Source organism: Passer domesticus, chromosome 20, assembly GCF_036417665.1.
Source record: "Passer domesticus isolate bPasDom1 chromosome 20, bPasDom1.hap1, whole genome shotgun sequence".
Taxonomy (NCBI): domain Eukaryota; kingdom Metazoa; phylum Chordata; class Aves; order Passeriformes; family Passeridae; genus Passer; species Passer domesticus.
The window spans coordinates 12,104,047-12,243,536 of NC_087493.1; the positions used below are offsets into that span (position 1 = coordinate 12,104,047).

Below are 139,490 nucleotides of genomic sequence, written 5' to 3' on the forward strand. Positions count from 1 at the left end.
CCAGCTGGGCTCCACCTCCCTGACTTCCACCAGCCAAGGACTGGGAATTCTCTCCCTTCTCCTTTGTCCTTTGCTGTGTCACTTCGTGCTTGCTCAGCAGCTGTGGGGTGATCAGTAGGGGATGTATCTGCCCCATGGAAAAGGATCCCAATTCAAGGCTCTGCAGACATTCCCGTTCCTGCCAGCCCTGGCTCTTGCAGCTCAGATGTGGCAAGGAGCAGTTCCTGCAGCACAGGAGGTGTCTGGGGGAGCTGGAAGCCTTTCTGCAGCTTGAGATTTCTCTGCTCTCAACAGGAAAAAAAAGAACATGCAGGAATTTTATTCTGTCTCGCCCATAGGCTCTGCTTGCGAATTTCCAAGGGGGTTTGATGGTTCAGGGCTGGAGAGAGCAGACAAAGGTTGCTGCAGGGAGGAGGGATCCGTTTTGCTGAGCAGGAAATCTTCAGTGGAGTGATTTTGCTCTTGGAGTGAGGAGCAGCACTATTGGGAAATCCACTGGAGAGGATGTTCTGAGGGACTTGTGCCTTTGCTGCTCCAGGCCATGTGTGCAGCTGGAGCAGCCCCAGCCCTGGCTGACTGTCAGGGCAGATTAGGGAAACTAATTGGATCCAAATGCCCTGATGTGGCTCCTCTGGCTGGGGAGTCTCTGAGACCCAAGGGGTGATTTGAGGTGTTAAATGGCTCTTGTGTGGGGCTGAGTCCCACAGGTGAGGGTCTGCATGTGCCTGATGGCTCGGGCAGGACTTCTCTCTGGAAAAGAAAACCATTCTGGAGGGGATTAACCTTTTGCTGAGGAAACTCCGGCCAAGGGTGTGTCACTGTTGGCAAGAAAAATCTCTGGATGCTCTTGGACGTAGTGGTCTGTGCTTTCATTTGAGGGTGCCTCTGGTTTTGGGATTCAGGCACTTTATGGAGTGTTAATCCGAGACATCCCCTTCCTACAGCTCAGGGAAGGGGCAGGGTGGGGAGAGGGCACTTGGTTTGATGTTCTTGGCCTTTGCCCTCCTTGCCCCCTGGGAAGATCGTTGTGATTTCCACTTCCATGTCCCATGCAATGGAGAGGAGAGCTGAGCTGAGCTGTTCTCCAGGCAGGGACTCCCTGCGAGGTTTCCTTGAGTGATTGTCCTGGGGAGGACACTCCTGTTTCTGGGACACCCGTGCTCCCCGTGCCCAGGCTCCTTTGGTGGTGGTGTCTCCTGGAAATCCCATCCAAAGTTCATGCAGGAATGTGTGAGGGATGCAGGGAAGAGCAAGCAGGGCTCTTGGGGACACTCGTAGAGAAGCAGAGCGCGGGTTTCACTGTGGGTGGCTGATCTGAGGGTTTCTCTGTGCCATCCGTGTCCTGCTGGCCCCTCTGTCCCCAGCAGCTCCTGCTGGCCTGTGGTGTGTCCAGGGCTGAGCCCTGCTGCCGGAGCAGCCTCTGCACAGCATCTCCTCTGGGCAGGAGGGTGAGCAGCTCCTCCAGAAATCGCCACAAAGCTCCTCGGGTCGGTCGGGGTGGCTGCAGGACCCTGGGAATGCTGCTTTCCCTTCTGGCGAGCTGTGGTGTGGAGATGGGGAGGGTTTCCTGTGCTGAGCGAGGCTGGGGGCTGACAGAGAGCTGCTGCTGGTGGCAGATACAGACAGGGTCACACGAGTGGTGACACGAGTGGTGACACAGGGCTCTGAGTGTTCCCCTGCTGACAGAGCTGTTCACAGCTCCTGTTGCTTGTCAGCAGTGCCTTCCCAGCTCGGGACCCAGGGCGAGGCTGGGTCAGGGAAGGGCTGCTCAGCACAAAGCCCCGCTGCCTCGGGAGAGGGCTCCTCTGGCTCCGGGACATTCCCAAAGCAATCCAGGGCTGTCCTCCCCTCTCCGAGATAAATGGGTCTGGGTCTGAGACACCCACCAGGGACAGGGAGTAGGAAAGTGATGTCACCCAGGCGTCAGATCACTCAGGTCATTCAGGGAGGCTCCCAAAAACACACAGCCCCCACCAGAACTCTGCAACCACAACTCCTCAAGGGAATTTCTTCTCTGGATGTGTAAATTTTATTTTTATCCTCGTGTACAGCTGCTGCTCCAGCAGAAGCTCTGGAGACCCCGGGGCTGGGGGGGATCTGGGCAGGGGGAAAACAGAAAGGAGGGACTGGTGCAGCTGAAGCACTGCAGAAGGTCATTTAATGAAACAATAAATGTGACAGCCCCGGGGATAATCCATGTGCAGGCCAGGCTCGTGTGCTCCGGCCCTGCCCGGGTTATATTTGGTGGTGGGTCTGGGCAGGGTTTCCTTTCCTGCCCTCGTGTTTGCTGTGCAGGAATGAGGGACTGGGGAGCCCCTCCTGGCTTTCCTGGGGACGGGCAGGGGGAGGCTCCCTCGCCAAGGAGGGGGAATTGTGCAGAGATGGCTCTGCTTGGACACTGAATGTTCCTGTCTCACATTTCTGGCGTGGCAGGGAGGTGTCGCAGCCCTGCAGCATCTTCCTGCTAAAAACAGCTGCTGTCCCTGCCCCGCTCGTGGTGTCCAGGACAGTTTGTGTCCAGAGGCCCCTCCCGGGAATGTGGGGTGGGGCAGGCTGTGTGCTGGGCTGCCATGGCACGCACCCCAGGGGACTCGGGGCTGACGTGACCTTGTCTGTCCTCTCCTGCTCCGCGGACAGCCTGCCCAGGCCGGGGTGGCATCCCCATCCCTCGGGTTTAGCAGCTGTGCATGTGACACTTGGGGACAGGGTGCAGGGGTGGCCTTGGCAGTGCTGAGGGAACGGCTGGACTCGGTGACCTTGGGGGCTTTTCCAGGTTAATTCCACGAATCTTTGCTTTCAAAGGGCCGGGTTGCTCAGGCAGGGCTGGGGTTTGAAACGCTGAGCGCAGCAGAGCCAAAAGCCTGGAGCTGCCCGGATGGGAGGGAATTCTGTGCTGGAGCAGTGCTGCTGGCCCGGAGCTCGGGAGATGTTTGGGCAGTGACATCTGCCGGGGCTGCAGCTGGAGGGGGCTCAGCCCAGCAGGGGCCAGCCTGGGAACATGTGGGACCGGGAAGAGCAGGAGCAGCCCAGCCCCGAGCCTGGAATGTCCTGCCTGGAGCACGGTGTCACTCGTCCTGTCACTTCTGCTCTCGGCCCACGTGCTGATGGGGCTGGCTGGGAATGTTTCCCTGTGCTAAGGGGAATTTATGGCAGAATGAAAACAAACAGTGTGAGTTTTCCATTTGGAGGGATTGTTTTCACTGAAAAGTGAGATTTTCTGTTCTCTTGCCTGAACACGTTTTTGATGCAAAGTGGATGTTTTCCAGTTTTTCATCCTGTCAAAAAGTCAACAGCTCTCAGAAGCAGATTCATTCCAGCAAAATCCTTCCAGGCTGGAACTTTTTCTTCCCAACTCCTTTTCAGCCAGCTCAACTCGTTTTAGCTGTTGGGGTTGGATGTCTCCTCATCTGAGTGCCTTCACACAGAAATCCTTTTCCCATATTAGAGAGCAGGATTTTAGTGAAAGCAGGAAAAGCCATAAAGCAGAAGAGTTTCCATTTTGTTATTAAAAACCTGCTGGGCACTGCTCAGGCTCCCCAGGGAATGGGCACGGCCCCGAGGCTGAGCTGCAGGAGCCTTTGGGCACCCAGGGTGGGATTGTTGGGGGTCTGGGCAGGCCAGGGGCTGCGCTGGGTGATCCTGGGGGTCCCTCCAGCCCGGGCCATTCCCCGGCTGTGGTTTCCAGCAGAGCCCTGCCCTGGGAGGGCGAGGCTGCTCCCGGAGCGCTGGGGAACCCGAGCGGGTGCTCTCCAGGAGGCTTCCATCAGATGGAGCTGTGGATGTGCTCTGGGCTCCGCTGGGCCCCCCCGCAGTCCCGCGGTTACCGGAGAGCGTTCCGGGGCTGCCCGCGGGGCCGGGGCCGTGCGGGTGCGGGGACACGCTCCGGGCTCACCCGGGACAGTGGGCTCTGTGTCCGTGCCAGCAGCCTTTGCTGGGAGCTGGCCCGAAACCTGCCCCGGGCTCCCGAGGGAGGGAAGGCGCTGTTGGTCCCCCCGGTGCTCGGGAGGGGAAACCTCTGCACGCTGCAGCCCTGGCGTTAGTGGGACCTGCGTCCTGCAGACTGCTCCAGGAAGGGATCCTGCCCGCGGGATGGGAGCCACTGGCGCTTTCCTGCCCGCAGGGCTCGGACCAGCCCGGAAACAGCTCTGGGGGCAGAGCTGGGGTGTGGAACTTGCCCAGGTGAAGCAGGCAGGTGTCCCCAGCGCTGCTGGAGCAGCGGCACATCCTGGTCCTTGCTGGGACAGGGATGTGCAGGGACAGGGAGCTGCTGAGGGTGGGCTCGGTGTCACCGCTCTTGGGGATGAGCAGTCCCAGGCACTCTGGTGCAGCAGCGGGCTCACTGCGGGCTGGGAGCTGCTGTCCCTTCCCAAAGGTTCCTTTCCCTTGGGCTCACACGGGCTCCCTGCAGCACCTCCAGCTGTGGGAGCTGCTGGGAGCCCTGGGGCACCCCAGGCTCTGCCCCTGAGCATGCTGGAAGCACTGGGGGCTTTGGGGGGCAGGATTTTGGGGCCGCCGTGGCAGCAGCAGGGCGGGAGGCGGATGTGGAGCCACTTCTGAGCATCTTGCCCTTTGCGTCCTGCTTCATCTGCATTGCAGTGCAGGGCACTGTGTCTCCCAGGGGAAAAAATGCCCAGAAATTCCACAGACCCTTCAATATGGTTTCTGTTTTACAGCGAGACAAAAAGGGGCCCTTTGTGTGAGGGCTGAAAGGAACAGCCCAGTCCCACAGCCTCCCCAAAAGCTTAATGTCAACTATTTGCCTCCTTGTGCTTTCACATAAACAAGCACTTTCTCCTGAGTTCTGTGCTCTGGTGGCTCCCCCAGCTCGGTGCTCCCTCCTTGGTGGCTCCTGTGGGACAGGCACGTCCCTGCTGCCCATCTCCCAGCCAGGAGGAGTGCAGGGGAACTACAGGGAAGGTGCCTAAAGCTGGGCTTGGGGAGAAGGCAGCAGAGAGCAGAGTTTAATTCAAGACTCTGCTGCTTGTCTGGCAGCAGGGATGGGCTCCTGCTTACAGATCTGAGCTGGCTGAGGCAGCAGCAGCCTGGTGAATGCCCCCTGTTCACACCAGCCTGGCCCAGCAGCTGCTCCTGCTCCAGCTGGGGCATCCCTGTCCTGCCGTGGGCTCAGGGGTTCCCCTGCCCTGGGTGCCTGTCCAAGGATGAGCTGCCCCTGCCCTTCTGGGGTGTTTGTGGGGCCACTGGAGAGTCTGGGGTGTAGCACCAAGGATCTCTGTCCTGAGCCCACCTTCCCTTTGTGTGTGTGTGTTCTCTTCCCTTGACGAAAAGAACGAAGCAGAAGTGCAGACAGGGCTGATGTGTCTGCAGAGAGCAGAGCCGGTCTGAGAGGCAGCAGCACTGCTGTGGGTACAGCTCAGGGCTCCCAGCCTGGCTGCTGCCTGTCCCCAGGAGCGTGGCAGTGTCCCAGCAGTGGCACAGTGTCCCAGCAGTGGCACAGTGTCCCAGCAGTGGCACAGTGTCCCAGCAGTGGCACAGTGTCCCAGGGGATGCTCTGCTGTGTCTCTGCTGCTGGGGGATCCCTCACACTCACTCCTCTTCCCCCGGCGCTGTCCAGCCTGGGCTGGTTTTGGGGGTGGTCCCAGAATCCGAGCGTGGCTCCTGGGCTTGGTGGGGGCAGCGCTTGCTCTGGAGAAGGGTGAGGGGGATGTGATCCACAGGGATGCATTCCCACCTCAGCACCTGCTGGGAAGTGTTTTGGAGTGTGTGCCCCCTGGCCTGGGGTGGGACTGTGGCTAATCAGCCACCCCAGTTTGCCCCTGGCTCAGTGCCCAGTGGATCCAAAGGCCCTGGAGGCACTGGATGGGCACTTGTCCACTCCACCTGACGATGGATCCAGCCTGTCCTGGAATAAACAGGAATAAAATCCTTGTTGAGCTATTTGTTCCTTCTGGTGGCTTTTCACTGCAGCCCTAGCACCTAGACAAGGTTTTTCACCTTCCCTGGAATCTGTCACGGGATCCTGACTTCCCAAATCTGCCGTGCTGCCTCTTCTGTTGCTCTGTTCCTGCTCCTCCCCTTTCAGAGGCTGTGCTCCTCTCTTTCCATCTTCATCACCCAGTCCACACACACAGGGAGGAGCTTGGCTTGGAGCTGCTCGTGGACAGCTTCAAACAGTAGAACCAGATGAATGAATAAAGGGCATTTTTGTTGCTCTTATCCTTTCATCAGCTTGATTTGGTTCCCAGCAGTTGATTTTGCAATTGCTGTTCCATCTTTGTGCTTAGGGTCAAATTAAGATCCTGCTGGAGATGGGAGCAAAGTGCTGTGGAGTTGTACGGGACAAGGAAGGGCTGAATTCTGCTTCTGGCAGAGGAGCACTTGGTGCTGCTCATTGTGCTGAGGTTGGAGAACCCTTGGATGGGAGCCCTGGGGGCAGGAAGTCTCTGTCCTGAGGCTCCCCCAGGCAGGCAGGCCAAGCAGGTAAAATGCAGCATGAGGATGTTCCCAGAAGTGCCTGTGAGCCTTCTTGGCCCCCAGGCTGTGGGGCAGCAGGGACATAGCTGCTCCAGGGGTTTCCTGTGCTTCTGCTTGCTTGGAGGAGGAGATGTTTGTGTCAATGAAAACCCCGTGTCAGGGGGGGATTGCAGGGTCATTAATGCTGGAAAAGGACTTAAGGTGACTCCAGCCATGGATCTCACAGTGCCACCTTCGCCCCAGGGCCCCGCTCTGAGTGCTGTGGTCTGGAGGGGCTGCAGGGACCCTGTCCTGGGCCTGGAGGGGCTGCAGGGACCCTGTCCTGGGCCTGGAGGGGCTGCAGGGACCCTGTCCTGGGCCTGGAGGGGCTGCAGGGACCCTGTCCTGTCCCTGGAGGGGCTGCAGGGACCCTGTCCTGTCCCTGGAGGGGCTGCAGGGACCCCTGAGTGCCCAGGCTGCTCCTGCCTGCCCTGGCCACGGAGCCATGAGTGGAATCTCCTGGCCCAGCCCCGGGTCTGTCAGCTCCTGCAGGCCAGGCCACCCCAGCCAGGAATGTGGGAAGCTGAGGGGGCCCAGGGCCTGACAGCAGGGGCTGCCTTAAAAACAAATGAAAGAACAGAGGGAGAAATATTTCTAATGATTGCGAAGTTTAGGAGCAGAAAATAAAAGCGTATTCTTTCGCAGAGGTCCCTCTGCAGCCTGTAATTTCATTTCCCCCGTTTGCTTTTACTGCTTGCTCTGGGCCCTGTCAGAGCCCCCTGATTTACAGGCGACATCTTTGGCTGTTTGTCAGGGGAGGCTCTCTAAATATAAGAGTGTGAAACCTGTCCTGCTGCCAGCAGCTCTGAGAACTGAACTCATGAGCTGCAGCGTGAGGCAGAGGGCTGGGTGGCTCCAGAGGCTCCCAGAAAAGCCACCCTCCCTCCTTCCTCTGGGGACAATTTCCCTTGCAGTGCCCAGAGCCCTGGGGCTGCAGCTGGGTGGTGGGAGCAGGCAGGCAGGGCTCTCTGCTCTCTGCAGCTCTGTGCTGGGCTCAGCACCACGAGGCACAGCTTTACTGAGCCGGGGTTTAGCCCAGGGCTTGGTCTCAGGCTTTGTTTCATTCCCATCATGAAAAGGCAAAGCAAATGAGCCAAATGAAGCCTCACACAATGGCAGTGATGCAGCACAGCCTGCTGATGAAGTGAATTGATAATTGTGTCTGGAAACTGGGGGAAGCCTGAGCAGATCTCAGCATGTGCTTTAAGCTCTGGCTGATAAGGAGAAGTTCCGTTCCCAGTGTGATGATACTGCTGTGTGTCTGTCTGTCCCTGTCTTTGGTGGTGCCTTTTTGGATGGTGTTAAGAAACTGTGGACCTCTGCCTGTCAATGTCCTGGAGCTCAGCAGCATTAATTTGGATTTAAAGTGGCCACGTGTGTCCCCACTCTCCCAGAAACCATAATTCCATCATGACTATAAAATTCTGGGTTTGCCCATTTTCAGCATCACAAAAGGCTCCTTGTTTGAGCGAGGGGTCTTTGCACCCTGCTCTGCAAAGGGGGCTGCTGTGGATCCCAAGGCCCTGGGCCTGATTTACAGCCTGGCTGGGCTGAGCCTGGCTGCTGCTGCCAGAGCAGGGGAGCAGCCCCGGAGTCCTGGCTCTGCTCTGAGCACAGCTGGATGCAGGGGGCAGCTTGTCCTGCACAAAGGAGGCTTTTTGCTCCGGTTTTTGGGCTGGAGCAGAGAATCTCAGACTGGTTTGGGTTGGAAGGGACCACCTTGTCCACCCCTGCCATGGCAGGGACACCCTCCATGGCCCCAAGCCCCAGTGTCCAGCCTGGCCTGGAGAAAGGGGCACCATGGTGACCAAACGTGCTTGCAGGGGCTGGGGTGGCTCCAGAGCTGCTCTGTGCTCTGGGGCAAGCTCTGAGGCACATCCCCTCCCTGTGTTCTGCTGCCAGCCCAGGGTGGGAGCTCCCACAGCCCTGTAGGACCCTGGCTGCAGCTCCTTTTTATACCCTCCGAGTCCTGCAGAGGGAATGTGCTGCACGGCGTCCTGCGGAGCCTCTGGGGCAGCTCCTGACCGAGGATGAGAGGCAGCAAACGGCGTTTCTGGAATGTCTGAGCTGCGGGGGCCTGGCTCAGCTCAGGTGTCAGTCCCACCAGAGCCCCCCGTGCCTCAGCCAGAGCCCAGGAGTGTGTGGGAGCGTTTCCCAGTGGAGCAGGTCCTGGTCGCTGGCGTGGGCAGCTCCAGGAGAGCCTGGGCAGGGCAGGGCAGGGCAGGGCAGGGCAGGGCAGGGCAGGGCAGGGCAGGGCAGGGCAGGGCAGCAGCCATCCTGTGCCTGCAGCAGGAGGGGAGCCAGCTCTGCCTGGCCAGCCCGTCCCAGGTGCCGGGGCAGGGCTGGGGCAGCTCTCGCTGGCAGGTGCTGTGGGAGAGCAGCTCGTGCTCAGAGCGTTCCCAGGGGTGTCCTGGAGCCCTTTCTCCCTGGCCTCTGGAATCACTCCCAGGCCAGTAGCCAGGCGCAGGCTGTAAATAACAAAGTGTGGCTGATGAGCCCAGCTCATCCTGCTGGGGGATGTTGTCAGCTCTGGGCTTTCCCTTGGCATCTCTCTCCAGTGCTCTGCATTCCCATCCTCGGCTCCCAGGGCACTCCTGTCACGCTCGTGGTGTGAAGGAATCACTTCTGGGGGGCTCCCCAGGATGTGATGCAGGGAAAGCTGCTGGAGCAGGCTCTGCAGAGAGGGAGTGTTTGTGTGTCCTCTCCCTGTGGCTTCTTTAGCATTTCTGCTTTGGGAAGGGTTAGAGAGAAGGTCAGAGGAGAAATATCTGGGATTCGCATCAGCCTCTGTCTCAGCTCTCCAGCTGGGAGATTTGGGAGATCTCATGGCCTTGTCTGGGGTTCTTTGCACCCAAGCGCCCATAACCACGCAGGAAAATTCAGCTGGTGGTATCCCACCTTTCTCCTGACACCAAAATTCCCACACCAATCAAAAATCCAGCCTGGGGATGTTCTCCATCACATTGCTTTTTTACCATTTAGGAAGGTGTACAGCCCCCTTACTGCCCTGTGAGATGATGCTGTGGCAGTTGGGCACTGCAGCTGAGCCCCCGGCCTCTAGAAACGCCGGGAATATCCCGGGAGTGGCAGTATTTATCCAGGACTAAACAGCACAGCAGCCGTTCCTGCTGCACGCACGTGTCCTGCTGTCCTGGGCGTGTGAGCCCAGCCAGCCTCCTCTCCCCTGGAGCTGGGGACATTGCTGTGCTGCAGGGAAGGTGACAGTTCCAGGGAGCACCGGGGTGGGAGGTGTGGGCTGGCCCTGAGCCGTGCCCCCTGTCCCTCCCTGCCCACCCCTCACTGTGCCTGCTCCTTGCCTCTCCCTTGGGGGCTGGGTGGGGGGCTGAGCTGGGTCTGTGCTCTGCAGAACGTGGGGTGGCTTTGCCTGGTGGGGATGGCAGCAGCCGCTCCCAGCTCCTCTCAGCGTGTCCTGCCCACCCTGGGCTCTGTCCTCTGAGGTGAGCCGAGTCCCTTGGGCAGCGCTCAGCCACAGAAATAAAGGCTCAGGGGCTGGCACTGATGGCTGGCAGCCGTGACTTCCATGGACCACTGGGGCCTCGATGCAGGGTAGGCACAGGCTGGTTCCCGTGGGGTCCCTGGTGCCACCAAAGGCCTCCTTTGTGACCCTGCTGGGGGGCAGCAACCAGCTGTGCTGTCACGCCATGTTTTTGGGTTGCAGGGGATGTGCTCTCACACCGTGTTTTTGGGTTGCAGGGGATGTGCTCTCACACCGTGTTTTTGCTTGCAGAGGATGAGCTCTCACACCGTGTTTTTGGGTTGCAGAGTTTGAGCTCTCACACCATGTTTTTGGGTTGCAGGGGATGTGCTCTCACACCGTGTTTTGGGTTGCAGAGTTTGAGCTCTCACACCGTGTTTTGGGTTGCAGAGTTTGAGCTCTCACACCGTGTTTTTGCTTGCAGAGGACGAGCTGACCTCGCCCAACGTGGGGCTGCCCAGCGCGCTGATCCCCCGGCAGCCGCCCGGGCCGGCCTACGTGACCCACACGGGCCCGCTGGTGCGGCGGCTGCGGCTGCAGGACGGGCTGGGCACGGCCGCCCCCGGCCCGGCACCCGCACCAGCAGCGGCCCCGGGCCGGCCCCACAGCGAGCCCGAGCCCCGCTCGGAGCCCAGCGCCTCTCCCACGCCGGAGCAGCCCCCGCGAGCTGCCCAGGACGCGCACGCCTCGGCGCTGCCCGGCGTTTGCCACACGGTGATCTTCGCGAGGAAACCCCCCTGCAGCACGCTGCCCCCGAGCAGCCCCTGCTCCAGCCACCGGGAATGAGCCAGCGCCGCTGAAGGAGGAGAAGAATGTTTTATGGCACTAAATGACAGGTCCGTACAGAGGAAGATGCTCCTGAGTGCTCTCCAGGCTCCATTAAACTTCGCCTGCAAGCAGCATTTAACTCTGAGTCTTTTCCTAAAAGGTTGGTTGGGATGGAAGCAGAGGGGGTGGAAATGCATCCTGGCCTCTGCTCGCAGGTCTGGGACAAGCCACAACTCTGCGTTTGAAATAAAATATTTAACTTGTGATGGTGGAAAGAAAATTGACCCTTTTGTTGCTGTCAAAATTAAATTTGCTTGAGGAAGCTGTTTGTCCTGGAAAACTCTGCTGGAGTTATAAACAACTCCTCTGATAATCCTGAGTGTTTTCTGCTGCATCCAGTGTGTTCCTGCTGTGCAGCTCTGGGGATTTTGGCTGCTGTGGGACTGGTGCCACTTGGCTGCTGAGTGCTTTGGGAAAGGGTGTTTGGCTTCTGCAGGGAAAGAATGTGAAGAATGAGAAAATGTGGCAAAAAAAAAAAAAAAAAGAGAGAGAGAAACTACCACTTTCTGGGCTGGATAAATAAATTTGTTCCCGGCCCTATTTTGAGCCTGGTTCCTCTCACCCTGCCTGCAGCACGTCACGAGCCCCATGCTCAGGAGAGGCCCTGCCAACCCTCAGGGCTGGTCACGAGCCACACAACTGGGAACACATAAAAAGTAAATAAATAAGTAAATAAACACATAGAGCTCCCTTTCCAGCTCTTCCCTGGGGCTTTGTTTGGGGGATCCTGGAAAGGAGCACAGCCAAGTGCTGCCTCCCTGCTGAGGGGGGGGGCAGAGCCAGCTGGGGCCCGGGGCTGTGTTCTCCTGGCTGTGACAGAGTCACTGTCCCCTCACCCCTGGGGACAGAGCTCTGGGCTGGGGCTGAGGCACCCCTGAACCTCAGGGCTGATGGGCTGGAGCCCCTGGCCGAGGCTCTGGGGTTTGGTGCTCCATCCCACGTTCCCAGGGGAGTGGGGAGCCCTGATTTCCCCATTTCCCCATTTCCCCAGTTTCCCCATTTCCCCATTTCCCCATTTCCCCCCAGGGCTGCTGCCAGCCTGCCCTGCCCGTGCAGAGGCTGCTGGAGCAGCTGGGAGTTGTTTGTGCTTGCTGAGGGATGGCAGAAGGCAAAGAGCCCCTCTCCTGTCCTGGCTGCACAGAGACTTTCCCAGGGTGTCCCTCTGTGTGAAACCATCTTCTCGCTGCTCCTCCTCCTCCTCAGCCCCCAGGTGCATGGCAGAGCTATTTACAGGCACTTCTGTGGCAGGAAACGGTGTAGGAAAAGGTTGGAACCATCCCTGGAGAGCCAGGAACGGTAGCTGAGGTGGCTGAGAGAACATTCCCGTTTTCCTTTGGCGTGTGGAAGGGTTTGCACGTGGGCTGGCACTCTGTGGAAGGTGTCCCAGGACACCTGTGACAGTGTCCCTGCAGCTCCGGGGCTGATGGGGTGGCACGGGCTGCTCCTTGCTCTCCTCTCCCTCCCACGGGCTGGTTTTGGGCTCGTTTTCCCTGCAGCAGGGGCAGTTCTGTGCAGCTGGATCATGCCTGGAGCTCTGGAGCCTTGAAGCCGCCTTGGAAATGTTCTGGCAGCGCAGCTCCTGCAGCAGCAGGCCAGGGCTCTGAAGGATCCGAGGCAGGGAACGATTTTATCATTAAAAAGTAGTTGGAAATGCATTATGTCCTTAGTGCAGGCTGAAGCTTTGCTTCTCCAGGACAAATGAGAGTAAAATGGAAACAGGCGAAACCAAGTGTTCTGAAAAGCTCTTGTGGGAACAAAGGGGGGAAACCCACAATGAAAGCAAAAGGGAGAAAAACCCAAAACCCAAACCCCCAACAAACCCCAGCCTTGCTGGCTTTGGCAACTCCTAAAATGAGTTTTTCAGTAACTCCACTTTATGGGAAATGTTGACTTCTCTGTTGTTGCTGAGGATAAAAGGGGCCTCCCCAGAGGCGCAGAGGCAGCGTGGTGATTGTGTTTCACTCGTGCCCTTTGCACACCAGTGCAGAACTCTGGGGCTCTGCTCAGCCCCAGCTGGAACGTTTGATGCTATTTCGGAGCCCTGAGGTGCCAGGGCTGCCAGGGTGGGGCTGTGGGGCACTGGGGTACCACTGGCTGAGCTCTGTGCTCCAGGCAAAGCTGAGCCCCTAAAATAACCCCCAGAGGTGTCCTTGGGGCACAGCTGGGCAGCCCAGCTTGGCAAGGAGGGGCAGGGATCCCTGCCCCGGCACGTCCTGGGGGCAGGAGGGGCTGGGGGCACCTCCTGGGGCTGGGCTGGAATTGCCCCCAGCTCTGGCACCAGCATCTCCAGGCTGGAGCATCCCTGCCCTGCTGCCAGCGCTGCCAGGACAGGTGCCAGCACTGCCAGGACAGCTCCAGCACTGCCAGGACAGCTCCAGCACTGCCAGGACAGCTCCAGCTCTGCCAGGACAGCTCCAGCACTGCCAGGACAGGTGCCAGCACTGCCAGGGCAGGTGCCAGCACTGCCAGGACAGGTGCCCACACTGCCAGGACAAGTGCCAGCACTGCCAGGACAGCTCCAGCACTGCCAGGACAGGTGCCAGCACTGCCAGGACAGCTCCAGCTCTGCCAGGGCAGCTCCAGCACTGCCAGGACAGCTCCAGCACTGCCAGGGCAGGTGCCAGCACTGCTGCAGGAGTGGCTGTGCCAGGCCCCAGCCCTGGCAGCAGGGAGAGGCTGTGATGGAGCTGCTGCTGGTCTGCCACCCCTCCCAGCCCTCCCAAAGCTGTGCCAGTGCTGGGGGTCCCAGCTGCTCCAAGTGCCTGCTCCCACAGACAGGGGTCCTGTCCTTAGAGGCAGCTCGGGTGGGCTTTGGGGTGGGTGGAACGGGGGGGATTGTCCCTGCTCATCACAGGGGGCTGCAGCTTTAAGGGTCCCTCCAGCCCAACCATTGCCACGATTCTGCTGCAGAAAACCCTTCAGGGGCTGAGCCTGGGCGCGGGGAGCTCCTGGAGGAGCCCTGGCCCTCGGCTGAGCCAGGGCAGGGCTGGGGCAGCCTGAGCTGGGCTGTGCTGAGTCACTTGTGTGGCAGCACAGAGCAGGGCAAAGCTGCCATTCCCCTGCCCTCCCCGGGACACAAAGGTGCTTTTTCCCTGTCCCAGCAGCAGAGGTGCTGCTCCAGCTCTCGCAGAGACTCGGCCCCAGTAGGAGCTTGGTATGATGTCAATGTTTTGAGTGGGTGAAGCAGAGGAGGCAAAAATAGACATTTAGACATTTTTCCAGTTATGCCTTTTCAAAAATGAATATTTATAGCTCGGTGCCTGAACACAGGCTCTCTTTGTGAATCTGCTCCCAATTGCAGCACAGCACATCCCCCTGGACCCTCAGGATGTGTGCAGGCAGCTCGGAGCCCTGCTCAGAGGGGGAGCCTGTGTCCCTGGGCCTGCTGCAGAGGATCCCACAGGGGATCCCACAGGGCTCTGCCTCCCTGGCTGCAGCCTGCCCTGGCCCCAGACCCCCCAAACCAGGGCAGGGTGCTGCCCACTGGGGTCTGAGCCTGCGTTTCTGTCACTCTGGGGCATGATGAGGGTGGTGGTGAGGGAGGTCACGCCTTGCTGGGTGTGGAAGCCCCAAATCACTCCTTTACACTTCACCTCTGTCTCCCCAGCTGTGGAATTGGATAAAGGGCTTCACCACACACTTCTCCTCCGAGGGGGAGCCTCCAACACGTGCCCAAAAATCTCCACCTCGCCTCCAAGTGCTTTTCCTCAAGCCCTGGGCTGACCTCTGGCCTGTTCTCAGGCTACTGGAGCGGGACAATGCCCCCACTGCGCCGGCTTGTCCCACAGAGCCCAGCTTTGTGCCAGCTCCTCGGGCTCCCCACGCTGGCTGCAGCTCCGAGCCCCCCCTGCTCCCCATCCCTGCCCCTCCCGCAGCCTCTGCTGCCTCAGCACTGGCATTTGCATCCTCCCCTGCACTGGCAACAGCCACAAAGGTCGAGTTTAGGAACAATAGCACTGAAAATCAGTAACTGTTCCTCTGGAAAACGCAGATCAAAGAGCCAGAGAACCACAGAATGGGTTGGGTTGGAAGGGACCTTTGGGAACATCAATTCCAGCTCCTGCCAGGGCAGGGAGCTTCCAGCCCCAGTGTCCAGCCTGGCCTTGGGCACTGCCAGGGATCCAGGGGCAGCCCCAGCTGTGCCAGGGCCTGCCCACCCTGCCAGGGAACAATTCCTCATTCCCAACATCCCATCCAGCCCTGCCCTGTGTCACTGAAGCCATTCCCTGGGTGCTGTCCCCAGCCCTTGCCAATTCTCTCTCTCCACATTTCCTGTAGATCCTTTCAGGTCCTGAAAGATCACCCTGAGCTCACCCAAAGCTTCTCCTGCCCAGGTGAGCAGTGCCAGCTGTGCCAGCCTTTCCTGCCAGCAGAGCTGCTCCATCCCTGGCATCACCCTGGAGCCTCCTCTGGGCTCTGCAGCAGCTCCAGCTCCTCCTGGGCTGGGCAGCCCTGCAGGTGGGGTCTCACCTGAGCACAGGGGCACAGCCCCTCCTCAGCCTGCCCCTCCTCTGCTTTCTGCTCCAGGAGTTTGTGCCTGGCCTTGGGGGCTCCACAGCCGGAGGGCAGCCAGGGCCAGCCCCGCTCTGATGCTCGCAGTCCCTCGGGTGCTTCCTCTCTGCCCACACGGGGATGCAGCAGCACATTTCCTGGAAGATGCTCCTGCAATGAAATCAGCATCGATCCCGGGAGCTGGGAGTGGCTGAGCTGAGAGCCGGGGCTCTGCGAGCTCTCGGTGAAGTGAAAACCTGGGAGAGCACAGGGAGCAGGGAGCAGGAGCTCTCGGTGAGGTGAAAACCTGTGAGGGAGCAGGGAGCAGGGAGCAGGAGCTCTCGGTGAGGTGAAAACCTGGGAGAGCACAGGGGAGCAGGGAGCAGGAGCTCTCGGTGAGGTGAAAACCTGGGAGAGAGCAGGGAGCAGGGAGCAGGAGCTCTCGGTGAGGTGAAAACCTGGGAGAGCACAGGGGAGCAGGGAGCAGGAGCTCTCGGTGAAGTGAAAACCTGGGAGAGCACAGGGAGCAGGGAGCAGGAGCTCTCGGTGAGGTGAAAACCTGGGAGAGAGCAGGGAGCAGGGAGCAGGAGCTCTCGGTGAGGTGAAAACCTGTGAGAGCACAGGGGAGCAGGGAGCAGGAGCTCTCGGTGAGGTGAAAACCTGTGAGGGAGCAGGGAGCAGGGAGCAGGGAGCAGGGAGCAGGAGCTCTCGGTGAGGTGAAAACCTGGGAGAGAGCAGGGAGCAGGGAGCAGGAGCTCTCGGTGAGGTGAAAACCTGGGAGAGCACAGGGGAGCAGGGAGCAGGAGCTCTCGGTGAGGTGAAAACCTGGGAGAGCACAGGGGAGCAGGGAGCAGGAGCTCTCGGTGAGGTGAAAACCTGGGAGAGAGCAGGGAGCAGGGAGCAGGAGCTCTCGGTGAGGTGAAAACCTGGGAGAGAGCAGGGAGCAGGGAGCAGGAGCTCTCGGTGCTGCCGGGGCAGCTCTGGCAGCTGGCCAGGCTCCTTGGGCTGCACTGATGGCAAAGTCCAGCGGCAGAGCACAGTCCTGGGGCTGACCGCAGCCAGCCGGCTCCAGAGCTGCTGATTCACCGCGCAGGAGGAGCGGGGATGCTCTGCCCCCGCTCTGCCCCCGGGAGTGGGGCTCCCAGACAGGGTCAGCACTTCCACCGGGAGCTCTCCTCCCTGCCGCATCCCAGAGCCCGAGGGTGGGGAAAGGACGGGCTGGGCTGTAAAGCCAGGTGGGGCAGGAGCTGCAGGAGCCACCTGCAGGTGACCTGCTTGTGACCTGCTTGTGACCTTCTTGTCACCTGCTTGTGACCTGCTTGTGACCGTGGCGCCAGGCGAGAGCTGTGGTGGTGCTCTGCCCTCTGCACAGGGATGGGGAAGGCAGAGGAAGGTTCCTGCTGGAAAAGGCTTGGAGAATCCACTCTGGGATGGCTTTGGGTAGGCTTTGGCTTGGAAAAGCACATCCTGCTTGGACAAGCTGGTCTGAGGGGATCCCTGAGAGCTTCTGGTCACTGGGATGGGGGGATTTCAGAGTTTGGTGCTGCCAGCTGTCCCTGCAGCTGTGCAGGAGGGCAGCTGAGGCCCTTTCTGACTCTCTGAAGTGCTGCCCACCTGAGAAGGATGTTTTGGGGTAAAAGCAGTGGGTTAGGAGCCTGGCTGTTCCTGTCAGTGCCCTGGGCAGTGTGGGCACAGCCAGGCTGGCACAGCCCTGGCTCCAGGGTCGGTGGCACTGGGCTGACCCGTGCCAGGCTGTGCCAGGCTGTGCCAGGCTGTGCCAGGCTGTGCCAGGCTGTGGGCAGACACACACGGGGCTGCTCCCCCAGAACTGCTCAGCCTGGGGCACCCCAGGCCCAGTCCCAGCCCGGCTGTGCTTTCCCATTCCTCCTCATTTCCCAGGGATGGGCAGTGGAACCAGGGCAGAACACCCAGCAAGGCACTGCTTTTTACTTAAATATCTGGTTCATGGGGAAGATATAAATAAATCAGCTGAATTAAAGCCCAAGTTCAGTGGGGCACTCTTCCCCACACAGCCAGGACTGCTCTGGTGACATTCCTGGTCTCTCTCAGCTTGGCCCTGCAGAGCAGCTCCAGTCTCCCTTGGCTTTGTGCTGACTTTAACCTTAAACTGCTCCTTGTCCCAAGCTTTGAGGACCCCCACAGTCAGATCCAGCTCCTGCTCTGCCCCAGAGGTTCGTGCTGTTCCTCCAGACCAGGACAGAGAGGTGAGATTTCCAGGGAGGCACAGTGAGACTTCACCCAGAAGTGAACTTCCCTGCAAATTCTGGCCAGGCCCTTTGCTTCCAGCACTGCAAATGAGGCAGATCAATTATTGTGAAACAGAAAGTGGAAATTACTTTCCTGGCTGCCCTGGCTTTGTTCCAGCCTCTCAGTTTGCTGGAAAACATTCCAGCTGCTGTGCTCCACGCACAGATTCCCTCGGGGATAAAAGGCATCCCACGGCTTGTTTTCATGCAGATCCCTCCAGCCCACGCCCAGCCTTGCCCACGTTTGTGCTCGTGTTCCTGGAGTGCTGCAGGTGCTGGGGACACCCTGGGAGCAGCCTGGTGACAGTTCTGAGCTGTCCCACGTGCTGTGCTGTGCTCCCTGGGCTCTGCACCCCAGGACAGGGACTGTAGGAAGAGATTTTTCCTAACTCAGCTTCTCTTCCTGCAGCTGGACAGGCTGGGACTGGGACAGGTTTTCTGATGAAGAAGCAGAGCCAAGAGTGAGCCCAGCCTGGGAGGGACATTCCCAGGGGAACCTCTGCCCTGCTCCCACCTCCTGCAGGGAGGAGAAGCCTTTCCCAGAGTCCCAGGAGGGACGTCCTGAGGAGAGGTTTCACTTCTTCAAACAGCCACATTTTGGACAATTTCCAGAAGAGTTCAGGTGATGAATAAGCACTTTTGCCCTGGAAAACTCTTCCTCCCCGCTCCCCGGAGCAGCACAGCTCCCCAGTTCCAAGGGCCACATTGCCTGAATTCCAGGCGAGCCACCTTCCCTCCCGTGCCCTCCCCAGCCCTCCCTGCCTGGCACAGCTCATGGGGATAGGTCTCCTGGGGGCTGTGGATGCTCTGCCAGCTCCACACCATTCTCAGTGGGGCTGTCCCTCTGGTCCTGTGGCTGGTGACAAGCTGGGGTCACCGAGTGCAGCTTCTCTCATCATCTGGCCGAGGTCACCCTACATGGGGTGCTGTCACCTGCTCCTTTCCTTTGGGGCAAACCAGGGGTGTCCTGATGGTCACTGAGGCTGAGGGTGCCCCCACAGCAGCAGGACAAACAACTCTGGGTGTGCATGCATCCCTGTCCATGGGACACGGGCTGGGGGTGCATCCCCAGGACTCCGTTTTGGCCATGGATCCACACCCAGGCTGTGTCTCAGGAGCTGTCCCTGAGAGCATCCCTGGGTTTGCTCTGTGGAGAGCTCGTCAGCAGCGTGTGATGAGCGAGGCTCTGCTGTGGCCCAGCCTCTCAGAGCCCCCTGCGTGGCTCAGGATTCCCTGGGGCTCCTGTCACATCCCGGAGGGCCAGGGGGTGGCGGGAGGTGCTGCTGGACTCAGGCTCCACTCAGCCCTCCCTGCTTTTCCTGTTTCCCTTTGGGGCTTCCAGGAGTTCTTGGTGCAGTTTGGGCAGGGTTTGGGAATGAGCACTTTGGAAAGGGAGGGAGGGCCGGGGTGGGCTGCACACACATCCCTGCAGCCCCTCACCAGTGCCATTCCCAGCTGCTCCCAGACAGCTCAGAGAATCCATCCAGTTCGTTTCTCACTGTGGGTTTTGCTCTTGTGCCTCCACAGTTTTCTTGCAGATTCCAACCAACTTGGATAAAATTTTTTTTCCAAGCGTTTTCCCCCCTCAAAGTTTCCTCGCATTGAGGGGAACAGAATCTGGGGTCTGAATTCTTTCCTTGCCCAAACAATCAGTTTGATATTGACTCAAGCACAAATATGCTCTCTGCAATCCAAGGTAAAGAGCCACAGAGCCAACAGCTCCTTCCAAGAGCTTTGTGGTGTGAAAATGGAGGAGCAGCCCCCGAGTCCTGCTGGCACTTGGGAGCAGCCACTCCAGTGCCTGCTGTGCCACTGCTGGACACCCGAACTGCCCACGGGGCTCCTGGTGACCGGGCACATGAGCGAGGCTGACCCCTCACTGGGGCAGGGATGAGGCCTCAGTGGGAGCAAGCGTCCTGCCCTGGGGCGATGGCTCTGTGGGGACCGTGTCCCCGGTGTCACCGTGCCTGGTGGTGGCAGGGCTGTGTTTCCGTGCTCGGCTGCTCTCAGAGGCAGCGTTTGCTGTGGCCCTGGCGGCCCCAGCGCGACCTTCTCGCGTTTCAGAGCTCCGTGTGCCTGCAGCTATAAACAGCCGCGGTGAAACTGCAGCGCAGCGCGGCTCGGGCTGCGGGACGGTCCGGGACGGGAGGGGAGCGTGGGCAGCGGGATGTGTGTGCCCCTGGTTCTGTGTGTGCCCCTGGCTCTGTGTGCCACTGGCTGTGTGTGCCCCTGGCTCTGTGTGCCACTGGTTCTGTGTGCCCCTGGCTGTGTGTGCCCCTGGTTCTGTGTGCCCCCGGCTCTGTGTGCCCCCGCCTCTGTGTGTGGCACTGCAGACATGAGCTGGGTTTCCAGATGCCGGCCTGTGTCTGTGCAGGGCTGATGCTGCACACCTGGCCCCTCAGCTCGGCTGCTGCCGTTCCCGGCGGCTCTGCAGGAGGAAGCTGTGGGCAGTGTTTGCTGCCAGCCCTGCGGGTGCCAGCTCTGCTCTCCTGGATGAGCTCATGGGAGCTGCTGGGCCCCAGCGGCCACAGGGCCTGTGACCTTCACTGTCAAACAACAACGGGCACAGCACCAGAGGTCCCTTCCCTGCTCCCATCCCGTGCCAGGCTGCCCAGGCACTTTGGGATCTCCTGCTGCAGGTGGAAAGGGCTCCATGCACCCAGGCCTGCCAGAGCAGCATTCCCGAGGAATCCCATCTGTCCACAGGAATCCCACCTGTCCCAGCTCCGCCTGCCCTGCAGAAATGAGACACCTCACCTTGAGTAAGAGCTCCCATCCACAATGTCCCTGCAGTCCTTTTTGGAGGAGTGTCACTGCACCAGGGGTGTCACTGAACCAGGGGTGTCACTGCACCAGGGGTGTCACTGAATCAGGGGTGTCACTGCACCAGGGGTGTCACTGCACCAGGGGTGTCACTGAACCAGGGGTGTCACTGCACCAGGGGTGTCACTGCACCAGGAGTGTCACTGCACCAGGGGTGTCACTGCACCAGGGGTGTCACTGCACCAGGGGTGTCACTGAATCAGGGGTGTCACTGCACCAGGGGTGTCACTGCACCAGGGGTGTCACTGAACCAGGGGTGTCACTGCACCAGGGGTGTCACTGCACCAGGAGTGTCACTGAACCAGGGGTGTCACTGCACCAGGAGTGTCACTGCACCAGGGGTGTCACTGAATCAGGGGTGTCACTGCACCAGGGGTGTCACTGCACCAGGGGTGTCACTGCACCAGGAGTGTCACTGAATCAGGGGTGTCACTGCACCAGGGGTGTCACTGAATCAGGGGTGTCACTGCACCAGGGGTGTCACTGAATCAGGGGTGTCACTGCACCAGGGGTGTCACTGCACCAGGAGTGTCACTGCACCAGGGGTGTCACTGAACCAGGGGTGTCACTGCACCAGGAGTGTCACTGAATCAGGGGTGTCACTGCACCAGGAGTGTCACTGAATCAGGGGTGTCACTGCACCAGGGGTGTCACCACGCAGGGAGTGTCACCAGCCTGGCAGCACTGTCCTGGTGACACAGGCGGGGCTGGACTCGTGCCCAGACTCTGACTGTAATTATCCCTCAGTCACTTGTGCAAGGCTGATAACAACAGATAAGGCTGCAATTGCTGCTCCCCATTCTGTCTGGGGGAATTCTCTTGGCTCTGGGGCACGGATCCCATGGGTGTGTGTGCTGGGAGGGTGAGACTGCCACAGTTTGATCCAGCATTCAGAATAACGTTAGTTATTAAGTTGGAAAAACACAGTCTCCATTTCTGTCTTTGCTGCTTACCTGTGGCACAGCATTTTAACTGCAGCAGATAAAGATGGGTGGGAGTGTTGTGGGGATGAGTAGATGGGAGTATCTCAGATATTAGAGCCACTAAAAATTATTCTCAGGATAACTTTCCATATGAACCAGCAGGTTAATTGAACCTGAGCCATGCAGTAGAAATGTGCTGATTCCAACAACATTTTACAGAAGGAAAAAAAAAAAAAAGAAGAAAAAAGTGGAAATATTTTGTTTGGACAGTATAGAAGCTCCAGCAGAAGCAGAATAATGTTTCTGTTCTGTCATTAAGTTAATTTCATGTCATGTAGAGTGGGAATTTTCGTGTTATTGTCTTGTAGATCGGGTCACTCCTCACACATGCAGTGTGATTCAGGAAAGGCTCAGCAGGGACACGATCATGGAAAGAGGCGCTGAAGTGAAACCTGTAATACCCTGAAGTGCTGCCCGGGAGGAAATGTTCCTCCTTGGCAAACACGAGATTCCAGCTCTCGGCGCAGGGTCAGAGTCAGTCTCTCCCCTCGGGGCCGGATTTCCCAGGCAATGGAAGCTTTGCTCCCAGCCGGGATGTTGCTGTCTGCGTTAATCATTCCCCGGAGTCAGACGGAGCAGGAGATAACTCCAGGGAAGGAGGATAACGCCCCTGCTTTGAGCCACTCACACCCTGGGCTCCTCCCAGGACTGGGGTGCTGTGATCCCTGCTCCGGGAGCGACGACGCCAAGAGAACTTTGATTATTCCACAACAAACTCGTGTTCACCTTGAAAAAACAGCAGCAGCACCTTCCCAAAAAGCTTTCAAGGAGGAAAACAACTTTCTGTTTCTAATCAGGGCCTCCAGCATCAGCCGAGCAGGCTTTATTTTCATTTTTCTTCTCCACAAAGGTTTCCATTGTGTCCAAAAGCCATTTTCTGTCAGAAAAGGTTTTGATGGAAAATATTTTACTAAATCTGTTTGTAACTGATGCAGAGCTGTGCCAAGAAAGAGGGAGCGAGTGAAGGCCCTGAGGCTGCTCCTCGGCACATGAAAGGGAATATCCCAGACTTCCAGGGCCTCTGGAGGGTGTTTGGGTGGTCCTGGTGGAGCTGGGCTCATCCCAGAAAATGTTAAACTAACAAATAAATCTGCTTCGCTCAGCAGCCGGGGCTGGGCCTTCGAGCTGGGGCGAAGCTTTTAAATATCACCAGGAGTATTTTCTCTAAAGGAAGGAAGCATCTGAATTCCAGCATTCCAACCCAAAATAGACGTCCCTAAGAATAGCCCTTCCCCGTGGCAGGGCAGGATGCTGCCCGCAGGAAAAGGGGCTGGGGAAAGGCAGCAGTGCTGTCCCTGCCAGGCTGGCACTGGGAGGGGATGGGGTTTGGCTTGGACTGGGGGCCTGGAGCACCCAGCCCCAGCTCGGAGCTGTTCCCTGGGCCAGGGGCTCCCGGGCAGGGGGCGTGGGGCTGTGCTCCAGGCAGGGAGAGCGTGCCCCAGGCAGGCTCCGTGTCCCCCTGACAGGAGCAGGTGTTATGAGCAGAAACGTTGTCCATTTTTTAAAGTTGCAGAGTTAACAAGTTAAACCAATTGCTGCTAAGTTGGAGTTTTAACTATTCGTTGTTAATAACTTCATGTTGTAATCACCTGTTGTTAATAGTTTTTCTTTAATTACCTGTTGTTGGTGGTTAGAAATCCCTCTGCTGCTTCCTGGAAAATGACACCTGGGACTGTGAAGGGGAGGTGACATTGAAGCTGGCGTGCAGATGAGGAAGCACCTCACCAAATGTAGCAAGAGAAACACCTAAAACAATGAGCCACCATGGAATGAAGAGATCTAAGTGATATCTGAAGGTGAGGAACTGAATCCAGTGTCTGCTAAGATCCTTTTTACCTTTCACCCTAACCAAAGGATGTTGGCTAGAAAGAGGACCTCGAATGTCAAACTAAAAAATGGGAATCTCCTGGTGCTCTCCTGAGGATGGAAGCCCCAGCCCTGCCTGCACACCAGTGGACACAGCTGCATCATCCTCCTCCTCCTGCTCCGTGCCACTCCTGGGAGCAGTGGTGGTGTGTGTGCAACCCCTGTCAGTTCTCCCCACCCAAGCTGATTTTTAATAAAGGCATTAAAAAAGGAGAAAGATCTCCTGGCCTATTCATTTCACAGAGGGATCCCCGGGAGTCTGGGGCTGGGCAGCCTGGCCTCAATTCCAGGGGGAGCTCCCTGGGTCAGGAGCTGCCAGAGGGATTGCTCTGGCCACGGAAGACTCCTGTCCCATCTCTTCCAGCCTGAAAAGCCCAGAGCTGGAGCGGCCCAGGCTCCATGAGCTCAACAGGAGGCCAGAGGGATGGAGTCTGCATTGGCACCCCTCTTCCCTACAAAGTGCAGATTTGCACCATTTGGACCCTTTGACCCTTCTGGGGTCACCTTTCCTGTGCAGTGGGAGCTGCAGCAAGGAATCTTGGCTTGAGAGAAGAGGTTCTCAAACCATTCTGTGACTTTTATTTATTTATTTTTAAAGCAATTTCCATTCACACTGGTTTGGTTTTTTCCCAGAGGAGCTTTCTGGGCCCTTCCACACCAGGGCTGTGTTCAGCCCTCACTGTTTCCTGAGGGGCAGGAGCTGAGGTTGTTCCTATCAGCTCTGCAGACGTTTTGATCCTTTTGCTGTCTGTGGAGTCACAGCCTGAGTACGATGACAGGGGGAAAAAAATACAGAAACTCTGCCTCCCTTTTCCAATGCAAGGCCTTTGCCAAAGCAATAAAAATCTTTAAACAATGGCCAGTCATGACATAAACCAGCCCTGGAGCTGTCTGCCAAAACTCACCTCAAGAAAAGAGGTCCAGAAATAAACAGTAACCTATAAAAAGCCCCACAGACTTAGAGAGAGTCCTCTCAGTGTGTTAATTGCTTTCACATCTGGCTCTGAATTGAGAAGTGTGTAAGGCAAGGAGAGGCCACCAATAACTCACTGCAGCTGAGCACTAAAGCATGTGTGGAGCATCCATCACCAGAGCCATCCACTTCTGCTCAGAGACCTCAGATGCTGGGGCTCACTTCTAAAATTTGTGTTTAAACTGCCCTGAAATAATGGGGCTGATGTAAATAAACAGCGTGTGGTTAAGCACTTGCACAGGTGGGATATTTCAAGGTGTATGTGGAGAGACTGGGTTCATTTCCCTTTCTGTCCCTCCATCAGTTTCTGGAGCAGTTTTCCAGCCCTTCCTTGGAAGCAGTCAGCCCCAGGGTGGGTGCAAGGTGTGATAATCCAGTGGGGCACACCAAGGAGAGAGCTGGGGATGGTTTCATGGTGGTTTTCTGTGTGCCAAGGAGGTGAGCCCGGGCTGTGACCTCATGAGAGCTCCTGTGGGACACTGGGGACAGAGCTGGGGCAGAGCTGGGACAGAGCTGGGCAGAGCTGGGACAGAGCTGGGCAGAGCTGGACAGAGCTGGGGCAGAACTGGGGCAGAACGGGGACAGAGCTGGGACAGAGCTGGGGCAGAGCTGGGACAGAGCTGGGACAGAGCTGGGACAGAGCTGGGGCAGAGCTGGGCAGAGCTGGGGCAGAGCTGGGGCAGAGCTGGGACAGAGCTGGGCAGAGCTGGACAGAGCTGGGGCAGAGCTGGGCAGAGCTGGGGCAGAGCTGGACAGAGCTGGGACAGAGCTGGGGCAGAGCTGGGACAGAGCTGGGACAGAGCTGGGACAGAGCTGGGGCAGAGCTGGGGCAGAGCTGGGCAGAGCTGGGGCAGAGCTGGGGCAGAGCTGGGACAGAGCTGGGCAGAGCTGGACAGAGCTGGGGCAGAGCTGGGCAGAGCTGGGGCAGAGCTGGACAGAGCTGGGGCAGAGCTGGGACAGAGCTGGGCAGAGCTGGGGCAGAGCTGGGCAGAGCTGTTCTGGGTGCCCTGCATCCCCTGCTCAGGGCTCTTCCCCCTCTCAGGCCAATGCCTGCACCTTGTGTGGCTCAGGGCTCTCCTCCTGCCCCACCCCTGCTGCACTGAGCAGCTGGGGCTTCTGAGGGGTGAGAGGAGCTCAGGGCACTCCGTCCCCATTGCCCTGGACTTTGCAGTGCCCCCAGGGCAGAGCTCCCCCAGCCCAGAGCGACTGAAGAGGCTGCAGGGAGGCTCTCCCTGAACTCAGTTTTTGATTTCAGTTCTTCCTGGGCACTGCTGAGAGCGTCACCAGTAAATGATGACATTTTCTGAGGCCACCACTGCTGTAATTACAGGAGTGATCCCAGGCTTAACCTTGGGGATGAGCAGAGCCTGCCCTGAGCATCTGTGGTTTGGTGGTTGTGACTCATCACGAGAGCACGGGGAGGGATTTGTGATGATTTATTCATGCCACATTTATTGTTTGGAAAGCTCAGTCAAATGCTGCTCTGGTTAGACTGAATGATTCAGCTGCCAGTCTACCTTTGGTTTAGTTTTGTTCTCTTTAGCGCTTTCTCTCTGAGAGCCTCGTGTTAGAGGTGAAAACCATCTCAGAGAGACATGGAATGGTTTGGGCTGGGAGGAAACCTAAAGCCCATCTCACCCCACACCCCCCACTGCCCCGGGCTGCTCCAAGCCCCATCCAGCCCCAGCCACGCTGGGCTCTGGGTTCTGTGAATGAGCACTTGATCCCTCCCAGGCAGGTGCAGCGTTTCTGGGAGCCCGAGGAATATCCCACACGAGGGAAGGAGTGGCTGGGCTGCGCTGGGTACGTGCAGCTCTCAGGGGTGCTATAAAGGATCTGCATCTGGGTATTTTCAGCAGGGCAGCTCCTGACCCAGTGTAATGCTGTATTAATAGACAGCAGAATGCAGAGCTGGGACACAATCTGACAGCTCTTGGCAGTAGATTTTGTACTCAGGTATCTAAATGTATCCCTTGAAATTCCAGTTTGGCCAGCCTGGGCTGCCGTGCTGAGAACTGGCACCTCTGCTTCCCATCAGCTTCCCGGGTCCAGCCTGGTTTTGTTCTTTTATTCTGACTGAACTGCTCGAGGCTTCAGCACAAGCTGTGTCCTCACGTGTCCACCCAAACTGGATGTGCCCCAGCACAACTGGGTGGGGACAGCTTGTAATTTTAGTGGTGTTGCAGCTGTTGGAGTTGTAGTCAGAATTAAGGAACCAGGTTTAATTACTCCAGTAACTGGTGGTGGTGTAAACAGCCTGTCTAATTCCCTGGGGTGCTCAGATTTGGGATTTTGAGATCACAGCCTGTGCACTTGGCAGCTGCTTGAGAGTCACTTGTGGTATTTGACTGTGCTACCTGTGCCAATTCTTCTCTTTGCAGCTTTTAGGATGTGTGAGGAGGTCTAGGTTGGATTCTAGGAACAGGTTCTTCCCCAGAGGGTGCTGGCACTGCCCAGGCTGCCCAGGGAATGGGCATGGCCCCGAGGCTGCCAGAGCTCCAGGAGCTTTGGACATCCAGGGATGCCCAGGGTGGGGGTCTGGGCAGGGCCGGGGGTCCCCAGGGATCCTTGTGGGTCCCTCCCAGCTCGGGGCATTCTGTGATTCTGGAGGGGCCAAAGCCTGGCGCCCGTGGTGTCCCCACTGTCCCTCTGCCCCGGAAGGTCCTGCCTGGCTGCACAGAGCACCCCTGGGCCATTCACAACTTTATCGAATTATGATTGCCTAATTTAGCAAATGCTTCCAGAGCCCTGGGGTTGCCTCCCACAATTAGTGGTGTCCCTGGCCGGGCAGTGATTCATGTGAACAGAATTAGCCACGGGCAGGGCGTGAGAGCGGGGCTGGGGCTGGGAGCGTGCAGGGAGCAGAGAGCTGGGCTGCTCCCAGGGTGGGTGGGTGTCCTGCTGGGGACAGGGCTTGGCAGGCCTTCACTGCCTTCATTTATCTGCTTTGGCTGCAGAAAAACCAACTGATGGGTGAATGTTTTGTTTCAGGTTGGTGGGGCTGATTCTTCCCCCGGCGGAGGCAGGACGTGTGTTTGAAATGAAGTGAAATGAAGATGTGAAATGAAGATGTGCTGCACTTTGTGTACACCAAGCACTTTGGGCTCCATTTTCTGTCACTCTTTGGCCAGAGGCAGAGCTGCCCCGGGGAGCCAGCTCAGGAGGGGTGGCCAGGGGTCACCAGCACCTGGGAAAGCCCCTGGTGCAGTCTCAGTCTGCAGCTGCAGGATTTGGGACAATCAGGAGAAACTGGGGCTGTGAGACAGCAGAAACACCAGCCTGGGTCCTCGATGAGCTGTGGACACAGCTGGGAAATGAAGAAAATGAAAATATCCCTTTGGAGAAGGTGACGTGGAAGCTGCCACAGCAGAACTGGTGGCATTCCAGAAGCTGGGCAGAGAGACCCCCTTGGGTGAGCTGGGGTGCCCAAGGGGTGCCATCCCCAGCATCCCTCCCTGCTCCCAGGCCAGAGCCAGCCCTGCTGCGGCCACTGCCGGGCGGGTCAATGGCCAGGCCGGGTCACAGAGCCCGGCCGGTGTCACAGAGCCACCCGGAACGCGGCCACTGCCCACGGAACCCCCCGGCCATGGCAACGGGCCCCGCAGAGCCGGGCAGTGCCAGCACCACCAGAGCAGCCAGTGATGAGCAGCAGCACCCCCGGGCGCCCCCGGGCCTGAGCTGGCCCCGCTGGAGCCCAGGGAGCTGTGCTCGCCGAGGGAGCCCCGCACGGCCGGTACTGACTGTCCCCAGCCCGCCCCAGCCCGGCGTGCCCCTGCCCAGGGGGCTGGCAGCGCTCAGCCTGGCGTGCAAGGGGCGTCCATTGCGGCTGGAAGTGCTGGAAAAGTAATCCAGTGCATTCCCAAGGTTTTTTCCCTCTCAAACGCTTCTCTGTCAGTGTCTAAAGGGGAAGGGTTTGTTTGCAGGGTGGGAGCCAGGGAAAGCGTCCCCCCTCTCCAAGCGCTGCTCCCCGGGTAAATAAGGGGCACAGAGGCAGGGAATGGCAGTGGCCTGTCCCCAGCAGGGACAGAGGGCTGGAGGGAGCTGAGCACAGACCTCTCCTCCGCGGTTCTGCCGAGGTGCCTCAGAGCCAGCCACACCTGGGAAAGCTTTTGTGCTGAATTCGGGGGTGTGAGTGTCCCACTGCCCATCCCAAAGCCTTTGGCCAGGCTGGATCCTGGGATGACACTTGCTGGCCTGGGTTGGAAGGGACCACCCCTGCCATGGCAGGGACACCTTCCACTGTCCCAGGTGCTCCAGCCCCAGTGTCCAGCCTGGCCTTGGGCACTGCCAGGGATCCAGGGGCAGCCCCAGCTGTGCCAGGGCCTGCCCACCCTCACAGGGGAGGTCATTAGATTGACAGGGGAAATGAGGGAATAATGGGAAATAAGAGATTAAAGAAAACAAAGGTATAAATCTGTCATCCTCCTCAGCAGCCAGGATTTGTTGCTCTCCTCCTTTCAAGACTGACACAAGATACCAACAGCAAAGCTGGTCTCAAATCCCTCCCTGTCCAAATGCCTGGGGTGCTGTCAGAGGGGATTTGCATTCAGGAGATTTAGGGGCTGTGTGGGTGCCCTGGGCAGGGCTGGTCCATCACAGGTCGGGTGCTGCTGCCAGAGGTACCACAAGGACAGGAACTTTCTGAGCGAGGATTTCCTGTGCCCCCTTTGTGCAGGAGCCGCACCAGCAGCATTCCAGGATGGAACTCTACGGCTATCCCCTGAAAGCCAAGTTTAACCAGCCACGGCCACCGCCTCCCAGGGTGCTGCCGGCGGCACACAGCGTGGCTGCTGGCTACAAGAACCGCATTCCCTATCACTCCGAGAGCTTCAGCGTGCCATGGATGCCCAACTCCTACTACAAAGCAGCTGCCCTCAACCCCACCTTGTCTCCCCTCACCGAGAGCTTCCCAGGGCTTCCCCCCACCAAGATAGTTCCTTTTATTTCCGAGAGACCCAACGGGGTCTTCACCCGGCACACGCTGGATGACTGGCACAGGTCCAACCTGACCAACTACAAGGAGTCGGAGACCACGCGGCACAACGCGGAGCGCCTGCGCGCCGACCTGACCCGCACCATCAAGGACGTGTACCAGCAGGCCAAGAGGACCCAAGGGGAGAGCACCAAGAACCTGGGAGAGCGCATCAATGACATAGAGTACTGGAAGTCCGAGCTCTGCATCGAGCTGGACGCCATGATCAGGGAGACCAACTCCCTGATGGACATGCAGAAACGGCTGGAGAGAGCCCTGGCCGACACCGAGGGCCCCTTCCAGGTAGGGACCCTGCAACCCCCGCCCAAACATCTGCAGCCACTCAAACCTCTCATAAAGTCCATCCCAGCCCTGTAACGTTGGAAAGGTTTCAAGAAGAGCCCATTAGTTGAGTCAGTGATAAACAAATCCCCTGCATCTGCTGCATCCTCCCCCAGCACACGCTGAGCACATCACTGCAGTGTTTGTTTAACCAGATATTTCTGTATCCAAAATCCTGGCTTGGCACACCAAAGCCCATGTCTTACTACAAGGCTCTGGGGAGGTCCACACCAGGCCTGACACGGGTCCCTGCACTCCTTGGGGACACGAAGGCTCTGTCCCTTGGGTTCCGTGCTGATGTGGCACTCAGCTGCTGTTGTCACCTAACCCTGCTGCCTCGGGCAGCTTCCTCCAGGCTGCCACCCTGTGCCCACCTGCATTTTCTTTCCCTGCATTCCCTGACACGGGCACAGTCCCTGCAGGGAGCCCTGTCCCTGCAGCCAGCGCTGATGCCACCACATGTCCCCACCAGGTCGCTCACAAGTGTTTGCTCAATCGGGAGAAGAGGATGGGCATCGACCTGGTCAATGACGACGTGGAGAAACAGCTGGTCACAGTGAGTTTGCAACCCATCCTGTGACAAAGCCAGTTCTACCCGAACTCCCCTAAACAAGGCTGGCAGCCCTGTTCCCTCACTGGCTCTTCAGCACTGCTCAGGTTCCCAGTTCCTCAACCCCCCCGAGGTGCTGGGGCTGGTGCTCCCACCCAGCAGCGTGTCCATGGGAGAGGAAGGAAGAGCTGGAAAGGAGCCAGGTTTGGGTGGCATATCAGGGTCCTCCGACCCTCTCTGGGGAGCCTGTGAGATGATCCTGCCTGTCCAAGCCCTGCCTGCACAGATCTCTCTTTATCTGTGTGATCTGTCTCTGTACCTGTCGCACGTTCTGTATTTTACACACACACGTGGAGAGGGCAGGGTGTGCCCGACAGCTCGTCTGCTTTCCCCAGCTATATTAGTTGGGCTAATAAAAGATGTTAATTACACTTGCCCAGCTCTGCTTTGCTCAGGGCAGAGTGGCTGCAGCAGGACTGTCACAGTGTGCTCAGGCAATGGGTTTGATAGAAATCATAAAAACCTGCACTCCTGCCTGCCTTTATCTAAGCTGCTTTCAATCATGAATTAAAAGCAAATATGGCACAGCAAATGGGATCCTAATGCAGGGTACAGCGAAATATAATCACTGCAAAAGCCTCACAAAACTGGGAAGGAAATTGCAGCCCCTGGGCCTGTGAAGCCACTGCTCTCTCAGAAGATCTTTTGTTATGAGTCAGGCCCTGAAAAATTAAAATATTAGTTTAAAGGTCATGAGGGTTTAGGAAAATTATCAGAGCTGGTATCTCCATAATGCCATTTGGGTTTTTAATGTTTGGGATGCATTTAGGCTGTGCTTTCAGCTGGCTGCTGCAGACAGGAGGGATTGAAAATCCCTGGGTTTGGATCAGCCCTGGGGCTGGGGTTGGCACAGTGGGTGCCCTGGGGCTGGGGTCCTCTCCTGCCCTCTGTGCTTGCTCTGGGGGAAGGGGAATTCCTGGTGTGTGCCCCAGGGCAGGAGTGCCCAGGATGTCTGAGCACCGATGCTGACGGGGCTGTTCTGCCTTTGCCCAGGAAATCAAGATCATCAGGTCCTGCCGGGAGAGGATACAGCAGTGCCTGGACACGGTGAATGCCCAGATCATGTAAGGAGGGCTCGGGGCTTGCTGCAGGGCTGCTGTGCAGCTGCAGCTGTGCCGCAGCACATCCCTGCGGGTTCAGAGCCTGCAGGCTCTGTGGCAGGAGGCAGGGATGCTCCGGGAGCACAGAGGGGCTGAGGGGAGCGGGATGGGCACAGAACCATCCCACGGCTCCATCCCGACCGCGGCTGCTGCTCGTGTGCTCCAGGTGCAACAAGGAGGCCCGGCAGGAGCTGGAGAAGGACCTGGCTGACAAGCAGCTGGGCCACCACATCGACAACAAGTGCTACCAGCTGAAGAACACCTCCAGAGGCATCCACTTCTTCAAGGGCGTGGAGAGGATCGATGCCACGTGAGCACGGGGGCCTGGCAGGCACAGAGCAGGGAGCTGGGACTGCCCAGCCCTCTCTGGAGGCACATCCATCCCTGGAGACACCACCCCGAGGGATGCCTTCCCTCTGGGCTCTCCCGGGGGAGAAGAACCCTCTGCTCTCAGCTGGATGCTGAACACCCGGCGGGCAAAGCAAGCCCGACCTAATTAAACATTAGATCAGGACTCAGGCTGCAAACGAATTCAGCCCAGCACCTCTGCACAGCTCATTAAGTTTGTGCATATTTTCAGAGATGTCTCAGTGCTTGCCTGAGTGCTCCTCACTGATGGGAAATCTGGGGGATCACCTCTGTATGGAGAGGGCCTGGCAGGGAGCTGAAATGACCCAGAAAATCAAGACATGAGAGCATGGTCCTGGGACAGGGTTCTGCTGCTTTTGGGTGCCAGGAATTCAGCTTTGGCTTTGCAATTAATGAACAGTGACCTAACCCAGCACTCTCAGAGAGATGCCCTACTGGCAAAGGGCTGAGAGAATAAATCTGCTCACACAAACCATGAAGTTTATGGAGAGGCACAGATTGGGACAACTTTTCTAGTAGTTTGAATAAGTATTCACAGTAGAGCTCAGACATATTTAGACAGGCAAATGGATTGCAAAGGATCGAGGCTGAAATTCAGAGGGGGGTAAAATGTGCCTAGAATCAGCAGGTTTTAAATGGAGCTTATGTGGTATTTAAGTCTTTTGTTGACCTTGTTCTGGACTATTGCACAGGCAGGAACTTCATCCCAAATGCACAGACAGGGAATGGAGTGGGATCTAAAGCTCGTTCGGTTTAGTGGGAGACTGAGATGGGCTGTGAGCAACAGGGATTGACTGAACTCTGATCTGTGTGTCCTTGTGAGGCTGGGAGCTCCTTGGCACTTAATGCCTCGAGGGAAGGTGTAAATAGGAGCTCTGGTTGGAATCTCTTTTTTATGGGAGAATCTCTTTGTCTGAACTTTCACAGGTTGTTTTTGTGACACGCCCTCATTTGATAAATCGTCAAAAAAGTGGGGTCCATCCTCATGTGATAAATATTGTCAAACAAGTGGGGTCCAGCCTCATTTGATAAATCATCAAACAATGGGGTCCAGCCTCATTTGACCGATATCATGGAAGAAGCGGGGTCCCGGTGTTCCCCTGCCCTGCAGTTTGATTCCCAGCACAGCTTTCCCTGCAGCAGTCTGCTGGCGGCTCAGCAGCGCGGCTTTGCCACGGGCTGTGCTCTCCCCCGCAGGGTCTCGGTGCCGGAGACGTGGGCCAGGTTCACGGACAACAACATCTTCCGCTCGCAGAGCGCGCGCGCGACCTCGGCCAAGCTGCGCGCCAGCACCGAGAGCCTCCTGATGGGCACGGCCGACGAGATGTGGCGCCAGTTCAGCAAGGTCAACGACGCCTTCACCAGCCGCATCACCGAGATCGCCAACGCCAAGAGCAAGATCCAGACACACCTGGCCAAGGTACCGGCCCCGCCCGCCCCGGGGACGGCCGGCTGGCCGTGGGCTCCCTGCCAGGCACGGGAGGGGCAGAGCGGTGATGGGGCCTGGCTCTGGGACTCGTGGGAAGCTTCCTGGGAAGGGCTCAGACCGGTGAGGTTTGCAGCACTAGGGGATGATGGCATGCTCTTAAATGAGGAGACATTAAAACCTTTCCCTGTATTAGCTGATGGATGATCCATTCTTGAAAGCAGCAATTTTGGGAAGCTGGTAATTCAAGAGATCCATCACTGCTCCTAAACCTCCTCTGCTCCTAACTCTCCTCTGATGTGGCAGCAAGAGCAAAGAGATTTTCCCTGAAAACTCTGCTGGATCTGGGCCTTGATGTGGCAGAGCAACAGTGGCCTGAGCCCAGGGGCCGTTCATTGAATTTGGGTTTGTTCCTGGGCAAGCAGGAGAGAAGGGAATGATGTGATCACTTGAGAAGTTATTTTTTCATTGATCCCTGTGTTCATTTCACCCCAGACACGGCAGGAAATTTTCCAGCTTGAGACCAAGATCCAAGTCATCCAGAAGACCATAAGGGACAAAGAGGTTCAGCTGAAGGTGGCTCAGACCCGGCTGGACGAGCGCACGAGGAGACCCAACGTGGAGCTGTGCCGGGACGCCGCCCAGCTCCGGTGAGGCCGGGCTGCCAGGGCCTGGGGGCACTAGGAGCATCTCTGCACGACAAAATGGCTGTTTTCCCTAAATAGTCCTTCCATAAGTGCCCTGGTCGGACCTAAAGCACTGAGCAGGTGTCGCAGCCCTCTTCTCTCCTGCCAGGTGCTGCTTGTGCCGAGTTTTGGAGGATAAAGCTCTGGCTCTCCCTGCTGCGGCCCTCCAGCACCCTAAGGGGGCTTAGGAAAAGGAGGGAGAGGGGCTTTTATACAGGCAGGGAGTGACAGGGCAAGGGGCAGTGGCTTTAAACTCAGAGATGGCAGGGACAGATGGGATTTTGGGCAGGAATTGTTCCCTGGCAGGGTGGGCAGGCCCTGGCACAGGGTGCCCAGAGCAGTTGGGGCTGCCCCTGGATCCCTGGCGGTGCCCAAGGCCAGGCTGGACAGGGCTGGGAGCACCTGGGACAGGGGAAGGTGTCCCTGCCATGGCAGGGGTGGCACTGGATGGGCTTTCAGGTCCTCTCCAACCCAAACCACTCTGGGATTCTGGTCTATGATTCCAGGATTCTGCTCTCTGAGAGGCTGAGATTGAGAGAGCTGAGCCCCGTCCTTTTGGGTAGCTCCAAGGAAGGGTGCACATGTGGAGCTGTCCTCCCCTCGCTGGGCACACTGGAAATCCTTTCAAGGGCTTTGGGACTGTGCCCCAGGGAGTGCCCAGCAGCAGCCCTGGGAGGCACCCAGAGCTCAGAGCTGCTCCTGGGAGCCCTCTGAGCACAGTTCCCTTTTCAAAACTGTTTAAACCCAGCCCCGGAATTGGTTCAGCATCTCACTCGCTGTGCTTTTTCCATCCTCCACTTGTTCCACGTTCCCTTTTAGCCTCTCCCAGTGTCCTGTCCTCTGTGTGTGTCTCCTGTGCAGGACCCTGCACGGGGAAATCCAGGAGGGTGAACCAACAAAGCCACAAACCCAAAGAGAAATGGGAAACCAGAGCTGCTCGTCCCTGTTGTGGTGGCACGAGCTGCTCTGGCAGACGTGGCTGGGCATATCCAGAGCTTTGGAACAAACTCCTCCACTCCTCCCCGTGGAGGTCGGGAGGAGCTCTGCCCTTGGCTCTCCACACCAGGGCATGGGTGGGAGTCAGCCTGAGTGTGCTGATGGGGGAACCCAGAGGGCCCATCTGGGTGGGCACCACCCCCAGGGGGCTCTGACGGGGTTCTGCTGTTTCCCAGCCTTGTCCAAGAGGTCAACGAGATCAACGAGACGCTGCGGAACCTGCACCAGTGCCTGCGCGCCTCCGAGGACATGCTGCAGATGCTGGTGCGCTCCAAGGGGGTCCTGGAGCACGACCTGGTGGTCAAGAACAACTCTCTGTTCATCGACCAGGAGCGCTGCATGGGCATGCGCAAGAGCTACCCCAGCACCGTGCAGATCCTGGGCTACGTCTCCGCCGGGCTCACCTGAGCGCTCGGCGCCCCGGCACCCCACGTCCCCCTTCCCCTCAGCTTCTCTGCAAATACACTGTTGCAATTGCACAACTCCGTTAGGATTTCATTTCCTGGTGTAAACTCCGGGTGGAAATTAAACGAGTGCTTTGTTTGCTGGGTTACCAGGATGGTTCTTTTCCTTTGTGTTTTCTCTTTCACTGTGTGCCAGGAAGGAGCTGAAAATATCCTGTATGTCACCGAATCCACCCACGGGGATCCATCCCTACCCTTCCAGTCTGTGTTTTCAGGAGAAAAACTGTCGCGTCTTCCTCCTTTTGAGTGTGTGTGATGTGGAAAAGGCACAAGGGGAAGTAAAGCCACTTGTCAGAATAATGAGCTGCTGACATCCAGGATGGATTTTTAATGGTGCAGCAGAAGAAACACAAACTGTCCCGGAAAGAGTTGCAGTTTGTGCTGTTCCTAAAATAGAAAAATGTGCATTTTAAGCTGATTTCTAATGATAATTGTCTTGCTTTTGAAAAATGTTAAATGCTGTGAAAAATGTCAGTGCTGGGGCCTTAAAAAGAGGAAGTAGATTCAACTTAGAGAAAGTTCATTGAAGAAAATGCTGTGGGTTTAATTTTGGGTTCCTATTTAACCTCTCACGTGTAGTTCATTGGTGGGAGCACCAAAGTACTTTGAAGATAAAGAGATTAATTTGTGTTTAAGCCCCTCTGGCTGCACAGAGCCTTCTCTCCTGCTGTAAACCCTGATTTTACCAAGTATTGGAATCTTCAGAGGGATAAGTCTTCAATCAATCTGAGGCTGAGTGTGAAAGTCACGTTGCAGTTTCTCTCCTTAGGCTATCACAACTCTTGAGTCTTTTAAGCTCAGCTGTTTAGCTCAGCCTAAAGCCCGTGGGAATCCCAAAGGGGCAGCAGCTCTAGTCCCTCCCTCAGGAATCCAGGGCAGGGACCACCAGCCCAGCTCGCAGGAGCTGGGGGTGCTTTCCTTGCCTGCCCCCCCAATGGCTCCTCCTCACCCCCAGACCCTCTGCCCCCCTGGCCTCGGCATCCTGGCAGGATCTCCCTCCCAGCACCAGCCCTAAACAGGAAGCAATTGTCTTTCTAACCTTTTTTTTCTTTACTAGCACTTTTGTCGAGACTAAAAATAGATTTCCTCTACTTTGTGCTTGTCCTGGGGCTGGAGTCCGTCGGAGGCAACAGCCACCCCTTCCAAAGGAAAGAGAACCATGAGCAGGAGAAACTGCCCAGCTGATCTCACCTTCCCTTTCAGCGCTTCCCTTTCTCCCAGAGGAGCCAGGGGCAGCTGAGCTCAGTTTTTGTCAGCACCCTCACTGGCCTGGGGCTGCTCCCTGCTGTTCTCTGCCCGTGCTCCTGTCCCCAGCCCCTGGTGATCTTGGCTGCTCCACTGTCTGCAGACCCACTCCAGATGTTCTCAGGCAGAGCTGCCAGGCTTTTGGGCCCCAGGAGTCTGTCCCCAGCTGGGTGTGGGGCAGCAGGGGCACCCACAGCCCTTTCCTGAAAGGCTCCAGCCTTGGAGGACCCGGAGCCAAGTCCTGGCACCAGTGACAGCTTTGCCTTCGCTTCACTTCCACCTTTGCTTTGAGTCACATCAGAAATATCTGGGCTCTGTTTTACAGTGAGGGCACACCAGGATCAGTCTCCACTTCTCTCCAATTTTGCTTTCAGAGCTCCCCAAACACAGATCTTTCCCACTGGCCCAGCTCCTGTAGGGCTTTCTCCCAGCTGCCAGCATTTATGTGGTGCTGCAATTACCCAGCTCCATTTTCCCTTGCTGTCCTGGCCTCTCCATGCTCCTTTCCGCAGCACTGCCAAAGAGTTTCTTTCCTCTGTTTGAGCCATGACCAGAGGAATTTCAGCTTCAGCTCCTCTAATTTCTTTCACAAATACTTTCCACTTTCCTGCAGCAATTTCCCAGACGTTAGAGAATTCCCAGGTCCCTCTGGGGTTTCGTTCTCTCCACGCCAGTTTTCCATAAGTTGACAGTACTGATGTTCCTCCTTCTGGCAGCTGATGTCCCCCAAGCCCCAGACACTTTGATCAGGGCGTCCTACGTGTGCTCCAGTGTGAGTCTTCTTCTTCCCCCTGCACAATCCCCTGTCAGATGGGGCTCCAGGGATGGGCTTTGGGTGCAGTTCCAGTGAACACGAGGCTCTCCTGCTCAGGGAGGGATTTGCTTTCCATGACAGAGCTGCTGCTGAGTGAAGCTGCTCCATTTAATCCCTGCAGGGCTGGCTTTGGGATTTGAGCAGCCTTTGATGTGCTGGGAGATGAAACAACAGCCCTGCCTCCTCCTGCTGATGGCTGAGATGCCTTTGCTGCCGTGCCATTAAATGATTTCCTTTCAGAGATCATTTCTAAATCACAGCCCAGGCCCATCATCCGCCTTTCTGTACTGAGGGGATGGCTCCTTTCTCCACGAGAACGACGTGTCTGCTTTTATTGCTATTTATTGCGGGTTTATTGCTGCCTCTATCAGCCAAGTCGCTGAGAAAGTTACTCTGTGGAAATTCCTTTGCATCTTACAGCCATATTCCCACCCTTCTGCATCACTCCGTTTGCATCACTGCTGCAGAGCTGGGTCTGTAAATTAATTGTTTACTGACTGCAGGAGAGACAATAAATTAATAAACCCAGGACTCTGTTGCTTTGTGTCAGTGCAGGATCCAGGTGAACACTCCAGGCAGGGCTAGCAAGAAACTTCTCAGAAAGGTTTTGTTGTTTAAGAAAACAAAATAATTGAATGTCCTGGAAGGGTCTGATATGAATTTGAGTGAAATCAAAGCTTGCCAAAACCCATGTTAACAATGTATTGCATAACTAGTGCAGATTATTGTGCTCAGGGGAGAGAGAATTCCCCAAACAGCATCAGCAGTCAGAAAAAAACCAGCCCTAAACTCATTGCTATTATGGAAAAAAAGGGAGAAAGCTTTGGCAAAATGCTAAAGGAACATTTGGGCAGTGTAGGATCACAGAAATGCTCGTGCTGGCTCAGACCAAAGCGCAGCCTCTGGTGCAGCCCCTGCCAGAGCCAACAGGAGATGCTGAGATAAAAGCAGCAGAAGGGAACTCTGTGAGATTCTCCCAGCCCACTTTCCCAGCTTCCAGCACTCAGCATCCCAAGGACTTCCTGAGCTGCCGGGGCTGTCCTTGGGTTTAATATCCCCCAATGGATTTGTTTCACATGTTCAAGCTCTCCAAGCTGCTGCAGCTTCCGCCGTGTCCCTGGGCAGGGATCCTGGGGGCAGCAGGGACACTCTGGGGACCCCGCAGGGGACAGAAAACGGGGCCAGCCTGGCACTGCTGCAGCCAAAGGTGCAAAACTCAGCACTCTGGGCAAAAGAAACTCAAAGCTGGTTTAGAGCTGTGCCCTCCGTAGGGTCTGCTCTGTGCTGGCAGGACAGCAGCCCGAAGTAGCAGCTCAGAAAGAATCCGAGGATGTTCCCAGTCCCAGCTGGGAGCAAAAGTTGATTTTTGGAAGGTTTTGGGGTCAGTGGGTAAATGTTGCTTTCCTTGAAGGCAGTGGGATTTTCTCCTGTGATTTCAGCAATGCTGACACTGGCTTGGAGTGGAAAGCAAAAAGCTAGATGAATTTGGTTTGGGGGCATGAATGCAGACAGGACTAAAGTATTTTATAAATTCTTCTTGAATTGGTAGAAAACAAATCTGGAAAAATAAGTCAATGCCTCCAAAATACATTTAGACCCTTTGTTATTGAAGTTTGATGCACATAAAGTCTCCCTGTATGTTTTTTTCCTGGTTGAAATATTTTTTCCAATACCCATTCCACCGGTGTAAATGTATTTATATTTTTACATACATATATATATATATATATATATACACACACACACACAGAGATCTGCATGCGTGTTCTTTGAGGGAGCACTGTAGATCTTGCACAAAGTACAGTCAAACCATATCTTGCTTTCCTCCTTTTCCTGGTGGCACAGGCATTTGAAAACAGGATTTTCCCCCCCTCGTTCCCTCCCCAGCCCCCAGTGAAGGAAGGCAGGAGGGGTTTGCTGATGGCAGCGCAGATTTCAGTCCCTGCCCTTTGCATTTCAAACCCTCCTCGGGAAGGGTCTTAATCACCAGGGTAGGGAACAGGAAGCGAGTCCCTAAAATTGTGATGAGAGAGCAAAATGTGGGGTTAAACGAGGTCATCCTCACAAAGACATGCAGAGGAAATGCTGCCTTTTGTGTAGCTGGAAAGGGTTTGTCTTGAGGGGTTTCGTTCACCTGGCCCGAGGAAAGGGATGAGCAGAGCCCTGAAGTGCTGGGTGGGTCGATGGCACAGCTAAACGAGCATTAGATCTCTTTCAGTCCATCCCTGCCTGGCTAGAACAGTTTTGGCCGGGTTTGAGCAGTGCACCTTCCCAAAAGAAGTGTCCAAGGAGCAGGGGAGTGATTTTTAGTGATGTGCTTTTCTCTCTGGGCTTTCTCCACCGTTCCCAACCCACGGCTCTCAGCCAAAACTGGCTTTGTTACCCACAGACTGCTCTTTTCCCTGGTTTGACTTTCAGATATTTCTCCCCACGCCTAAGAAGCTTTTGGCACCTTTTCCAGACGCGGAGCCGGGGCGGGTTTGCTGTCCCACGCTCACGGAGGGCTCGGGAGCTGTCTGTGACCCCCGGCCGCCCCGTGCCTCCCCCGCCGTGATCCCGCTCCTCCAGGGAGCAGCTTGGATGTTCTGTCCCGAAACAGCAGCCGAGACCTCAGACCCGCAATCCCAGGTCAGGGGATGGTCTCTGCCAGAGCCTGGATGGCAGCCCTGGCGACAAGACCTTTCCAGGACCTTTCCAAGAACTTTTCAGGACCTTTCTCTCAGCCCCGAGCGCGGGGGCTCCTTCGGGCACCCAGCCCGGGACAGCCCCCCTCAGCCTCGTTGGCCAGGAATGTTCCGATGTCCCAGCCCTCCGGATGGCACCGACAGGCGTCACGGGCTGCACGGGGACGGCGGCGGCAGAGGAACTGGCGGGATTATTCGGAGGGGAAGGGAAATTGCATCCTTTGGAATCTCCTTTCAGCCGCTGCCCCCCTGACCCGGCCGGGTGCTCCGCTCCCACTCGGGGGCCGCTGCCTGTGCCGGGACCCCTTCCTGAGCGAGCAGCCCGTGCTGCGGGAACACGCCTCTGCCTGCCAGGAGAGAGGAGCCAAGCACGCTTCCCCAGCTCCCTCTCCCAGGATTTGCAGCGCCGGTGGCTGGATGCCGAGTTCCCTCCTTGTGCAGCAATGCGGGACGAGCCTGGAGCTGCTGCGGGCAGAGGGGAGCGCTGGGGATTGCTGTGAATGCTCAGGAGAGCGCAGGTCTCCTGGCGGGGTTATTCGGGAGCTGGGGATGCACTCTGTGTGTGTGGGGGGTTGTTTGAACACATTGGCTGCGCTCGAGGAATGAGCGAGGGCGGCAGCGCAGCCACCCCTTCCCTCCCGAGCACCTGGGTCACAGGATCCCAGAAGGGTTTGGGTTGGAGGGGACCTTGGAGCCCACCCAGTGCCACCCCTGCCATGGCAGGGACACCTCTCACTGTCCCAGGGACACCTCCCACTGCCCCAGGTGCTCCCAGCCCCAGTGTCCAGCCTGGCCTTGGGCACTGCCAGGGATCCAGGGGCAGCCACAGCTGCTCTGGGCACCCTGTGCCAGGGCCTGCCCACCCTGCCAAGGAACAATTTCTGCTCAGTGTCCCACCTAACCCTTCCCTCTGGCAGTGGGAACCATTGCCTCTGTCGTGTCCCTCCATGCCTTGTCCCCAGTCCCTCTCCAGCTCTCCCAGAGCCCATTTAGGTACTGGAAGGGCTCTGAGCTCTCCCCAGAGGATTCTCCAGGCAGAACAGCCCTAACTCTGAGTGTTCTCTAGAGCTGTGGAAAATCGCACCCTCTCTCTACTGAAAAGTTTCTCAGTTCTGCCCAATTTGGCTCTCGAGTGCTAAAGAAGGTCGACTCCAAGCACTGAATCCCTTCAGCTCAGCCAGATGCTCGTTCCCCAAACCCTGTGCCACGGTTCCCACCCAGGCTGCACACCCCCTGGGCCGGGCGAGGGGACCCCGATGCGCCGAGCTCGGTGCCCCGGCCCGCCCGGGGGGCTCAGAGAGCGGGCACGGCCAGCTCCCCCCGCCTGGCTGCAGGGCTGCCTGGCAGCGGGGGCTCGGGAGAACGGGCTGCTCCTCTCCTGTCCCCTCAGTCCCCTCGCTGTGGGGCGGGAGCCGCGTCCCGGGAAGGCAGCGGCTCGGTGCCGGTTCCCGGGGGGGCGGAGGGCCGGGGCCGGGCGCTGCCCCGTTTATAGGAGGGCGGCGGGCGGCGGCTGAGCCCTCCCCGAGCCGCAGACGCAAACGGGGCGGTGGCCCCGGTTAAAGGGGAAACTTGACAGCGCCGCCGCCCGCTCCGCTCCGCGCCCGCTCCGCCGCCGCCAGCGCGCTCCGCTCCGCCGCGATGTGAGTACGGAGCGCCGGGAACCGCCACAGCCGGAGCTGGGCTGGGGACACCCGCCGGGGGCCGCAGCCGAGGGGGGGGAGTGGCACCCCCGCTCTGGGGGCTCTCCAAGGGAGAGAGGGGTCAGGGCAGCCCCCTCCCCGCCCCACCGAGGGGGAGACGGGCTGGGGAAAGTCCCCCCCAGCTCCAGGAGAGCCTCTGCCGGGGGAGCCGGGGGGAGATGGGCTGAGGGCAGCCCTGGAGAAGAGGAGCCCTGGTAGCCCAGTGCGCTGGAGGGGCAGGGGCTGACACCCCCCGCTCCCCGCCCCTTGCCCTCTCTCCGGGGGTCGCCGGGGCAGATGAGCCCGGTAAAATTCCCCCTGGGCTGGGGGCCGGCAGGATCACCCACAGTGCTCCCATGGGTGGGTGGGCAAGGCACCGCCGCCCCCCTTTCCCCCGGAGCGGGGCCGGGGCAGCCCCTCGGGTGCGATGAGCCGGGCCCGAGCCCTCCCGCCGGGCGGGGCCGGGAGCGCATTCCCCTGGGAGAGGGGCAGCGGAGCCCTCCGAGAGCACATTGTCTTGGGAGAGGGGCAGCGGAGCCCCCTCGGGGAGAGGGGCCGGGGGAGCCCCTTGGGGACCGCCCCCCTCTGAAGGTCCCCGGGGAGGGGACTGGGAGGAGCCCCCCGGTGGCACAGGGAGAGCTGGCTCGGGGGAAGGTCTCGGGGGGCCCCCGGGGGATATCGGGGAGCGGGCAGAGCGCTCGGACCCCTCTCAGTCGGCGGGGCCCGGGGAGAGAACCCGAGCGCCGGGCACTGCCCCGGCAGCATCCCCCGCGCCGGGCGGGGCCGAGCGGAGCGCTCCTGCTGCCCACGGACAGACGCACGGACAGACAGACACACGCACTCAGCATCACCCCTGTCCCGCTGCAGCTCTGCCCTCCACCGCCGCCAAGATGCTGCTGCTGCTGCTGGGGATCATCGTGCTGCACGTCACCGTGCTGGTGCTGCTCTTCGTGTCCACCATCGTCAGCGTGAGTACGGGCCCTGCTCCGGGCCGCGGGTATTCCTGTTTGGGGCTGGTTTTACAGCCTGGCTGTTTGCAGGAAGCCTTTACTGGCGGGGTGCTGGTGGGATTTGGGAATTTGGGGGTTTGTGCTGCCAGGGGAAGCTGGTGGGACGCTTGGCTGTGTTCTGTGGTGGTGTTCAGGGCGTCCACGTTGGTACAGAGACACGAGGGCTGATGGAAACCATCTCCTCATCCTCCCCAGCCGCGGAGCACCCCAAATCCCCTCCTTTGGGGTGATGCTGCTCTCCCCTTTCATGAGGGAGCTCCACCTGCTAACTGAGCTCCAGGACCAGAGCAGCCAGGCCGAGCAGAGCCCAGCACTGCACTCCCCCTGCCCAGCTCTCCTCCTCGGGGGCTGGCAGTGAGGCACAGCCTCTTTTTCCTAACCCGGCTTCCAAGGCTGGATCTGAGTGAGCAGCGAGGGCTGGATGAGCAGCGAGGCTTCCCAGCACTGTCCCGGGCTGCAGCCCAGCGAACACGTCAGCTGCTGGGGAGAGGCCGCGCTTGGCTTTAGGGCAGCTCTGTGGAGCTGCTGGCTCCCAAGCTTGCTTCACCAGGGGCTTCTTTCCCGGTTTGTTTTTTTTATTTTTTTTTTTTTTTAATTTTTTTTTCTTTTTGCGGTAACAGTCACGGAAAACGTTACAGAAATCTTCCGAGCCGTTAGGAATCACGTGGAAGCATTCAAAAATCCCGGCCAGGCGGGCAGGGGAGGGGAGCGCGGCCCCCGCGGGACTCGCTCCGCGCTTAGACCTAAGCGCATAAAGAGCTTCTGTTCCTGCGCCGCGGGGCTAAAGCGGTTAAAGCAAACACCGGGACTGACTTTCCAAACCCCTCTCCACGGAAAAGCGTGTCCCTGGGAGCGCCTGGCGGGCGGGCGGGGGCTGCGGTGCTCGGTGCCGGGCCCGGGGGGGACGCGGCCGGGGGGGCTCTGCTGCTCACGGGCTGTGTCTGTCCCGCAGCAATGGCTGGTGAACGGCGAGCACGCCGCAGACCTGTGGCAGAACTGCACCTCCGGCAGCCACTTCCAGTGCGTGGCATCCTCCTCCAACGGTGAGTGCCCCCGGGATCGGGTCTGTGCCCTGGGATCGGGGCTGTGCCCCCCGAGATCGGGTCTGTGCCCTGGGATCGGGGCTGTGCCCCCGGGATCGGGGCTGTGCCCCCGGGATCGGGTCTGTGCCCTGGGATCGGGGCTGTGCCCCCCGAGATCGGGTCTGTGCCCCCGGGATCGGGGCTGTGCCCCGGGATCGGGGATCTGCCCTGGGATCGGGGCTGTGCCCCCGGGATCGGGGCTGTGCCCCCCGAGATCGGGGCTGTGCCCCCAGGATCGGGGCTGTGCCCCCGGGATCGGGGCTGTGCCCCGGGATCGGGGATCTGCCCTGGGATCGGGGCTGTGCCCCGGGATCGGGGATCTGCCCTGGGATCAGGGCTGCTCCCTCTGCCGTGTTCGTTCTCCCCCCGGCACCTATGGAATCAAGAGGGATTTGCCACCCGGGTTGTTTGGGATTCCTCCTCGGATTTTCCTTTCCCCATCCCCCTGCCTGCTCTGCTGTGTCCCGGTGTGGGGACACAGGGCTGGCCCGGCATGGGGGGCTGCTCCCCGTCCCCTCCCAGTCCCTGAAGCTGTGATGGGGCTCAGGACGGGGGCTGGAGCCGCTGGCCATGGCTCTGCCGCGGGCTGGGGCAGCCCCTGGCAGCCAGGGCAGGGTGGCACGCTCAGCTGCCCTGGCGTGTGCCCTTTCGGGGTCTCCTGTTATCAGCACGTTTATCTTCTGGAATGCGCAAACACGAGGTGTTCCTTCCCGTGACAGGCCACTGGGCCCTGTCACCCTGCTGGGGACTCCGGGGCTCTTTTTGGCACAGCTCCCTCTTGCTCTGCTCACGGGGGGTTTGGAGGATGCACACGGGGCTCTGAGGACACCTCTGCCCCCTGCCTGGAGACCTGTCCTGGTTTGGCGCTGGCACAGGCTGAGGTTTGGGCGCAGCCCTGGCCCTGGGTGGTCTCTGGGGGCTGTGCCCTGCATCCCCTGCCCCTGCACGGCTGGGTGAGGGCTGATGTCACACTGGGTGACATCACCCCTGACTGTTTGCTGAGGTCAGCAGGGGAGGACAGTGCTGAGACACCGTGACACGCAGTTCCCAGGGTGACCGGTGGCACCAGGGACACAAAATCCGTGTCGGAGAGTTGGGCGAGCCCGTGCCTCAGTTTCCCTGGAAGACAGAGCTAATACCAGCGGTGCTGGGGCCAGCATTTGTTTTGTTAGCCTGGCTTGTGCTTTCCTGGGAGAAGAGATTGTCCCAGTGCAAAGTGCAAACCCCAGCAGCCGTGAGTCCCAGCGCCGTCACGGGGACACGGGCACAGCGATGCCACACGGGCCTGGGGAGGGGCACAGCCACCCGGGGAGCATTCCGTGCTCCCGGAGGGTCCCTCAGTGCCGGGGGCTGTCAGAGGGCTTTTGGAGATGCCCATCAGAGCCCCCATCCTTGGCAGCGCACCACGCGTGTTAGCGGTGCCCGGCCGTGTCCCCGCGCTGTCACCGCTGTCCCCAGCCCTGGTTTCCCCGGCGCTCCCAGCCCAGCGCCGGTCTCTGCTGACGCCTGCTGGTGTCGGGGCCAGCGGGAGCGGCTGGCTCGCGTCCCGGGCACGGAGCCCCGGGGCCGGGGGCTGTCGCAGCCGGGGGCTGTCGCAGCCGGGGGCTGTCGCAGCGTCGGCAGCCCCGCTTCAGCGCCAGTCATGCGAGCTGCGAAACTGCTGAGCCCCCGCTTGGCGTGAAAGGCAGCGCTTGCCCCCGGCAGCTCCGGAGCCTCTAAAGCCTCCCCAAATCTTTGGCTTTTCAAGCCCGCCTCGCTGGTTCTGGATGTTTACAGGACGCTCTGCCGGGCTGGCAGGGCTGAGGGGGCCCTGTCCCAACGGGGCTTGGGTGGTTTCTGCACACCCGGCGGTCCTGCGGGCTGGGAGTGTCCTCTGCCCGTTCCCAGAGCCTCTGGAGCCTTTCCAGCGCTGATTTTTCATCATTAAGGGACAATAGCCACAATGATCCTGTTGAAAATGCAGCTGAGCTGGGGTGACAGCCCTGGTGCAGTGGCAGGTGGGGTGGGATGAGTCCATCTCTAACGTCCCTTCCAACCCAAACCAGTCTGGGATTCTGGGATGAAGTGCCCCAGTGAGCTGCTCTGTGAGCAGAAGTTCACAGCTCTCACTTATCCAAAGGCTCTGCTCTGGCACCAGGACCAGGGGCTTTGCTTGGACAAAGCTTGTGCCCCATTCCCCTGCGGCCAGGGTGTGGGAGCAGTGCTGCTGAGGTCCTGCTTTCATCCTGTGGGACCCTGGATGCTGGGTCCAGAGCCCACCCCTGCTGTAGGAACATGAAATCAAAGGGTATTTCCTGGGCTTATGTAGGGTCTGTTTGTAAAAACAACAAGGATGCCACGTGGTCTCCTTTCCAGCAGGTCCCCCCTCGCTGTCCCTGCTGCAGGAGCTGCTGTCAGCCACTCTCTGGGGCAGCAGGGAGTCACAGGGCAAGGACACAGTGCCAGAGCCCCCTGCCAGGCTCACGCGTGGCTCCTGCCTCATCCTCACCCCCTCTCCTAGGAATATGCTTATTTTCAAAATTAGGAACCATCCCATACAAATGCCGCAGGCCATCCTTGGTCACAGCTCTCAGAGCAGAGGCTGTGAGCTCCAGGGAGCCATAAGAATGCATTTTCCTGTGCCAGGATGGTACTGAATGGTTAATCTTGGAGGGCCAAGGTGCTCTGGGGAACAGCAAGGAATCCTCCTTGGGAATTTTGGCAGAATTCAGCCTTTACGGGGGGGCAGGTTTTGCTCTGGCCATCACGGTGGCCTCTGGGATGTGGTTATTTCTTCTTCTCTTTTCAGAAGGCAGTGGGACTCAGTGAGTGGAATTTGGGAATTAGATGGTGCAGGGTCCCCTGTGCTCATCACAGGTGGGGATTTTGGGGGGTAGTGATGCTGAGGTGCCCCTTTGGTCCCAGCTGAGCCTCCCCTGTCCTGTCACACCTTTCCTTAGTGACCCTGGTGTGGATGCCCACCTTCTGGAGAGGCAGAATTTTAAATCCAGGTGCCAGCAGGATTTGCTGTGGTTTGCCCTGGGCAGGCTCTGGGCTGTGCTCCTCACCCTGCAGAGCCTTCTGGGGATGGAGCAGCGCCAGGGCTGGGCACACAGCACTCCGGCAGCCCCTGGGCACGGCTGGGCTGGGGGCTGAGCTCCCACCTCCCAGTTCCCGTGGCGGGGTGCGAGGTCCCAGCCGGAGCCGCGGGCGCATTCCCGCTCCCTCGCCGCGCTCAACGCCCGCTTGGCGCTTTCATTCTTGCATCTGCTGCTAGATAATGCTTTTTTTTTTCTTCAAGAGGCCGAGAACTATGGAAAAAATGTTGCAATCTTTGCTTGGTTTGCGCTGTCAGACATTCCTGGAAGGGATTTATCTGAGGAATTCGGCCCGGAGTGCGGGCCTGTGGGTCGGCAGGGCCGCGTGCCAGCGGGCCCGGCAAGTGCTCTGCAGGAGATTCCAGCCCAGACCTCCAGGCTGCCATGCTTTTCCCTCCAAAAATGGCCTTTTCTTCCCTCAGCTGGGTGCTCTGTGCAGGAAGGATGGCTTTTCTGCTGCGTCCTGCTCTGGTTGTGGCGGGAGTGCTGGAAGGGGGAGGAACGGGGGTCCATGGGGATCCCCACCCTTCTGCAGCAGCAGGAGATGTTTCTCCCCTTGGCTTCTCACAGCTTCTCCTGTGCTGGCTCGTCCACAGGAGGCTGGTGCTTTGGGGCTGTGTTAAAGGAACCCCTACACCTTGGGAGGTGCCCGATCACTGAGTGCCAGGGCACTGTGTGCCCACGCTGGGTTGCTGATGGGTGGCCACAAGCAAAGCCCAGCTGGCTGCCCAGAGCAGATTTTATTAACTTTGTTAATAATGGGTGACACTGCCTTAACTCGGCCAGGGCTGAACCCTCTCTGCCAGCCTGGGGGACTGAAACTCCTCCCTCGGTGTTCTGGAATCACCTGAGGGGCATCCATAGGATCCCAGATGGTTTGGGTTGAAGGGACCTTAAACCCCATCCAGTGCCACCCCTGCCATGGCAGGGACACCTCCCACTGTCCCAGGTGCTCCCAGCCCCAGTGTCCAGCCTGGCCTTGGGCACTGCCAGGGATCCAGGGGCAGCCCCAGCTGCTCTGGGCACCCTGTGCCAGGGCCTCACTTCCTTCTGGGTAAAGAATTTACTCCTAAAATCTAAAAATCTCCTATTCCAAGAGAATATTGTATATTTCAGATGAGTTTGTCCCATAACTTCCTTGCTTTCAATAGGAAAGGGATTTCCTCTGCTTAAAGCCAATTTTTTATTGTTGCTTGCTCTTCTTAGGAAGAGCATCTGATAAGGAGAGGTTGGGAGCTGGTGCTGTTTTTTTCTCAGCTGCTCCAGGCGTCTTTGGCTCCCATTTTTTCTGTGGGAGGGGGCTCAGACAGCCGTCCCTGCCATATTCGTGTTCTGGCCCATGGAGGAATGGGAGGAGGAAGGTAGCAAAGGATGACTGTCAAACCAGAAGAAAGGCTGGGGGTGTCCCCTGCAGAGCGTGCTGCTGGAAAACCCTTCCACCTGCATTTTTTGGCCTTGGTGACCCCTGGGATGTCCCTGTGGGCGCAGGCTGAGTGACCCTGCCCCAGGTGTGTGGCCAAGGCACACTGCTGCCCATTCCTGCTGCCTGGACCGGCCATCCCTGGAGCCCTGGAGGATCTGGGCATGGAACCATGGATCTGCCCCTCAGCACAGGCCAGCAGGAGGTCAGAGCCACCACGACGAGGGAAAGGAGCTGCCTTGGGCTTTGTGGAGCTGTTGGAAGGAGTTTTTGGTGGTGCCAGCAGCTTTGTGCTGCCCCAGAAGAAGCGAGTGCCTCGGGAGCGCCTCTGCGGGATGTGAGCTGCCGTGGATGTCGGAGCGTGGCCGCTCTGGAGAGCTCTGCATGGCCTGGCCCCTGGACTTCTTGGATGCAGCTTCAAGGAGAAGGAGAGGGAGGAGAGCCGAGAGGAAAAGAGGAGGAGGAGAAGATCTGAGAGGTTTGAGGGGTTCATCTCCATCTGAAGGAGCTCAGCAGAGGAGCAGGAGGCCTTGGAGGACTCGGGGCGCTGTGTTCAGTCCCTGCCTCCCTGCAGCCCCAGGGCTTCCCTCCTGCTCACCCCCCCAACACCCTGGGAGATCTTCAGAGCCCCCTTTGCCCCTGGGATTTGCAGGATCCTGGATCCAGCACAGCGGGATGGCTCCCAGGGCGTGGAGGTGGGAGCTCCGGAAGGGAGCAGCAGGAGTGTCTGGCTGGGCCACAGCAGGACAAGGCTGCCCTGGATGGGATTGTCCTGGGTGGGACTGCCCTGGAGCTTCCCTGGGACAGCGCCGTGCCCCGGCTGGCAGAGGGGAGGAGGGGCCCTGCAGGGCAGGAGAGGGGTCCTGGAGGGCAGGAGAAGTGTTCCAGCAGGACAGGACAGGGGTCCCAGCAGGAAAACTGTCCCCAGCAGAGCAGGAGAGCTGTTCCTGCAGCCCTGGGCTGAGGGGCAGGGCAGGGCAGAGCAGCCCCACAGGCACCAGAGCTTTTCTGACCCTGGGGGCCCAGAGTGCTGCAGCTGAGCTGGTGTTTCTGCTTCCCCAGTTCACCCCTTCCCAAGCCTCTTGGGGGTGTTTGAATGTCAAAACCACTGCAAGCCCCAGCCTTCTGCTGCAACCTGGCCTCCTCAGAGGGCAGGATTGAGCTGGGCTCAGGATCTTGGTCTGGCTGTGACACCTGAGAGTGTGCCCTGGAGAAACTCTGCTCAGAAAACCTGGCTTCTCCTTTGCACCCGTGCTGCTCCTGACCCTGCTGAGATTTAACTTGCAGCACGGGAGCAGCAGCTTTTACAGCTGGGGATGTGAATTTCCCCCCTCCAGCTCTGGCTGTGTTATGTGCTACAGTTACCTCCCTAATGGATGTTTTCTTCCGCAGAAGTGGTTGCTTTTGAAATGTACAGAGCGTACACTCTTGGCAAAGGGAAAGCTCCATCTGCAGCACGTTCCCATCAGCTGCAGATCCCAGCACGGAGGGGTTTTCAGTGCCCAGCACTCATTTAGGGAGCTCTTACAGCACTGGATAAGCTGAGTGCTCTAAGTGTCTTCACTTTGTTTTTCCTCCTTGGCTGGGGCCAAAGAGGGCGTGGGAGGTGTGAATTAACCCTGGGGGCAATGCCTGTCCTTCCAGGCCTCTGCTCCTGGCCAAGGGCACGTTTCCCCTGCCCTGTCGGTGCTGTCAGGGCACAAAACCTCCCTCCACGCAGGGCTGGGGCTCTGCTGCCAGGGGCTGGGCTGGCTGCTGTCTCTCTGGGAGACTCAGCTGCAATTCCTGCTCTGGGTTTCTTCCTTTCCTGCTGGATTTTAGGGCAGTGAAACATGGTCTTTACCTTGCCAGGGCTGAAGTCTTCTCCCTGCTGTTGTAAGTGGTGCTGTGAGCACATCAGGGCCTGCAGAATTTAAAGGACAATTCAAATTTGTTTTGTAGGAACTTCTTGCTTTGTGTCTGGCTGCTGACAGGGCTGTAACCCTCGGGGTCGGCTCCGGAAGCGGCGGGCAGGCTGTTATCTGTCCTTTCCACGCTGCTTCCTTTTCTCCTTCCTCCTGAAGAACAAAGATATAAACACAGAGCTGAAGAGATGCAGGGGGAAAATGGGATAACCAGCCTGCTGCCCAGGGGAAACCACAAATAACAGCCTGGGAGTAAACAGTGCTGACAGCCCAGCTGCAGCTCTGGGAAACTTGCTGTGTTTGGGATCCCGAGGGCTGGACAGAGCACCAACAGCAAAGGGTTAAAGGCACGTGGGGCAGAGCAGGTAGAAACCCCACCTGCAGTTCTAGGGGTGGTTTTCAATGTATTACAGGCAATTAGCTGTCCTAATCCTGCTGGAGTCTCTGGGCTGCTGTGGAGTTCATGGAGCTCTGGAACTCGCTCGCAGCCCTGGGCTGGGATCCTGCCCTTTGTTTTCACAAAGGAGGACAGCAAAAGTCAGCACAGGCTGGATGTGAGCTCAGAGCTCTGGCCTGTGGGATCATCTCCTGATTTCCCTGCTCCCAGGCTGGCTGCCCAAACCCTCTGGCCACGGTGGGCTCCCCCCTCACGCCGCCTTTCTGTGCCTCTGACACGGCTCTTTATTACAATGGGATTTGCAAAGCCCCTGTAAATCATTTGCATTCAGAACCAAAAACCGGGCAGGGGAGGCGGATGCAATTAAAGGGCAGCTCAGCTCAGCTCAGCTTTCCGTCTAGACAGCCCTCTCCTAAAATAACCAGCAGTGGGAGCATCCACCTCGCAGCAAAGGCTCCTCTCGGCCGGATCCCGTGGCCTTTGCATCACAAAGGACTCGGCTCTCTGGTCCTTGGCTCTCTGGTCCTGCAGGGCTTGGCTCCGGCTCAGCCGTGCCCGGAGCTGGGAAGGGGCGAGGGGAGAGCCCAGCTTCCCGAACTGGGATGGGAGCCCTGTGTGTGCTGAGGGATGGAGGGAGGTGCAGCTCAGCCCTGCACATCCTCCAGCCACTGGGAGGTCGGATCTGAGCAAGGATTTAGGATGATGTTGGTGGTGCTCGAGCTGCCTCATCCCGGAGCTGAAGGGGCAGGTGGGGCTGAAGCAGGGGGGTTTCCCTGCCCGGCCACCTGAGATGGGGGAATTCCACTGGACATTGTGGGTGCACATTGCAGTGAAATCCACCCTGGGATTTCCTGGGAGCAGCAGGGGACTGAAATTGGTGTAAAAGTGTGGCAGGAACACAGGGCTGAGTCTGAGGCTTCAGTGCTGCCCAATCCCATCTGGGGATCCAGCCCCAAGCAGGGTTTTTCTGCCTTTCATTGGGTGGCTTGTGCCTCAGTTTACCTGCACTGAGTCCTGCATTTTGATTTCAAACCTTTCAAAGGGGAAGGCAGAGGTATCTGTGAGCACTGCCTCTTTCTGCCAAGCTGCAGCAGCTCTCAGCATGGAGCTGCATTTTGCTTGTTTATTTATATTTTTGTTACGTGGGGTTTACACACCCACTAAGCCTGGAAATAGCTGAGCAGTGACTCACACGGGCTGGTTTAACTGGTGTGCTCTGGGACACAGCTGTGCTTGGCAGCTGGGGAGGACTTCCAAAGGGTTCAGCTCCACAGGGCAGAGGCTGTTCTGGTTCCTGTGTGTTTACTTGCCCTCGGAGCTCGGCCAGCGTGGTGTCCCAGGGCTTGGTGCTGGTGGCTTTGGTGTTTGCAGCACATCCCAGCAGCCAGGGCTGGGCTCTGGTGTCCCAGGGCTTGGTGCTGGTGGCTTTGGTGTTTGCAGCACATCCCAGCAGCCAGGGCTGGGCTCTGGTGTCCCAGGGCTTGGTGCTGCTGGCTTTGGTGTTTGCAGCACATCCCAGCAGCCAGGGCTGGCACCGGGCTGGGGGACAGAGGCTCCGTCTGCCCTTTGCAGGTCAGGGTTTGTCTCTGCTCTGCTCTGTGGCAGACGCTCCCGAGGCAGTGCCCAGGCCTGTGATCTGTGGTGTTCCAGCAGCTGATCCATGAAATCCCAGGGCAGCGTGCCCGTGCTGGGGGTCTCAGAGCTGGGGCACAGTCCCAGCTGCCCCCAAGGCCTGCGGGAGCCAGGCTGGCTGGTGGCAAGGCCAGGGCACAGCAGGGGCTCCACGTGCCCACGCTGAGGTGTCTGTGTGTCCGTCTGTCCCCAGAATGGCTGCAGTCTGTCCAAGCCATGATGATCCTCTCCGTCATCTTCAGCGTGCTGTCGCTGTTCCTGTTCTTCTGCCAGCTCTTCACGCTCACCAAGGGCGGCCGCTTCTACATCACCGGAGTGTTCCAGATCCTGGCGGGTGAGGGGCTCGGAGGCACTGCCACCTGCCTCTGGCACCAGTGCCACCGCGGGCAGGGGCCGGGAGGGGGGAGAGGCACCTGGGAGGGGAGGGGAAGGGAAGGGAAGGGAAGGGAAGGGAAGGGAAGGGAAGGGAAGGGAAGGGAAGGGAAGGGAAGGGAAGGGAAGGGAAGGGAAGGGAAGGGAAGGGAAGGGAAGGGAAGGGAAGGGAAGGGAAGGGGATGAATAATTTGGGGGTGTTGAGGATGGGATCCAGCTCCTGTGCCCTTGCACAGGGAAGGTACAAGAGGGTTTCTGCCCCAGCCAGGGGGCCCTGGAGGGACAGGTGCCAGAGCACTGGGGCACAGCTGGGGCAGTAGATCACAGGGGTGCTGGAAGGAGAGCTCTGCCTGCTCCCCAGGCTGGGATGTTGGGTGTCCAGAGTGGCTCTGCTGGCTCTGGAGCCTTCACCAGGCTGGGTGAGGCTTCCACAGCTGCTGGCGGGGTGGGGAAAGTCATGACAATCCTGTTTTGGCAAAAGAGGGCTTGGTGATTATTTATAAACTTGCCATGAGGGGGCCTGGTGCTTTCCCCATGAGCACAGAGACCTGGAGCTGCAGGGTGAGCTCTGACTTGGACTGTCAGCTGCTATTTTTAACTCTTTGAGAACTCAGGGCTGGAAAGGAGCCAGAGCTCACGTCCTGGGCTGCAGTTCCCCAGGTTCTGATGTTGTAAAGCCACTGGCTCTGTTTATGTTTCCACATATGAAATCAGTGGAGAGAATTTTCAAGAGTTCAGGCTAAAAAATGTAATGGTGCTTTGAGGTCCTGGCTGCATTAGGACAGAGTGTCTGGGGAGGAGGCTGATTCTTTCCTGGAGCTTCAGATGTTAAACTAGAACCACCCGAGGTCCTGCTATTTTATCAGCGGAAAAATTCATTCACTGAGCTTACACTTTAAACTTTCTGGGCATCCTCTAAGCAACTCCCAAACCCTGGCACAATCCAGAGCTAAGATTTATTGGCATGAATTCCATGTTGAGTGGATCTGCTTGGCCACAGTGCTGAGTTCAGATCAGTTCACCATCTCTGGAAAAAGAGATGCATGGAAACCCCTTGGAGCCATGGAGCCAAGGAGGGGAAATGGGCATTAATAATGCAATTACTGCAATTACCTCTGTGAGAGCTTCTCTAATAGACCTGGGAGCAGAAGGCTTCTCTCTCCTGAGTGGTGCTGGTGAGCCCCCACTGTCAGAGGAGGAGAGCAGGGGGTTGCAGCCCTCCTGTGCTGTGCTGGTGCCCCCAGGGCATGCAGGGTCAGACCCAGTCTCCCTGGGCTGTGGGTTAGCGCCATGCCCAGCCAGTGTGAAGGACAGAAAACGTGTGTCCTCCTCCTCTCCAGATTGCCTGTGGCCAGGGGAGCTGTGGGCACAGCTCTGGAGCCAGGGGCACCGTGCAGGGCTGGGCACTGGTGCCCATCCTTGCTCCTGTCCCTGGCCAGGGCTCAGAGGAGGCTCAGGGCAGTTTTGATCTTTGTGGCCCTCAGTGTCAGGGTTGTTGGTAGGAAACAGGACATGGCTGTGCCAGCACTGCCAGGAGAGGGGGACAGCTTTGGAGCTGAGCCTGTTCTGGTCTCCTTGCTGCTGTGGGAGCCAGGGCAGCAGCCCTGGGCTCTGCTGGGTGGCACAGCTGGGCAGTGCTGCCCTGAGAGGCAGGGGCTGGCACCCACTGCAGGGACACCAGCGAGGGCAGGGTGAGGCCACTCTGGCCTGTGGTGCAGCAGCCAGGCAGGACCATCCCCAGCACCTTCACAGAGCTTGGAATCACCCCAAAGCCCAGCTGGATTTGTCCCGATGGGCTCAAGGGCATCAAAAGGCTCCCAAAGGCTCCTCTCCATCCTTGGTGGGTCCAGCACATCCAGCTCAGCATGGCAGAGATGTGGCTTTGGGCCTCTCAGGGTCTGACCCACTCCTGCATCCTCCTCATCATCACCTTTATCTCTTCCCTCCCACCCCTCTCACCCCAGAGCTGCTGCCCTGTGGGCTGCAGGGGGGGCTCAGCCTCCAGGGCTGTCCTGCCCTCATCCCACAGCTGTTTGCAAACACCTGGAGCCTGGTTCCTCTGCGGGCTGGGGCTGCTCCAGCACGAACAAACCCTGGGAACAAATGTCAGGAAGCATTTGTCCTCCTGACCTGCCAGAGCAAGGCTCCCGAAGGCAGGCCTGCAGGGGTGGTGGGTGCATCACTGCGTGCAGCTGGCTGCAGCTGGGCCTCCCTGCCCGGCGTGCTCTCAGCCCAGAGCAGGGCAGGTGCCCCAGAAGTGCAGTCGTAGCCGTCACCTCTGGCCAGCCAAGCCCCTGGGCAGACAATGGCCGCTGTATCTGGCCCTCTGGAGGTGACTGGGTGGCCACACGCCCGTGCCCGGTGCCCCAGACAATGGCTGTCCTCTCTGTGCCTGGCGGGCAGTGGGAGTTGGATCCCGTGCTTGGAGAATGGAAACTGCCCCAGCGGCGCCTTCATGAAGTGAATTCCCACTTGTGCACTTTCCCTGAACAAAAGGAGCAGTGTCAAGTGGAATTGCAGCTCAAATATCACCGTGCTGAAATGTAGGTGGTCCTGAGGGCCGGGCAGGGGATTTGGAACTCGGCTCCAACAACAGCCCCACGACTGGATAATGGAACTACAGGGATTGACTCAAAGAGCTTGTTTGGGGCGGGAATAGAGGTGGCTTTGTGTGAGCTCCGGGCGGTGCCCACCCCTGGTGGGGCGTTTGCAACAAGGCTTAAACACTGCCCACCGGGGCTGGGCACCCCGGGGACCCCCACGGGCCCTGCCTGGGCAGGAGGGACGAGCCATGGGCACGGAGGGTTTGCAGGGAGCTGGGGTTTCAAGGAACAGGGTTTGTGGGGAGCAGGGTTTGTGGGGAGCAGGGTTTGTGGGGAGCAGGGTTTGTGGGGAGCAGGGTTTTCAGGGACCAGGGTTTGCTGGGAATGGGGTTTGCTGGGAATGGGGTTTGCAGTTGAGCTCCTGGTGCAGCTGTGAAGGATGGGGGATCACAGCTGGAGCATCCTGAGGCCCGGTTTTGGGTTTGTGGTTTTTATCACCTAGAGAGGTGGTACAGAATCCTTGCCTTGAAGGCCTAGCTCTGTGTCTGCCCTCCTGCAGCACTGCAGGGAGATGGCTCAGGCCAGGGTTTCACACAGGGCACCAGGGGAGCAGGGTTGGTCTGGAGCAGCATCCCTGGGCTGCCTGAGGGACGGCTTAGCCCAGGTGATGCTCCAGCTTTGTCTGCTCCAGAGCCTCTGGCTTTGCTTGCTGAGCGTGGCAGAGACATCGCTGCTCGCCTCCAGCCGGGCAAGAGCCCAGGCAAAAACCTCAAAAACGTCCCAGGGGACAGGAGGATCCAGGGGGCAGAGCAAAGCCAGCTCCTGTGCTGCTGCTGTCCTGTGTGACTCTGGGTCCCAGCAGGGACTGTCCCCATGCCACCACTGACTGTCCCTGTGCCACCACTGACTGTCCCTGTGCCATCACTGACTGTCCCCGTGCCATCACTGACTGTCCCCGTGCCATCACTGACTGTCCCCATGGCATCACTGACTGTCCCCGTGCCATCACTGACTGTCCCTGTACCATCACTGACTGTCCCCGTGCCATCACTGACTGTCCCCGTGCTATCACTGACTGTCCCTGTGCCATCACTGACTGTCCCCGTGCCATCACTGACTGTCCCCATGGCATCACTGACTGTCCCTGTGCCATCACTGACTGTCCCCGTGCCATCACTGACTGTCCCTGTACCACCACTGACTGTCCCCGTGCCATCACTGACTGTCCCCATGGCATCACTGACTGTCCCTGTGCCATCACTGACTGTCCCCGTGCCATCACTGACTGTCCCTGTACCACCACTGACTGTCCCTGTACCATCACTGACTGTCCCTGTACCACCACTGACTGTCCCCGTGCCATCACTGACTGTCCCTGTACCACCACTGACTGTCCCCGTGCCATCACTGACTGTCCCCGTGCCATCACTGACTGTCCCTGTGCCATCACTGACTGTCCCCATGGCATCACTGACTGTCCTTGTGCCATCACTGACTGTCCCTGTGCCATCACTGACTGTCCCCATGGCATCACTGACTGTCCCTGTGCCATCACTGACTGTCCTTGTGCCATCACTGACTGTCCCTGTGCCATCACTGACTGTCCCTGTGCCACCACTGACTGTCCCTGTGCCATCACTGACTGTCCCTGTGCCATCACTGACTGTCCTTGTGCCATGACTGACTGTCCCTGTGCCATCACTGACTGTCCTTGTGCCATCACTGACTGTCCTTGTGCCATCACTGACTGTCCCTGTGCCATCACTGACTGTCCCCGTGCCACCACTGACTGTCCCTGTGCCATCACTGACTGTCCTTGTGCCATGACTGACTGTCCCTGTGCCATCACTGACTGTCCCCATGGCATCACTGACTGTCCCTGTGCCATCACTGACTGTCCCCATGGCATCACTGACTGTCCCTGTGCCATCACTGACTGTCCCCATGGCATCACTGACTGTCCCTGTACCATCACTGACTGTCCCCGTGCCATCACTGACTGTCCCCATGCCACCACTGACTGTCCCTGTGCCATCACTGACTGTCCCCGTGCCATCACTGACTGTCCCTGTACCATCACTGACTGTCCCCATGCCATCATTGACTGTCCCCGTGCTATCACTGACTGTCCCTGTGCCATCACTGACTGTCCCTGTGCCATCACTGACTGTCCCTGTACCATCACTGACTGTCCCCGTGCCATCACTGACTGTCCCTGTACCATCACTGACTGTCCCCGTGCCATCACTGACTGTCCCTGTACCATCACTGACTGTCCCCGTGCCATCACTGACTGTCCCTGTACCATCACTGACTGTCCCCGTGCCATCATTGACTGTCCCCGTGCCATCACTGACTGTCCCTGTGCCATCACTGACTGTCCCTGTGCCATCACTGACTGTCCCTGTACCATCACTGACTGTCCCCGTGCCATCACTGACTGTCCCTGTACCATCACTGACTGTCCCCGTGCCATCACTGACTGTCCCTGTACCATCACTGACTGTCCCCGTGCCATCACTGACTGTCCCTGTACCATCACTGACTGTCCCCGTGCCATCACTGACTGTCCCTGTACCATCACTGACTGTCCCCGTGCCATCACTGACTGTCCCTGTACCATCACTGACTGTCCCTGTACCATCACTGACTGTCCCCGTGCCATCACTGACTTTCCCTGTGCCATCACTGACTGTCCCTGTACCATCACTGACTGTCCCCGTGCCATCACTGACTGTCCCTGTACCATCACTGACTGTCCCCGTGCCATCACTGACTGTCCCCGTGCCATCACTGACTGTCCCTGTGCTCCCCACAGGGCTGTGTGTGATGAGTGGCGCTGCCATCTTCACAGTGAGGCACACGGACTGGCACCAAGCCTCGGAAAACACCTCCTACGGCTTCGCCTACATCCTGGCGTGGCTGGCCTTCCCCCTGGCCCTGGCCAGCGGCATCATCTACGTCATCCTGCGGAAGCGCGAGTGACGCCGCGGGACGCGGCCCCGCGTCACCGGGGCGGCCGCCACGGCCCCGCAGCAGACGGAGGCGGGGGAGCATAGACGAGAAAACGGAAAAGAAAATTAACCAAAAAACCAAAAAAAAACAAAACCAAAAAAAAATGGAATAAACCCTCCCATCCAAACCAAACCCAACCGACCCCCAGAGGAAACACTCAAAGGGTTCCTTGTTAATTGAAGATGTATATAGTATCTATGGTTTAAAAAACCTATTTATAACACTTTTTACATATATGTACATAGTCTTGTTTGCTTCTGTTGACCATGCGCTGTTTTAAAGCCTAAAGCAAGTGCCTAAGGAACTCTCACTCCTAACAGTGTAACAAGAGCGCAGTGATTTTTCTCTCGTGCAAAATCCTCTTTGAGCTGAACTCTCCTGCCCTGTCCCAGCCCGTGAGAGCCCCCAGCTCTGGTTTTGGGCTGGCGTGGATCAGCCACGCCTGGCTCTGCAGCCGGAGGGCTGGGCCCTGCTCCTGCCACACGCTGTGATCCACAGGGCACGTCCAGATCTGACGGGAGACACTTCCAAAAGGTTTGAAGGATTTCGGAGCAAAGGCTTTGATTGCCCCAAGTGCCTAAATGACTTATGTGCCTAAGTCCCACTGCCTTGCCGCCACACCCCCTGGGAATTTGGGCTTTTAAATCACTTAGGCCGAGCTGCAATCCAGCCCGGGCCGTGCCCCCTCGCTCGGCTGCCGGGCTGGGCTGTGCCGAGCGCCGGGAGCTGCTGCTCCCAGCCTGGAGCGTGCTCTGCCCTTGCCGTGGAGCTCAACTGCCCCGAGAAGGCAGCCAGCCCAGCCTGTCCCTGAAATCCAATACCAGATGTATGAAATGGTGCTATCTATTTACCATTCCTTACCCTGCTACGCCATTTAACCTTAGTCACTGGAAATTCAGTTAACGACCTTGAGGTAAACAACCAAGCTAGAAATGAGAAATAATTCTGTGTAATATAAATGAGCTATAACTGCTTTTGTACTTAGATTTGCTCTTACTATTATTTTTAATAAAGCATTTATAACCAAGATTCCTTTTTCCCCTCCATGGTGCAGAGGATAAGAAGCAGCTCTGGCTGGAGCCCGTGGGGCTCTGGCACCCGAGCGAGATGTGAGTCCTCTGTCTGTCAGCAACGAGTCTGGCCATGAATGGAACAGGCACCAGCACAGACCCCGGGCTGCCTCTGAGGACTCCAGACACTGTTGCTTTTTTGGTTAATCTTAGGGTTTTTTGGGGTTCTACTTTTTTTTTTTTTTTTTTTGCTTTGCTTTTCTGATTTTATACCGACTGTGTGGACTAAGAAGCAATGAAATAAAAGTCAGAATAACTCAGGTGCTTCTGCTTGTTGGGGTTTTGGGGGTTTGGAGCTGGACTCTGCTCCCCCAACCTGCTTGCACAGCCATCCCATGGCACCATGGAATCACAGACTGTTGTGTTGCACGGGACCTCGAAGCCCATCCTGTTTCCCTGGCTCTCCACCGGGGCTGCAAACACAGCTCAGCTCGGTGGGGACGGGAGCTGCTGGGTGACCCCTGCACCAGGGTGCTTCGGCACCTCCTTTGCCCATTTCCAGCGTCATCCCCCGTTATCCCCCCGTTATTTCCACATTATACCCCCATTATCCCCTGTTATTTCCCTGTTATCTCCCGTTATTTCCCCATTATCCCCCGCGTTATTCCCCCCGTTATCCCTCGTTGTTTCCCTGTAATTTCCCCATTATCCCCCGTTACTCCCCCTGTTATTTCCCGTTATTTACCCATTATTCCCCCCGTTATTTCCCCGTTATCCCCCGTTATTTTTTCCCCGTTATTTCCCGTCGGTCCCGGCCGAGCGCGGAGCGCGGGCGCCCTCCGGTGGCTGCGGGCGGAGCGGCGGCCGCGGGATCCCCGAGCCCGCCGGGCCTGGGGATACACACGGGATTGGGGACAAACACGGGATTGGGGACACACACGGACCTGGGGACACACACGGGATTGGGGACACACACGGGAGTGGGGACACACACGGGATTGGGGACACACACGGGATTGGGGACACACACGGGAGTGGGGACACACACGGGATTGGGGACACACACGGGCCTGGGGACACACACGGGCCTGGGGACAAACACTGGACTGGGGACACACACGGGATTGGGGACACACACGGGCCTGGGGACACACACGGGATTGGGGACACACACGGACCTGGGGACACACACGGGATTGGGGACACACACGGGCCTGGGGACACACACGGGATTGGGGACAAACATGGGCCTGGGGACACACACGGGATTGGGGACACACACGGGAGTGGGGACACACACGGGATTGGGGACACACACGGGATTGGGGACACACACGGACCTGGGGACACACACGGGATTGGGGACACACACGGGAGTGGGGACACACACGGGATTGGGGACACACACGGGCCTGGGGACACACACGGGCCTGGGGACAAACACGGGACTGGGGACACACACGGGATTGGGGACAAACACGGGATTGGGGACACACACGGGATTGGGGACACACACGGGCCTGGGGACACACACGGGATTGGGGACACACACGGGCCTGGGGACACACACGGGATTGGGGACAAACATGGGCCTGGGGACACACACGGGATTGGGGACACACACGGGATTGGGGACAAACACGGGACTGGGGACACACACAGGATTGGGGACAAACATGGGCCTGGGGACACACACGGACCTGGGGACACACACAGACAGGATGTGGGCACTGCCAGCCCAGTTTGGGGTTCATCCCTCCCCAATCCCTCTCCACAGGGATGTGGCACTGCCAGTCCGGGCTGATTCATCCCCTCCATCCCCAGTCCCTCTGCACAGGGATGTGGCACTGCCAGCCCAGTTTGGGGTTCATCCCCTCCCCGTGTGCTGTGTTCCCCGCGGCCGGAGCAGTCCCGGAGTGCCAGCGGCACTGGGGCAGGACCCTCCTTCCTGCCCGATCAGCCGTGAGCACTCAGAGCTAAATGAGTCTCCGAATTTCGGCGCTCCCTGGGGCTACAGCCCAATTAAAATCCGAGCAGCCCATAAAGCAGCGAGCAGAACACAACAGCAGCAGCGCGGCACCGAACGGCAGAGGGGTGAAAAAATTATTAGGGAAGTTTCTTTAATGTGTGCTGTGTCATAAAAGCAATTGCTTAAATGGCTTTTGCGGCGTTCTCTGCAGTAAATACTCCTGGAAAATGCGCTGAGCAAATTTCATCTCCCTCCTTCGTTTACTGCCTTGTAAATTGAAAAATTACGGTGGGAATTGAAGCCGCGGGTGCCCGGGCACAGCTGCGGCTCCAGCCCCGCTCCGGCCGGGCGGGGGCGGCCCCGGCCCGCGCAGCGAGAGCGCTCCGGAGCGCGGGGGAGCCGCGCCGGGCCGGGCCGGGCCGTGCGGGACCGAGCCCTGCCCGGGGGACCCGGGATACGGGACCCGGGATACGGGCAGAACACGGCTCGGCCCCAGCGCGGGCTGCAGCAGCCAAACCTGGGCGAAAGGATTCCCTCTGCCCGCTCAGGTGAGACCCCAGCGGCAGAGCTGCTCCAGCCCTGGGATCCACCCTCTGCTCCCACCCCGGGGTCCTGGCTCAGCTCTGGACCCACCCTCTGCTCCCACCCCGGGGTCCTGGCTGAGCTCTGGATCCACCCTCTGCTCCCACCCGGGGTCCTGGCTGAGCTCTGGATCCATCCTCTCTGCTCCCACCCCACCGCCGAGGCTGTTCCTGCCTTTCCAGCCTCCCTAAGCTCCCAGCATGAGCAAGGCACTTCCCCCGGGCTGATGAAAGGGTAAAAGCTCAGTGTTGTCCCTGGTTTATTTGCTTCCTGGGGGATAATTCAGCACATTTAGCTTTCCCCAAGGGTGAGCTTTCCTGGGGGGATCTTTGGCTGGCACTTTGCAGGATGGTTTTATTGCTCTCTGCAGGCACTGGGTGGGGAGAGGCTTTATTTTAAAGTCCTTTAACTGCTTCATTACAGTCTTTGTCGGTCATGTCTCCTTTCATATCCACTTTTTCAGCTTTCATTTCCCAGGGCTCCCTCTTATCTGCCTTTGGAGGCAGCCCTTGTAAAAAAAAAAAAAAAAAAAAAAATTAAAAAAGGAAAATCACACCTCAAAGCTCTGTCCCTGGGCTGCTTTCAAGAGAAAGGCCCCTGCCCCTTTCAAACCCCTTTTGGGAGGAATAGATCCCAGCCCGGCGTGCGCCACAGCCCCCAGGAAAGCCTTTGAAGTGAATTAAACCAAATTAGTGTCTATGATATAGATGAGCAGAGGGGCCCTGCTGTGTCCCAGCCCGGCCCTTGGTGTAATCTTTAACCCCTGTCCCTGCTCCCCTCTAATTGACCGTGAAGCACCTGGGGGTGGCTTGGGGGGCTCCCATCTGCCCTGGGCAGGGCAGGGCCCCACTCCGAGGGGATGGGGGGTTTAATAGGCTGAGTGAGGCCGGGATAATGAATTACCTCCACCTCCCCTTCCTTGTGCTCAGTGTCCAACTCTGCTGCTGCTTCTCTCTTATTCCCCTTAATGAGAGCCCCCCTGAGCCCAGGGCCATCCCAGCCCTGCCCCAGAGCCCCGGGCGTGCAGGGGGAGCTGGAGCTGCTCCCGACCCCGGCTCAGCCCGGGAGCAGGTGGGGCAGGAGGCTCCTGAGCCCGGCACTGACAGCCCTGCAGGGTGGCCTTTCCACTGTCCCCGGGCTGTGACAGACCCGGGGGGCCTTTCCCAGTGTCCCCGGGCTGTGACAGACCCGGGGGGGCTTTCCCAGTGTCCCCGGGCTGTGACAGACTCGGGGGGGCTTTCCTGATGTCCCTGGGCTGTGACAAACCCAGGGTGGCATTTCCCAGTGTCCCCCAGGCTGTGACAGCCCTGTAAGGTGGGCAGCTCCTCAGGGGGGGTTGCCAGCCCCCTGAATCCTCAGGGGGGTTCCCACCACCCTGGCACTGTGACAGCTCCTCGGGGGGTTCCCAAATTCTCCCCCAGCCCCTGGTGAGCCCCACCCAGCACTGCAGGGCCAGGCTGCCTTTGGCATCGCCGGAGCTGAGCTGTGCTGGCATTTCTTTGGTCAGGACAGGTTGTGATGGGGATTTGGGGTGTGTGAGGGGGATTTGAGGGTCCTCTGGCCCTGCCGGGCTGGGAAAGCAGCACGGGATGGCCTTGCAGGCTGGGCAGGCTCAGGGGAAGCCCAGGGATATTTGCATATGTAAATTACACTACACCTGTGGAAGAAGTTATTTCTGTTTCCCTCCCCTGTCCCGGGGGCCTGCCCGGATCCCCCCAAGCCACCACCAACGTTTGGGGTTCACCAGCCCACAGCAGGGTCACCTGCTCCTCTTCCTGAGGGGGCTCAGAGCAAACCTTGGGGACCCGCTTGGGGCAGCTCTCCTGGTGCTGGAACATCTTCACGCGGGGGCAGCAGTGCCCAGGGCTCTGGGCTCACCTGTGGCACTGGCTGCACTCCCTGGCACGGAGGGACAGCAGGGCTGGCCTCGGCAGGGCAGGGATGCCAACGGGAGCACCAAATGTGCTGGTGATGCTGCAGGGCTGCCTGACATCCTGCTCTGCGGGAGGATGTCCCCAGTGCCAGGCAGCCTGGCACGGTCCCCTCGGGCTGTCCTGGCGCGCTCGGGGCAGCGATTTCTGCCCCGCGGGCGCTCGTGCGCGCACAGCCTCCACAAGGCTGCATGTTTTATTGGCGTGCCTGTGAATAAATCAGGGCCGTGCAGCTCGAGTAACCCCGCGTTCGGAGCGGAGCGGAGCGGAGCCAGCCCGAGCCCGGCGGGAGGGGGCGGCAGGGCCCCGCGCAGCCGGGCCGGAGCTGCTGCGCTCCCGGAGCCGCGCTGGGCTGGCCGGGACAGGGAATGTCCTCCCAGACACTCCCTGACGGGACACGGCTGTCAGGAGAGCCGGGTCTGGGCAGCCAGAGTCATCCCTGCCCTGAACGAGCTCCCAGAGCATCCTCCTCTTTTCCCCGGGGCTGGAGGAATAAAGCCAAACCCGGCGTTGCTTTTGCTTATTCCACGTAAGGATTCCAGGAGCATTTTTACTTTAAAGCAGCAGCTTTGTGGCTGAGGATTCTCTTGAACACGGAGCAGCTCAGACTGTGCTCAGCACAGCCTGTGGGGTTGGTTTTTGGGGTGAACTGCTTCATTTGCAGAGTGGACTCGTGTCCTGCCAGAGCCTGGTGCTCAGCCCTTGCTGGGGCTCTGTGGGGAGCTCGGGCAGATTTCATCCAGCCCTGGGCTTCTCTGATGGATGCCTGGGACAATCCAGCAGTGCTGTGGTGGGGTTTAATCCAGGGCAGATGGGAGAGCCAAGAAATGTCTAGGAAAGCAAAGGGTGTCAGCAGGCAGGTGTGCAGTGGGTGAAGGATTCCGGGCAGGTGACCCTCGCTCCAGGCCATACAAGGGTGTCTTGGAACATCAGGCATGGTCTGAGACTCCCCTGTATGGGAAACATAGATTTGTACCTAGGAAATGCAAGGAGAGACCTTCTAGCTGTGAATCAGAGCAGCAAAAGGAATTTCTCCTTGCTGAGGGCAGTGGGAGGAATTATTGGTGGTTTTAATTGGTCTCAGTGAATTCTTCAGGTGCTTAGAGCAAAGAGACACAAGGAGAGGAAGCAAATGACAAGAGTAAATCCGGCTGGCATCTTCCCAGGGATCTGCAGGATTTCCTGGTGTGCCAGGGTCACCAGGCACTTGTGCCTTGGCTTTGAGCTTCACAGGGGTGGGCAGTGCCCTCGCTGGGCATCCTGCTGCTCTGCCCAAACTGCTCTCTCTCGTCCCACTGAGACAGGCTGAGCCCTCCCAGTTTAACTGGGATCAGCACCCAGGTGCTGCGTTCAGCCAGAATTCAGCCAGAGCTGCAGGATCCCTCTGCCTGCTGCATCCCCAGTGCCCCACAGCAGCCAGGGCTGGGTGATGCTTCCCCTGCTGCCTCCTGGGACGGCTGGATCCCAGCAGTGCCCTCCAAACCTGCCCAGGGGAGCTGGGGCACGGGGGACAAGGGGTGAGGATCCCCAAGTGCTTAAATATTCTAATCACCCCATCTTCTGAGAGATAATACTTTTAATTTTCACCACACAAAGAATATGTCTTGAACCAGAAGGGGTTTGCCTAATTCATCATGCTTGCTCTGCACACAATACCAGGGCTGACAAGCAGAACATTTTAAAATGAGAGAAGTGGACATAATTAATGCTCATGAATTGCAAACGCTTCTTTATTAAAGGGCTTTTGCTTGCCCCGGGACCATCTGCTTCATATCACTGGGCCGGGGTCCTCAGGCTATAATAACTTGCAGCTTTAATAATTTTACCTCTTAATTAAAGCTCATCTCAAAGTGCAGGAGCACAGACATGTTCCAAGCCCAAATCTGATTTTCAACGGAGCAAACCTTGAGGGATGGGTAACAGAATTTGCATCTTTTCCTTTGCTGAGTGGAGCTGCTGCCTGGAGAGGAGCACGGCCCCGTGTCCTGCACGATGAGGGGCTGAGGGCTCAGGAGCTGTGCTCCTGCCGGGGTGGCCACAGACCCAGGGCCCTGCTGGAGAGCAGAGGGGTCCCTGCTGCCCTCCCAGCCCTCCAGGCGTGCCTGGGGCTGGCCTGGCTGCACCCCAAGCCTGCATCCCTGGCTGATGGCAGCCTTCCCCTGCAAGGGCATCCCCAAGCTGTGCTCCAAAGCCGGGCTGGTGAAGCCCAGGCTGCAGGGAAGGTGGTCCCAGGCTTGGCCTGGTGCCCCTGGAGCCTTGGGGCACCCCGTCAGGGGACCCCAAAGCTCTCCAAAGCTGACACCGTGCACAGCTGCTCTCCCCACAGATCCAGGTGACCTCGGGGGGGCTGTGCTCCATGGGGGTGGGATGAGTTGACAGCCCATGAAATACGATGGATTAATTCCCACTTCATTGTGCCAGACACGAGGCCGAAGGTCGAGGTCCATTAAGAAAACTGGGTGTGAATTAATGCCCTGCACTTCACACATTGAGGGCTTCTTATGGACAGAACGTTTCATTGGAAATGTTTTAATTATTTATGTGTTAATTGAGTGCTGTAGAACTTGATTCAGTGAAGGCGCATTAAGGAGGAAGAGTTTGGGTTTTGAATGACACTTTGTTTGTCCAAATTGAAAAATCAATAAATAACCTAAGAACCACAGAGACATCTTGATCGTCTCCTCTCCTCCCCTTTTCCTTCCATTCTTCCCATCCCCTTCCCTCATTCTCTTTCCCCTTTGCCCTTTCCTTTTCCTTTCCTCAGTGGCTGAAATGCTCCAAGCAAGCCACAGCCAAAGTCTCTCAGAGTGACCTGACCCCCCTCAGCCTTGGAGAGACATGGTGCAGACAGAGCTGTGCCCAGGTGGGGGAGATGAGAACCCTGCTCTGGGGGGGTCCTGGATCCCCAGGATTCCCAGAGATCTGCCGTGGCCGTGCCCAGAGCCAGCTCCCTCCTGCCCAGCAGCAGCTCCAACGAGTGGGCTGGGAAGCAGCTCCAGATGGATTCCTGCACTGTCCAGGCACTGTCCTGGGGTGGGATTGCTCTGGGAGAGCCACGGGCAGGGTTTGGAGAGCCACGGGCAGGGTTTGTTCTGGAGAGCCACGGGCAGGGTTTGCTCTGCAGGGCCACGGGCAGGGCTCTGCTCCTGGAGAGCCACGGGCAGGGTTTGCTCTGCAGAGCCACGGGCAGGGCTCTGCTCCTGGAGAGCCGCTGTCCATCCTGCTGAGCCTCCCCAGAGCAGGAAGGGGCTGCAAACACTCAGCATCTGTAGCAGAGCCAGGGCACCACAATCCAGTCGTGTCTTCCCTTTATGTTCTTGGAAGTTCTGAGGAAAACATTTATTTTAGTCGTTGCGACAGTTTCCTTTTGTTTTTGCTTTGCTGACCGAAGCAGCTGCTTTTCAAAAACATTTTAAAGAGCAACCTTCTGGTTTTGGTTACAGAAAACAAAACAAACAGCTGCTTTTCTGTAACCAACATTTACTTTAATGAAAATTCTTGCTTTTAATGAAAATTGGAACAAATGATTGATCATAGTTTTGTTGGGATTTTTTTTTCCTGCAAAAACCGTAATTTCCAGTGACACGTCTCCAGCCAAATTTCCATTTGGATGGGGAGTGCACAGCCAGTTTCTGCCTGTCTGGGCTCACCCATGAGGGGATGTCTGTGTGGGCCCGAGCCTGCAGGGTGCAAGGAATGGCCCAGGGGAGCCCCTGCTCCTGCTGGCTCAGTTCAAACCCACCGGGAGAGGAGCTGTGACTGCGCTGAGCCAGGCTGCAGCTCAGAGTTCCACTCATTAGTTAAAATCAACCTTTGCCCCTCCAAGGGAATCCCCCTTGAAAGGGGATGGACAAAACCTGCTTTGCTCCTTGTAGCGCTCATTCCCTTCGCTGGAGGCACGGGAGCAGAGACTCCTGGCAGCTGCCTCCTGCTGCAGCTCACCCGTTATGGAAGGGGCAGGCTGGGCAGGGCTGGCCCACAAGCTGGTGGTGGTGTTGTGTCTCGAAGAGCCTTCAGCCGTGCTCCAGGAGAAGGTTCCCCTCACCTCTGTGCATTTCCCTTCTGTGCTTCCCACCCTGTGCCCAACGTCCTCCCAGCTCCCACCCTGAAATGGGTCCCCCGGACAAAACTGGGTCCCTGACACAAAATTCCTGACCAAACAACAAATAGCAGGAAGAATATTGCCCATATTGAGCTCCAGGCCATGCCCCAAGTCTTTGGGCTTTTAATCTCTTCGGGGACGTCGATACTGGTCACGGGATGAACCACCAGACACTCAAACCCCTTGGGCTGAACTGATCTCCAGTTTTTATCCCCAGTGATGGTACTGGAGCCTGTGGGGGCTGTTGGGCAGGAGCTGGAATGGCAGGGGACACTCCTGTCCCTGCTGCCACAGGAGGGCGGTGGCCTGGGAGGGAGGAGCAGGCTCCTGTGGGAACTGCCCAGAAGGTTTGGAGCTGGAATCCTGAGTCTTCCCTCTGTGCCCTGGAGCAGGGCCTGTCCTGCAGTCCCTGGCTGGGGACACCAGAGCCAGCCCAGGGGCTCACACAGGGCTGGCTCTGCCTCTGCCACCCTCGGGGCACATCCAGGGGCAGCCCCAGCCTCTCTGGGCCCCTGGGCCAGGGCTTCTCGCCCTCACTGGCACCCAGCAGAGGATGGGAGGCACAGAAATTACAGAACACAAATGAATCTTCTCATTTCTCTCCAAATGAGATATTAATCATATCTCATTTACATATTCATTAACCATAATACACACCATATTTTTATTAATGTGACAAAGAAACAATTACAGGTGAAAAATGGGTTGTCTGTTTGTTTTATACAAGGATCTTGTTCCTCATTTGCATGAGTTAAAAATTGATGTTTTTTTCTTGCTGCACAAAAAAAGAAACTGCTGGGATGTGTTCCAGCCCATGGAAGAAGGTGTTTGGGTGAGCAGCTGGAATCAAAGCCTCTGGCACTGGGGGGTTTCTTCTCCTTGGCCAGGACAGCCCCAGGCAGTGCTGGGCTGGGACGGGGGAGCAGCCTGCAGCAGGGAATTTCCATCCAGTGCTGCGTCCTGGTTGAAGGGTTTCAGGAGGTGCCTTGGGAAGGTTCTGCAAACCAGCACAGAAATCCTCTCTGTGCATTTCCACTCAGGCAAGAGAAATGTGGGCAGCGGAACTAACAAATGAATATTCAAAGCCCACTCTGAACTGGTAATAAGGGGAGCCATCCATGGTCAATAGTTTATTTTATTCTCATAGGAGTGAGATGAAGTTTTGGGTTAAAATGCTTGAGGAGCTACATCCCCAAGTCCTTCCCACCTCCCTCCCTGCAGTTTCATGATGAAAATTACTGGATTTCAATACATTTTTTGGTGACTCAGGCATGAGTCACTCGAATGGGAAACTCTGGTTTTCCCATTGCCATTTCTTTGGTCCAGAAGGTTAAGCTGGACTTAAGCAAAATGATGTGGCAGAGAAAAAATACATTGCTGAATAAAATCTTGTACTATGGGTTCCTGTGGGTGAGCTGTGGTGTTGGGACCACGGTGGGAAAGAGGGGAGCTCCCCTTGCAGCCCCAGCAGGGCTTTCCTTCTCTCCCAAGCCCTTGAACAACCTGGCACAAGCACACATCCGTTCCAAGGGAAAATACTGATGCTTCTGCGTCATCCCGTGGCACATCTGGGGTCCCGGGGGCCCCAGTACCAGCCCTGCCCAGCCTGCCAGGGGAAGCAGGAGGAAGAAAAACAAATGTGATGACTGTTGGGCTCTTGCAAATGAGTCGTGGTCTGAAAGAAGCCAGAATAAGCACCTCGAGCCAGCTGACACGCGGGGCTGGAGCCGGGGACGGGGAACGTGCAGCGTTCACACCGTGGGGGCAAAGGTCTGCAACACGAGCAGCACTGCTCACAGAGGCAGATTTCCTGCTGGGAGTGCTCCAGGAAATACCTGGGCACTCTGCTCAGCCGTGTGGAGCAGGAGGAGGGAGAGGGGCAGTGCTGCAGCAGAGCTCCCCCAGCCCAGCTTGGGGGGGCACAGCCCTGTCCAGGTGTGTGAAATCTGGAAGCCCTCACAGGTCCCTTGTATTTTGGCCAATGTGCTTCACCCTGAGCTGTCAGGCCTAAAACTGAGTCTAACCCCATGCACAGAGAGTGCTGTGAGCCTGAGCTCGGGTTCACTCCCTCCAGAGGGGCTGAAAGGGGCTGTGCACAGGGATTCAGCTCACGGCTGTCGGGCTCGGGGCCCCAGGACAGGCTGCTCCTGAAGGCAGGGGAATTTTGTCTCCATCTCCTTTGCAATGAAGAGTTAACTTGGGTCTGAACAGCACAGTTTGGGGTTTATTGTCCTCCAATGCCACCAAGCAATTCCCTGGGCTGCTTTTTCCAGCCTTTTTAGTTATTCCCTTTCGTCTCCTTCCTGCACACCACGAGTCTCTGGGTGGTTTGTGCACACTTGGCTGTGGCTCAGATCCCTGTGGCCCTCTCCATTCCTCCAGCATCTGCTCTGGGTTCCAGCTAACTTCTGCTCCACCAGAAACCTGGAAAGCTTCTCCAGCAATATCAGAAAGCTCCTGCAGTTGATATTTATCAAGGCTTTTGCTGCCTGTAGGAAATGTCAAAGCCAACCCGAGCGATTGATGGGTCTGATCTGCTTTGCTCCCTGTTTTCTTGGCCAGGTTGAGGTTTGGCTTGAATGAATGAAATCTGGAATTCTCTTTTGAGCAGCAGCACAGTCAGTCCCAGCTTCTGGCCAGAGACCAAATAAAGGCAGAGCAGGAGCAGGCAGGAGAGCCAGGTGAGAATCCCACCTGAGCCCCTGCCTGTCTCACCTGCACTGTGGTGGCTTCAGGGGTCCTTCCCCACACTGGCCAGCTAAATCCATGGTCAGCAACAGCAGTGGGTGATTTATGCACCATCTGCACCCAGAGCTACATCTGCCCTGCTTGTGTGGGAGCAAGCCACAGCTCCTGCTTTCAAAGCACAGCCAGGCTGCCAAGTTTCAGTGCAGCTCCTCATGTCCACTCAGTCTGGAGAGGGTTCTCTGTCTGCTGCTACACCCCTCCAAATCCTTTTGATCACAGCTGCCCTTCCCACAAATCTGCCACGGCAAACAAGCAGCCTCATCCCACTCTGGCTAATCCGTGAGAGGCTCTGGGGGCTGTGTCAGAGCTCCCGGCAGCTCCGGCCCGCAGGGCTGTGCTGCCAAGCGGGAGCTTTCAACCAAAACCCTTCGCACATTTCTCCTGCGGGCACAGGGCCCGCCTGGGTGAGATGTGGGAGCAGAGGCGGCTCTGGATGGCAGCAGGAGCTGCTGAATCACCCGGGCCGGGAGGGCAGGGCTGGGGGAGGATGGCAAACGCTGGCACACTGCAGGGGCTGTGCCTGGGCAGGCGCTCACAGGGAAACCGGGCTCAGAACCACGGGTTTCAGACAGGCTGGCAGTCGTGTAATCAGGAAAAAACACTGCCCAGCCGTGCTTGCATGACCCACGCTGCTCACCCCACAGCTCAGGCACTGGGGCTGGGGTTACTGCTCCTGTCTGTCCTCTATCCTCAGGGAACTACATCTCCTGGCCTTTCCTGTCTCGAATTGGAGCCTTTCGCTCTCATTCTGCTGCTTGCAAGGGTGTCTGGAAAGGCTGTGAGCATGGCTCTGCTGTCCCAGCCACTGCTGTTCAGCACTGCCCAGGCCTCACAGCAGTGGCTGCAGGTGACACCCCTGTGTCACACCCTGTGTCACACCCCTGTGTCACACCCCTGTGTCACATCCCTGTGTCACACCCTGTGTCACACCCTGTGTGACAGCCCTGTGTCACACCCTGTGTCACACCCTGTGTCACACCCCTGTGTCACACCCCTGTGTCACATCCCTGTGTCACACCCTGTGTCACACCCTGTGTGACAGCCCTGTGTCACACCCTGTGTCACACCCATGTGTCACATCCCTGTGTCACACCCTGTGTCACACCCTGTGTCACACCCATGTGTCACACCCTGTGTCACACCCTGTGTCACACCCATGTGTCACATCCCTGTGTCACACCCTGTGTCACAGCCTGTGTCACACCCTGTGTCACACCCTGTGTGACAGCCCTGTGTCACACCCTGTGTCACACCCTGTGTCACACCCCTGTGTCACAGCCCTGTGTCACACCCTGTGTCACACCCTGTGTCACAGCCCTGTGTCACACCCTGTGTCACACCCATGTGTCACATCCCTGTGTCACAGCCCTGTGTCACATCCCTGTGTCACACCCCTCTGTCACACCCTGTGTCACATCCCTGTGTCACACCCTGTGTCACACCCTGTGTCACACCCATGTGTCACATCCCTGTGTCACACCCTGTGTCACACCCTGTGTCACACCCTGTGTCACACCCCTGTGTCACACCCATGTGTCACATCCCTGTGTCACACCCTGTGTCACAGCCCTGTGTCACACCCCTGTGTCACAGCCCTGTGTCACACCCTGTGTCACACCCTGTGTGACAGCCCTGTGTCACACCCTGTGTCACACCCTGTGTCACACCCTGTGTCACAGCCCTGTGTCACACCCTGTGTCACACCCTGTGTCACACCCCTGTGTCACACCCCTGTGTCACACCCTGTGTCACACCCTGTGTGACAGCCCTGTGTCACATCCCTGTGTCACACCCCTGTGTCACACCCCTCTGTCACACCCTGTGTCACACCCTGTGTCACACCCTGTGTGACAGCCCTGTGTCACATCCCTGTGTCACACCCCTGTGTCACAGCCCTGTGTCACACCCTGTGTCACACCCTGTGTCACACCCCTGTGTCACACCCTGTGTCACACCCTGTGTGACAGCCCTGTGTCACATCCCTGTGTCACACCCCTGTGTCACACCCCTCTGTCACACCCTGTGTCACACCCTGTGTCACACCCTGTGTGACAGCCCTGTGTCACATCCCTGTGTCACACCCCTGTGTCACAGCCCTGTGTCACACCCTGTGTCACAGCCCTGTGTCACACCCTGTGTCACACCCTGTGTCACACCCTGTGTGACAGCCCTGTGTCACACCCTGTGTCACACCCTGTGTCACACCCCTGTGTCACACCCCTGTGTCACAGCCCTGTGTCACACCCTGTGTCACACCCTGTGTCACACCCCTGTGTCACACCCTGTGTCACACCCTGTGTGACAGCCCTGTGTCACACCCTGTGTCACACCCTGTGTCACAGCCCTGTGTCACAGCCTGTGTCACACCCTGTGTCACAGCCCTGTGTCACACCCTGTGTCACACCCTGTGTCACACCCTGTGTGACAGCCCTGTGTCACACCCTGTGTCACACCCTGTGTCACACCCTGTGTCACACCCCTGTGTCACACCCTGTGTCACAGCCCTGTGTGACAGCCCTGTGTCACACCCTGTGTCACACCCTGTGTCACACCCTGTGTCACAGCCCTGTGTCACACCCTGTGTCACAGCCCTGTGTCACAGCCTGTGTCACACCCTGTGTCACACCCTGTGTGACAGCCCTGTGTCACACCCTGTGTCACACCCTGTGTCACACCCTGTGTCACACCCTGTGTCACAGCCCTGTGTCACACCCCTGTGTCACACCCTGTGTCACACCCTGTGTCACAGCCCTGTGTCACACCCTGTGTCACAGCCCTGTGTGACAGCCCTGTGTCACACCCCTGTGTCACACCCTGTGTCACACCCTGTGTCACAGCCCTGTGTCACAGCCTGTGTCACACCCTGTGTCACACCCTGTGTCACAGCCCTGTGTCACACCCCTGTGTCACAGCCCTGTGTCACAGCCCTGTGTCACACCCTGTGTCACACCCTGTGTCACAGCCTGTGTCACACCCTGTGTCACACCCTGTGTCACACCCTGTGTGACAGCCCTGTGTCACACCCTGTGTCACACCCTGTGTCACACCCCTGTGTCACACCCCTGTGTCACATCCCTGTGTCACAGCCCTGTGTCACACCCCTGTGTCACATCCCTGTGTCACAGCCCTGTGTCACACCCTGTGTCACACCCTGTGTCACACCCTGTGTGACAGCCCTGTGTCACACCCTGTGTCACACCCTGTGTCACAGCCCTGTGTCACACCCCTGTGTCACACCCTGTGTCACACCCTGTGTCACACCCCTGTGTCACATCCCTGTGTCACAGCCCTGTGTCACACCCCTGTGTCACATCCCTGTGTCACAGCCCTGTGTCACACCCCTGTGTCACACCCTGTGTCACATCCCTGTGTCACAGCCCTGTGTCACACCCCTGTGTCACACCCTGTGTCACAGCCCTGTGTCACACCCTGTGTCACACCCTGTGTCACACCCTGTGTCACAGCCCTGTGTCACACCCTGTGTCACACCCTGTGTCACACCCTGTGTCACAGCCCTGTGTCACACCCTGTGTCACACCCTGTGTCACACCCTGTCGGCCCTGGGAACCTCTCACACCTGAGGCCTTATGCAGAGCAAGGCTGCAAAGTCCTGGTGATGAGGGCTGGGCTTAGGGGCTCCCCGTGAGCCCAGCAAAGGCAGCTGAGAGCCTTCGTCCCCCTGCTGCCCGGGCAAGTCCTCGCGGTGGATTTGGCTCCTGGGGAAGACAGAGCTGTGACTTTTCACATCAGCAGCAGGGGGAAACGCTCACATTTTCCCACAGGCTGGAGCCAAGGGGTGTTAAGCTGTGAGCTCATGCTCAGGGGATGTTTGGCCCATGAGCTCATGGGGATGGGGAGGGAGCAGGTGGCTCTGTCCCTCCTCCCAGCCCACCCTGAGCCCCCCTTGCAAAACCCATCAGAGACCCAGGGAGGACAATATCCAGGGAAAGGGGAGTGGGAAATCTTCACCTAAAGTAGTGGTTTCTTTTTTTTTTTTTAAACTAAGGAAGTAATTATCAGCAAAATGGGAAGTTTATGGTTGAAAACCATTTGGGTTCTTTTCAAAGAACATTTCCAAATGGAACATGGGAGTGTTTAAACAAACACCTCAAAGCAAGACACAACTTGGAAGGGCGTTCAGGGGGAATGAAACAGCTCTAATCACCCTGGTCCATTACTCCTGACAAGAGAGATGAGGAGCTGCTGAGCATCCCTGTCGAGGCGTTCTGAGCTCGGTGCCTGAGCCTCGTGAATCTGTCAGCACGGGCTCCACATCCCATCTGCACACGCTGGGCTGTGCTGACAGCCTGGGAGCCCCTCTCCAGAGATCCCCCCGGCCCCTCAGCCTCCCCGAGCAGTGCTTGGGGCCTGGAAGTGCAGAGCTGGGAACAGGGGCTGGACTCTGTTCAAGTTTTTTTCCACTGCCTGGTCCTAAATTTCAAGTTTTCCGCTTGCCTTGCAGGATTTGCTGAGGAGTATTGCCCTGATCTCTGTTTGCACCGAGGGAGCCAAGCAGCAGCATCTCTCACCTGCTGGGAGTCGTTTGCACAACGGAGCTGTTCAAGGCTCTGTCTCATAGCCTGCGCCTCACTATCAGTGCTGGGAACAAAAGCAGTAAAAGCCAATCCCTTCCAGGAGCAGACAGATTTCTACCGGGGCTGGGCACTACACAGTGGAATTTCAGCAAAGGAACCTTCTTTCCTCAACAGCTGAACAAAACACCACAGTCTGCTGGGGCTTGTCGTGACAAAAGCTGCATTTTGAGCTGGGCTGGCGGTTTTCTATCAGCCCTGTGATGCCCTGGGACTATTTCCACATGGAGCAAGTGGAGATGGGTCAGGCTGCTCTGAGGATGTGTCTCAGCTCCAGGCTTCCACCAAAGCTTCAGCCCAACAGCTTTTCTCGGGGCTGGGGCAGGGCTGTGACCCAGGGCAGGGCTCAGCTCCCCTCCCCTGCAGGGCTGCTGTCACCCCCGGGGACAGGAACTGCTGCTGAGGCTCCTGCTGGGCAGGAGGGGCATCTTGGGACCTGTTGAACAGAAGAATTTTAATTGGCATTATTAAAATGTTTTGCATGACATCCGAAGCTGGGGATGTAATTTGGGAAACAGCCCTGTAATTTATGCCCAGATATTACTTGGCACATTGGCTGCTCCGTGACGAAGGGAACTGAGAGGGAACAATGTTCCACCTTCCTCTTGCTCCTCCCACCATCTGCTTGCAATATTCCTGCCTGAGCACATAAAAACATCCATGTCCAGAGGAACTGGCCCAGCTCATCAGGCTAAATATGAACCATGTCAGAATGATTATGGGAGAACAGGGCAAAGATGTCTTAAACATCCAGCCCTCCTCATTAATAGCTTGTTATTGGCACAACGGATGTGTGTTCCCACCCCACACCACACTCAACCAGTACATAAATGTTTTCCTTAGCATATTTTTAATGTTGCTAATTTATCTGTTACTGTCACACTGGGGCTGTTAGCTTTGAACAAATGGCTGTTATTAATCACTGGAGAGCTGTTAGACACCACAGCCCCGGTGTTAAATCAGCTCAGGAGTGGCACTTGTAGGGATATTCACACAGAAATGTAAAATTGCCCTGGTGCTGGGCGTGTGCCTGACGCCTCTGGGATGGAGCCACGAGCGCCTGCAGATGCTGCTCCCGTGTGCCCTGGAAACTCCTGCCTCTGAACAGCCATCCCACTTTAAGAGCTTATTATGAAGTTGCTTTGGGGTGGAAAAAAAGGCAAAACCATTTTCAGGAGCTGGAGCTGAGCAGGGCAGGTTAACCCCGGCGGTGCCGTGCTCGGGACCTGGGGCTCTGATCAGGCCTGGCAGCCAGCCCAGGGAATGGCGTCCCAGAGGGACACCTGAGATAAAGGGCAGGAAAGGAAGGGAGAACAGGAACTCTCACCCAGCCCAGGGGAGCCTCCCCTGCCTGGATTTCCTCAGGAGGCTCAGGGCAGGTCCTGGCACTCCCGTGTGACACCCAGCTCTCAGCAAGGAGCAAACACAGCCTTGGCTTTATGCACAGCCTGGGCACAGAGGGTCCAGGGGCAGCCACAGCTGCTCTGGGCACCCTGTGCCAGGCCCTGCCACCCTCCCAGGGCACAATTCCTTCCCAATGTCCAACTCAACTTCCCCTCTTTCAGCTCGAGCCCCTTCTCCTGTCCTGCCCCCCCAGCTCCTGTGGGATTGTCCCTGTCCCTGCAGCCCCTGCAGGGCCTGGAAGGTGCCCTGAGCTCTCCACAGCTCAGTGCTGCTGGAGCTGCCTGGTGGGACATCCCCAGTGCAGGGCAGGAACACCTGGGCACGACCACGGGACACAGAACCCGGCCCCGCAAAGCCCTGCCTGGGCCAGGAGCTCGGTTTAGTGCTGGAAAAGGCAATGCTGCCTTCAGGGTTGGATTCCAGGACCTTGGAGGGCTTTCCCCTGCAGCTCTGTGAGTGCTGTGGGTGCCCCTGAGCTGGGTGGGCAGTGCCTCAGCTCCTGGGGCTTCCCAGGGCACGAGCGAAAGCATCCTCAGAGGCTGCAGAAGGAATTGGTGCTGCCAGCCCATAAATCTCCTGTCTCCTCTCCATCTTGGGGAATCAGTTTCTGATAACATCTCCAAATTGCTGGGAGCAATTCTGCAGCTTGTGGTAATTGCAATCTTCTCTTGAATGCCTCTGAGCTCTTAATAACTTTGTAATTAAAGTGCAATTAACAAATTATCTTGTATATGTCAAATGGAATGCTAATGTTGTTGTTAATGAGGAGATAATTAGCCGGTGTCATGGAGAGACTCATGGGGCATCCGTGAGCTCCAGAACCCTCTTGGCTCCTGTGGGAGGTAAATGGAGTTTGCTGGAGTGAATGAGTGAATTGTCCTTGGATGACACCGGTGGAGCAGTCAGGGAGATCCAGGTGATGATCCAGGTGAGAGATCCAGGTGATGATCCAGGTGAGTGACCAGGTGAGGGATCCAGGTGATGATCCCACAGCCAGGGGGGTCCAGGCAGTCCCTCCTGGGCAGCTGCCAGTGTTTTACAGAGGTTTCTACAGCACAACTGGCTCTTTCAAATACAGGGCTGGGCTTTGGGAAGGGCTTAGCAGGTGATGAAACCACCCAGCACCCTCCAGGCCTGGAGGCAACACTGCCTCCCCTAAAAACCCTGCTCAGCTTCTGTGTGTTGTGCTCCAGCCTCCCTCCAAGCCCCAGGACAGCTCTGCCCACCCCATCTCTGCTGGACACAGGCTCCCTCTCCAGGTGCTGGCACGATTTGTGTCTGTACCACGGCAGGCTGGCAAAAATGCCCACGTTTGTTAAGTCTGGCTGCAGGAGGCAGTGCCCAGTGGAGACTGGGTGTGGGCTGTTGCTCAGCCCTGGCAAAGACCAGCAGTTGCCCACGTGGCTGCCTGGGCACAGTGCTGCTCTCTGAGCCCAGCTCTGCCCTCGCTGATCCCACCAGGAGCATCTCCCTTCACCCCCTGCCCAGGCTCCTCTTGCCTGGGCTGAAACCCACCCTGGACACAGCCCAGCTGCTTTCCAGATTCCCTGGGGTGAGAATCCCCCTCCCCACCCTGCCAGGTGTGGCCTGGCTGGAGAAGCCCGCTGCTTTCTCAGGCAGGAGGTGCAGGAGCAGCTGTGGCAGTGTCCCTGCTCCCACAGGGTGCTCCAGCAGGGACACCTTGGCATCACTGCTGTGCCAGGAGCTGGGCCTGCAGCCACACATCAGCAGGAACACCGACCAGCAGTGCAGAAGAAAGGAGCTGCCTGTGGTCTGCAGCCCGGGTTCAGTCCCCATGGCTTTAGATTAATGATGTGCCCCATGCTTTCCTGAATAGCTGTGTTTTCCTGTCTCAGGTCAGCCACAATATCCTACAGATAAACACTTCCCCCTCCCTGCATCCACAAAGAGAGGGGCCTTTGGCCTCTGCGTTTCCCCAGCCCAGAGCCATAAATTGGACATTTCTGCTGCACACATTCCCTCCAGGACCTGCCAGACTGCACACAGCAGCTAAGTCATATTTTACCGGGATTTCCTTTAATGGCTTCAGAAGTGCTTATTTTTTCCCTCAGCCAGCATTGCATGAATAACGTAATTCTACAATTAATCCTGAATTACTCATACACTGCACTCCATTTTCCTTTGCATTCAAGACAAGTTTTAAAAAGTTATTGCTCTCTCCCTCCTTTCTCGTTTTTTAAAGACTTCTTTAATCAGACCAAATGGGGCTTAAAAGTACTGGAAATGCCTGGTTTTCTTTCATACTCAGCCTGTTCAAAATCAAGCTAATTGCTAAGGACAAGGAAAGTGCTTTGCCTTCATGGGCTGAGAGAAGGGACACAGGGACAGGAGTCCTTCACACATTTCTGATGCAAATTTCTTGGGGACAGGAATCTTTGAGCCACTGTAGTGGGTCCCTGGGGGGGACAGAGGGGCTTTATTCCCACATCAGGCCTGTGTTTTGTGACTGATCTCCACAACAGTGCTCAGTTCAGGGTAGTTTAAGATGCCTTGCAAGCTGAGTTGAAGCTTGAGGCAGGTCCTGACAGGACAATGGGACACAGTGACCCCAGCTGCGGGCAGTGGCAGGGTCCCAGGGCAGCCAGGTGCCCTCCCAGCCAGACAGGGCAGCCCAGAGCCGGAGCTGCCAGGTGTTGCAGGGGGGATTGTGCCCTCCCTCCCGTCTGGGATTAAAGGTTTGATGTGCCCATTGCAGAAGGGGAGCACTGAGCTCTGCTGTCAGCTGCCAGCCTTCCCCATGGCAGGGGCAGCTCCAGCTGGAAACACCTGCGTGGGGCTGGGGGCAGTGCAGGTCCCTGCTGCCTCATTCACCCTGTCTCGGGATCTCCTCTGCTCAAGCTGACCCCGAGATGTACTAAAAGTCTCTTTTCCCCAACTGGGAAGCACATGGATCCTTTGGGGAGCATTTTGGGCTGTGCTCCTCCGGGTTTTTCTGTTTAGTCTCGGCTCTTAGACTGAGTGGCGACTGCAGGGGCTGCTGAGGGATTTACTGGGCTGGCCGTGGGTATTTATGGCCGTGAGCTCCAGGCCTGGCTGCTGGGCCCTGTGCAGCCCCCTGACTCACCTGCAGTGCTCCTGGAACGCTCTTTGGGAGCCTCAGGCACAGCACCTTTCTGGAGAGACCTCTGTTCCAGCTCCTGGGGAGGCCTGGGAGAAGCTTTCTGGGCGTCCTTTCCATGGCCCCTGCAGAGGCCAAGCTCATGAGCTAATGCTTGTTGTCCCTGTGGAAAGGCCACTGTGTCCCCCCACTGCCCCAGCCCCTCCCTTTCACCCAGCGTGGTCGGCTGGAATGTGTGGAAAGGAATAAATTTGTGCCTTGACAAGAAAAACACTCGGCTCGTCCTGAGCTGCAGCCAGAGTGCCCAGGCAGCATCAGCTGGACCAGTAATTATTCCTGCCTCGACTTAAAATAAAGTTTTCTCTTTCCATAAATGTCTTAGCAGAGTAAACATCTCCCCTCCCAAGGGAATTAAGCTTTCTTTATCTTTGCTTTTCTTCCCATCCAGCCCCTTCCCTGCAGCGTTTCAGGTTTCACACATCGTGTTCTGCACTGCCTTTGTTGCCTGCTCTTCCTCCAGGCTGGCCCAGGTTTATTTGTAGGGCATCTCCTGCACATGCCAGACCCACACTGCCTCCTGCTCTGCAGCCACAGGGATCCCCGGGGCTGCTCTGTCCTGCACAGCTCCCCTGTGCCACCCAGGAGCTGTACAGACCCGGCCAAAACCAAAAATAGCAACTTTCAACCAAACCCAAGGTCTCTAGAAAGGAAAACTGAAATGACAGCCTCAGTTCAGGGCGAGGAGCACTTCAGACACCCCCAGGCTGCTGGGCTGAGGGAAGCACAGTCCTGTGTGTGCCCAAGTTCACGGGGGCACACAGCCTGTGCAGGCTCTCTCCTTGTCCTCCACACAGCAAATTTTGGCTCTGTGCAGGTTTTCAGGACGAGCCCTTTGTCCTCTAGCAAAAGCAGCCCCAAACCCATCACAGCAGGCTCAAGCCACGTCTCCCCTGCACTTGCTGTTCCCCATCCCCTTTCCCTCCCCTTGCTCCAGTTCTCCCCACCCGAGTTCATCAGTTTAAATCACATCTTGGTGTAAATTGATTTCATTGCAGCCTCTGCTTCCACCTCTGCCTTGCCTTTAAATTGTATCTTGTCTTAAATCAATCTTATCCCAGCCCTCAGCTGCTCCGCTTCATTCTTCCACTTCAATTGCAGCTGGTTTTAAAGGGCCCAGCTCAGAGAGAAGCTTTTCTCTCTCAGCCCCTGCTGCCTTCTTGTTTCATTTCAATCACCTCCAATATCGGGCAGGGACATCTTCCCCTCACTCCCAGCCCTCACATATTCCCTCTTTTAACCAGTTAATATTTCCCCTCCCCAGCTCATCTGGTTTTAAACCAATTGGATTTTTTTTCCCAATCATCTCCATCATATTGTAAATCATTCTTTACTTTCAGGCCTCTTCCCAACCTTCCTCTCCTTCCCCTGTGTTTCAGCCCCAGGGTGAGCACTGGCTGTCCCTGGGCTGGTGAGGAGGGCCAGGAGCTGCAGAAGGTGACAGCCCGTGGGGCACTCAGCAGACCCTGGCTGAGGCTGGGGAGTGCCCAGAGCCCCCAGGTCTGCCCTCCGTGCCAGGCTGTGCCCTCTGTGCCAGGCTGGTGCTGCCCTGGTTTGCTCCCCTGGAGGAGAGGCCAGGCTTGGGGAATGGGAATGTCACAAAGCAGGGATGTGTATGGAAGCTGTTGGGGTGATCTGAGAAGACATCCCTGGTTCCAGTGTTGGTTGGTTGTTAAGTGCCTGAAACTTTTGGTGGCGAGTTCTGATTAAGAAATATTTTTGGTTTTTTTCCTGGAAACTGAGTGGGATTCAGGCTTTGGCTTTTTTCCCTATTGTAAATGATGACTGGAAGTAGAACACTAATAAGCAAAACAAGCATTTGCCTGAAACGTTTTTTGACCTAGTTTTCAGTAAATTTGGTGCAATGTTTTCTCTCATTTTTGACTGTCAAAACAGAAAACAAATCTGGGGATAATGATAAATACTCTCCCTGTGAAAATTCTTAGAAAACCAAGCAGTGACTGCACTGGGGTGTTCCTGGAATGCCCCCCTGGATAGCCCTGGGTGCTGCACTGCCTGCAGTAATTGCTGTGTGGGACTGAAAGCTGCAGGAAGGAGCAGGGATGTTGTGCTGGGCATTCCTGTTTCCAGCACTGCAATATTGGTGCCTGTTTCTGTGGCTGTTTGGTTTTCCACGGGGATGGGCACAGGATGGATTAGCACAGATCTGGGGGATTGTCCCCTGCGCTCAGGGCATTGCCTGGGGCTGGAGATGGGTTTTTCTATGGGATGCCTGTTCTTACAGTAATCCTACTAAAGCAAGAGCCTGTGGAAGTGCAGGGTGGAGAACAGGATTGTGCATGGCACGGGATATCAGGGGCACCAGCCCCACGGATGAATGGCTGAGCTGTGCCCCCTGGGTGCAGGCTGCTCCTGATTTACTGTCAGCCTTCCTGGAGAACAGAGGAAAGCTAAATGGGAGCGATGCAAAGGCTCAGGAGAGCCCAGGCTGGATAATCAGCTTTCACACTCCCTCCCCAGCTCCTCCCAGCCAAACTCACCTTTCAGTGCCTGCAGGGCTGGACAGCACTGTCCCACTGGCTCCTTGCATAGAAATCATCGCCCACCACCCACCCAGGGGTGCTGGGGTGTGCAATTGCTGAGGAATGAAGGGTGATTGTTCCCCGATCCCGATTCCACCAATTCCAGGATCAGTTTGGAATGGTGTTAGGGTTGGTGGGAGATGGCTTTTCCCCCCACACACAAGGATTTCCAGGAGCTTGAAAGTCTCCAGTTCCAAATGGGCACATACAATTCAGACCTTGAAACATGAAAAATAATTCCATTTTAATGACATTTGTAAGGCTACTTTTTTTTTGCTGTAGAAATGCCAGAGCCGAAGTTGTGTTGAGTGAAGTCCCTGCAGTTTGACAAGTCAGCCCTGTCTGCTGGTTGCAACTGCAGTGTAGTGAAATCTGCACCTGGAATGAGTGAGCATTTGGGGATGAGATAAAGGTGCAGTCCAGGTCACCAGAAAGTGTTTGATCAGTTCTGGAGCTCTGTTGGAGAGGCTGACTTTGCAGGGTGGGAGATGTCCCAGCGCCCTGGAGAACAAGCAGAGCTTGTGTGAGTGAAAGGCAGGGAAAGTTTTGCTGTTGAAGGGGTGATTGATTCCTGGCCTTGGAATTTACCTGCTCTGGGAACAACCCCCGGCCAGTGTACACAGCTGGAAAACCCCACGTGCTGGCAGGACTGCACCTGGACACTTTGGACCTGGGATAAATCCACACCTTCTCCTGCTGGGAATCTGGAGCAGAACCCAGAAGTCCTCTGGCAACCTCAGCTCCACCAGTGGGACTGCCCAGCCTGAGGAAGTGGCAGACTGAGGCCCACAGCCACCTCATCTCTCATTCCACATCCCTCTGCCCCGGGGTGGGTACAGGACAAAGGACCTTTCTTCAACATCTGGGAAAAATTAGAGAAAACCCTGCTTTTCCCCGTGTCAGTAACTGCAGTGAGAAGAAGGGACACTAGGAAAGGTTGATCACAGGCCCAGGCTTTGCCCTCCAGCAAATGCAGAGCAGATAGTGCTAAATAAAGCTATTTCAGAATACAGCATAATATATTTGATCCAAGTCATGGTATTCCTGCTTTTCAGGCAGCTGTTTCTCTTGCAATTATTTTTCCATGCCAATGACTTCTTGGTCCGTGGGGCTCAGCCACCTCTCCCATGCACGTGCCAAACTTGCATTAACTCTGGGAAGTTGTGCCTGTGCATGGAGAGGAGAACAGATCCCCTTTCTATTTTCAGGAAGGGTTTGTGTGTGATTTATGAGCCTGGCGAAGGAGCACGGGATATTGGAGTGCCAAATGAAGGCATGCCCAGCACTCGGAAGGACGAGGCGAAGTTTGGAATTAATTGCTGGAACAGCAGAGCCTCCGTGGAGCAAGGGCAGCATACAGAGGCTGATCCAGGCAGCTTCAGGTGCAAAGGTGTATTTGTTCATGGCTCAGGGTTTTCATCTCCGTGCTGACAGAGCGATAATTCAATCCTATAAAGCAGCAAATTATCACTGCCTGCTTAGCATTAATTTCCCTCCCCAATGGACACCATAAAAAAGTGAATGCTTTCTCCTCAAGGCCTCGGTGCAGAATTTCCCATGGCAGCCATGAGTTACAACTCTATCTCCAAAGGCATCCTGTAAATAACACGCCAGGATCTTAATTCACTGAATAAATCTAATGCCTCACCCAATCCATAACACCCAGGATATTCAAGTCTCCTTCTAACGAGGCTGTCAGTGCTTTTCCCTCTCTGAGGTGTGTGTGGCACAGGCACAGGTGGATTTATCCACACCTGCCCACCTACAGACAGAAAACTGTGTCTGTGCAAGCACCTGAAGCTCTGCCAGGCTCTGGGGAGTGGGCCAGGGCAGGTGTGGGCCAGACCTGCTATTTTGTGTCCCTCCAGGAGAGCCCTACCTCCAGAGCTCTGATAACAGCTCCTGATGCTGGCTGCTTGCCTGGGGGCTGTCACTAAAGGCACAGATCAAACTGGAGATGCTCCAGCACGGGTTTGGGTTGGAAGAGACCTTAAAACCTGTCTCATTCCACCCCCTGCCATGGGCAGGGACAGTTTCATTAGACCAGATTGCCCAAAACCTCATCCAGCCTGGCCTTGAACACTTCCAGGCAACAAACAGAAACCCTTACTGTCTCTTTTACATGCCTGGCTCAGTGCCATCCTCATCAGGAGGCATCACTGCCAAGCTTGGACCCGGTGATCCCCGAATATCAGCCAGCACTCCAGGGCCCCTCTGCCCTGCAGGGCCCTGTCCCACGGGATCTCCTGCCTGGGTCCCCAAAGAGCCCAGCTCTGCTCCCCTGAAGGGCAGGGGCTCCTTCTGGGCAGAGACAGAGCAGTGCCAGGCCTTGCTGTGCCCACCCCGCCTGCCTCCTGCTCCCAACCCTGCACACAGGTGTTTTTGTGTGGGTGAGCTTCCCCCTCCTGCACAGCCCATAATTAATGTTTGTCCAGGTCCATAAACCCTTCCCCTGGAGTGCTGGGGCTGGGCATCCCCCTGTTTGGGAAGTTCCATGCCCTGCTCCAAGGCCACTCAAGGCTTTTTATGTGCCCTCGAAAGAGAAGCACCCCAAAACCACGGGAATTTTCATTCTTCAGCTGCACAGGAACATTGGGAGGTGGCAACGGGCTTGTGTGCACGTGAGAGGGCTTTGAAAATTTTAATTTCCTAAGAAAATGCTGAGCTGCTGTGAATATAATAATTAATCCTGGAAGATCTGCTGGAGCCCTGTGGTGTGTTTGTTTCTGCTCTAATTCATGCCGAAGGGGGGAAATTTTGCAAGGATTGTTTTCATTTCTAGCAGGATAATGTCCCCACTTTCTCTTTTCCTTTTTGATTAACATAAAAGGGCTAAAGAAAATTAGCTTGCTGCTGGACTAATTTGGAGGATGTTTCACCACGGAGCATCTTTTGATTGCTGAGTCCTACCCTGCTGCAGGATTCTGACAGGGAGCATAGCAGGGTTTCCTGATTTACTGCTATTCTGGGCATTGCCGAGTTCATAGGACTTCCAGTTTTATTTTATTTTTACAATCTTTTTTAAAGGCTAGGGGGGGAAGGGATGGGATGGGAAGGAAAGAAAATACCTCAGTCAGAAAGAGGCTTTGTATTCCTGGTTTTCCTGGTCCAGATTCAAGTGACATTTTCTGCTGAATCCATTACCCTGAGCCCATACAAGTGACACGCCAGGTCCCTTTGTCCCCCCTCTCCTTTCCATGGGGTGCCACAGCTGAGCCAAGCTGCACCCCAGCCCTGACAAACTTCATAATGAGCTGCCCTAATCAAGCCCCTAATGTGCAGGCATTTGCTGATTGCAGCAGGGCAGTTCTGGGACCCTGGGAGCTGACACGCCCCGGGCCCGGGGCTCACGGAGCCCCAGCATTCAGAAGGAAAACAATCCTCCACTTTCTGGTTAAAAGATGAAAGAGAGGAGTCCTCGTTGCCCGGTTCTGTCCCCTCAGACACGGAGCGACAATTCTGGGCTGGAGAAGCCGCTCCTGGCTCTCGGCCCCTGCTTAGGAAGGACAATGGGATTAGTTCGAGCCCAGTTGAGAGGCCCTGGCGACTCCTCTGCTGGCTAAATTGTGGCCGAGGGTGGATAATGGGAGATTGATTAGGGTTAATAGACTTATTTTTCCAGGTCACCCGCACAGCACTGCGGTTGCAGGGCTCCAACACAAATTATTGCAAGCCATAAATCAAGGGGCTTGGCGGGACCTCGGGGCTGCCTGCCTCCCTCCGGGTGCTGGGGAACAATTGCCTTTTGTGTGCCGGTGCCAGCTTCGGCAGGGGCTGCTCCCAGGGGCTCCGGCAGAGCCCCGGCAGCGCTGCCCGCGGGGCCGCCCCGAAAGGCTGGGCTTGGGCCGGGCACCGGCCAGGCTGGGCTTTGTAAAGAGTAATTTGTGACTTTTCCTCTCGGCTTGGGCCGGGCACTGGCTAGGCTGGGCTTTGTAAAGCGTGTTTCGTGACTTTGCTCGGCTTGGGCTGAGCACCAGGCTAGGCCGAGCCTTGTAAAGCGTGTTTCGTGACTTGTCTGCTCGGCTTGGGCAAAGGACCAGACTTGGCTGAGCTTTTTTGTGACTTTTCCTCTCGGCTTGGGCAGAGCACCGGCTAGGCCGAGCTTTGTAAAGCGTGTTTTGTGACCTGTCAGGATGGGTGGGAGCCCTGAAAGCAGCTCTGTGGGGCTCCCATCTTTGTTTCCTGCCATTCCCACGGTTACGGAGCGTGTGCCACAGCTGGAACAGCTGGCCTGCCCCGGTGCCCCAGCAGGCGTGGAGGGAAGGAGGGGCAGCAGGAATCCCCCAGGTTTGGGGCTGTTTGGCTCCAGCAGGAGCCTGAGCCGCTGTGCCTGGGGCTGGCTGAGGTGGCAGTGCCAGTGCGGGGGGTGTGTCAGGTATCACATTCCCAAAGGAACGTGCTTCCACCCTGTGTGAGGGTTCTGTCAGCAGGGAGGCTCTGCTGTCTCACAGCGGGACAAACCTCGCTGCTTTGCTGGAGCTCTGTGCTGTTCACCAGTTGTCAGCTCTCCCGGGTTGGTATCGGCGTCCCTGGATCCCAGGTGGCTGCTCAGGGGGATGAGTACAAAGGTGTTGCCCTGATTTTTTAAGATTTTTTTAAGCTTTCTGATGTTTACATTCTTATAGCAAACTTTCTCACACACTTTCTGTAAATAACTTATTGTTTTGCATTCTTTTATGGAGGACGAGGGATTTGATGGGCTGTTGGTTTGTCCAGTGTCATTGGAGAGGTGGCACTGTCACCCTCCAATCCACTGTCACTTTTGGAAATCTATAAACGTTAGAGTCAGAAAATAAATTTCCCTTTTTACCTTGAGAACAGCAGCATGGTCACGTCGTGGTTTGTCGTGTCCTATAGTGACACAAAGGAATTCAGAATCCCCCTGAACCAAAGCACAGTCTGCAGTGTCACAGTATTGCTCATCCTGCCCCAGGATTTGCTGTGTCCCACTCTGCAGCATCACCTGTCCTGAGAGCCCCCGAGTGCCCCCAGAAACCACCCACAGGTTTAAATACATTTACACCTCTGAAAGGGGTCGGTGCAACGGGGAATGAAATGAAATCAAATGAAATCCCAGTCATGCCAGGATGGTCCATGGCAGGGGCGAGCTCAGTGCTGCTGGCCCAGCCTGGGGCCCTGGGTGTGCCTGGAGCAGGGAAGGCTCGTCCCCAGTCGATCCAGTGCCTGCTCATGGATGGGTCACTGGGAGCAGCTTTTCATGGATTTCCCTCCCCTCCTTCAGACTGAGGGTCTCACTGCTCCCAGCTCCCACTCAGGTTTGGAGAAACCTCCCAAAATACCCATCCTGGTGTGGCTCTCATTTCCAAAAATGTCCTTGCAGACAGCATTTCCTTCCCCTGGATGGGTGATTCCAGGGCTGCTGGAATACGTTTGCGTTTCTTTATGCAAATTGAGAACTGCAAATAATTTTGGCAGCCTTATCCTGGCTCACAGCAGTACAGCACCAACAGAACATACGTGGAATCGATGACAACTTTATAATAACAACAAAATGCAGGCAGATCAAGCATGTGTATCCCTTGTTATGTCTTCACTGTGAAAGGAGAGGTGTTTTTACACAGATAATTACTGCAGATATCCCCCTCGGTGTACATTGCAAACTGTGATAAGATAGTGTTACCTAAAAGGGACTGGCTGGCTCTTTCTTCCCTAGGTATATCTGGGCAAAATCTATAATTCTTTGTCTAGACAATGATCTCACAACAAGAGAATGAACTTCAATTAGTTGTTTTGATGGGAAAAATCTTTTGTGTAATGGAGACAAAGCCAGAGCACTTATGAGCAACCCTACAAAAACAAACCTGTGTGTGCACAAACACAGGAGATGGGGAAGGGTGGCAGCAGCAGCGGGATTTAATTTCAAAGTGTCACACAGTTGTTTCAGATACTGGCACACACCTGCCCTGGTGATGGGGGAAAGGCAAAGTTTGCAGCTCTGTACCCACAGCTGGTGTCAGACAAAGGGAGCAGGGAGTGTTTCCCCTGCTCATTCTGCCTCTGGAAAGTGCTGAGCAGGTCAGGGGGATGGGAGGAAGGCAAAAGCCACATGGCCACGTGCTTGAAGAGCTCTTGGGGCTGTGGCAGTGAAGCCAGGTCATGTTCCTGCAGGACAATGAGGGTCTCTGATTGTCCCCTCGCTGTGCTCATGGCCCTGCAATGCTCTGTGAATGGAACATCTGGGCTTGGGCTGCTCCTGCCAGGGCCTGGGCACCCCAGGGAGCTGCAGCCCTCGGGGTGTGCGGGCACCCTGGCACAGACGTGCTCAGGGTGTCACACCATGCCATGGCTGGTGTCACACCGTGCCATGGCTGGTGTCACACCGTGCCATGGCTGATGTCACACCGTGCCATGGCTGGTGTCACACCGTGCCGTGGCTGGTGTCACACCATGCCATTACTGATGTCACACCATGCCGTGACTGGTGTCACACCGTGCTATGGCTGATGTCACACCATGCCATTACTGATGTCACACCGTGCCATGGCTGGTGTCACACCGTGCCATTGCTGATGTCACACCGTGCCATTACTGATGTCACACCATGCCGTGACTGGTGTCACACCGTGCTATGGCTGATGTCACACCGTGCCATGACTGATGTCACACCGTGCCATGACTGATGCCACCCACGGCTACCAATCCAGCAGCCTGGGCCCCTGAGCTTTCAGAGCCCAGCCTGGGGAGTGTGAACAGCACCTGGCAAAGAAAACCAGCCCTGCAGAAACTTCCTTGTTTCCCTTTTCCTTCCTGCAGTGGCACAAGTGCCCGAGCAGAGCCTGGGGCTTAGGGCTGCTCTGTGCACAGACCCTCCTGCAGGTGACAGACCCTCCTGCAGGTGACACACCCTCCTGCAGGTGACAGACCCTAGATGGGCTCTCTGGCCCTGCTCCCGCAGCCCTGGGGCTCTCCCTGCCTCCCAGGATGGTTTTCCCCGCAGAGCAGACCAGAGCCACCCTGACACCAGCTGTGTTCCCAAGCGATGTCCCTGAGAAGGAGGGGAGCCTCTTTTCCAGGTCTTTCTGAATCAGCTGTCACAGCAGCTGCAGCCCCAGTTCCACTGGGGGGGACCTGCTGCTCCTCTTCAAAGCAGAGCATTAAAAACATCTCAGCTTTTGTGTCGGCTTCAGCGTGGACTCAGATCATTAATCAAAGGTGACTTTTGATCAGAGTCCCCTGGGGAGGGTCCCCTCAGCAGGAAACTTGAACCAGGGAGGCACAAAAGAAAGACAAGATGAGGAAATAATAATAATACTCTTTAAGCTTTGCCCTTCGTTAATATCTTCAATAAACAAACATGTACATCTGAACATGACTTCTCTCACACACACCGTTATCACTCAGCTCTATTCCACATGAAAGCACACATGTCATAAGCCATTTCAGCTCCCATCCCCAGTTAATGTATTAGCACTCATTTCATTTGCATTTTAATGGCGAGACTACACTTTTCAAATAAATGACTGCACTTTATCAAAGGATTCCTTCATTTGGGCTGTAGTGCTGCTCTGCCGGGTGTGCAGCTTGCAGAAAGCCCTGCAGAGGAGACCCGCTGGGCTCAGGAGCTGCAGCCCTGCAGTCAGGGAAGCAGCAGCACTGGACTGCTCTGGCTGCTCCCCTGGGCTGCAGGGATGCTCGTGGTGTCACCTCACTCCCACGTTTTGTTCCTGCAGGGACTCCTCCAGGGAGCATCACTTAGGGCTAGAGGTGGCCTGAAATGAACCTGGGGGTAGAAATCCCTGGGGCTTCTCTCTGCCCAGGCTTTGAATCTCTGCCGTGCAGCTGAAGCTTGTTCTGGTGCTGGTTCCCAGCAGAGCAGAGCAGAGCAGAGCAGGGCAGAGCAGGGCAGAGCAGAGCAGGGCAGAGCAGAGCAGGGCAGAGCAGGGCAGAGCAGCCTCCTGCGGGGATGGGCCAGCAGCCCTGGCTCAGAGCAGGGAGAGCACAGTGGCCACCCTGTGGGCTCGGCTGGAAGGTTCTAAGCTCAAGAGCCAGATGATTGGCATAAAAATAAAGTTAACCTTTACTTCCAGAGGAAGAAAGACATTCCAAGCTGCATGTGGGCTGCTGAACCTTTGGGCAGCAAATAGAGCAGGAGGAGAACAGCAGAAGAAGATGGAGTCTGTGTGGGGAGAGGCTCCAGCACTGCCTGAAGCAGCACTGCTGTCCCAGGGGGAGCAAGCACGAGGTGTCTGGATGCTCCTGGAGCTGACACCTGGCTCGTCCTGATGTGGAACATCCCCTGGCCACCCTGGGACGTGGCAGAGGGGCTTCACCCCCCCAAGGGACCCGTCTGGCTGCTGGGTTCCAGTGCTGAGGGAGAAGAGGGAGGAAGCAGCCCCAGCTGGGGATTTGGGGATGGAGGGAGCTGTGCTGTGGCAGCACTGGGAGAATGCCACGGGGCTGCTGCAGGAGGGTGAGCTCTGGAGGGGGGTGGATGTGGTGGGATTTGCCTGGGGAGGGGTGGAAATCCACGAGCCAAGCCTTGGGGCTTTCCTGGCTGTTATTTCATGCTGAAGCCTTTTCCTTGCACGAGTGCTGGGGGAGTTTGGAGGTGATGGAGCTGTCCCCAGGTGCTCCTTTGCCCTCGTGTTGAACACCTGGCTGAGTGAGAGCTGCTCGCAGGGAAACATGCTGTGAACTTGTACAGGGTTGGTTCTTGCTGTGTGCAAAGGTTTCTGTAGCTGAAAGGAAAATCTGTACCACCAAATTTTAAATTTCCTCCTTTCCCATGACTGTAATTCCATTTATGAGCTTCTGTCTGCTGGAGAAAGCTGGTTCATATTGCCCCAGTGACTGGGTAGGCAAACAAACTGTCCTTAAACATCAGCAAGTTTTATTTTAAAACTTAAGTCAATCTTCAGCTTGAATTGGAACAGAAGTGAGGTGTCAGATTGCATTTGTTGATAGGAATGCTGTTGTGGCAAAAGCTGTAAAAAGGAAAAACAGAGTCTGTGGATTAAATACTGCATTAAGTGGGGGCAGGGTAATTGAGTGATCTCAAGCCATTATTTGTAGCCCAGGCTGTGATAATGAAGGATGCTGAGGAGTCCTAACGTGTGAAATGCTGGTGGAGATAATAGAAATCTGAACCAGCTTTGCTTTTTTTATTTTCCCCCTTTTTTAAATCCTGTGCTCAAAACCAGCCCCAGGCTGCCAAGGAACCCCTGCCTGCTGGCTCCAGCCTGGCACACCCCAGGGCTCCCCGTGCTCAGTGCCTGGAAATGTGTTCCTTCATCAGCAGAAATAAACCTGCATCAGCGTGGAGCTGGTCCAGCCCGGAGATGGAGGGTGGTGGGGGAGCAGCAGATGCTCCTGCAGAGCCCCCAGGTTCAGGGGGCTCCTGCTGCGCTGAGGGATTTCCCTTCCTTCGTCCTGTGTGACCCAAGGCTCCACTCCAGGGAGCAGTGATGCACAGCAGGAGTGACCTGTGGGGATAAACTGGAGCTGAATTTCATGATTTGTACCTTTTGGGGATTTTCCTGGTGGGATTTTTGCAGTCTGACCTTCTGGTCTCCTCTGGAAGCTGGGGCATATCAGATCCCTCTCCTGGTTGGGGTTTGCCAGTGTGGGGTTAGGGTTAGGGTTAGGGTTTCAAAAACCACAAAGCCCAGAGCTCCAGGCACACTGCAGCTGCAAAGGGCATCCCAAGGGGAACACAAAACTGCCACAACATGCCTTCCTTCACAGCTTTTTCCCTGGAACCAGCCCTAGCCCTAGGCTGATTTCCTGCCTAGGGCTAGATATGGAGCCCCCAGGGCTGTGGGAGAGGGCAGAGGGATACCAGCAGTGGGGAGGGAGATACCAGCAGTGGGGAGGGAGCAGAGGGATACCAGCAGTGCGCTCCTCCTGCCAATAGAAGGTCGGGGAAGCCGTGATGGGAATAAACCCTGAGGTTGCTGCTGCACCTGCAGGGGCTCTGACTGACCCCGGGTTTGGTGCCCTGCAGGAGCCAAGAACTCCCCGGGCTGCAGCTCCTGCAGAGGGGCACAGGAGAGAGGGGTGGGGGGACACGGGGGGACACGGGGGGACACAGGGGACACAGGGGGACACAGGGGGACACAGGGGACACAGGGGGACACAGGCCTGGCACTGGGGCTTCGTGGCACCTGCCCCTCGCCCATTCTGACCTGCTGCAGGTGGCTCTGAGGGACAATCTGCACCTCTCTGGCAAATCTCCAGCCATGCCACGGATTAAGCTGTTGCTCATCAGTGTTTGAATGGTTGCACTTCTGACCACATGCCTCAGTTATTTCATAAATGCTGCTCCAAACGCCCTGAACATGTCTGGGGCATTTCCTCAGGCATGCAGGGGCAGGAAGGCTGCATTCCTGCTTGGGTATCCTTGCTGCTGCAGCCTGCTGGCTGCCTGTGCCCAGAGACAGACCCTCCCTGGCACTGCCAGGATGTGAGCTGTGTGTGCCCATGGGCTGCCAGAGAGGCTCAGGGATGGAGTGGGGAGCCAAGGGGGGCTCAGGGATGGAGCTGGGAGCCAGGGAGGATCAGGGATGGAGCTGGGAGCCAGGGGGGCTCAGGGATGGGGCTGGGGATTCAGGAAGGCTCAGGGATGGAGTGGGGAGCCCGGGAGGGGTCTGTGGTGACTCTCCCTCTCTGTGTGTGAGCCTGTGATTCCCTGGTCACCCTCACTGTGCTGTTACTGTGTGGCAGCACCAGGGCTAATGGTGCCACAGTTCTGCAGGCTGGAATTTCGTTCCTGAAATCTCATTCCTCAGGATCTGTAGTCTTGAAAAGTTAGAAATAAAAATCTCAGGGCCAGAGCTCCCAGCCAGCGCTCTGGAGGCTCGTGGGAGTAACTGCACAGTGCCAGTGGGTTTGGAGTGGCCTTGGGGTGTCCCCTCTGTCACAGCAGCTCAGGCTGGGCCAGCCCAGCTCTGCTCCTGCCCTGCAGTGCTCAGCTCTGGGAACGACTGTGCTGGAGGCAGAAAGTGCAAAGCAGCGAGTGAACGGGCCTGGATTGTCACTAAAATAAAACTGTTACTGTGCTTTTGCAGCCTCCAGAATTAAGGTGCAGATGATAAAACAGCAGTGGTGCCGTGAACCTTTCTCAAGCAGGGCTTTATTCCTAACCCAGGCTGGGCTGGAGCAATTGTGCTGTGCAGCCCTTCCATTCACGGGGAAGAGAGCTCACGTTTAATGTGCTGCCTTGTGGGGCTCTCTTTGCATCCTTAATGCCTCAGCATTGAACAGCTCTGTGCTTTGCAGGGCCCTGGAGATGAAAGAGCCAATATTCCTTCAAAGGTTATTTCCAACACAGGAGTAGTTAAGGAACCGTCTGCACACAAACGACAAATTATTGTGATCTGAACAAAGAGCAGGGAAGGTCCCACCAGCTGCAAACTTAAAAGAAGCCATAGACAAAGATGTGAAGATGGATTAAAAGAAGAGCTCTGATGTTCCCAAAGGCAGCAATGGGGCTAAGTGCTACAAATGAGGGAGGCTTTGGAAGAAAACTGGGAGCTGAGCTGCCATGTCCTCATCCTCCTCCTGGGAGCTACAGTGCCCCATGCCACTGCCAGGGCTGGGAGCTCCTGTGGGAGCTGTGTGCTCCTGGGGCTGCTCCTGCCTGCCTTGGAGCCTCTCCTGTGTCTGTTGTGAAATCACAGGGAAAACATTCCTGCATTTCTTTCCTAATCTCACGTTATCAGCCCAGCTGGCAGCTCAGCGCTTTGGCTTCTGTGGTGGGAATAAGGCTGGGCAGGAGCTGCTTTCCAGCTTGGTGCCCCTTGGTGCCCCTTTCTGGCCCCGAGATCTGCAGGTGCTGCTCTGTGCTGGGTGAAGGAGCCCCAGGGCTCTGTGAGCGGGGCTGGGCAGCTCCTGCAGGTGGTGAGCAGGAGGTGGCTCCCAGGACTGGCTGCAGGGAGCACAGCCTGCTCTGGGCCGTGTTTGGGATGTGCCAGGTGCCCCTGGAGCCCGAGCAGGTGACATTACATCCTCTGTCTGCTGGCATCCCCCTCCAGCCCCGGGAGCAGCTGTGGCTCCTCACTGGGAGCTCTTCAGGTGACCAAAAAGGAGTGTCCTGCTGCTCCTCCTGCAGTGGTTTTTATCTGGTGTGCCAGTGTGTGCCATGGGAACATGCTCCTGCAAGGCTCTCCAGGGCAGGGGAGCCCAAAGGCAGCAGGACAGCAAGAGCCAGCAGAGGCAGGAGCAGAAATCCCTGCCAGGCCAGCACAGCCAGGGCCACTGGAGCTCCTGGCAGCGTTCAGAGCATTCCTGACAGAGCTTGGGGTGTGCAAATTCAATCCAGACCTCCGAGGCCTGCTCGGTGTGAGGGTGAAGGCTCAGTTTGGGTTACAGCGGCACTGGGCTTGCCTGGCACTTTGTCTGGTGTTAATCAACCCTGTGCAGAGCCTGGCTTGGTGTCAGCTTGGCAGCCTGAGCTGTGTCTGGGCAGGTTCACCTTGGCTTTGCATTTCACTGCTCGTGGATGCTCCATCAGATGTGGGACAAGTTTAGAGAGGGTCTGGGCTGCATCTCACAGGTTTTGTTGCTTGTTTGGAGTGGTGTGTGACAAGGTCATCCCAGCTCATAAAAACAACATGAATTTGTGGCTGCCACCAAGGATGGTGGGAGGCAGAGCTGCAGGGATTGCTACAGGGATTGCTGCAGGGATTGCTGCAGGGGTTGCACAGGGATTGCACAGGGATTTCTGCAGGAATTTCACAGGGATTGCACAGGGATTGCTGCAGGGGTTGCTGCAGGGGTTGCTGCAGGGGTTGCTGCAGTGCTCTGCAGCATGCAGGAGATGGATGGCACCATGCAAACACAGCCATGCAGTGCCCCCGTGGGGCCTCAGGAGCTGCATTGTCCCTCACAGCTGGGGAAACTCCCATTTTATGATATAAACTTTCTATGACATTCTGAATCCAGGAACTGCCATAAAGCAGGGCAAGAAGGTTGCTTATTAAAGAGGCATAAAGCACTTGGAGAGTGATCAGTGCCTTTCTGGTTTGGTCCTAAAGTGGTTCTTCAGTGATAAATGAAGTCCCTGCTGGGAATGCCAATACCCACTTGGGGCCATTTGTGCTCTTTTGGTGACGTGATGGTTCCCTGCTGCTGCAGCACCCTCTGGGAGCAGAGGGACTCCGGTTCCTGCCAGGCTGCTCTGCTTCCCCTGGTTCCTGTGGCTGCTGTGCCTCCAGCCAGCTGCCACTGCACAGGGCTTTGGGAGGAGTTTTGTGGAGTGCTTTGTTTTGTGGGGTGGTGAAGGGTTTGGGCCAGGTCACCTGCTCCAGGTAGTCTCAAACCACTGAAAGCTTCAGACTGAAATTAAGAGGATCCTTATAAAGTTGGGGAGCTTCCAATAAATCTGCTCTATCCTTGTGGCCACAAATCCTTGGTGGAAGGTTTGGTGCTGACTGCTGGAGACTGAAATGCTGTTTGTTTGTGGGACCTCCTGCCATCCCTTCCCTGGCACTCGGGTCTCTGTGCACCAGGCTGGGGCTCAGGTCCTTCAAGCCAGATCAGCCCCAGGGAGAGGCAGGAGTCAGTGCCCCTCCTCACAATGCTGCCATTCCCCTGAAGAAACCTGCCACATCCACCTAATAAAGACGATGCTTACAGCTGGAGAATCAGAGGGGAAGAGTTCTCAATCAAATTTTCATGTGTATTTCCTGCCTGAGCTGACAGAGGGGATCTCTCCAGAGCTTCTGGGAGCGAGGGAAAACAGCTTTCCACTGCAATAGCTGTCTGTTCCAGCTCGGGTTTAGCACCCCTGAGAAATGCCTATGTACACACCTTAAATACTTGCAGGCATATTGAACAAACTGTTCAAATAACTGCCCTGACTAAACATGTCATTACCCGAGGTTAACTCTGCACATGGTGCTCTGCGAGGGTTAAAGGAGGGTGGATTCCTCTGATTTAAACCTGCCCTGACTAATTTTAGTATGTTCTATAAATAGCTCTCCCAAATACTTGAGCAATTCATGTTCTACTCTCTAAAGGCAGAGAAGGTTTCTTAGGTAATGGAAATCATGGTGATTAGTGAGGGCTGGGGATGAAAAGAGGATATAAAAGTAGTGCAGAAATCCTTTGATATATCACTCACTGTTCCTGAGGCATTTTCTTCTCCTTGTCTTGACTTTAAGTTTCCCTATAGCATATGAGTGAATCTACCTCCTAAATTCACACTCTTCAAAATTATTTTACCTTGCCTTTCCATGGGAAAATACACTTTCCTCCTGAGTTGTGCTTGGAAGAAATGGGGGAAATGCTGCATATAAAAAAAAAAACCCACAACAATCTGAGAATACTGATTTGAATCTTAATAGCAACATTTTAGAATAATTTGAGTCCCTCCTGTGTTCATCTAGGGAGCAATACACAGGAAAAGTAATTAATTCTCCTAAGTTTTTAGCTCCCAAAAATGAGGCATTTGTTGTTAAGTCAGTTCTTTGGGATGGTGTGGCTAGGGAGATGCTCCCCAGTCTGACACTGCTGCACAGCAGCCACCCTGACCCCCTCCCTGCAGAAATAAGGGGAGGCTTGGGTGGGGAAATCCACCCTGCTGGAGTCTGCAGGCAAAAACAAAACTCTGGGATGTTTGGCTGGAAGCCAGATCAGCTGCCCTGCCTCACCAGGGCTTCTGGGCTCCTGCTGCTCCCCAGCCTTTGAGCTCCTGGTCTCTGGGGCAGCCAGCAGGGAAGGAGCAGAACCCAGACCCTCAGCAGCACCTGTAGCAAACAACAAGTACCCTCTCAAAGTTACATTGCAGCTTCATTAAACGGGGAGAGGCGTGTCAGACTTAATTCATTTTTAAAAGCCCCATCAAATTTAATTTGTGAGAGCAGCTCTTCCATCTGCTTCCAGGCATTATCTCTGGAGTTCAGGAGAAAAACATATGTCTTGTGGTTAATAAGAATTTGTTGTAATGGATCATATGACTGGGTGATTAATAACTGTTCAGCTCTGATTGTTCTCATTATAAGGAGAACACACAACCCCTCTGCCCAGCCCCAACCTATGGAGAAAAGAGATCATAAAGCAGGAGATGAAAAATTCCTCTGCTCGAGATGAAAGCAAATGGATCAAGGACTCAGCTGCACAGAGCTGTGCAGGGAAAGCAGCTTCCTGTGGTTCTTGTTATTCCTCTTTTGGGACTCTGTATGCAATCAGCAGATGGGCTCCGAGCAGGGCACTCCAGTTTGTGCTCAGACGTGGAACTTGATCTGGTGCCTGGCTGCCAGGGGCAGTGTGGGCATTCAGGGGGTGCTGAGCAAATCCCTCCTGTGCACAGCTTCCTTCTGCAGCCTTGGGCACATCTCCACAGCCCTCCAGGAGCAGCATCCATGAGGAAATCCCCCCAGTGCACACCACAATGACCTTGCAGGGTTTCCTCCTTCCCTGGCCTGCTCCTGGCTGTAACTCCGTGTCACTGTCCCAAGGCACAGCTCAGCCCCACATTTCCAGGGGAGCAGGGGGTGAGAACCTGACCCTCCTGTTCAGGGCCCAGCTCAGCCCCTGCAGCATCCAAACCCAGAGCAATTCCTCCTGTTTGCTCCCCCGACACGCTGGCTGCCTGCTGGACATGGCACGAGCTCTGCTGCTTGGCAGATACCCAACCCCGTTACTTCAGAGGAAATTCTGAATTAAAAGAGCCCAGTGATTAGGTTATCATCATCTCCACTTTCATTCGCCCTGCTCACAAGGAAAGCTTGCAAGGAGAAATGTCTTTGGTTGTTTTTAAAGGCAGGGGTTGCTCCCAGGCAGGAAATAAAGAGCCATTATTCCCGGGGAGCCCCCGGGGATGGCAGGCGCTCAGGCACGGGGTCCCAGGAGCCATAAAGCAACACAAACCGGAACAGGGAACTGCTGTCGCGTGGGCTTTGATTTGCTTTGGCAGCGTTAACCTCACGTTAACCCTCCGAGCAGCAGGTCAGGGAAAGGTTGCAGCCCCAGACGCTGGAGAAAGGAGCTTTGCCCATCTGAAATGAGCAGTCCTGCACGGCCGATGGAGTTGGCCTCAAATAATAATAATGAAGAAGAAATTACTCCCTGAATGGTGCTTCCATTTCGGCTAAGTATTCGCATCCAATTTCTGTGCAGAAGGAAAAAGCAAGAGGTGCTCCAGAGCAGGGAATAAAATCAATGTTTCCCCCGCAGTGCAAAGGGGAAAATAAAATTGTTCTCTCTTTTTTTAAAGCATTCACCTTACCCTTCCTGTCTCCATGGCCATGTGCAATCCTCTAATAACTCCCTTTTAGCTCCTGCTGCTTGGAATTATCATCTGTCCTTTCACACAGAGCTGTGGGAGAGCGTGGGCACCAGAAATGAAGTGGTAAGGCTCTGATGTGGCCATGAAACCTCTGCAGAGCAACATAAAAATAGCAGTGATTGCACAATTGCACCCATGAAAATGGAGAGAGAGGGAAAATCGTGGAGTGCTCACAGAATATTTCAGTGTCAGCTCTGCAGTTCCCACAAGGGACAGACAGAAGGGACCAGTTGGATCCGACTGGGGAGTTCTCTGCCAGGCTGCATCCACTCAGCTGCTCTGAAATACTGGGTGGCATCTGGCAGCTGGGATCTCCTGCTGCGTCCCTGCAGTGCCACGAGGATCAGAGGGGGTTTTGGGAGAGATGCAGTGAAAGGGGCAAAGTGGTGGAGAGGGGACAGGCACTGCTGGGGGTTGGGAAGGGCTGGATCAGCCTGCAGCATCCTCTGCCACCCAGGTGTGTGAGCTCAGGTGCTGCCCAGCCCTTCTGCACTGCTGAAAGTCTTCTGCAAAGATTAAGCCAATATTCAGGTATAAACTGCATCATTTATTGTTAAACTACAGCTTCTTCGGGACCCTTAAATGTGAGTAACTAAAATATTTGTCTTCAGGGAGACACTTCCATAGAGGGGAGAAAAAGGATGATTTTGTTTATTAATTTTTTCTTGTAGCACAGATTTTTCATGTTTAAAATAAGATAAATATGGGCACAGTCAAAAGTCCTGCTGGACAAAGGTTTCAGGAGCAGGCAGATGGTGTGGAGGCTGCCTTGGGCTGTCTCCATGTGGACTGTTTGGTGTGGTAACACCTGCTGCCCAAATTCTTGGTGGAGTTGGTGTCTGTCCTTTAATGCTCCTGCCCTCTCAGTGAGCTCTGGCCAGTCAGGATGGGACTCAGATGCTGCAGGGCTGTGTTTGTGTCCAAGGCACCAGGATGAGATGATCCAGCTCAGGTCACCAGGAATCCCGTGTTTGTGCTCAGCTCTGCCTTGGATCTCTTCCCCTGGATGTAGGGAATCCTCACTCAGCAGAATCTCCCAGCTCTGTGCATTGATTGTCCCCCTTTTCAAGGGACACAGCCACACCCACCCCCAAATCCCCCTTGAGCTCCAGTGTCAGATAATGAATAAGCACAGAAAGTAAATCTGTTTGGGAAATGCTGTTTATTTTAAATGAAATACTTAAAAAGAAGATGATGAGTTTAATTATCCCATGGAAGACAGGTTTTGTGGTTATTTGTGTTCGGGCTCCTTTCCATTTGTTTTTCATTTTATATTCCACTTGCAAGAATGAGGGAAGTTAAGAAGGAAAAAAAGAGGAAACCTCTGTGGGTATTTTTTCAGTGTCTGAAAGAGAGATAACTTTAAATAGGAAGAATAAGAAGGGAGGAAGAAAGGAATGAAAAGCCAGAATCCTTCCAGATTTGGAGAACAACCCCAAAATGACACCTTTCAAAATGAACATTTATCGTTTTGTTCAGTTTTGAAAGTTTTCATTAGAAAAAGAATTCAACCAAATCAACTACTTTTGTGGAAACTCCTGGGTTCCCTTGGAAACCCCTTTTATTTTTCATGGCTAGAACTTTATGAAGAAAATTGTAACCACGTCGTAGCTGTTGAACTGCCTGAGATTTATGAAGCACGTTAATCAATCACCTCGTCCTGCAGGTGCAGAATTTTATAAAAAGCAATTACGAGGAGATGGAGGGATGCCAACCTCGATCCCCTCTCGCCCCCACGGCCTGAAGTCAGCATCTTCCCAGAGCCTCTGAGCACAGTCTGCACAAATCCTACAGCTGGAATCTGGATCCAGCAGCATCCTGGTCCCTGACAGCAGCAGCTCCTGCACATGGTGCTGAGGGCTCTGCTCAGGTCCCTGGGAGGTTTTTCCTGCCATGGCACTGGGAGGACCCAATGGCTGGCCATGACTGGGCTGCAGAGGTTTCCTGAGCAGTTCTGCCACTGAAAATGTGTCAGTGAATCCCTCCTCTCCCTTTCACAAAAGGTTATGGCGTTTTTGTAATAAAAAATCCTTAGCCTGATGATCCTGTTTCAAATTAGTGACACTTCTGGCTGGGAGCAGGCTCTTCTCCCACAGTGCTGCTCCCCAGGGAGGAGTTTGTTCAGGTTTTGAAGAGGTGCTTTGGTCAGAGCAGCCCTCGTGCTCCCAGCCCTCACCTGGCGCTCTCTCAGTCACTCACTGCAGCTGCAAAAGCCACCCTGGCAGCAGAGCCCACCTCCAGCCCTGCCAGCGCTCCCAGCGTGGCAGGGTCTGTCTGAGCCTGCACTCCGGCCTGGCCATGGCATCCCCTGCCAGGAGTGAGAAAAGCCCTGGCAGTGGGGCTGCTGCAGGTGCCAAGCACCTCGTGGTCATTCCTGTTCAGTCTGGGGTCACTTGAGCCCCAAATGTCCAGAGCAGCTTCAAAGGGGGAATTTTGTCACCAGCTTCGTGGGGCAGAGGAAGGAGCAGAACCTCAAGGTCATGGGCTGATGTCACTTGTCATTAATGCAGCAATTTCTCGGGGGTTTCAACGAGCAGGACTATCTCTGCCCTCCTGGGAAAGCCCTGCTCTGCTGCTCTGCAGCAGTAAGGAAACCCCAGTCCCTCTCCAGGTGCTGCTATCCCTGGAAGATCTCGGAGCTGGGAAATAATTACCTGTCAGACACGCTGCCTCTGCTGCCTGCCCCTGCTGGCAAATGGGGTTCGGGGGGCTCGGATCCCATGAGAATCACTGAGGAACAGGAGCTGTGCCCAGATGAGATAGGAAAAGCTTATATGACACAAGAATTTATTACTTAGTCCCGTTTGCAGGAGGTCAGAAAGAAAATAACAACGATATACAGAGTTTGAGTGTAATGGGGGGTGTGAAGTCTTAATAAATTCTGTTGGTGACTTTGCTGATGGACAGATTTATCTCCATCAGGCTCTGTTGTTGCTTCCAGATGAATCTTAACCAGCACCAATCCGAAACTTTCCTCCCTTTAATAAACATCAATAACTCAACCTCTCCTCCATATCATCTGGCAGCAGTAGGAGCCCGGGCCCCAGTTTTACTGGGGAAATGGTATTTTCAAGGTGGAATATTATGGCCAGACTGGATAAATACCTTGCATTTCCTTGTATTGTCTGGGAACACGCATGGAACAGTTCCCAGCCCACTCCTCAAAGGTTTTACAACACTGAGAGGCCTCCATAAATTTCAAGCAGCCAGGAAAACATTAGAGGAATGTCTTAAAAAGGAGAAGGGAAAAAGAGAGAGAGAGGAGGGCAGAAGCAAACTCATAAGAAAGCGTCAAAGGAATAAATGGAATGTGATTCCACTGGGATGGGGACACTCAATTTCTCCCTGTTATACAGGAGGTTTCTTGATCAGCTAAAGGGGTCTCATGCCTTGCTTTCCCCTTTCCAAAGCAAAACTTATAGCAGGGTGTAGGGAAAAATAAATATGCTCCTATGGTCTCTGAGCAGGGGATGGAGCTGGGGGTGGGCTGGAGGTACCCTGGGGTACCTGGGTCAGCCTTCAGTGGCCCCAGCCTGGTGCCTGGGCCTGTGAGGGGCTGCTGCTGGGTAAAGGAGACGCTTTTATCCAGAATGCCCTGCCCTGGAGGGAGGGAACAGAGCAGAGCAGGGCTGCAGGGTGGGCAGCAGCCCTCGGGAGGAGTGGGTGGCTGAACCCAAAGGCTCATCTCCATCAGAGAGTGTCCAACACCCCAGTGCATGGCCCCTGTGTCACTGGGGGGGTCCAGGGGGCAAAAGGGGGTGTCAGGGGATAGAGGGAGCCTCCTGAGCCACAGTGTCACTCCTGATGCTCTTGGGATGCTGTCCCCATCCTCTGCACCCATGCCTGCAAGCCCTGGGGCTGCTGAGGACACAACATCCCCCCTGGCACCGTGGGGGCTCCCAGCTCGGGCTAACCCAGCTGGAGTCTACGGTGTGTGGGCTCTCTCCTGGTGGCTTCTGCTTCAGCCTGTGGGATTTCTTAATAACAGCAAACATCCCCCCGTGGTTTCCCCCTGTCTTATCCCATCTGATTAAATAAATACCAACATATTTGCAAGAAACTGGGGAGTCGTACTGAATCGGCCACAAGAAGACAGATATTCTGCTTTTCTGCCTTTCAAGGCTCGCAGAACATCCTACAGCTATTAATTATTCCTGCTTCCTGACGGTTCTGCAGGGATATCAGATGGCCCTGGGTGCAGAACTGAGTCCTGGGGATGGAGAGGGCTGGCTCAGCACACTGTGTGGCAGGGCTGCAGATGCAGAGCAGAACAGGGGCCCTGCTGTTTGCTGCTCCAGCCTCTGCTCCTGCAGGCTGGTGCAGCAGTTTCTGCTTAGGAAGCGATCCCGGTTGGAGGCTTTCAAAGGCTCCTTGCAAACACAGATTGATGGGGTGGGGAATGTACTTTAAACATTATGGCAAACACCTTGGCCCCGTCCCTTTCAAGTGAAAGCTCCAAGGAAGGGAATTTGACTGATGTGTGCTTTTATCAAAGCTGCTCCCTGTTCTGTGGAGCACAGGAGCCTGCGGAAGTGAAGAAGTTAATGGGGGAAGTGGGCATTAAACAGAAAGATCAAATGCACCAGGTAATAGCCAAGGGGATAAAAACTGCACAGCACCTGAGAGTGGCAGCAAATGTAAAATGCTGCTCTCCCATTTCAGATATTTGATTAACTGCTTCTAAATATACTGGGGACTGTACGTCAGGGGGAGGATGTGGGTGAGCTGAAATGTGGCCTAAATGTTTCAGGGACTCTGACCAAAGAACCTGTAAAAGCCTTCCTAGCTTCTTGCTGCCTCTGTCCCTTACTGAAAATGGCTTTTGAAGAATTGAGATCAGTGGATTTTTCCAATCTTGTGCCTCCAAAGAAGTCTCACCGAGTGGTGGGAGTGGTGCACTGATCTTCTCTCTGTGTGACAGGGACAGGACCCAGGGAAGGGCTGGAGCTGGGCCAGGGAGGGGCAGGCTGGAGATCAGGAAAGGTTCTGCCCCAGAGGGTGCTGGCACTGCCCAGGCTCCCCAGGGAATGGGCACGGCCCCGAGACTGCCAGAGCTCCAGGAGCTGCCAGGGATGCCCAGGGTGGGATTGGTGGGGGTCTGGGCAGGGCTGGGGTGGCACTGGGTGATCCTAGGGGTCCCTCCAGCTGAGGATGTTCTGTAATTCCATGATTCCAGGGCTCTGCCAGCACATGTGCAGATGCTCCTCTGCAGGGGAGTGCTCTCCCGCTCCTCTCTCCAGTGCTGGGTTTCTCCAGATGCAAAACATGCTCGGGAAATATTTTCAAATCAGCACCTCAGCCCATGGCAGAGAAGCACTTTGAAGTTCGTGTTTCTTGAGCAGCACTGCTTTGCCCCACTGGAACACGTCACATCCCGGGACACCAGAGAGCCCAGAAGGAACAATTCCTTCAGCTCAGAAGCCCATTCCATGTGAAAGAACAAGAGCTCAGGGGCCTTGGCCTCCTGCCTGCCACAGCTGCTGCACCCAGCCTCAACAGCCAAAGACCTAAAATGCACCAAGGAGAGGCAACTCCCTGTTACCAGGGGGATCTTACCCACCTTTGGGACAAAAAAAAAAAAAAAGTCTTTGGATGCTCTGGGCTTCAGTTTTCCTCTTTAATCTCTCCTGAAGTGCAGGTCAGGCTCAGGAAGGCCCCATGAGCCCCTCCTTGGGGCCCATTTGTGGTGCCACAGGAGGATAGGAAAGCTGCTGACCCCTTAGAAATGTGGAGATCTGCCAGCACACCTTGAGACCTGCTGCCCCTTGCCCACGCTGTCCCTGGGCTCCAACCAGAGCAGGGGGTGTGGAAAAGGCAGGGCCACCTTTGGGAACGGGGGGTGTGGGAGCAGCTGAGGGCTGGGATCCTGGGGCACTGCCCCTTCCCCTGGGCTGCCTCTGCAGAGAGCAGCGTGAGCAATGAAGGAGGTGATGTGGCATAATTTATCCCAGGGGCTTTAAACCATTGCACAAAAATTCTCTTCATATTCTGGTCAGTGGGATGGGTTGCTGGGACAGGGGGAGGCAGAAGAATCTGCATAACTGGGACTTTTCAGATCAAATCTATCAAAACAATGTTTTAGATCAAGTTGGTTTTATTGAGTGTTTTGGGCTGATTTGATCCTGGGTTTGAACCTCCCTTTTGGCTCTGCTTTCCATGACGTCCCAATAAAGCAAAAAAAAAAAAAAAGATATTATAGTAATGAAAGCATTGATTAGGTGTGTTAGGAGGACGTTTGCACCCAGCCTGGGTTGAAAGCTCTGTCAGGCAGCAGACAGAAAGAGCAGGAAGGTCCTGAGGCTGTGGTTACACGCACCAGAGGTGGCAGCTGGCACAATTAATCTCCTGCCCTTTCTGCATCTTTAGGAGAAGCCTCTGAGTAAATGAGGAAAGGTAAGTGAACTGAGGGATCAGGACAGGCAGTGCAGAGCTGAGATCATCCTCGGGGCAGAGGAGTCCTGGCACTGCCCAGCCTGGCCCCTGCCCGGGCTGGTTTCAGCCTTAGTCCCACTGGATTATTGCCAGGTTATTGCCCAGCCCTGGCACTGCCCTGCCCGGGCTGGTTTCAGTTTTAGCCCAATGTTCTTGCCCGGTTATTGCCCAGCCCTGGGCAGCACTGCACGAGCCCTGCCCCGGCACAGAGCAGCAGGACAAGGTGCAGGAATGTCACTGAGGTCACTCTGCGAGCCCCGGCTGCGGATAATGAGCAATTCCTGACAAAATGAGGTGGTGGGAGCGCTGGGAGATAAAAACCTGCCTGTCATTCTCTTGCACGAACCTATATTCCGGTTTTATCTGCGAGCGCGGCTCCCTTTTATCCAGTTTCCTGTTTGAAGGGATTTGAGCAGAATAGATAATCCTAACTTTGAACATAAATCACTGAGCTGCACGGCTGATAGATGCTTTGCACTTTTTTTATGATAATGGCTGATTGGAGGCTGGGAGGGAAAATGCCAGGGGCTTATCTCTGCGGAGCAGCGTTGGGAGGGCTCAGGGAGGGGAGGCAGCGGCACGGGGTGGGGCCGCTCCGGGTTTATTTATCTGTTTGTTTATTTGGATGTCTGAACCCGAGCAGAGGCGCTCTGGGATGTTCCTGGGACCTTGGGGAGCTGGGGTCTGCCTGGAGCCCAGGGTTCAAGGTGAGGGTGGCATCCCCCAGCCCTCTGGGATAACAGAGCCCCAGACGGTTCCTCACCCCCCCAGAGGGACCTGGTGATGCCAAAGAGCCATCAAATAGAGTCTGTGGATTGTTACTTTTTAACTAAGAACTGTTCAAAAAAATTTAAAAAATAAATATATATATATATACAGCTCCTTTTTTCCTTTTACCCACAAAATGGATGACAGCTCCAAAAGTGCACTCTTCCTTCTGAAGATGCAAATCCCCAGAAAGGTCATGTTCCATTTTGGTTTTGGATGTTTCTTATTTTTAAAAGATTTATTTTACTGCAATTAGCTTAAATTTCAAAGTAACTTTAAACCAGAAAACAGGATTCTTTCTTTGCTTACAACTTCTGTCTCTCTTTTTTTTTTCTGAGTAAAAAAAAAAGAGAAAAGAAGCCTCAACATCAAAACAGATGCTTTCCCAGGAAAAGTTGTTTTTTGATGAAACAGATTAATTGGGGTTTTCTAATCAAATCTTCAAAAAAACTTCCAGGCAGCTCTGCTGAGGCATTGAAGTCCCCTTTAAAGGGTGAGTTTTCTTCATATTACCCCCTGAGAGCTGTCTTCCCAGTGACTCCAAAAGCACCTTGGCAACTGCTTTGGATGAGGTCTCTGGGCTTTGCCTGTGCATGGGTGAATTCCCTGTGAATTTGGGCTCGCAGGACAATTGTAATATTGCAGCAAATCCCCAGTTTGCCTCCAGGAGAGCTCCAGCTGCTCTCCATCCCCTCGTGGAGATTTGATGGTGCAAATCAAGGACTGGTTTTCACAGCAGCTCCGCCCCAGAGGCACCGTGAGGGTGCTCGGAGAGTGGCACCAGTGCATGGCTGAGGGTCCTGAGCGAGCTGGGGTGGCACCAGTGCATGGCTGAAGGTGCTCAGAGCGAGCTGGGGTGGCACCAGTGCATGGCTGAAGGTGCTCAGAGCGAGCTGGGGTGGCACCAGTGCATGGCTGCAGTGCACAGGAGGCGCTCCAGGGGCACTCCCACCCGCAGCCCAGGTGACTGTCTCTCACAGGTGCAGATTTGATCCCGGAGTCACAAAGGATTAGTGTTGGAAAAGCCCCCCCAGCCCATGCAGTGCCACCTGTGCCCCGGCCCCACCTTGTCCCCAGCCCAGAGCACTGAGTGCCACCTCCAGGTGACACCCCCAGGGATGGGCACTCCAAAGCTCCCTGGGCAGTTCCAAGGCCTGACTCCCCCTTTCCACGGGGAAATTCCTGCTGTGCCCACCCTGAGCCTGCCCTGGCACAGCCTGCCCAGTTTTCTGGGAAACAGAAGTTTTTTGGAGTGGGTTTAATTATTCCATTGCAGTTTCAAAGAGGGTGCCATGATCATGTACTGGAAAAGGAAGAGCTCTTAGAAAAGGCAGTAAGTGATCAAGTCTCCCACAGGAGGCAATTTGGGTAATGCAATCTGCTCAAACAACAAGTTCTTTAAACTTGGGAGAAAATTTCTTTGGAGCTTGAACAGGTCAATAACATTTTCCCCTATTTGGAGAGGAATAGAAAAATTAACTTTTATTTTTTTCTTTGCCAGCATTTGTGTTATTTAACAGCCTTTTAGAAACCCATTTCCTGCGCTATTTTAAGCTGCAGGCAGAGTTAGGAGACCACATCTGAGTGACGATTTAAATCTCTAGACAGCTCAGGAGATAAGTCAAAACAAATTTCAGGATGTTCCTCTAAAGAGCTGTTTCCACTTAAGTCAGCCCCATTGGGAGCCTGGTTACAGAATCACCTAATCTGCTACACATTTTATACATTTAAACAGGTCCATTTGAAAGAAAGTTTTTGAAATTTTCTGTGCAGTGAATACATAATGAATTCCACTGGAGGAGGCTGGAAATTGCTTCTGGTTTTTCACTCTTCACTTTGTTGATGTTGATAACTTTATGGTATCCTGATTTTTCTCTTTTACTGCTGCCTTTCAGGCTCCACACCATGCAGCACAACCCCTCCTTTGCTCCCCAAAAATTAAATAATGCACCCAGGCTGCTTGATGTGGGAGAGATGCTGTGCAGGGATATTCAGAGAATATCCAGTCACTCCAAATCCAGAGGGCAGGGCTGCAGCAGGCTGCTCACCCCAGAGCTCTGTTTGAGCTCAGCTGTGGCTGCACGGGGCCGGGGCTGAGCTGCTCTGCTGCTGGCGCTGGTTTTGCTGTGAGGAGGGAGGCTGGACCTGCAGTGACAGATTTCCTTTGGGGTCAGAGGGAAGAGGTGCACAAGGGATGCTGCCTGCCCTTTCTTTCTGGATTGAGCATTCTCAACACATCTCAGCAGAGAACTTTTCAGGGACAACTCACAGCTCCACGATTTCCTCCTCCCCTGCCATCAAATAACAGAAGCCAGCAGATACAGAAGTTTCTTAGATGAAAAGCAGCTGCATTTGCCTTTTGGTGTTTTTTATTTAAAAAAATGTTGGCCAGACATGATCTGCAAATGATGAAGTAGGAACTGCTGAGTGGAGTCTGCCAAACTAATGTAATGCTTGGAATTGTTCTGAAAGCTTCCTTTGTGATATTATTTTGTCCTGGATTTTCCAAGTGAAACAGAATTTGGGTTTCTCCACCTTAAGTTCTTACCCTGCACTCTCTTCCCAGCCCCATCAGAGGAGAGCAGCTGTAAAAGCTTTGATGGATTCAGGTCCTCACTCGGGATGTGCTTTTGACCTGAGTTGAATTGGGTAGCTTTTCTGCCTCAGATGGTTTATCTCCTAAAGGGAACGATGTTTCCGTGGCAGCACAAAGCTTGGTGTACTGCGCTATTGGACTTTATTTATTTTAAGATCTTCACGTTTGCAGAGGCAAAAGTAGGGCAAATGCTCTGTTCCTCTCTGTGATGGCTACTCATGCTCCTCTTCCGTGCTCTAAGAGAATTTGAAGCTGAGGAGTCCACTGAGGTTGTTTAATTTGACCTTCTTCATAACACAGCAGGATCTTTGTATTGATTCCTGCTTCGGGCCCTGACTTGTGGCTAGGCTGAAGGAGGTATTTTACACATCATCTATTAAAAACACCGTGGTCTTTGAGAGGCTGAAATCCTTCCCAAGGCTCTCGAGCAGCAGTGACAGAACTCGCTCTCACAAAGGGTCCTGTGTGTGCAAACAACATTTCACCTCTCATCCACTAAATGCTTTTCCATCAGCTGCTGACAGTTTCAGAGGAGGTTGTATTTTTACTCTATATCTGATTGTCTTTCCTGTCCCTTCTCATCAGCTGCAAAATTCCAAATAGTATCCACAGACTCAGCCTCGTGTGAGGAACTGAGGAACTTGTTCTTAAAGCCTTTCTTTCATCTCTCAGGTCCAAGTCTCTGTCAGGACACAGCCTTTCACACACACCAGTGTCACCCCAGCTGCTCAGATGCTTTCAAGCTTCTTCAAGGGGAGTGCTGGGAAACCAGAGTGGTCTGAAATGTTTCATGGACTTCTGTCCTCTGTTTTCTTACCAGCTTGGTGCTGAGAAGAAAACATTCACCACCCCATCAGAATTTAACAAAGACAGGAGAGAAGCCCTTCCCCACCTGGATTTAGCCAGGATCTGGATGCTGGGGGTCTGTAAACATGATCATATTTCTAAGAGGGAATTATCCCAGATTAGAGGGAGGGCAGTGGTGGTGTTTGTCCTTCCTGGTGACATGTGGCCCCACACTCAAATGTCCAGGCCCTCCCTTCAGCCAGGACAGCTGTGGGGACTGTCCTCAGACTGGCTGGGGCCAGGCAGGAGCCTGGGAATGCCGGGACAGGCACCTGCTCCAAACCCTGGGACAGCAGGGAGGGACTGCCAGTGTGGGCCCCTTAACCCTGGCTGCTGCCCTGCCTGCTCCCAGTCAGACAGCGGTACTGGGAACCAACAGAGCTCTGGGGAGGGAACCAACAGAGCTCTGGGGAGGGAACCAACAGAGCTCTGGGGAGGGAACCAACAGAGCTCTGGGGAGGGAACCAAGCAGAGCTCTGGGGACGGAATCAACAGAGCTCTGGGGAGGGAACCAAACAGAGCTAGGGAACCCAGCAGAGCTCTGGGGAGGGAACCAAACAGAGCTCTCCTCCCGAGGGCTGACTGCAAACTGATCTGGCTGCAGGTCCCTCCCTCACCCTGGCTCAGAGGCTGGGGGTGAGGGGATGGTGCTGAGCCCTGCTGGGCAGGGGTGGCCCCTGCCCGTGTCTGGAGGCAGCTGAGAAGGTTGGAAGTGTGGGAAAGGAGAGGCTGCTGCAAGCCAAGGCTTTGCTGTGCCCTGGTGCCAATCCTGTGGCACAGCTCTCAGGCAGGAGACTGGGTTTGGTTCTTCTCCCTCTTGCAGCAGAAAGCCCCACCCCAGAACAGCAGGTGCTGTGGAAGGACTCAGGAGGAGCTGTCCCAGTACCCGAGAGCTGCTGGGCAGCAGGATTCAGGGATTCTGCACCACTCAGATGCCTGGGAAGGGGCCTTGGCTGGAAATTCCTGATCTTTCCAACCCCCAGCCAGTGACTGAGGATTTGAGCTTTGCTGCCCTCCCAGACTGGAGATGCTCAGAGGTCTCTCAGAACAACTCTGCACAGGCAAGGCAGCTCCTTGGGGCACAGCAGGATTTTATAGAGGCCAAAACAGAGAGAAAAAGTTGAACTTTTTTTCAGTTGGGCTTTTTTTTTTTTTCTTTTAATAGTCAGGATATTCCTGTGCTGCTGAGTTTTGACAGTATTTTGATATGCTCCATCCCTGGAAGTGTGCAGGGCTGCCTGGGACAGTGGAAGGTGCCCCTGCCCATGGCAGGAAGGAGGAATGAGAGGAAATTTCAGTTTTCTTCCAGCTCAAGCCATCTTGTGCTGAGTCTGTGACATGATCCTGATGGGTCCCTTCCAGCTCAGCAGATTCTGTGATTCAATGATTTTATTATTCATTTCAGTGCAGCCAAACCATTTAGTTTTGATCTACTCTAAAAAAAAAAAAATCATTCATTATTATGGTGATATCAAAGTCCATGCAAAGTATTTTGAATTTATCAAAACAAAATATTTGGTGATTTCCCATCAAAAAACAAAGTGAGTTTACACTCCTGCAAAATGACCTAATTTCATTAAATCAGCCTTTTCTTAGAAGAAAAAATAATCTCTAGGCAAGTCCTTCAAGCAGCCCTGGTACAAACCCCTGTCCTGGATGGAAAGCTGGCAGAACCTCTGGGGAGCACTGGGGTGTCACAGCCCCCTGCTCTGCTGCAGCTCCAACAGCAAAGAAAACCTTTCAGAAAGGGCTGGCAGTGCAGCCTGGCTGTGTCCCTGGGAGTTTAATAGGAACCTTTGTGAGACAAGCACAGCTGATTGTTCTGTACAACTTGTGGAGCTTTCCTTAGAGAAAGCTGTCGGAGGATGGGGTTTGGTGTTCAAGGAAAGGGCACTCCAGGAGTTTGATCCCAGCCCCTCAGATGAGGTGTGACATGGTCCTCGCTGGTTCGTATCAGTGGTTCCCAAACCTCCACACAAAGCACACAGAAGTGGTGTCGTTTTCTCCCCTGTGTGATTAAGAGAGCATTTGATCCTATAGATAGAAGTGGTAATTGACTATATTTAAAGATTAACCCAGTTTAATGCCTTCTGAAAAGAAAAATGTCTTTAAGAAAGTTGTCAATCATAGAGCTGATGCCTTTTTTAATACAGTCTAAAAGTGTTATAATTTTAATACCCCAGAGGCCAAAGCAAATTATCAAGCTGAAATTAGAGATTAGCAATTTCCAATTTCTCTCTCGTCTCTTACATTTCATCTTCCACCTTCATCTGCAGGAAGAAAAAGAGGAAAAATGCTATTTGGCATGGGAGGGGAAGCACAGGAGCCTGGCTGGGATGATATCCTGGTGGGAGCTCCATGCTGACCTCACGAGTGCCCCGGGCAGCAGAGTCTGATTGGAGCTTTGGTGGAGCAGCACGTTCCCAGGGACAGGGAGCTGAGGGACAGCCAGCAGCAGGACTGTGTGCAGCTGAGGGGTCAGGCAGCCAGAGGTTCAGCCTGTTCAGAAAATCAGCTGCCCCGGGTAGCTTTAAGAGCAGCTGAGGTGCCCTGGGGTCACAGGGTGGGGGCTGTGCTGTACAGCTCATTGTGCTCCAGTGAAGCTGTTTTGCAGTCTTAGGTAGTTGGATTTTCATTGCTGAGGGCTGGGTGTGCAGAGGGGCAGGTGGAGTTCAGGCTCCTAAATTGAAGCGTGCCATCCTGAAAACCCCTTTTAGGTGGAGTCCAACCTTATGGGCTCTGAAACTCCAGGGGCACCAGGGTTTGTACTACAAGATTTCCACGGTGCTGCTGCCCGTGCACAAACCCCCTGTGGGAAGGGGCCAGGCAGCTGAAAGGCTGCCATGCCCAGGAACTGGGCCGGAATCTCCAGATTACCAGTTCCTCTGCCAGAGGGACTTTATCCCTGAGATATTCGTGCAGCCTCTCTGGTGAGCAAAGAGCTCTGCACAGCAGACCGTGCTGGCTGGGGGTTTCTCTTCCAAGGCAGGTGTGCTCAGGGGAGCTCTGCCCTTGCACACACAATTCCTGGGCCTGCATTAGTTGTTCAGGGCATTTCCAGGCAGAGTTTAGTTTTTATGCTGAGAAGATTAAATCACCACAATCCCTTCAGAAGCTGCAGGAGTCTCTCAGCCCTCAGACTGGGCTGGGTTTCTGGTGGGAAATTTTCCAGGTGAAAATATGTCTTATATGGAAAAGAAGGAGACAGCAAAGAAATTCCTCTACCATAGCAAACAGGAGAAAGACCTTGTCCTGGCCCCATGTGGCAGAGCTAGCTTTGAGGAAGGAGACTGACTCATGACCCTGCCAAGTAAATTCTCCTGGCTGGAGAGCCCTGCTCACAGGATCACTCAGAAACTGGAGGAGTTGGGGTTTTTTCTGCCTGGCAGCACTGCTGGAACAGGAGAGGTGGGCCGGGTACCTCCATGAGCTGTGGAGCACCAGGAAAGGTCTGCCTGGCACCAGTCAAACTGGGAACCACCTGTGTGTGCCCTGGCACGTCTGCACCATCCTCCTCGGCACCTGGGGACTCTGGAGCCAGGACTCCAGCACTGCTTGCATTTGAAATCTTCTCCCATGAAAGATGGGCCTGGTGCTGCAAAAGGGAGATTATTGCCTTTGTGTTCTGATGTTTCCTTCACAGACAGGAGATGTGCATTTTCTGGGGGAGGGATTGAGGCTCAGAGTAATTGAAATAGGAACAGTATTCCTCATGAACTCTGGGCCAGATGGGGGAATGAAATTCTCTGTAGTGAAAACATTATGCTCCCACCATAATCTACTAAAACAGTCTTCATTTCCCCAGTGTAGGAAAGTTCTCTTCTCTTATTGCATTTAGCTTGAAATCAGAGCTCTTAAGCTGTTTGATGCTGGGCAGTGTTTATTCCTTGTGCTGTCATAATAAATGCCCCAAATCCATCACAAAAGCAGTTCCTTTGACACAGAGGCCGATTGGAAACTGCAGGAGAGGTGTGGGGCAGTAATGGAGATTTATTTCTTGTGCAAAGGAATTGGATTATCATCTTGTGGAGTTATTTTACTTTTCCCCTGCCCAGTGGAGTCAGCCCAGTTACTGCCACCCGTTGTATGAAGTGATTCAAGGCAGGGAGGAGCCCAGCCCTGCCACCCTGCTGGCTCCTCTGGCACAAGAGGGTGTTCCAGGTAATTTACAGAACCCTTCCAGCAGCACATCCTCAGGCCAGCCCTTACCCAAACAAATTTCCCTTCACACAGTTCTGACCTCCAGCAGGACCTTGCATTTATTGGGCCCTGTTTTACTGTGGCAGGACTTGTTCACTTCTCATACAACTCTGGGCTTTATGTGTCTGGGGGTGAGGCAGGTTGTAAAATACTCTCAAGGATATTTTTTACTGTGTTTTGCTTAAGACAAGAAAAATCTTCCTTTTTACTGTTTGCCAGGCAGCTACAGAGATTACTTCTGTGCTGGCACTCAGGGTGTGTACACCGCGTGTAAACTGTGTATACACCGTGTGTAAACAGCATGTAAACCACTTGTAAACTGCATGTAAACCATGTGTAAACTGAGTGTAAACCGTGTGTACAAAGCATGTAAACAGTGTGTAAACCGCCTGTAAACTGCATGTAAGCTGTGTGCAAACTGCACGTACACTGTGTGTACACTGCGACTAAACTGCCTCTAAACAGCATGTAAACCTCCTGAAAACCGCGTGCACACTGAGTGTAAACCGCGTGCAAACCGTGTGTGAACCACGTGCAAACAGCGCATAAAGTGCATGTAAACCACGTGCAAACCGTGTGTGAACCACGTGCAAACAGAGTGTAAAGTGCATGTAAACCGCGTGCAAACCGTGTGTGAACCACGTGCAAACAGCGCGTAAAGTGCATGTAAACCGCGTGCAAACCGTGGGCCGTTTACATCAACCGTGCGCGAACCGCTCCGCGCTCTGTCCATGGTGCTGAAGCCGCCCGGCTCTGGCAGGGCTGGGGCTCTGCCTGTCTCGGTCGCTGCGGTACGCAGTGCAGATGCCTGCAGAGAGCCCGGGGTGTGGAGGGGTTGCAGGAGTTGGCCCTGTGGTCCTTAGGGGTGACTCCATCGAGGAGAAACCCAGGGGTGCAGATCCTGGTGTCGCTCAGGGGTATGAAACACGGGTTTGTTATGTTTAAGAAAATATTGAGGCTTTCCGCTTTAAGAGTTTCTGGCTGGCAATTCTCACTAGTGCTGAATTGAAAAAAGAAAAAGGGAAGAAAATACATTTAGGCAAGTCTGGAAGTCTCTCCCCAACAGCTCAGAGTGGGGATTTGTGAGCTAAATGTTTCCACTGAGTAAGTACTGGGTGTCTGCACGAGAGAGTGTGAGTGCAGGAGGCGGGAAGTGTGGGTCACTGCCAGCTCCACTGTGGGACACCACTGCAATGAATGGAACTATTTGTTAAAGTGCTTTGCCACACAAATTGCTTGCATTAATTTTTTGGCAAGCAGGGTGTGTAGTTTGAGGCATATATGAAACCTTTGAGCTGGGCTGTGCTGCAGAGCAGAGAGGATCCTGGGCAGAGAATCAGGCAGAAGATGTTCTGTTGTTATTATCAGAACTGTGATTTCTGTCTGTCAGGGATTTGTGCAAGGGCTGGTGATGGGGGAGCGTTGTGCAGCCCAGAGAGAGCAGACACTGTGCTGGTGAGCCCTTCAGCCAGGGACGGTACTTCCCCAGCTATGCTGAGCAAACAGCAGCTCTTCCTGCAGTGCTGGGCAAAGGTGTGACAGGCAGGAGGGCTCTCTCATTTCGGAGCTCGAGACTCTTCCAGAGCAGCAGTGAGAGAGCAGGAGAAGTTTCTGCCTGATGAGATTCCCAGCCTCTGGCGCCGTGGCTCCTGAGCCCATGCAGCAGGCCAAACGTCCTCCCACTTCTCAGTCAGGGACAGCTCAGCGATGGCAGTGCCAGTCTGGGACCTCCTCTGGTGGCAAACATAACCTGGCACATCCTCATGAAACCTTTGCAGCAAATCTCAATCACATTTGTCTCACACATTTGTTTCAATCACGTTTTAAAGGATCATTCTAAGATGGTTCAAAGCATCTGGAATCTCCTATGGTGCTTTGTACACATGGCCTCAGCACAGGTCCCTTCAGTCCTGCAGACCTTGTGCTGCTTTGTGCTCCTGGCTGGGATAACTCCAGCCCTCAGGGGAGGGCTCACACATCCTGGTGTGTGAGGAGAAATGGGCACCTTCTCATTCAGACCATGACTGCCTTGCTGTCTCTCTACAGGAGACAGGGGTTGGTCCCTATAAATTCCCGTCCATCCTTGGCCCTGAATTGCTCTCTGAAGGCTCCTGTCTCCATTGACAGGAAAATTATTCCAGAGTGAGTTGGTTCCTAAGCTCCAATTTCAGTAGTTCCTCCTCAGAGTCTATTTGGTCTCTGGGTCCCTAGAGGTGATACAGCTGGCTTCCCTGCCAGGCTTGGCTAACTCTGCTGGTTCTCAGGTATCTCTGCAAATTGTGCTTCCACTGGATCCATCACCTTCTCAAGAAACAGCAGCTGACCCCCCCATCCACAAATATTACCAGCATCCACAGGGCATTTTAATGTTTTGCGGATCATCCAGTTATGTTATGAGGGTAGCAGGCACTTCTTGCCCTGCATTTCAGCATTTTCATCAGGTGCTCACATTGTTATTAAGCTCTCTGGTCCTCAGGTTTTACACATCCCCAGCTGAAAGGTCTGAGATCAGGTAACAGGGAGAACAGGATGATATGAATTGATCAAAATCTTGGCAAATAAGGATGGAATTGTTATTTCTTAGTGAGTTTACTCTCCATGGTAAATGCTGGTTGTGGGGCCAAATGTGGAAAGGGAAAGGTTTTGTAAAATATTTGAAAAGCTGCCAGGAGATCCCTCTGAGTGGAAAATCCTCATCTGCCTAGAAACTACTGTGAAACAGTTTTAGCTACTTAAGAAGCAAAACTAGAAATCTGGACTGGAGTGACTGCAGTCAGGAGTGTGAAAACATCAACCCCTTTACAGCTGGGAAGCAGAGAATTGTTCAGTTGCTCTCTATTAAATTTCATTTAATTCACACTCAGCCTCCTCTGGATCTCTCTGAGATTACTTGTGGAGCTCCGGGGGGCTCTGAAAATGCAGCAATTCCTTCAGGGTTTATTACTCCACCAGCTCTAAATTTCAGAGGGGCCTCAATGCAGGTCATTAAACAATTAAACCTTTCCCTATTGATATACACATTAATGGTATAATGGAGGATTATTATAGGTTATGCAAATTCATAGTCATTGACAAACCTATAGAATCTGAAACCATTGGAAGCATTTATGTCACACTTTGATGCCTCAGCCTCAGAACTTTTTTACACAGATACCTCGGTATGAACAGACTAGAGAGAAGTGACCTGTCCTCTTCTATGAATATTTGGTACTAAACAAAAAAATATTCTGAAACCGGATGCAAAGTTCAAGATCTCAATCCAAAACATCTGAAAACAAGTACTTGGATTCTATTTTATTACAAAACATTTTCAAATGGGATTCTTTGAACTATTGTAACTGAAAATGTGATTGAAACACTCAATTTCTGTTTCAAAAGGCCAAAGCCTCATTTAGCAAGAAAGGTGGTGAAATGCATCATTTCCTATGAAAAGTTCAATTTGATCACCGCATTTTCCAAATAAAAAACCCCTCAAAACAACAAAACAAACTAGTTGCAAACAAGGTAAACACTTGCATATGTCACACACCCAGGGCCAAGCAGGAAGATTCTAGAGAAATGTAGTTTGAAACAAGTCTGTAAGTTCTGCAGGTTTGCTATGTTTAAGGAAAAAAAAGAGGCTTTCAGCTTTTTAGGTTTCTAGCTGACCTCTCTCACTTAGACTGAAGCAATGAGGAAAAAAAAAGGAAGAAATTATGTCTACATAAATATATATATTAACTATAATTATTTCTGAAATACCTTCCATGGTGAATATGTGGGGGTTTCCCTCCTGCTCCCACTGTGGCTGGCAGGGCTGTGACAAACCCCTCTGCTGTGTGCCTGGGGCAGGATTTTCTCTCTCCAGGGTGGTCGGTGCCACGGCAGCAGCAGAGCTGATGTTTCCTGGAGGAACCCAGCAGATCCTTCCCTGGCTCCCTGTTGGGAGAGCTCACATCCAGCCCAGACTGAGATGGGGACAGGAGAGCTGAGAGGGGCTCAGAGGATGTGGAGCCAGTGCTCCCCACTGTCCCTGAAGGGCTGGGAACATTCCAGCACAGAGTTCCCCACCTGGCACTGCAGAACCTGCAGGGATTTTTACAAACAGCTCCTCACTGCCCAGCCTGGACACAGAGCAGCTCTCAGGGCCACAGACAAGGGGTGATGGGACCCAAAGCTGCCAGGACAAACAGAGTTGTGTGCAGGGGCTGGCTGAGGTTAGCTCTGCTCCTTGAGCACATTGTGAGTCAATCCCACACTCCCAGAATCGTTTGGTGGGAAGGGACCTCTGGAGATCACCCGGTCCAAACCCCTGCCCAGGCAGGGTCACCCAGAGCAGGTGACACAGGAACACATCCCCGTGGGACTGGTATGTCTCCAGAGGGGGAGACTCCACGCCCTCCCTGGGCAGCAGTTCCAGGGCTCTGCCACCCTCCATGGAAAGACGTTCTTCTTCATGCTGAGGTGGAATTTCATGTGTTTTGGTTCATGGCTATTGCTCCTTGCCCTGTCACTGAGAAGAGTCTGGCACCATCCTCCAACACACCCTGAAGATATCTGTGTGGATGTATTTTATTTGCGCATATTTGCATGTTAAGATGAAAATTAGTTTTCATTCATGCCTTGCTTAATGAGCCTAGGCCTGGTTGGAGCTGGTCTGTGGTGTTATGAAGAGTGAATGTTTGCCAGAAGTGCCTAGAGTGACTTGTGATGGATTTGTCTTGGATAAACAAGGTTTATCTCCTTGTGTGAAAAAATGAGGGAAAATGCATCACACAGACCTTGTAACAGTGCTGTGACTTGTGTCCCCCCTCAGTCCTGCACCCAGTGCTCGGAGCAGCACCAAGGAGTGGTTTTACAGGAAAAAAAGTGATTAAGCAGCCCATTTACCAAAGAGCCATCCATAAACCACTGCCTCTCCAAAGCTAATAGTGCTGTTTGTTATGTCAGAAGCAGCTAATAATGGCCATATTTGTTTGAGTCATAAAACCTCTTTTGCTGGTGCATGATAATGGAGTGTGTTACATGTTCAATTAACCAAACTAATCAAATGTGCTGAGGAGAAATACAATGGGAACAAAGAGTCAATCCATGCCACTCTTTGCTGGGCACAGCAGTTGTTTTTCATGTGATTTCCTCGCATTTCTTTGAGCAGACTTCTCAGTGATATGTTAACCAACCCTTGAGCAATGAAGGCACGTTTGTGGCTGGGTAAGTAAGAAAGGCTCCCCCAGAACAACTCACAAGTGAATTCACCCTGTGCTGTCACTGGGAGGTGCAGTGCAGGGGACAGACTCATCTCCTTCTGGGCAGTGCATGGACCTTGGGACAGAGAAGGTAAACAAGTCAAATCGACAGCTGAGCACAAAACCCGAGGTGTGAGGGGGCAGAGGTGATGTCCAAACATCACAGCATGAGAAAACCTCACCAGAGCTGGAGGATGGTGCCCAGCTCCTCTGCTCCCAAATGCAGTAACATGTGGCCCTATCCCCATGGGACTGTGTCCCTTGCTTGGCCCCCTCTGGGCTGGAGCAGCTCCAGCAGGAGATGGGTTGCCCAGGACTTGCCCAGGGCCCAAGGCAACCTGAGATCCAGGCACAGCAGACTCTGGAGGCAGGGAGATGGTGACAAGCACAGCCTGAATTAACTGGTGTGGAGCAGCTCCAAGAGTGTCTTTGCAGGCAGAAATACTCTGATTTTCTGTGGGCAGAGGTGAGCAGCTTTGTCAGGGTGACACAGACCTGGTGACACCAGTTCCACAGATTAAATCAGCCACAGAGGCAAGGTCACATTTCTGCAGGTTTTCTGCAAATGAAGTGATCAGCTGTCCACGCTGGGAGCTGCAGTGGTCCAGGAGATCCTTGGGCAGGCCTGGGAAAGCACAGCTTTGCCTCTCCTGCTCCTGAACATCTAAGGAACCTCCAGAATTGACTGGGATGCCAGAAGTGAGTGTCAGTAGACTTGTATTTATTATGCAGAGACAAATTTTATGGGTCTGCAAATAGGAAAAGGTCTAAAACAACTGCTTTAGATCAAAAGTGCTTCTCAAGAAGTTGCTTTTTTCTGCCACTAAGTGGCTCCAGATGGTGAAATATTCAACAAAATTCCTTTTTTTTTTTTTTTTTTTTTTGTTTCTTGGCTCACTGAGTTTCACAAGGTCAATCTGCAGCAAAGAAGTCCCAGTGCTTTGTCCCCTCTGAAAAGCACCCATTGCAACATTAAATATTAACTGAGAGAAGAGCTTGATTTGGAGCTTCAAACAATTTTGATTTGTTAATTGTTTTCTTTTTCCTAGAACATGACTTTCCTCTACACTTGGGGGCCATGGAAGTTTCTCTGTGCTATGGGCATAGTGAGAGAGACTCCTGAGCATTGGGATGGAGCTCCAGTTCTGGATTTCCTCACAGTGAGGGACAGGGCTCATCAGAATGCTGGTGGCCCTCATCAATATCCCAAGTTCAGCCTTTACCCTGTCCCACCGTGTCTCTTTCTGCTGCTGCGCTTCTTGCCCGTCCCTTTGGCTGAGGTGGGTGACAGCCAGGCTGGGCTTTGGCTGGCAGACTCAAAGGCTGCTGGAATTCCCCTCTCCATGCAGATGCACAGTGGGAAGAACAGATGGTCCCCATGCAGAAATGCTCCTTCCTCTCTGGGCTGCTGGAAGTGCAGCCAGCACAGCTGCACTGGGGACTGTTTGTGCCTGGATGGCTGCATCCTTCTTGAGCGTTTGGAAGTAGATCAGAACTACAAAAACCTCTGCAGTAGCACTCATGCATTAGGCATTCCCATGTACTGGGGATGGGTCTGTTCCTCTGGGTCCTGGGGAAAGCCTGCTTGGTCAGTGCTTAAAAACCTTTTTACTGCAAGAAGTTCCTCCAAAAGTCAGATGTTTCTGATGTTTCTTTCCTGCTCCACTGAAGCACAACCTTCCCAGCTGGGACCAAGTGCCTGTTATTTCACTTTTCCTGCCCCCAGAATGAAGCTGCCCTGAAAGCACCACTTCCATGAATCATTTCTTTTGTCAAAAACAGGCATTTTTCTCTTTATTTGGGACATTTGCCCTCAGGTCTGTTCCAGATACCTCAGGCTTCTCTTGTTTGCTCTCCAGTGCACAGAGATATCTGGGGGGCTTGGCTCTGGGGTGCTGCCAGGTGCAGCCACCTCTGCAGGGCAGTTTCACAGTGCTGCCTGCCAGGCTCCCTGCAGGGATCTGGGAAGAACAGACACGATGCACAGCTCTGGTCTGGAGGCAAAGACTGTGGAACACATGCAGGTCTGGAAGGCAGAGGTGCAAAGCTGTCCCAAAGCCTTTTTGGAAATTATCTCACCCCACTAGCTCCCCAGCTGGCTTTTGAGCCCCAGCACCCCATTCCTGGTTGCACAGGGCTGGGTCCCAGTGCTGGGGCTGGCTGCCACAGCTGGAATGTGTTCTCTTGCCCTTCACATCCATGCTGAGCTGAGCACAGGGCAGAGAGGGGGAGGCAGAAAGGAAGGGGAGGGCCTGGTATGAAATATTTGTCTGCCAAGCCCTTGTACTTCCCAGAGAGCAGAAGATCTTTTCATTTGTTCTGTTTGACTGTTTGTGCCTTTAGTATCTGCCAGGCTCTCTGGAGAGCAGTAGCAAATGTGCTGCCTGGGGCCAGCTTTGATGGACAAATCCTTTTTCTCTCTCTTCCCTGTGCCATTAGAAAGCCCCCAGTCCGTGTCTGTTCCTGAAAGGCAGCGCTGCCCATCACTGAGTGGTGGATCAGAGCCCCATGGTGAGCGTGTGGGCATTGCTGGACCGTGCAACCCCACTGCAATCAGTCAGACAAGGCAGGTCAGAGCTGCTGGGACTGGGCTCTGTCAGATCCCCTGGGGCAGAGCTGGCCGGGTGGCTGTGGAGTGTCCTGGCCCAGGATCAGCCATGGGGTCCCCTTCCTGCAGATCCAGAGCCGTGAGCTGTGAAGGGATTCCTGGGGAAACGTTCCAAGGGCTGTGTCTGCACCTTCCTCGTGGGGCCCTTGGGTGGGAGGAGGTGCCATGCCAGGGAAAGGGTGCTCCTGCTGGGGGAGCAGGGCAGAGGGGGCTCTGGGGCCATGGGGTTCCAGCCCAGTCTGTAATCAGCACCAGCTGCCACCGAGCAAACCAGCACAGGTACCCACTGCACCCAGCAGATGCCTTAATCCTCTTTTCCTAAGAAGCTTAGAGCCTTTTGAGATCCCAAAAGTGTTTTCCTTTATGAAGCAGCACAAGCCCTGCTTCTCTTTGAAACCAGGAGAAAATACACCATGAAATGTGGAGTGGAAGCAAGATCAGCTTTGAGTTTCCTGAGCTGGACAGGTCAAGTGGCTTGGGCCAGACTGTGTTTTTTCCCAGTAAACTCCAACCTCTGGAGCCATGTCCCAGCTCATCAGGTCAGTGTAGTCATTGGGCTCTTTCTTTCTGCTATAAAGGATTTGAACCAGCCTGGGAAATGCAAATTATTCTTTTGAGAGTCTTCTTTTTTAATACAGAAAACCAGAGGAATGGGGAATTCAGTTAAAAGAAAATACAGAAAATGTTTAATTTTAGGTGTTAAGCAATAACAGTAACTTCAAAACATTTGCAGAGAAGTTATTTTCCTGTTGAAAAGCTGTTTTCCTCAATCACCCATACTTTATGTAATTTCAACCAGCTTTCAGGCAGAAAACAAACCAGGAGAAATAATATTTTCCAGCTGGAATAATTGTTTTTATTGTTTATTCTGCATTTTCCCAACTCCCACAGGAATACAGAGACGTCCCAAGGCTTTCTTGGGCTTCTGCACCTTCTGGGCCTGAGCCCAGGTGTGGGATGGGGCTGCAGCAGCGAGGTGGGGCTGGGGTCCCCGATGCTCTCAGCTCTCAGCACTGCCTGCCCCGGCAGAGCTCCCACGTGCCCTGCTGCTCCCTGTGCTGGGAGGGGATTCAGGGAAGATGAGAAAACAGAGAGAAGGAAGCACAGGCACTTTGGGGCTGTAGGTGGCAAGGGACAAGGCTGAACGTGCAGCAAAGGCAGCCAAGCTTCTCCTGCAGCTCAGCGTGGGGAAACCATCACTCAGCAGGCTGAAAACATAAGGAAACAACTTTTCTTCCCTGTGCTATTAAAGTGTGGAACTCCCAGCTGCTGGATCTTGTGGGGGGCAAAGCTAAAAAGAAGAGGAAAAGGAAAGGGCAAATTAAGGAGAGACACCTTGACCGGGCACTGCTGCTGCTGCTTGGTGCCAGTGCCCGGGGCAGGGCTGCACCAGTCCTGCCTTGCACGGCTTTGTGTCCCCAGGCAGCTCCTGAGGATTATTCTGGAAATGATTGCAGGGAAATGGATTTGTCTTCCTCCCTCGAATGGCAATTCCTGCATTGTTTAACTGAAATCATGCTATAGGTTAAATCCCAGATTTTGGGAAAGCATTTCTAAACCTCTTGCAGCTATTCCTTATCTGACAATAGCTCGATGAGGAGGTTTATCCTGAGAGAAGAGCTCAGAAAAATCCTATATTCACAAAGGGTCTTTCTCCCCTTGGGGAGCTCAGGAATTTCTCCTCTGAAAATTGTACCACCACATCCTTGGACCAGACTTTCATCCTGGCTCCCTGCAAATCCTGAGCTGGAATCAGCCTACACTGAATGTGGTGCTGCCATGCAATTTTTGAAGAGTGTGTGTGTTTCTGTTGTGTTCCTTATATGAATATATGGAGCTAATCAACTGGGAAACAGACATGAAAGTAAAGACTGTGGCTCTGGATAAAACACTTGACACCAAACTCTCAAGGGCTCTTGGAGGATTAGGACAGAGACACTGGCACAGAATGTAAAGACCTAGTAAACTCTTTCTTTTCCTTTTAATTCATATTTTTCTGTGACACTAAAGAAAGACAAAACCAAACCAAAAACTAACCTTAAGAAGTGAGAAAACAAAAGAATTTTGGCTGGGAAAAAAGGGTTTGTGCCAAGCCCTGTCCCAGGGGTGGTTCTGTTTGGAGATGCTAAAGCTGGTCCAGCACTGCAGATGGTGAGTGAGCCCTTGGGTAGAAGGGATGTGAATATAAAGTGTATTTTGTCTTCTTGATGCTTAAATCTGAGTGCCCTGTGGTGTAGAGCCAGCTTGTCAGTGTGTCACTGGCATTGGCAGGGACCTCACCCAGTCCAAACCCCTGCCCAGGCAGGGTCACCCAGAGCAGGTGACACAGGAACACATCCCCGTGGGACTGGTATGTCTCCAGAGGGGGAGACTCCACGCCCTCCCTGGGCAGCAGTTCCAGGGCTCTGCCACCCTCCATGGAAAGACGTTCTTCTTCATGCTGAGGTGGAATTTCATGTGTTTTGGTTCATGGCCATCGCTCTTTGACCTTCATCTCTGCCTGCGAGCTCCTGAAGGGAAAAGCCATGGAGCTGGCTTGACCAGACCTCAGCTCATGAATTCCTCTTGGCCCTGGCCTGGAATAGCAGCTGTGGCTCTGTCCTGGGAGAGGAAGGGGGTGAGATGTGACTCTTCAGGAGGTGTGTGCAGGAAAAGGATGAAATGAAGGCTTTCTCCACCCAATTTGTGCCCCAGCCTTGTGGGCACTCACACTTAACCTCCTCTCTCAGGGCACGAGGAGGGTTTCCACCAGCTGTGGGTGTCTCCTGCTGAATGCCAGCTCCAGGGGTGACAGCATGGATGCCCACTGTCCTGGGACATGGAGGCAGACAGGATGTGCATTTTGTGATGTCAGGAGTGTCTGGGATTCCTGGAGCTGTTTGTGGAAGGGGCCGACATGTGGCAGCTGAGAAAGGTTAAATGAGGATTCCTGCACTGAGGTTCCCCTTCCTCCTGGGGCCTTTCTGCATCGGTGTCACCTTCAAACAACAGCCACCTCTGGTTTCCCAGTGCTGTGTGTGGACAGACCTATGGCAGCCTTGTGTCTTTTAACAGTTAAAGAAAAAAGAAGGAAACATTAAAGCTTCTTTCCCACCCTGAAACCTGCCCAAACCTGTGTGCTCAGAGCAGAGGCAGCATCTCTGCTGTCCAGGGGGAAAGGCTGGCTCCCTGCCAGGCTGCTGCCTGCAGAGCTGGGAGCTGATCCCGTGCCATGAAAGGCAGGGAGTCTGCCTGCTCACCTCAGCAGGAGCTGGTTTATGCCCAGAACCTCCCAATGATGGGAGGGAGTGGATGAATCTCTTGCAAAAAAAACTTTGCTCTGACCTGTTTACTGGGTACAGGGGAATTGCTAACCTTGGACTTAATAATTCCCCTCTTTGCTCAAACTTCCCTTGTAACCACAGTCTTCTTCATGGAGTTCTTTAGGATATTTGGAGAGACTTTCATAAATTCTTGCACCTACAAAAGGATGGACAAAACCCCCCTATGATATCAGTGAAATTTTAGTTTTAATATCTCAAATGTATTTAGTCTTTTGTTTAAAACATATTCCTCAAAACATAGATGTGGCTGTGTCCTTCAGCGCAAAGGATCCCTCTGGGTTTCTAGGGAAGAAAATAAACGTGGGCTTTGCAAGGTTTCTGACCCAGGAAGCTGTGTGTGCCAAAGCTCCAGGGTTGTTTTCCCAGTGCTTTAGGAGTGACCTTGATCAAGACATCTCATCTCTGCGATCTCCCCCGGGTGGGAACAGCATGTTCATCCTCCCACAGAGCAGGGAACTGATGGTAGGGATCAGTTCTCAAGCAGGAAATGCTCTCTGGAATTTCAGCATTACTGTTTTGCCTTCTTTTCCTGGTTTTAAATTCATCTTTCTGTCAAATGACACACTTGAAGGGAGGGAGAGTCAGTACAAGGGCATTTGGCTGCTGGGTTCAGTCCAGCCCCCCACTCACTGCGGTGCTGCTGGACCAAGCCCGCAAGGAGAAGCCTCCAAAAGCCATGAGAGGGCTGGGAGGGGTCCCGAGCCGGGAGCCGAGGCTGCACAGCCGTGAGGGTCCCGGGGCTGGAGGGGCTCCGGGGCCAGCAGAGGGCACTCGGAGCGCGGCCAGCCCGGCCCGCAGCCCGGCTCTGTCACCCCGCGGTGCTCAGCCCTGCTCTGTCACCCCGCGATGCTCAGCCCTGTCCCTCACCCCGCGATGCTCAGCCCGGCTCTGTCACCCCGCGATGCTCAGCCCTGTCCCTCACCCCGCGATGCTCAGCCCTGCTCTGTCACCCCGCGATGCTCAGCCCTGCTCTGTCACCCCGCGATGCTCAGCCCTGTCCCTCACCCCGCGATGCTCAGCCCTGTCCCTCACCCCGCGATGCTCAGCCCGGCTCTGTCACCCCGCGATGCTCAGCCCGGCTCTGTCACCCCGCGATGCTCAGCCCTGTCCCTCACCCCGCAATGCTCAGCCCTGTCCCTCACCCCGCGATGCTCAGCCCTGTCCCTCACCCCGCGATGCTCCGCTCCCACACCCGCCCGGATCGCTCCGGGTCATGCCTGTCGCTCCTGGCTCGCTTCAGCCCGCAGACAGCCCCAGTGCCACTCTGTGCCCTCGGCAGCCGAGCCCAGACCCGGGGCAGGAGCTGACAGCCGACCACAGTCAGAAATGTGCTGTCACCAAGTGTTTTAAGCCATGATGGGGGGCTTGGCCTGCATTCACCTATTTGCTAGAAAAAGCTGCTTTTTGTTTGTTTTTATGCCAGCTTTCTACCCCTAGCTTCTCTCCATATGATAGCTGCTGAGTCTGTGAATTTTTGGCAGTAAAATCCAGTTCCACTCTGTCTGCAACCTTAAATCTCCCAAGTCCCTCCTTATTCTAAATGCAGAGAGGGGAATAATTGCAACTACTGTGCGAGGAGCTGGGATTTTTTTTTTCTGCTTGAGAGATGGAAAACTCCCTGATGACTCCTGAGCAGCCAGCCCCTGCTCCTAACTCCTGAACATCCTCTGTGCTTCCTCCCAGCAGGAGCCAGGAGAACCATGTACCTGCCTCAGGATCCCTCAGCTTCCTCCAGCGCCTTAGCCCGGGGCGCTGGATACTCTCTGTGCTCCCTTCATCCACTGCAGGCCTAGGGTAAGAGCCAGGAGTTAAACCAGCTTTTGGGATGGGGAGGAGGCAAGCCCCCCTTCCCCTGCAGCAGTCTGCTGGGTGGCTGAAGCCCAGTGCAGGGGCTGCTCCCCAGCAGGCAGCCCTGAGGTATTTGGGATCTGGGGGATATTTCCTATTAGATTTGTTTAATAGTTTTGAGGTCAGTTAAATATGGAGTGGCAAATTAATTCCAACTTCACTACTTCCCCCTTGCTCTTCCTGCTGCTTGCAAGTCCCCGCTGCCCCGTTAAACAAGAGCAGCTGGCAGGATCGGGGAGGTTTGGCAGCTGTGAGGTTTGTGTGCTGAACGCCACCAAAGGGTCTGTTCCCCCAGGCTGAGGGCTCTGCACGTGCTCCTGTGCCATCTTCCCCAGGAGACAGAGAATTCACCCACCTGGAGGCAGAGCCAATGCTCCCATGGTTTACACCAAAGTCCCTCTGAAAGGGTCAGCACCCAGGGGCTTGTCAAAGGGGTGTTAGAGCAGCAAGTGCCAGCTGCTGGTGCCCAGCAGGAGCCTCCTAGTGGGTGTGTGCCCACCTTGCACAGCCTGATCCAGCTCTGGCTTCAATCCTCCACCTCTCGAAACTGGGTTTGTGCACCTCGGGGTGCCCCCACTCCCTGGGGTCCCTCTGCTTGTGAATCACAGCCGTGAGCAGGGGGTTCATGGCCTGGACAGGAGCAGATCCTCAGGTCCTCCTTGGGCAGGAGCTGAGCATGGGAAGGAGTCATGGGGAGTTCCTAGGCAGGTGCTCCAAACCAATGCTACAAACTGTCCTTCCATCCCAAGGGATATTCGTGTGGCCTACCTAGGGGTGTAAAATGTGGGGTTTGCAAGGCCCTGTGCTCTGTAGACACACCTGTGTACGTGCATCCTCTGAGAAGAGCAGTTCTGCTCCTGTCAGGATTTGTCCTTCCAGACTTTGTCCAGGTACTGCTCCCTTGGCTTTCCCAGCAGGGCAAGGACCAGAGGGGCTGGTCCTCATGGAGGTGTTCTGGTCACTTCATCATGCACACAGCAGCTGGGACACGAGCTCTTGGGGCAGCAGTGGGAAGCAGTGAAACTTTATTGAGCTATTTCAGGTGCCAAATTCAAACGGGCTTGAATTATGACTCAACTGCTCAGTGGAGAAATGATCGGGGTAGGACAAGGGCTTGGTACTGAGTCCTCAGAATCAGTGTGCACCAGGTGGTTCATGAACTGCTGCTTCACACAGACCTGCTTAATGCTTCTTCCTCCAACAGCATTTCTATTTCCCAGGTTTCCCTTCAGTTGTTTTCTTTTCCATAATGTAGCACGTGGCATTTCTTACCTGTCATCATCCTGCCAATATCAGCACATACCGAGGACCAAATGTTCAGCAGCAACAAATGAGACTAGCTCTGATCTCCACTAGAGTCCAACTCCGTGGAGCTGGATTCTTTCCTTTTATTGAAATAACAACAGCAACAACCAAACCAACACAAAGAGTGCATCTTTTCTGCACTTAAGTTAATTATTTGTGGTCTGAATCTGGCACTGTGAGAGGAAATTAGCCTAGCCCCGATGATTGGGCATTATTAGCAGCACATGAGGTCCGTCTTTTGTTTGCTGGGGCCCACGCTGGGTTTTTTTAGCACTGTCTCTCTTGGACAGACATGTTGTGGGGGGTTGCATTAATATTTTGGCTTTCTGACTGTGCAGTCTATTCTATGCCACACACTGGAGGCAAAGCTCTGCAGTCTCAGTTGACTGGACTTTATACAGGCTTTTTCAAAGCTTTCTCCACAGATGCCTTAACGATTCTTGAGTTCCTGTCGGAGTTTTGTGCTGGGATAAATGTGAGAGGGCTTGTCCTCAGATGGTGCAGGCTGGCCTTGCGCCACTGACTGCGGGGAACGAAGCCATTCTGCTCTAGCAGAAGATCTGCTGCTCAAACTTCAAAAGGCCACCCACATGTGTGTGCTGAGCTGGAGGTCTAAATTAGCAAAACCCAGAGTTTTTCCCATGGTTTTCACTGTGAGCCATGAAATGACCCATATTTACTGGAAATCCTCTAGAAGTGCTCGAGCCCTGCTGCAGAGGGAGCATGTTCAGGTTTGTGATGCAAAGGGGTATCAGGCAAAGTCTCATCTTCACTTGGATGAAGTGAATGAGTAATGGATCAATTGTCAAAAGCTTTCAGAATTAGAAATAAGTATAAATTAATGCTTCAGAGAGGGCATTTTATTTCTCTCTTCTTTTTCTAGTAAGAGGGATTGTTCATAATCGAACACCCAAGGGGATTCCTGAGTGCACTGGATTGGGAAAGCTGGGAAAGGAGGAGGCTTTGGGGTACCTGACTGCAGCCTTCCAGAGCCAGAACAGCCTGCAAGAACATGGAGGGGCAATTTACAAGGGTATGGAGTGCCAGGACAAGGGGAAACGGCTTCAAACTGTCAGAGGGAAGGGTTAGATTGTATATCAGAAAAAATTCTTCCCTGCAAGGGTGGGCAGGCCTGGCACAGGGTGCCCAGAGCAGCTGTGGCTGCTCCTGGATCCCTGGCAGTGCCCAAGGCCAGGCTGGACATTGGGGCTGGGAGCACCTGGGGCAGTGGGAGGTGTCCCTGCCATGGCAGGAGGGTAGAATCAGATTAACTTTTGAGTCCCTTCCAACACAAAGCACTCCATGATCCTGTGGTTCTGCCCAGTGCCATCAGTGCCTGGATACCCACGGGGAGCTCAGAATAATCCAGGTGTTGGTGTGACACATGGCGGGACACATGGTGGTGAAGACATGATATTCCTGGGGAAAGAATGGTGCTGCAGTACTTTTTTAAGGTCTTGCAGTTTGCAGGAAGAAGCTGTCGTGCCTTGCACGTGGGCAAAATCAGCTTTGAAATAATTTCATTTGTTACAAGTTAAAGAACATTTGAGTATGATTTCCCAGGGAATCAGGTGTTAGCTCTGACCTTCGTGCAAGTACCTAATGGACAGAACAGCATTTATTTATTAGCAGCATTGTTTATTTTTAAAGATGAACATGCATTAACAAGGTACTTTTCTCTCCCAGCTGTAGAAGGTTCCCACGTCTCCCCCATTCCTGGGCCGTGCAGGGATACTTATCCGAATCAAAGAGCATAGGACATAAAGCCGCTGCCTGTTACTGACAGGAGATTGTGTTTCAGGGCTGTGCCACCGCTTTGCACCTCTGAGCAAGAGCACAGCAAGGTGCACCTGGCCTCGATAGACACCTGGGGCAGAGGGGCTGCTCCTGCCGTCCCGCGGGGCGCAGAGAGGTGTTCCCCCTTCCCCGGGCGCCGCTCCGAGCCAGACGGGCTCTGCACAGGCAGCAGAGCCAAGCGCGGGGTCCCCGTACAGCCCAGGCTGTGCTGCTGTCGGAGGAGCGGGGCTGCTCTGTGACAGCACAGGATCAAAGCGGAGCCTGCCCTCAGCGAGGCACAATCCTACAAATTTTTCCCCTGCAGGAAATCCAATATACTTTATCCTGTTTGTCAACACGGTTTACTCTGAGAGAGCCCCGAGTCTGTGGCCAGCAATTAATGCCACTTAAAAGCTTTTCAGTGGGATAATTGCCTGTTGTTCTGCAGGCATCGCTCTCATTCAGATGCTAATGGCAGTCAGGGACAGTGGCCATTCCCACATCGGGGGCCAGGTATGCCCCGCTCCCCTCGCCTTGGGAGGACGCTTAATGGGTCTATTGTCCCTGAACAAGGGCAGCAGGGAACCCCCCTGTCCCTGAGGAAGCCGTGGAAATAATCCTCATCAGTCTGTGTCACTTGGGCACAAAAGGCACTGGGGTGCACGCAGAAGGGAAAGGCGCGTCCAGCACAATGGGGGTGGAAGTCAAGGTGTCCCGCGCTGGGGACTTCCAAGAGAGCCGGGCCAGCCCCACGAGCAGAGATTTTCCGCAGCTCTCTGAGCCGTTCTCAGTTTCGGATTTTCACCCCATGGTGCTGCTTGTGTTTTTAAGGTTGCATTTGTTTGGAGGTCAGGTTTACACGGACAGAGTCCTCAGCTTTAGTCAGGACCCCACCAGGAAGCTGTAGATGTCTGCAGGTCATTTTAGTCCTGGAAGATTCAGCATCAAACCCTACGTGCCCAAACAGCTGGGCTCTCACTGCTCTGCTGGTCTCCTTGCAGGATTAAAAGCTTTCCTGTATTCTTATCAGAGAACCATGGAATGCTTTGTGCTGGAAGAGACCTTAAAGTTAATCCCACTCCACCCCCCTGACATGGCAGGGACACCTCCCACTGTCCCAGGCTGCTCCAGCCCCAGTGTCCAGCCTGGCCTTGGGCACTGCCAGGGATCCAGGGGCAGCCCCAGATGCTCTGGGCACCCTGTACCAGGGCCTGCCCACCCTCACAGGGAACAATTCCTTCCCAATATCCAATCTAAATCTACCCTCCTTGTCTCTTGTCCTGTCTCTCCATGTCCTTGTCCAGCCTGTGACAGAACCTCACCGCTCTCACAGTCTCATTTTTCTTTTCCCTTTATTTTGCCAGTGAGGTTGGGCTGAGGTTTGTGAGGGACACTGGAGTTCACATGGATATGTTAAATTATCCTGCTTCTTTTTGGGATCTCTAGGTATCTGATCTTCCTAGACCACATGCACTGTGGTGGGCTGGCCATGATTAAACCATGTTTGCTGGAGATTGTCCCACAGTTCTGCTCCTCTGGGTTAATCCTTCAATTGAATGAAACCCTGGTTTGCAATGTCTGCATGAACAACCCAACCAAACTCCCCCTTCCTGTGTGAGCAAGGGAATGAGTTCAGTGGGGAGGAAAGACATTTTCTGGGGGAACACATGCTCCTCTGTAGAAAACACTGAAGAAGATGGAGAGGGTGATTGTTTAACAGCCAGGGGCATCTCTAAAGTCCCTTCATGAGGGTTTGGTTGTGGAGCACTTGGGAGGATGTGCTCCCCTCTGCCCTTGGGGGCCCTTGCAGTGCAGCCCTCCCAGCAGCTCTGGAACCTCTTCCCAGCCCCTTTGTGCTGCTTTTCCAGCTGGATTTCACAGGGGTTTGTTGGGGGCCACAGGGCTCCCCTCGCCCCAGCAGCTCCCACCCCGTGGCCGAGGGCCACTTCAGCGGTGGTGGCAACCCAAGAAAAGACTGGGCCACTTCCGTGGAAACAAAGCCTGTTTTCAAACAGCGTGAAGAGAAACTGTTTCTATCTTAGGCCTTTAATGACCTGAACTGTGCATCTCTTGGAGAGAAGCAACAATAAAAAGGCACTTTGCTGTGCTGCCGCTGCTCTCTAGCTAGGATTTTTTTGCCGTGCTCACTTGCCACCCATCATTATTTATGATGCACACTTTAACACACGAGTTTTATTTGCCCCGTGCAGCAGGTCTCACTGCGAGGAAGGGGCAGGCACGTTTGCAGCGGCGGCTCCTATTTCCCTGGGAGAGGGGTGCCCCGTGCTGCAGTGTTGCATCAATAGTCGTGGTGTTGTATGCGGTGGCTGCGGGCACCCCGCTGGGATCGTGTCCTTAATGCAGACAATGCCACGCATTTATTCGGGGCTGACCGCGCTGACCCCCAAAAGTTTGTTCCCTCCGCTGGGACCGCTCGGCCCTTTCACGCAGCTGAATGGCCAGCACAAAGACCTTGTCGCATCCACAGTCCCTTCCCAAACAAAACTCGCCCGGGAAGGGGGAAGGAGTGCTGGGGGGAGCGGGCCAGAGGAAGAAACGGGCAGACCTTGACCCCTCCACCTAAAATGAAGTGGAGGAATTTGCATTTTAAACCTTGAGATGTTCCTCCGTGCCTCTCCTGCAGCTGGTCTGAGTCCCCTTGTGCAAGCCCCCTGAGAAGCCCCGGGCCCGCAGCATCCCAGCGGGCAGCAGCAGCATCCCTGCTGCGAGGCAAGGCTCCTCTCTGCTCTCCTGTGCCTCCATATTTTTCCATAGATTAGGAAAAGAGAAAGAACACTACTTAGTAAGGAAACAGATGCTCTCTCCCCTTCCCCCATGCCCAGTTCTGCCGGGTTTTGGAGGCAGGGAGCGCTGGGGACCTGCTCCTGGTTTGTGAGGGTTTGCCATGGCCTCGGCTCCTCTCTGGAGATGGCTGCTGGCTGTGTCAGGGATGGACAGCTGGACAGGACAAACACCCTCAGCCATTTGTTACAGTCAGTGCTTTGCAGGCACACAGAGAAACCGGTGCTGATTTGCTGTGATTCCATGTGGGGAACAGCAAGGATGGCACTGCTTTATTCCAGGGGAAAGAGCTGCTGTGGGGGCAAGCTCTTGTTAGATGTGATGTAAGGTGCATTTCTACTGAGCTTCCTTTCCAAAGTGTTAGTTTTGGCTGGAAAAATGCCTGGCCACTAAAAAAATGTAGTTTTTCCTCTGGAGCTGGAGATGTGCTCCCCACACCTCTCTTTTCTTATCCCAAACTTGGGCTATCTCAGAGCATCATGCAGCTTTAGCAGAATGCCAGGTTATTCCATCATGTTGAGTGTTGGTCTGCCAGTCAGGGCCCTGCTGTTTCCCCTCTGACTCTGACTGCACCGTTCAAGACAGTGTCTGTGGGATCCTCTGTGCCTGCTGGATAATGGCCCTGTGGGAGAAGATTCCTGACTGCTTGCACCAGGGTCTCAGCCCCTCTCCTAGTTCTGGTGGGATCCAGTCTCACTGTTTGATCCCCTCTGATCTCTCACTTAATCTAGAAATGTTTTACCACCTCAAATATTTACAGTGGAGCAGATTTCTCTTTTTTCCCTATTTTTTTCCTGGAAAAGCTGCACAGTTGCAGTGCCTCATGTGGATTTAGTTAAATGTGTGGTGGAGCTGCCTCATATTTTGCTTTCCTTCTGCATGTATAAAGCCCTTTTATTCCCCGTGCCTGACTCTGCCCTGGACAGTGGGGTTGGGGCAGTCCTTTCCAGCCTCTGTCCCTTCTGGAGCAGCAGAACCTGAGCATCACACTGTCTCTAAGCAGTCTGTAAAGGCTGTGCCTGCCTCCCAGCAGGGCTGTCAGCAATCTCTGCTGGTGGGGCAGGGCTCAGGTGAGGTGAGGAGCTGCTCTCTACTGTGGCACACCTTCCCTTGGGCCCTGCCACGCTGCTGGAGGGTGGGACCATCCCTGCGACTGCCACAGGCTCTGGCTGAGGTCAGCTCCGTGTGACAATGTCCCAGTGCTGAGCAGAGCCGTGTCTGCACCTGAAACTGTGGCCTTACACACAGCCACAGCAGAGGCAATAGCTCACTGAGCCAAGTCAAGGGGGTTCCTGTCTCCAGGGGTGCCCTGCTCCTGCAGAGGAGGGTTGCACCCCGTGCTGGTGCTGCACACACAAACCAGCCCCACGGGGAACCAGGCAGGGGAGGTGCACGTCCTGGGCTCCTGCAGCAGCAGCATGGGCACTTGGGAGCAGCTTCCCAAGGTGCTGCTCTGTGAAACTTTCTCCTTCTTCTGGGCCTTTTCCACCCCTGTGCCCTCCCCAAACCAGGAGCCCCTCTCTGCTGTGCAGACAAACACGGTTCTGATGCTACACCGCTCTCCGGAGCCCTCCTGACTTGTTCTTTACATCCACAAGGAAACTGCATGACTATTTCTGTCTGGAATCTGTTCTTTTATCTCTTTTTTTTATTCCCTGTCCTCTTTTCTTTTCTTTTTCTCCCTCCAGGCTCATTAAGAAATCAATAAGTGGCTCAGTAGGGTTTTGCTTAACCCCATTCTGGAAGTGTTTCTTCCCCTTGGAACGTGAACTATCTTCTCAAATTGATTTTGCTGCTTTTGCTCATTTCCATTTAATAATACTCTCAGTGTTACGTCTCACCCCCTTGGATCCATTCCCAGGCAGTGCTGAGTCCCAGGCTCACCTGCAGGGCAGGTACCAGCAGGAGCCCCATCTGTTGTAAGGGCACAGACCTGCTGCCCTCTGCTCTGTGACATCTCCGAGGGTGAGGGAGGCCAGCAACCAGTCCTTCCCTGACCCACTAACATTATGGTGACACTCCAGAGGTGCCAGCAGACCTGGAGACATGCAGAAATGCTCCCTCCTTCCAGAGGCCTTGGCTGCTTCATCTGCAGGGCAGGAGAGGAGGGCAGATGGAGTTACTCCTCCCTTCCAGACCTCCTGTCCAGAGACAGACACTGTGCTCACCTAAGGGGCCACACCTGGAGAACCTGCTACCTGTTTCTCTCCACCCTCTACTAAGCACTGGCCTGAAATCCTCGGGGTCTCTGATTAAGCCCAGCTTTAGAGAACTCCCACCAGATACATGTGAAAACTTCAAAACCAGAGCCAAGGAAGGAAGGGTCTCGGACACCTGGGTCTGATCAGGCTGTGCTAAGAGTTCCCAGTTTGGGATTTGGAGACTGGGATTGTCCCTGTAGGCTGGGACAAATCCCTCCATCCCTCCACTTCCCCCCCTTTTTTTTCTGAGTTGCTTTGCAAGCCCTGAAAGGAATAGACTCAGTGTTATTCTAACTTTAAATGGAAGGAGGGGGAGGCGATGAGAGCAGAGAAGGGAAATCCATTTGCTGCAGCACTGTCAGCCCTTAGTTTTCCTTCAAGTCTGACAGGCCCAGGATTAAAGGTTTGGTTACAATGGGCTGACAGTGCACATTAACAGCCCTGAATGTCTTAACAACCCGGCTACTGGAGATGCATTCAGAAGAGTCTGTGAACTGCTTTTCCCCTTTAAAGCTCCTGCTAGACCATGTTGTCCAGTGAAATCTTTTGTGGTTAAAAATGTATAGACTTTTCTGTCTCATTCCCAACCACGTACACACAAAAACCCCAAATTTCTTGCTGTCTTCCCACTGGGTTTATGCCTAGTTCTCCTTTTGCCATTTGACTTGGGCAAAGTGTCCTGCTCCGGCTGTACAGGGAGTTCGTATCTCCCTTTTTATTTTAGCTAGTCTTTCACCTAGTGTAAATGAGCAAAAGCCCACTTGTGTGGGTGGAGTTATGCGGAGCTATTCCAGCTGAGGGGCTGGACATGCAAAATAAGGGATTTTTTTTTCTCAGGAAAAAAAGGAAAAAGAGCCTCTGATCAAACAAAATCCCTGTATTGGTTGGCTACATTTGCATCATAAAATGGAATTCACCAGCCATTGCATTTGGTGGATCGTGAACTGGTGGGCAGTGATTATAATAACCGGGATGTGTTGCTATTCACAACACACAAGAATTATGTTTACACTAGTCTATTTCCACTCAGTTGCAGGACGAGGGGATACACTTGCACTCCTTCAGTCTCCAAGCAGCAAACCCCATTCGATTAACTGATTTTGTCTGGGGGCAGGGGAGGAGGAGGAGAGCTGTTGATGGAATCCAGCAAGAGTCCCTGGAAAGGCTTTGGAAGCTTTGGTGAAAGCAAGCACCTCCTGTCTGAGTGCATCCCAAATCCCCACATCTCACTCAGAAACTGCCATCACAGCTCTCCCTCTGCTTCCCTGGGATGTGCCACTGCCCTCAGTGTCCCTCAGCTGCAGCAGCTCAGTGGAGAGGGGCCTGGGAGTGCTGGGGGACAATGAGCTGTCCCCGAGCCAGCAGAGTGTCCTGGGGCCAGCGGGATCCTGGGGTGCATGCCAGCAGGTCAGGGGAGTGATCCTGCTCCTCTGCTCAGCCCTGCCTGTCCCTGCCTGTTCCTGGCTGTCTGTCCCTGCCTGTCCCTGCCTGTCTGTCCGAGTGTGTCCCTGTCTGTCTGTTCCAGTCTGTCCCTGCCTGTCCCTGGCTGTCTGTCCCTGGCTGTCTGTCCCTGCCTGTCCCTGTCTGTCTGTCCCAGTCTGTCCCAGTGTGTCCCTGTGTGCAGGGAGGTCAGACCAGGCTCTGCTCCAGGCCCAGCCATGGCCCCAGAGCCACGGGCAGGGCCTGAGCCCAGGAGCTGCCCCTGCCCAGGAGGCAGAACTGCTGCCCTGGGCAGTGCCAGCCCTGAGCAGAGCCCAGAGAGGCTGTGGGCTCTCCTTCCTGGGGACATTCCAGCCCTGTGCCCTGAGCTCTGGGGTGGCCCTGCTGGAGCAAGGAGGTGGGAGTGGGATGGGCAGGTCCCAGGGGAGTGAGGAGTGGGTGCTGTGGAAGATAAATCCATCCCTGAGGGGATGGAGTGGCTGCACAGCCTGGGGGATCTCTGCTTCTGCAGAGGGGGAGATAATCTAAGGGGAACCTGATTAGAAGTGAGGAGCACAATCCATGAAAGGGGAGGGTGGAAGGGGGAAACAAATGAGAATTAATTTAGCACAAAATCAAGATGTCAAGAACAAAGTTAATCAGGAGACAAGGTTAATTAATGAAGACATCCTTAAACCAGCACAGCTACAACAACAGCACTGTTATTAATCAAAGCACTAAGTGTTGAAGAAGAGGCACTATTGATTTGTTCCTAACCCAGTGTTAGGGGTCTGGAAAAGAGGCTGGGGGAAACAGAATTTTCTTAGGAACACCAACATGTCATGGGAGAATTACAAGCCCCAAGTGTTAAAATCACTCATTATTATTTGTTTTAGAAATAGAAAGTGGGCAAGAGAGATGGGCTGGGAATAGCCTTGTCTTTCTTTAGACACTGGCAGCTTGAAGGAAGCGACCCAATTGATAGGCTAATGAGGGCCTAGGAGATGCCACGGGCCTGAGATCCAGCTAGGACATGGACAGCAACCCTCAGCAAGTAAAGAAGTGAGAAGCCTATCCAGTCTCTCTTTGGAATGGCTGTTTTGCCCTGCCAGCTGCTCACCTGGCACTGCTCCTTAGGGGTGAAGGCAATCCATGATCCTTTTTCCCCACCCTACTCTCTGTTCCCCCTGCCCCGGTGCTGACACGGCCGGGGAGCAGAGCCAGCGGGGAGGGGACAGGTGACACCCAGCAGAGGAGCAGTGCCGGGCCCCAGGGTTTTGAGAGCCTCTGCCTGCCAGGCTTTTGAGAGCAGAAAGCAGGTTCCCAGCCTGGGTGGCAGAGACTGTGCCTGTGTGTGATGGGTGCTGGAGCTCCTCAGGGCAGCCACCTCTGGCTCAGGTGTTCCTGCTTCACTTTCTGCTGGCAGGGAACAGAGCTCCCAGCTCCTCAGATTTAACCTCCTCTTTTGGTGGGGGAACATCTCCTGCTGCTGCTGCTGCTCAAGGTGTGGGTCTTAGGCCAAAGCCCACCTTTACAGAGCTGAAATCAGAGGGTGGCTCTTCCCCTGGGATTTTCCATATGGCATTTGACTGATCAGGCACTGCCAGACTCCAGGCTGGAGGTTTGTCACCAGCCCTGAGTGTCTCTGCTGCCGTCCCAAGGGATCTGGGCTGGCAGGCCTGGTGCTGGCCAATATTTCCTTCAATGACCTGGAAAAGGACAGAAGGGTTTGTTCATCTGGAGACATCAGGCAGGAGCGTGGAGCAGTCAGGAGTGCTCTGTGAGAGCATTAAATCCCATTAAAATCAATGTGCTTGCTGTGGTGAAAGCTGGAGATGGGGGAATGAAGAGTGCAGGCCATTCCCAGGGAGTGAAATATGAAGGAGAGGGAGTGGGAGGCATTTATCAATGTGGATAAATTAGAAATTGAAAATCACAGGGAAATTGATGAAGGGAGCAAAAGTATAGCAGAGTAAATTCATAGCTAGTGGTGTCAGAAAGGGGGTGATTTCCATCAGTATTTAAATAAAAAAATATAAAATTACCAGTGGTTTTGACATCTTTCTCTTTGGGGTGGTGATACACAGAAACCAGAGGCATCCAGCCAGTATGTGTGTCCTGTATTTGGGGAAAATCAGATGGGGTGTTCATGCTCTGGGACATGAATGGTGCAAACCTCACCACTGCAAACACAGCAGCAGCATGAACAATCCCTGGGAAGAGTGGGGAATAAGAACCCTGGTTTTGGCAGAGGTGGCAGTTCTGCATAACTGCTGCCTCAACACTGGGAGCTACATTAAAAGACGTATATTTATTATATATCCTCTAGATATATATATATTTTTTTTCTCATTGCTGTGGATTGTTGACTCAGGACAGGAGGTTTTACTCTGCTCTTGCTTTGCCACAGCTCTTGCTTTTGAGGCAGGAATCAACGTGGGGTGGTCCCCTGACCTGGGCTGTGAGCAGGTCAAGTTAAAGCATCACAAAGGCCCTAAAATCTATGAATAAGTGCAATTCTTTAGGAGTCAGTGCCCCCATTTTATAGCAATCTGGTGAGGGGCCTTAACTGGGTGACAAGGTAATTTCCATGCATTTAAGGACATCCTATCTGGAGTCTCAGGGCGAGGGCAGGTTTGAGCCAGAGTAATTCTGAGCAGCTCTGCAAGATTCTAAACTGGCCTAAACTGGCCCACTTGAGCCTGGTATCTTGTGTGCTGAACCAGCAAGCACGGGTCCTTCAGAGAAGGGGTAAAAAGAGTAAAAGCAGCTCTTTCCTTAATGCCTTCAGCAGCAATTCCTGTGGGGAGGAGGCTGTGAGTAGAATTCCCTTCTCTGACCACTGCAGGTGATCAGCTCCAGAGGTGTGAGTCCCTCTCCCATGTTCGTAGGCAGGCTACAAACATTTATTAATGGTCATAAAATATCCTGGCTGTTTTTTAAATCCAAACAGCAGTGTATGACTTGACCACCATAAAGTTTGTCTCCAAACCACCACAAAAGGTTTGAATTACTCCTGGTGGCAATAAAAGTATTCTTTGGGCTAACGCTTTGCTTTATTGGTGGCTTTTATTTTTCTCAATCCCCCATCCTACCAGCAAGACATAAACAATGGGGGCTGAGTTGTCGTCCCCCACCCCCTCACACCTACATTAATAAGGTCCAGGAACAGCAAAATGAAGGAAACAGAAGCAGAATAGCCCGGGAGATGGCTGGTGGGTGATAAGCCCAGCTTGCCTGGTGTTAAAGGAAGTGTTGCTCAGAGAGAGCCTTTCTCTTTGCAGCTCAGAGTGCCCCAGTCACATAAAAATGTTAGTGTGAAGAAAAGGTTATATATAGACACACCTGTATTATATTTCATATAACATATATATTTCATATAATATAGATCTAGTATGGATTTTTTCAGGATCACTAAAGTACTTTTTATTCAGGGTTGATTCTTTCCAATGTGGAATAAGCTGTATTAACATATAGCCATAATATTGATTTAACTTCCAGACAAAAGCTCAGGAGTTGATTTTTTTTTTACCATCTTTGCCTTAAATGTTCTTCTGTAGTTAATTCAGACAAACTTTTGTCTATATACATAAACCCTTAGGGAATTAAGCATTTGGTGTTAAGTGGTTGCTGCATACCAAACATCTCCATGACTATAGATCGAATTCCTCCTATAAATCTATTTTACTACTGACTGTAAAGTTGCTGGCAGCTTTTCATCGTCTGCCCTGAATGGAGATACCAGAGGAACAGGTAAAAAAGAGCATCTGAATTGGACCTGAGGCACTGCCAGGGCAGGAAACATTGAGGGGGGCACCACAGCACCGGTGTGGAGTGG

General features: G+C 55.1%; 2 protein-coding genes and 1 long non-coding RNA gene across 5 annotated transcripts; all 3 read left to right on the forward strand.

Moving 5' to 3' along the window:
* The first annotated feature begins 16,656 nt into the window (after positions 1 to 16,656).
* On the forward strand, positions 16,657 to 17,981 carry LOC135284460 (uncharacterized). Its single transcript, XR_010349852.1, has 3 exons — positions 16,657 to 16,726; positions 17,357 to 17,511; positions 17,963 to 17,981. It is a non-coding gene; the product is annotated as an uncharacterized LOC135284460 (long non-coding RNA).
* Positions 17,982 to 27,921: 9,940 nt separating this feature from the next.
* Positions 27,922 to 35,252, forward strand: TEKT3 (tektin 3). 3 transcript variants are annotated; one of them, XM_064395473.1, is made up of 8 exons: positions 27,922 to 28,062; positions 28,874 to 29,473; positions 29,985 to 30,068; positions 31,116 to 31,186; positions 31,389 to 31,532; positions 32,789 to 33,011; positions 33,513 to 33,667; positions 34,876 to 35,252. In XM_064395473.1, exons 2-8 carry the CDS (start codon positions 28,898 to 28,900, stop codon positions 35,105 to 35,107), a joined length of 1,485 nt encoding a protein of 494 aa, XP_064251543.1. In that variant the 5' UTR covers positions 27,922 to 28,062; positions 28,874 to 28,897; the 3' UTR covers positions 35,108 to 35,252. The 3 variants fall into 3 exon arrangements, with proteins under 3 accessions (XP_064251543.1, XP_064251544.1, XP_064251545.1); XM_064395474.1 differs by having other exon boundaries at positions 27,949 to 28,088; XM_064395475.1 differs by having other exon boundaries at positions 27,956 to 28,041.
* Positions 35,253 to 41,461: 6,209 nt separating this feature from the next.
* On the forward strand, positions 41,462 to 59,066 carry PMP22 (peripheral myelin protein 22). The gene is made up of 5 exons (XM_064395683.1): positions 41,462 to 41,546; positions 42,453 to 42,553; positions 43,548 to 43,638; positions 52,301 to 52,441; positions 57,841 to 59,066. The coding sequence occupies exons 2-5, from the start codon at positions 42,476 to 42,478 to the stop codon at positions 58,005 to 58,007; spliced, it is 477 nt and encodes a 158-aa protein (XP_064251753.1). The 5' UTR covers positions 41,462 to 41,546; positions 42,453 to 42,475; the 3' UTR covers positions 58,008 to 59,066.
* Positions 59,067 to 139,490: the final 80,424 nt, after the last annotated feature.

Excerpts from the sequence above, each read along its gene's own strand:
- TEKT3 (XM_064395473.1), top strand. The coding sequence starts at position 28,898 with ATGGAACTCTACGGCTATCCCCTGAAAGCCAAGTTTAACCAGCCACGG. Across the intron at positions 33,012-33,512 it reads TCCAGACACACCTGGCCAAG|ACACGGCAGGAAATTTTCCA; the intron begins GTACCGGCCCCG and ends ATTTCACCCCAG. Across the intron at positions 33,668-34,875 it reads CGGGACGCCGCCCAGCTCCG|CCTTGTCCAAGAGGTCAACG; the intron begins GTGAGGCCGGGC and ends GCTGTTTCCCAG.
- PMP22 (XM_064395683.1), top strand. The coding sequence starts at position 42,476 with ATGCTGCTGCTGCTGCTGGGGATCATCGTGCTGCACGTCACCGTGCTG. Across the intron at positions 43,639-52,300 it reads CGTGGCATCCTCCTCCAACG|AATGGCTGCAGTCTGTCCAA; the intron begins GTGAGTGCCCCC and ends GTCTGTCCCCAG. Across the intron at positions 52,442-57,840 it reads AGTGTTCCAGATCCTGGCGG|GGCTGTGTGTGATGAGTGGC; the intron begins GTGAGGGGCTCG and ends TGCTCCCCACAG.